This window comes from Myxine glutinosa, chromosome 8, assembly GCF_964187855.1.
Source record: "Myxine glutinosa chromosome 8, kmMyxGlut1.1, whole genome shotgun sequence".
Taxonomy (NCBI): Eukaryota; Metazoa; Chordata; class Myxini; order Myxiniformes; family Myxinidae; genus Myxine; species Myxine glutinosa.
Window position 1 is genome coordinate 58,756,512 of NC_136268.1, and position 144,179 is coordinate 58,900,690.

The window sequence follows — 144,179 nt, forward strand, 5'->3', positions numbered from 1 at the left end:
TTGCACTTGTATTAGTGTGGAAAAAACACTTTTCGCACTTGTGTTAGTGTTGAAAAACCACTTTTTGCACTTGTGTTAGTGTTGAAAAACCACTTTTCGCACTTGTGTTGGTGCAGGAAACCACTTTTGCACTTGTATTATTGTGGAAAAACCACTTTTCGCAGTTGTGTTAGTGTTGAAAAACCACTTTTCGCACTTGTGTTAGTGTTGAAAAACCACTTTTCGCACTTGTGTTAGTGTTGAAAAACCACTTTTCGCACTTGTGTTGGTGCAGTAAACCACTTTTGCACTTGTATTAGTGTGAAAAAAACACTTTTTGCACTTGTAATAGTGTTGAAAAACCACTTTTCGCACTTGTATTGGTGCAGGAAACCACTTTTGCACTTGTATTAGTGTGGAAAAACCACTTTTCGCACTTGTGTTAGTGTTGAAAAAACACTTTCCGCACTTGTGTTAGTGTTGAAAAACCACTTTTCGCACTTGTGTTAGTGTTGAAAAACCACTTTTCGCACTTGTGTTAGTGTTGAAAAACCACTTTTCGCACTTGTGTTGGTGCAGGAAACCACTTTTGCACTTGTATTAGTGTGGAAAAAAGACTTTTTGCACTTGTGTTAGTGTTGAAAAACCACTTTTCGCACTTGTGTTAGTGTTGAAAAACCACTTTTCACACTTGTGTTGGTGCAGGAAACCACTTTTGCACTTGTATTAGTGTGGAAAATCCACTTTTCGCACTTGTGTTAGTGTTGAAAAACCACTTTTCGCACTTGTGTTGGTGCAGGAAACCACTTTTGCACTTGTATTAGGGTGGAAAAAACACTTTTTGCACTTGTCATAGTGTTGAAAAACCACTTTTCGCACCTGTGTTGGTGCAGGAAACCACTTTTGCACTTGTATTAGTGTGGAAAAACCACTTTTCGCACTTGTGTTAGTGTTGAAAAAACACTTTTCGCACTTGTGTTAGTGTTGAAAAACCACTTTTCGCACTTGTGTTAGTGTTGAAAAACAACTTTTCGCACATGTGCTGGTGCAGGAAACCACTTTTGCACTTGTATTAGTGTGGAAAAAACCACTTTTCGCACTTGTGTTAGTGTTGAAAAACCACTTTTCGCACTTGTGTTAGTGTTGAAAAACCACTTTTCGCACTTGTGTTGGTGCAGGAAACCACTTTTGCACTTGTATTAGTGTGCAAAAACCACTTTTCGCACTTGTGTTGGTGTTGAAAAACCACTTTTCGCACTTGTGTTATTGTTGAAAAACCACTTTTCGCACTTGTGTTAGTGTTGAAAAACCACTTTTCGCACTTGTGTTGGTGCAGGAAACCACTTTTGCACTTGTATTAGTGTGGAAAAAACACTTTTTGCACTTGTAATAGTGTTGAAAAACCACTTTTCGCACTTGTGTTGGTGCAGGAAACCACTTTTGCACTTGTATTAGTGTGGAAAAACCACTTTTCGCACTTGTGTTAGTGTTGAAAAAACACTTTTCGCACTTATGTTAGTGTTGAAAAACCACTTTTCGCACTTGTGTTAGTGTTGAAAAACAACTTTTCGCACATGTGCTGGTGCAGGAAACCACTTTTGCACTTGTATTAGTGTGGAAAAAACACTTTTCGCACTTGTGTTAGTGTTGAAAAACCACTTTTCGCACTTGTGTTAGTGTTGAAAAACCACTTTTCGCACTTGTGTTGGTGCAGGAAACCACTTTTGCACTTGTATTAGTGTGCAAAAACCACTTTTCGCACTTGTGTTAGTGTTGAAAAACCACTTTTCGCACTTGTGTTAGTGTTGAAAAACCACTTTTCACACTTGTGTTAGTGTTGAAAAACCACTTTTCGCACTTGTGTTGGTGCAGGAAACCACTTTTGCACTTGTATTAGTGTGGAAAAAACACTTGTTGCATCTGTGTTAGTGTTGAAAAACCACTTTTCGCACTTGTGTTAGTGTTGAAAAACCACTTTTCGCACTTGTGTTGGTGCAGGAAACCACTTTTGCACTTGTATTAGTGTGGAAAAAACACTTTTCGCACTTGTGTTAGTGTTGAAAAACCACTTTTCGCACTTGTGTTAGTGTTGAAAAACCACTTTTCGCACTTGTGTTGGTGCAGGAAACCACTTTTGCACTTGTATTAGTGTGGAAAAACCACTTTTAGCACTTGTGTTAGTGTTGAAAAACCACTTTTCGCACTGTGTTAGTGTTGAAAAACCACTTTTCGCACTTGTATTAGTGTGGAAAAAACACCTTTTGCACTTGTATTAGTGAAGAAAAAACACTTTTTGCACTTGTGATAGTGTTGAAAAACCACTTTTCGCCCTTGTGTTGGTGCAGGAAACCACTTTTGCACTTGTATTAGTGTGGAAAAAACACTTTTTGCACTTGTGATAGTGTTGAAAAACCACTTTTCGCACTTGTGTTGGTGCAGGAAACCACTTTTGCACTTGTATTAGTGTGGAAAATCCACTTTTCGCACTTGTGTTAGTGTTGAAAAAACACTTTTCGCACTTGTGTTAGTGTTGAAAAACCACTTTTCGCACTTGTGTTAGTGTTGAAAAACAACTTTTCGCACATGTGCTAGTGCAGGAAACCACTTTTGCACTTGTATTAGTGTGGAAAAAACACTTTTCGCACTTGTGTTAGTGTTGAAAAACCACTTTTTGCACTTGTGTTAGTGTTGAAAAACCACTTTTCGCACTTGTGTTGGTGCAGGAAACCACTTTTGCACTTGTATTAGTGTGGAAAAACCACTTTTCGCACTTGTGTTAGTGTTGAAAAACCACTTTTCGCACTTGTGTTAGTGTTGAAAAACCACTTTTCGCACTTGTGTTAGTGTTGAAAAACCACTTTTCGCACTTGTGTTGGTGCAGGAAACCACTTTTGCACTTGTATTAGTGTGGAAAAAACACTTTTTGCACTTGTGTTAGTGTTGAAAAACCACTTTTCGCACTTGTGTTGGTGCAGGAAACCACTTTTGCACTTGTATTAGTGTGGAAAAAACACTTTTCGCACTTGTGTTAGTGTTGAAAAACCACTTTTCGCACTTGTGTTAGTGTTGAAAAACCACTTTTCGCACTTGTGTTGGTGCAGGAAACCACTTTTGCACTTGTATTAGTGTGGAAAAACCACTTTTAGCACTTGTGTTAGTGTTGGAAAACCACTTTTCGCACTGTGTTAGTGTTGAAAAACGACTTTTCGCACTTGTATTTGTGTGGAAAAAACACTTTTTGCACTTGTATTAGTGTAGAAAAAACACTTTTTGCACTTGTGATAGTGTTGAAAAACCACTTTTCGCACTTGTGTTGGTGCAGGAAACCACTTTTGCACTTGTATTAGTGTGGCAAAAACACTTTTTGCACTTGTGATAGTGTTGAAAAACCACTTTTCGCACTTGTGTTAGTGTTGAAAAACCACTTTTCGCACTTGTGTTGGTGCAGGAAACCACTTTTGCACTTGTATTAGTGTGGAAAAAACACTTTTTGCACTTGTAATAGTGTTGAAAAACCACTTTTCGCACTTGTGTTGGTGCAGGAAACCACTTTTGCACTTGTATTAGTGTGGAAAAACCACTTTTCGCACTTGTGTTAGTGTTGAAAAAACACTTTTCGCACTTGTGTTAGTGTTGAAAAACCACTTTTGCACTTGTATTAGTGTGGAAAAAACACTTTTTGCACTTGTGATAGTGTTGAAAAACCACTTTTCGCACTTGTGTTAGTGTTGAAAAACCACTTTTCGCACTTTTATTGGTGCAGGAAACCATTTTTGCACTTGTATTAGTGTGGAAAAACCACTTTTCACACTTGTGTTAGTGTTGAAAAACCACTTTTCGCACATGTGTTAGTGTTGAAAAACCACTTTTCGCACTTGTGTTAGTGTTGAAAAACCACTTTTCGCACTTGTGTTGGTGCAGGAAACCACTTTTGCACTTGTATTAGTGTGGAAAAACCACTTCTCGCACTTGTGTTAGTGTTGAAAAATCACTTTTCGCACTTGTGTTAGTGTTGAAAAACCACTTTTCGCACTTGTGTTAGTGTTGAAAAACCACTTTTCGCACTTGTGTTGGTGCAGGAAACCACTTTTGCACTTGTATTAGTGTGGAAAAAAGACTTTTTGCACTTGTGTTAGTGTTGAAAAACCACTTTTCGCACTTGTGTTAGTGTTGAAAAACCACTTTTCACACTTGTGTTGGTGCAGGAAACCACTTTTGCACTTGTATTAGTGTTGAAAAACCACTTTTCGCAGTTGTGTTGGTGCAGGAAACCACTTTTGCACTTGTATTATTGTGGAAAAACCACTTTTCGCAGTTGTGTTAGTGTTGAAAAACCACTTTTCGCACTTGTGTTAGTGTTGAAAAACCACTTTTCGCACTTGTGTTAGTGTTGAAAAACCACTTTTCGCACTTGTGTTGGTGCAGGAAACCACTTTTGCACTTGTATTAGTGTGGAAAAAACACTTTTCGCACTTGTGTTAGTGTTGAAAAACCACTTTTCGCACTTGTGTTGGTGCAGGAAACCACTTTTGCACTTGTATTAGTGTGGAAAAACCACTTTTCGCACTTGTGTTAGTGTTGAAAAAACACTTTTCGCACTTGTGTTAGTGTTGAAAAACCACTTTTCGCACTTGTGTTGGTGCAGGAAACCACTTTTGCACTTGTATTAGTGTGGAAAAAACACTTTTTGCACTTGTAATAGTGTTGAAAAACCACTTTTCGCACTTGTGTTGGTGCAGGAAACCACTTTTGCACTTGTATTAGTGTGGAAAAACCACTTTTCGCACTTGTGTTAGTGTTGAAAAAACACTTTTCGCACTTGTGTTAGTGTTGAAAAACCACTTTTCGCACTTGTGTTAGTGTTGAAAAACCACTTTTCGCACTTGTGTTAGTGTTGAAAAACCACTTTTCGCACTTGTGTTGGTGCAGGAAACCACTTTTGCACTTGTATTAGTGTGGAAAAAAGACTTTTTGCACTTGTGTTAGTGCTGAAAAACCACTTTTCGCACTGTGTTAGTGTTGAAAAACCACTTTTCACACTTGTGTTGGTGCAGGAAACCACTTTTGCACTTGTATTAGTGTGCAAAAACCACTTTTCGCACTTGTGTTAGTGTTGAAAAACCACTTTTCGCACTTGTGTTAGTGTTGAAAAACCACTTTTCACACTTGTGTTAGTGTTGAAAAACCACTTTTCGCACTTGTGTTGGTGCAGGAAACCACTTTTGCACTTGTATTAGTGTGGAAAAAACACTTGTTGCACCTGTGTTAGTGTTGAAAAACCACTTTTCGCACTTGTGTTAGTGTTGAAAAACCACTTTTCGCACTTGTGTTGGTGCAGGAAACCACTTTTGCACTTGTATTAGTGTGGAAAAAACACTTTTCGCAGTTGTGTTAGTGTTGAAAAACCACTTTTCGCACTTGTGTTAGTGTTGAAAAACCACTTTTCGCACTTGTGTTGGTGCAGGAAACCACTTTTGCACTTGTATTAGTGTGGAAAAACCACTTTTAGCACTTGTGTTAGTGTTGAAAAACCACTTTTCGCACTGTGTTAGTGTTGAAAAACCACTTTTCGCACTTGTATTAGTGTGGAAAAAACACCTTTTGCACTTGTATTAGTGAAGAAAAAACACTTTTTGCACTTGTGATAGTGTTGAAAAACCACTTTTCGCACTTGTGTTGGTGCAGGAAACCACTTTTGCACTTGTATTAGTGTGGAAAAAACACTTTTTGCACTTGTGATAGTGTTGAAAAACCACTTTTCGCACTTGTGTTGGTGCAGGAAACCACTTTTGCACTTGTATTAGTGTGGAAAATCCACTTTTCGCACTTGTGTTAGTGTTGAAAAAACACTTTTCGCACTTGTGTTAGTGTTGAAAAACCACTTTTCGCACTTGTGTTAGTGTTGAAAAACAACTTTTCGCACATGTGCTAGTGCAGGAAACCACTTTTGCACTTGTATTAGTGTGGAAAAAACACTTTTCGCACTTGTGTTAGTGTTGAAAAACCACTTTTTGCACTTGTGTTAGTGTTGAAAAACCACTTTTCGCACTTGTGTTGGTGCAGGAAACCACTTTTGCACTTGTATTAGTGTGGAAAAACCACTTTTCGCACTTGTGTTAGTGTTGAAAAACCACTTTTCGCACTTGTGTTAGTGTTGAAAAACCACTTTTCGCACTTGTGTTAGTGTTGAAAAACCACTTTTCGCACTTGTGTTGGTGCAGGAAACCACTTTTGCACTTGTATTAGTGTGGAAAAAACACTTTTTGCACTTGTGTTAGTGTTGAAAAACCACTTTTCGCACTTGTGTTGGTGCAGGAAACCACTTTTGCACTTGTATTAGTGTGGAAAAAACACTTTTCGCACTTGTGTTAGTGTTGAAAAACCACTTTTCGCACTTGTGTTAGTGTTGAAAAACCACTTTTCGCACTTGTGTTGGTGCAGGAAACCACTTTTGCACTTGTATTAGTGTGGAAAAACCACTTTTAGCACTTGTGTTAGTGTTGAAAAACCACTTTTCGCACTGTGTTAGTGTTGAAAAACGACTTTTCGCACTTGTATTTGTGTGGAAAAAACACTTTTTGCACTTGTATTAGTGTAGAAAAAACACTTTTTGCACTTGTGATAGTGTTGAAAAACCACTTTTCGCACTTGTGTTGGTGCAGGAAACCACTTTTGCACTTGTATTAGTGTGGCAAAAACACTTTTTGCACTTGTGATAGTGTTGAAAAACCACTTTTCGCACTTGTGTTAGTGTTGAAAAACCACTTTTCGCACTTGTGTTGGTGCAGGAAACCACTTTTGTACTTGTATTAGTGTGGAAAAAACACTTTTTGCACTTGTAATAGTGTTGAAAAACCACTTTTCGCACTTGTGTTGGTGCAGGAAACCACTTTTGCACTTGTATTAGTGTGGAAAAACCACTTTTCGCACTTGTGTTAGTGTTGAAAAAACACTTTTCGCACTTGTGTTAGTGTTGAAAAACCACTTTTGCACTTGTATTAGTGTGGAAAAAACACTTTTTGCACTTGTGATAGTGTTGAAAAACCACTTTTCGCACTTGTGTTAGTGTTGAAAAACCACTTTTCGCACTTTTATTGGTGCAGGAAACCATTTTTGCACTTGTATTAGTGTGGAAAAACCACTTTTCACACTTGTGTTAGTGTTGAAAAACCACTTTTCGCACATGTGTTAGTGTTGAAAAACCACTTTTCGCACTTGTGTTAGTGTTGAAAAACCACTTTTCACACTTGTGTTGGTGCAGGAAACCACTTTTGCACTTGTATTAGTGTGGAAAAACCACTTCTCGCACTTGTGTTAGTGTTGAAAAATCACTTTTCGCACTTGTGTTAGTGTTGAAAAACCACTTTTCGCACTTGTGTTAGTGTTGAAAAACCACTTTTCGCACTTGTGTTGGTGCAGGAAACCACTTTTGCACTTGTATTAGTGTGGAAAAAAGACTTTTTGCACTTGTGTTAGTGTTGAAAAACCACTTTTCGCACTTGTGTTAGTGTTGAAAAACCACTTTTCACACTTGTGTTGGTGCAGGAAACCACTTTTGCACTTGTATTAGTGTTGAAAAACCACTTTTCGCAGTTGTGTTGGTGCAGGAAACCACTTTTGCACTTGTATTATTGTGGAAAAACCACTTTTCGCAGTTGTGTTAGTGTTGAAAAACCACTTTTCGCACTTGTGTTAGTGTTGAAAAACCACTTTTCGCACTTGTGTTAGTGTTGAAAAACCACTTTTCGCACTTGTGTTGGTGCAGGAAACCACTTTTGCACTTGTATTAGTGTGGAAAAAACACTTTTCGCACTTGTGTTAGTGTTGAAAAACCACTTTTCGCACTTGTGTTGGTGCAGGAAACCACTTTTGCACTTGTATTAGTGTGGAAAAACCACTTTTCGCACTTGTGTTAGTGTTGAAAAACCACTTTTCGCACTTGTGTTAGTGTTGAAAAACCACTTTTCGCACTTGTGTTGGTGCAGGAAACCACTTTTGCACTTGTATTAGTGTGGAAAAAACACTTTTTGCACTTGTAATAGTGTTGAAAAACCACTTTTCGCACTTGTGTTGGTGCAGGAAACCACTTTTGCACTTGTATTAGTGTGGAAAAACCACTTTTCGCACTTGTGTTAGTGTTGAAAAAACACTTTTCGCACTTGTGTTAGTGTTGAAAAACCACTTTTCGCACTTGTGTTAGTGTTGAAAAACCACTTTTCGCACTTGTGTTAGTGTTGAAAAACCACTTTTCGCACTTGTGTTGGTGCAGGAAACCACTTTTGCACTTGTATTAGTGTGGAAAAAAGACTTTTTGCACTTGTGTTAGTGTTGAAAAACCACTTTTCGCACTGTGTTAGTGTTGAAAAACCACTTTTCACACTTGTGTTGGTGCAGGAAACCACTTTTGCACTTGTATTAGTGTGGAAATCCACTTTTCGCACTTGTGTTAGTGTTGAAAAACCACTTTTCGCACTTGTGTTAGTGTTGAAAAACCACTTTTCGCACTTGTGTTGGTGCAGGAAACCACTTTTGCACTTGTATTAGTGTGGAAAAAACACTTTTTGCACTTGTCATAGTGTTGAAAAACCACTTTTCGCACTTGTGTTGGTGCAGGAAACCACTTTTGCACTTGTATTAGTGTGGAAAAACCACTTTTCGCACTTGTGTTAGTGTTGAAAAAACACTTTTCGTACTTGTGTTAGTGTTGAAAAACAACTTTTCGCACATGTGCTGGTGCAGGAAACCACTTTTGCACTTGTATTAGTGTGGAAAAACCACTTTTCGCACTTGTGTTAGTGTTGAAAAACCACTTTTCGCACTTGTGTTAGTGTTGAAAAACCACTTTTCGCACTTGTGTTGGTGCAGGAAACCACTTTTGCACTTGTATTAGTGTGCAAAAACCACTTTTCGCACTTGTGTTGGTGTTGAAAAACCACTTTTCGCACTTGTGTTATTGTTGAAAAACCACTTTTCGCACTTGTGTTAGTGTTGAAAAACCACTTTTCGCACTTGTGTTGGTGCAGGAAACCACTTTTGCACTTGTATTAGTGTGGAAAAAACACTTTTTGCACTTGTAATAGTGTTGAAAAACCACTTTTCGCACTTGTGTTGGTGCAGGAAACCACTTTTGCACTTGTATTAGTGTGGAAAAACCACTTTTCGCACATGTGCTGGTGCAGGAAACCACTTTTGCACTTGTATTAGTGTGGAAAAAACACTTTTCGCACTTGTGTTAGTGTTGGAAAACCACTTTTCGCACTTGTGTTAGTGTTGAAAAACCAATTTTCGCACTTGTGTTGGTGCAGGAAACCACTTTTGCACTTGTATTAGTGTGCAAAAACCACTTTTCGCACTTGTGTTAGTGTTGAAAAACCACTTTTCGCACTTGTGTTAGTGTTGAAAAAACACTTTTCGCACTTATGTTAGTGTTGAAAAACCACTTTTCGCACTTGTGTTAGTGTTGAAAAACAACTTTTCGCACATGTGCTGGTGCAGGAAACCACTTTTGCACTTGTATTAGTGTGGAAAAAACACTTTTCGCACTTGTGTTAGTGTTGGAAAACCACTTTTCGCACTTGTGTTAGTGTTGAAAAACCAATTTTCGCACTTGTGTTGGTGCAGGAAACCACTTTTGCACTTGTATTAGTGTGCAAAAACCACTTTTCGCACTTGTGTTAGTGTTGAAAAACCACTTTTCGCACTTGTGTTAGTGTTGAAAAACCACTTTTCGCACTTGTGTTAGTGTTGAAAAACCACTTTTCGCACTTGTGTTGGTGCAGGAAACCACTTTTGCACTTGTATTAGTGTGGAAAAAACACTTTTCGCACTTGTGTTAGTGTTGAAAAACCACTTTTCGCACTTGTGTTAGTGTTGAAAAACCACTTTTCGCACTTGTGTTGGTGCAGGAAACCACTTTTGCACTTGTATTAGTGTGGAAAAAACACTTTTCGCACTTGTGTTAGTGTTGAAAAACCACTTTTCGCACTTGTGTTAGTGTTGAAAAACCACTTTTCGCACTTGTGTTGGTGCAGGAAACCACTTTTGCACTTGTATTAGTGTGCAAAAACCACTTTTAGCACTTGTGTTGGTGCAGGAAACCACTTTTGCACTTGTGTTAGTGTTGAAAAACCACTTTTCGCACTTGTATTAGTGTGGAAAAACCACTTTTCGCACTTGTGTTAGTGTTGAAAAACCACTTTTCGCACTTGTGTTAGTGTTGAAAAACCACTTTTCGCACTTGTGTTGGTGCAGGAAACCACTTTTGCACTTGTATTATTGTGGAAAAAAGACTTTTTGCACTTGTGTTAGTGTTGAAAAACCACTTTTCGCACTGTGTAAGTGTTGAAAAACCACTTTTCACACTTGTGTTGGTGCAGGAAACCACTTTTGCACTTGTATTAGTGTGGAAATCCACTTTTCGCACTTGTGTTAGTGTTGAAAACCACTTTTCGCACTTGTGTTAGTGTTGAAAAACCACTTTTCGCACATGTGTTGGTGCAGGAAACCACTTTTGCACTTGTATTAGTGTGGAAAAACCACTTTTCGCACTTGTGTTAGTGTTGAAAAAACACTTTTCGTACTTGTGTTAGTGTTGAAAAACAACTTTTCGCACATGTGCTGGTGCAGGAAACCACTTTTGCACTTGTATTAGTGTGCAAAAACCACTTTTCGCACTTGTGTTGGTGTTGAAAAACCACTTTTCGCACTTGTGTTATTGTTGAAAAACCACTTTTCGCACTTGTGTTAGTGTTGAAAAACCACTTTTCGCACTTGTGTTGGTGCAGGAAACCACTTTTGCACTTGTATTAGTGTGGAAAAAACACTTTTTGCACTTGTAATAGTGTTGAAAAACCACTTTTCGCACTTGTGTTGGTGCAGGAAACCACTTTTGCACTTGTATTAGTGTGGAAAAACCACTTTTCGCACTTGTGTTAGTGTTGAAAAAACACTTTTCGCACTTATGTTAGTGTTGAAAAACCACTTTTCGCACTTGTGTTAGTGTTGAAAAACAACTTTTCGCACATGTGCTGGTGCAGGAAACCACTTTTGCACTTGTATTAGTGTGGAAAAAACACTTTTCGCACTTGTGTTAGTGTTGAAAAACCACTTTTCGCACTTGTGTTAGTGTTGAAAAACCAATTTTCGCACTTGTGTTGGTGCAGGAAACCACTTTTGCACTTGTATTAGTGTGCAAAAACCACTTTTCGCACTTGTGTTAGTGTTGAAAAACCACTTTTCGCACTTGTGTTAGTGTTGAAAAACCACTTTTCGCACTTGTGTTAGTGTTGAAAAACCACTTTTCGCACTTGTGTTGGTGCAGGAAACCACTTTTGCACTTGTATTAGTGTGGAAAAAACACTTTTCGCACTTGTGTTAGTGTTGAAAAACCACTTTTCGCACTTGTGTTAGTGTTGAAAAACCACTTTTCGCACTTGTGTTGGTGCAGGAAACCACTTTTGCACTTGTATTAGTGTGGAAAAAACACTTTTCGCACTTGTGTTAGTGTTGAAAAACCACTTTTCGCACTTGTGTTAGTGTTGAAAAACCACTTTTCGCACTTGTGTTGGTGCAGGAAACCACTTTTGCACTTGTATTAGTGTGCAAAAACCACTTTTAGCACTTGTGTTAGTGTTGAAAAACCACTTTTCGCACTGTGTTAGTGTTGAAAAACCACTTTTCGCACTTGTATTAGTGTGGAAAAAACACCTTTTGCACTTGTATTAGTGTATAAAAAACACTTTTTGCACTTGTGATAGTGTTGAAAAACCACTTTTCGCACTTGTGTTGGTGCAGGAAACTACTTTTGCACTTGTATTAGTGTGGAAAAAACACTTTTTGCACTTGTGATAGTGTTGAAAAACCACTTTTCGCACTTGTGTTGGTGCAGGAAACCACTTTTGCACTTGTATTAGTGTGGAAAATCCACTTTTCGCACTTGTGTTAGTGTTGAAAAAACACTTTTCGCACTTGTGTTAGTGTTGAAAAACCACTTTTCGCACTTGTGTTAGTGTTGAAAAACAACTTTTCGCACATGTGCTAGTGCAGGAAACCACTTTTGCACTTGTATTAGTGTGGAAAAAACACTTTTCGCACTTGTGTTAGTGTTGAAAAACCACTTTTCGCACTTGTGTTAGTGTTGAAAAACCACTTTTCGCACTTGTGTTAGTGTTGAAAAACCACTTTTCGCACTTGTGTTGGTGCAGGAAACCACTTTTGCACTTGTATTAGTGTGGAAAAACCACTTTTCGCACTTGTGTTAGTGTTGAAAAACCACTTTTCGCACTTGTGTTAGTGTTGAAAAACCACTTTTCGCACTTGTGTTAGTGTTGAAAAACCACTTTTCGCACTTGTGTTGGTGCAGGAAACCACTTTTGCACTTGTATTAGTGTGGAAAAAACACTTTTTGCACTTGTGTTAGTGTTGAAAAACCACTTTTCGCACTTGTGTTGGTGCAGGAAACCACTTTTGCACTTGTATTAGTGTGGAAAAAACACTTTTCGCACTTGTGTTAGTGTTGAAAAACCACTTTTCGCACTTGTGTTAGTGTTGAAAAACCACTTTTCGCACTTGTGTTGGTGCAGGAAACCACTTTTGCACTTGTATTAGTGTGGAAAAACCACTTTTAGCACTTGTGTTAGTGTTGAAAAACCACTTTTCGCACTGTGTTAGTGTTGAAAAACGACTTTTCGCACTTGTATTTGTGTGGAAAAAACACTTTTTGCACTTGTATTAGTGTAGAAAAAACACTTTTTGCACTTGTGATAGTGTTGAAAAACCACTTTTCGCACTTGTGTTGGTGCAGGAAACCACTTTTGCACTTGTATTAGTGTGGCAAAAACACTTTTTGCACTTGTGATAGTGTTGAAAAACCACTTTTCGCACTTGTGTTAGTGTTGAAAAACCACTTTTCGCACTTGTGTTGGTGCAGGAAACCACTTTTGCACTTGTATTAGTGTGGAAAAAACACTTTTTGCACTTGTAATAGTGTTGAAAAACCACTTTTCGCACTTGTGTTGGTGCAGGAAACCACTTTTGCACTTGTATTAGTGTGGAAAAACCACTTTTCGCACTTGTGTTAGTGTTGAAAAAACACTTTTCGCACTTGTGTTAGTGTTGAAAAACCACTTTTCGCACTTGTGTTAGTGTTGAAAAACAACTTTTCGCACATGTGCTGGTGCAGGAAACCACTTTTGCACTTGTATTAGTGTGGAAAAAACACTTTTCGCACTTGTGTTAGTGTTGAAAAACCACTTTTCGCACTTGTGTTAGTGTTGAAAAACCACTTTTCGCACTTGTGTTGGTGCAGGAAACCACTTTTGCACTTGTATTAGTGTGGAAAAACCACTTTTCGCACTTGTGTTAGTGTTGAAAAAACACTTTTCGCACTTGTGTTAGTGTTGAAAAACCACTTTTCGCACTTGTGTTAGTGGTGAAAAACCACTTTTCGCACTTGTGTTGGTGCAGGAAACCACTTTTGCACTTGTTTTAGTGTGGAAAAACCACTTTTCGCACTTGTGTTGGTGCAGGAAACCACTTTTGCACTTGTATTAGTGTGGTGTTTATGGTGTTTTTCAGTAATATTGTGCCCAGAGAACAGCATCACAAAAGTAGGCCAAAATATGAGAACCGCAAAGGGTTTAAATATGACGTCAAACAAAATGGCCGCCATTTGAACAAAAATCCTAATATCTTCACATTTCTTTTGAAACGAGCAGTACTAGACCACTTTAAAAGTGAAAATTATTCATAAAGCTTATGACTGTAGAAGTCTTGCAGTCAACCGAAGTGTCTCTAAGTTATGTCATGACGTCACTGGGCACAATCACCATCAAACCTTTTGTCCGCCCCATCCTTCCCTTTCTCCGAGCTATTCTGAAATCTCTGACACACCTTCAACAGCTCTCCCTACCTCTTCCACCTCTTCCACATCTTACCCTACCCCTCCTCCCCCCTGTTCTGTATCTGATGCTCCCCCTTCCTCTTCATTAACGGTATGGACCTCAAACATCCGGGGCCTTCGTTCAAACTTAACTGATCTCTCCATACAGGTTGCTTCTGTCAAACCAGATGTGATCTGCTTAACAGAAACTTTCCTCCTTTATGATGTCTCTGATTCCATAGTATCTCTCCCGGGCTACTCCCTCCTCCGGTATGATAGACCTGAGCCTCGTCCTGGAGGCGGGGTTGCTATCTTTATCAAAAACTCTCTTCCTCACTCGCCCTGCACTGCACTCTCTCCACCTCACCCCCAGGAATACCTCTGGCTACAGCTTCCCCTTCGCTCCCACCTCTTGTTCATATGTGTGTTGTACCGTCCACCAAACAGTGATGACTCCATCTACATCTCGCTGTCTGATGATATGGACCAACTTCTATCTACTCATCCCAACTCTCTCTTCCTCATATGTGGTGATTTCAACTGTCATCATGCCAGTTGGCTGGGTGTGGGTACCTCTCTCACCAGCCATGGCTCCTCAGCAAAGGACTTCTGCGACTCACTGGGACTGACACAATCTGTCAATTTCCCGACCCAGATCTCAGTCAACGGAACATCTTCTCTTCTGGACTTGGTTATGACTAACTTCCCTGAAAATGTCTGCTGCTCTTCTTCTGCTCCGATCGGATCATCTGATCATGTCCTTGTTAAAGTGGACATCTCTCTGACCATCCTCAGGGAGCCTGCTCAGCGTCGACGAGTCTGGCATTTCACTCAGGCCAACTGGCACGGTCTTCAAGCAGCCATCAATCATCTGGACTGGTCTCCCATCTCTACCACCTCTGACATCAACTCATCCTGGGAATTCTTCCAAAGTAAATTGCTCTCTCTCATGCACAGATTTATCCCATCTCGTCTTCAGTTGTCATACCCTTCCTCCCGTCCATGGTACACGGAATCTTGTGGTGAGGCTGTTGCCCAGAAACAACTTGCCTTCGTCTCCTGGAAAGCAAATCCAACGGAAGGAAATCTCATTTCCTTTCACAAAGCCCGAAACAAGTGTGTGTCCACCCTCAGGAGAGCCAGGAAACAATATCTCTCCGTTCTCAAGACCGAACTCTCTTATCTGTCTCCCTCTTCCAAATCCTGGTGGCGTCTGGTCAAATCCGTTTCTGGTGTTTGTTCCCCCTCCATCCCCTCCCTTACCTCAAACGGCTACACAGCTGACTCCGCACGTGAAAAAGCTGAATGCCTCAACTCTGTGTTTGCCTCTAAATCTTGTGTCCCAAACCCATCCCTCTCTGTACCCACCATACCCAGTCGTACCCTGCTGCTCCTGGACTCCGTGTCCTTTGCTCCTGACAAGGTGGAAAAGTTTCTGTCAACCCTCGACTCTGATTCTGCAACTGGACCCGACGGCATCAGCCCACGGGTCCTAAAATCCTGCTCTGCTGCTCTATCTCACCCTCTCTCTGTTCTCTTCACCCTCTCTTTTGCTCAAGGTCAACTGCCATCTGCTTGGAAATCAGCCAACATCACCGCTTTGCACAAAAAAGGTGCAAAAACAGATCCGAGCAACTACAGACCAATCAGCCTTCTCCCAATTATCAGCAAAGTCATGGAATCCATCATTGCTTCGGATATGAAATCTTTCCTCTTCTCCAATGGCTTGATCTCTGATCATCAATTTGGTTTCAGACCAGGTCACTCTACTCTGGACATGCTGCTTCTGCTGTCTCAACAATGGATGGAGGTCCTCAATGCCAAACAGGAAATTAGAGCTGTCTCCCTCGACATATCACGTGCCTTCGACACGGTCTGGCACCCCGCTCTGCTCACCAAACTCTCCTCCTTTGGTATCCATGGAAATCTCCACGCATGGCTGGCGGACTTCCTCTCTAGTCGTCGTCAACGTGTGGCCCTGAATGGGTTTCTCTCATCTCCTCTTCCTGTTCAGGCTGGAGTTCCCCAAGGCAGTGTTCTGGGCCCCGTGCTTTTTCTGGTCTTCATCAATGATCTCTCTGACTCTCTCGAAAATCCTCTCTATCTCTTTGCTGATGACTCCACTCTCTGCCGCTCCATTCCTCTTCCCTCAGATCGGCAGTCTGCTGCCTCCTCACTCTCTGAAGACCTGGACAAAATCACAGACTGGTCAAACAAGTGGAACATGTCTTTCAATCCTGACAAATCTCACACTCTTACTATGTCTCTCCGAAAAGATCGACTGGACAACCCTCCCATCTACTTTCTCAAAAATCCTCTCCAAGAAGTTCTGTCGCTCAAGATTTTGGGTCTCACTATCTGCCATGATCTTTCTTGGGAAAACCACATTTCCAAGCTGGCCTCCAAAGCCAGTCGCCGACTGGGCATCCTCCGTCGTGCGAAGTCCTTCCTCGGCACACCTGAGCTCCTCACCACATACAAGGCTTTCATCCGCAGCTCAATGGAATACTGTTCTCCCCTATGGGCCGGTGCTCTTGCCTCACACCTAGCTCGGCTTCACGCTGTTGAAACCAAAGCTTTCAGAATTATTGGAATCTCCCGCGATGAAGCTATCTCTGAGGGCCTTTCACTCACTCACCGCAGGTAGGTAGGTGGTCTTTCTGTCTTCTACCGACTCCTCTCCGGCCTTGCACCCCCAGCTCTCTCTGTGCTCTGTCCCCCAAATATTCCTACAGGTCGCACAAGATCTGCCAGCAACCCTCTGATGGTTAAACTGCCGAAATCTCGGCTCTCTGCTCACCTTCACTCTTTCATTCCTCTTTTCTCCCGCCTCTGGAACAAACTCCCTCACTCCCTTCAATCCCACTCCTCCCTCCAGGTCTTTAAAACAGCTGTTCACCACCATCTCTTATCTTCCCCCATCCAAAACCTTGATCTTTTCTACCCCCGCTAATTCACCCCAGATCCACCTTGTTTGAAATTCCAACTTCTTTCCTGGAAGTCCTGGCAGTGTCCATATGTTTTATACCTCTCCCACCACCCCCTTCCCATGCCCCCCCCCCCCCAAAGCCCTCGCGCTCTCTCAGATCTCTCGATGTCTCCATGTCTCTCGGTCCCTGCTCTCAAATGTTGTGTTTGTGTCCTTCCCCCTCTCTCCCCATCTTGTCTACCGCTCCCGATGTTATATGTTTTATGTGTCGGTTTGTCTTTCTGTGTGATTAATGTTCGCTCTTTCACGAGCCTCGATCTTGTATACAAAAAAAAAAAAAAAAAAAAAAAAAAAAAATCACGTCATGACCTATTTTTTTAATCTGATGGTAAATTCCAATTTATGAAACTGAGATTCACATGAAATTAAATTGAACTACTTTTTGTCCTGTATATCTGTGTGAGATGGCATCATCAAGTCACCGATGATGCCAAAATGCCCAGAATTTGTTGCTTCGCCGGATGACATGGTATCCACGCATGCATTTCTGAAACACTTCTGGGTTTTCAATCTCCAACGACATCATCTTTTGGAGATACAGATAGGCAGACTTGAGGTAATTTGGGTGACCCGCGGCGGCAAACATAGGCAAACAATCTGAGACAGCATGGAGGTGCATTTGCCATGATGCCGTGTGATCAGCCTCAATAAGCCTGCAAATCCCAACATTCGCAGATAGTTCAACCACAGTTTGCTTGTTTTGGAATCGTCAGACAATTCAGCCTTTTTTGAGGTTACTGCACTATAGTCGGCAGGCCAAGACCCTTAAAGAAACTTTTGATGGCATTTTTTGTTAAAAGCTGACAACCGGGCTAGAAAGTATCAGTATGGTCCAGGCTTTCAGAAACACCCGGTTGCCAAAATGAGATTTGACCTTGAAGGTCAAATTTGGGGGGTCAAAGGTCAAAAGAGGTCAAATTTTCAAAAAATTTTATTTTGTCTTGTCCTTTCATACAACATCGAGTCTGGTATGAACCATTGAATATTTAATGAGTTATAAGGGGTTAAACTTCTGTAACAATAGCTAAATGTGAATAGATTCATGAATGTAAATGCTTTTTACTCTTTGAATACGCATAATATAATAAAATGCATTCAGTTTAAAGGTGAAATTTCAAAGTCGAAAGTCAAATTTTACTTTAAGAATCAATTGTTCCTGTTGGTAATATGTAAATGATGCATTAGGCAACTACATTTGAAGAAACAAGACATCATCTTCCATCGATTTGAGGTGTCGCCAAATCACTTCTCTTAAGTATCAGTTCCTGTCGTGTTCATGCATCCTTCAGCATCACAGCCACATGCAGGCATGCATGGTTGTCCAATCTTGTGGCAACGGCAAGCTTGTGTGCGACACTTGCTTTTACATCCACAAGTAACTAGTTCCAAACAGCTACTTGGAACAGATGGTGTCCTCATCCACACCACTTCTAATCGTCCGTCAGTTGCCTGCCAACCTCCAGTCTCCTCGGGGTCAGCAACAACTACGTCAGCCTTGTTTGCCTGCAGCCATACTTTTGCCTGGTAGTTCGCCCGCGACATATGCAATTCGAGAGCGTCACTAGTTGGTGGCAACATTTCAAGTGCCTTCTTCCCTTTCTGGAACATGTCATGCCTAGCTCTGTCGACCCCTGAACTAGAGTGTGGAGATTTGTAAAGCATACATACGAACTCCTCGACATCGCTTAATGGTCCATCTCTGCCAACGCCATGCAACAGTTCCGGGTGTTGCAAGTAGACATTCCAGCATGATTTTTTGCCATGACCAGCGAATGAAGACACAGTATCACAACCAGTTATGGCATGGAACCCAAGAACATTCTCCACAACCGCCGGAGCGAGGGCCTCGTTGATGGCGTGTACTGGGAAACACTCTTGCTCCTTGGACGTGCCACTCATCATCCACACATGGCAGATTTTGTCCCTGGTGAAGTGAAGGAGCAAGAGCAGGACATCTGTGTCACGGCACTTCACAATTATGTTTCCATAACCGGCATCAATGGCTTCAAGTGCATGGATGATGATCCTTGTGTCAGCTTCCTCGTGGTTTGCATTCAGAGTTGGGATGACTCCCCTTGTCGTTGAGAATCCGTTTGGAGTGCTGCCACCAACTACTACTTCGTTGACTGTGTCGGTGTGCGTTGCCAGTTTGCCACTGAGGAACAGTGCAAGGTCTTCTTTGTTTTCACCTAAGGCGATGAAGTTCTTCCATGTTTGTGGAAGTGGAAGATCATCCCGGTTGATCACCTTATGGATTGGTCTCGTTTGCCCAGCTCTTTTGCTTCGTGTAGTCGACTTGATCGATAGAAGTCTATACTGATCAAATACGATGTCGATCCTGGACACTGTGCCACAGAACTGCTTCAACACGGTCCTCTGGAAGGTTTTGGCATAGTCACCAAACGTCTTGCAATTCGGTGGTTTTCCTAGGGACTGTATCAATGCATGGCCATCAATTATGATACAGGTTTTTCCTGTGGTCTCCGGTGCCCCTTTGACTTTCTCTATCCCAAGACCAGTGGTTAGCAGGGGGAGCATTGCAGACTTTTGGGTACTTCTCATCTTTTTATCCGTATTAGCCAAACTAAGTGGTACAACGAACAGCTCATGCTTCAGTACATTGTGGATATCTACTTCTTGCCCAACTTGTGCCGCATTGAACAATCTCTGCATCAGTTGCCTGTCCGCTTTGATTGTCTTGGTGACCTTCTGCTTCCCATCCTGCACCGGTGTCTCGTAGAGGGTTGCGAACGTCTTCGATTTCTGGCGTTTCTGTCGATCGAAAAAAGGTACAGACTTCTCCACTAATCTCTCCTTCACATTCTTCAACACGAGATCTTTCCCCCTTTGGTCGGCAGTGAGGAGGTCTGCAGCTATCTCTTCGGTTGCAATGTCGTTGGTAGTCAGTGATTTCAGCTGTGTAATAGTGGGAGTTGCGTCGTCTTGATCGGATATTGTGAACGCCTTGAATCGTCGGAACTGAGCCTCAAGCTTGGACACCGCATCCAAATCCCGTGTCATTTTGGATGGAAGACCATCTTTACGAGTTGAGAAATCTTCGTCCGATTCGTCGTTGCGAAGACCGAATAGACGCATGGTGTCCTCTGATATCTGCGACCTTTCAGACCAAGTTGTGCAGAACCTGTCTCTTGCCGTGTCATTCCGTGTGATGCCAATTATACCATTTGAGAGCTTGCATACCTTGTTAATCCATTCAGTGGCTTGATCAACTGGAACTTGGTTACATCTGCCTGCGTGTCGTTTCACTACAAAATTCCCTGCCAGGAATTCTTCGTGGACTTCTGGTGCGGTCTGTGCGAGTCCTCTCATGTCAGTGAGGTAAACAGGACCCCACCGGGCATAGTTGACATGGTCATATATGGTCAGCCATGGTAGCATTTCGGCAAATTAATCAAGATGGAGCAACCAATCCCCATCTCGATTAGCGCGGACGAATGATAATAAAATTTCCACCATCTCAAGGTACTGCAACCAGAAGGCATTGTTGGGATTCTGCTTCAGCATGGCGTGGAATTCGTCAGCTTTCTCTACATATTCTGTACGGTCGAGGAGCTCGTTGCATTCAGTCACAGCATTCAACAGACATTCATCTCGGGTTCTCGTACCATATTTCTTGAACAATGCTGATACTGCTGATCGAAGCACAACCAGTTCCTGATGGAGTTCAGGATTTTGCCGCTGTAGCCAATCCAAGAAAGCTTCAAACTTGATCCGACTAAGGGCTTCATAGGCCCAGATATGTCCCTGAATAGCCCTGTAATAGTGTTTCCCATCCATCATTGACTTGGCAGCATTTGGTCCAAAGATTTCAGACTCCACCCACACATCATCTAGGCCTGCACTTTCCATTTGCTGACCAATGGCCCGAAGGAAGTTGAAGGAGATATGGAGACCACCAAGCAGGACAACTACTTCGCTGTACTCTTCAGAAGCCCACACAATCTCCTTTGCTTTGGCATAGAGAGGCTGATCGAAGAAAACGATGGTATGGCGCTGTCCAAGGTATCTGCTGAGCTGGACAAATCGGTTTATGATCGTGGTGATGGTCCCATATTCATCCGCAGTAGCATTGAGGATCGGTGCCATTCCCACCGTCGTCACTGGTGGATCTACGGTACTCACACACTCGTTGAATGCTGCCCATGGAGGAACAGCACAGCCATTACCTGTGTCCATCCTGGAGATTACCCAGACGTGAGTCATTCGTGTTGCTGCCTTCCTACATGGACTACTTTTGAACCAGTCATTCGGTTCAATGCTAGAAGCATTCGGAATCCTGGGTTCAACTCTTGTGCCAATAGGTAGTTTGGGGGGATCGACATCATGCAACTTATCGACAGTCTCCTTTCTCAGAGCCTTCTCTCGTCCGTGCACACGCTTAACAGGAGTTCTTGGAGGAGGTGGTCCGCGTTGCCAAGCATTCCACTGTGTGCAATGGTATGAACCTTGACCACTTATTGTCGACTCGTTGACATCTATGTTGTCAGCTGATCCTAAGATTAGCCTACCAGGTTCATAGGGTACCAAGCCATCCGGGATGTACGTGTTGTTATTTTCCTCAAATTTCCAAAGAATGTCACTCGTTTTTTGAAAATTTGACCTCTTTTGACCTTTGACCCCCCAAATTTGACCTTCAAGGTCAAATCTCATTTTGGCAACCGGGTGTTTCTGAAAGCCTGGACCATACTGATACTTTCTAGCCCGGTTGTCAGCTTTTAACAAAAAATGCCATCAAAAGTTTTTTTAATCGTATTCCCTGGGGTTGGCCTGCCGACTACTAGCAAACTTTTCCATACAATCGGATACAATCACTCTGTCAACATCTATTTCAGCTTTCTCTGCTTGACAGTATAATTCTTCAAGTTCTTGTATGATGCTCTCAAATCCTGGTTCACTTTCAATGATCTTGGAGATGATTTGGTTGGTGAGACACTGGTCAACTAGGAGATGCCCACGAAGTGCATGCTGCACAGCCTTTCCAGTCATCATGTGTATGACAGCATTTTCCCCATAGATTGCCTCCAGTATGTCTGAGTCCACTGCCCTCCATCAATGTCCCAATAGCACCCAACAGGTTCATTCGTGTATGGAAGCTCCCAAGTAACAAGACAACATCTTTTATTGGGCTATTGTCTTCAACCTCGCTCACTATTTCAGAAGCTTTCCAAAAGAGAGGCTGGTCGAAAGTGACTACAGGTGAAATGTTGTGCTTTGACGCGAGCTTGCATATGAACTCGAGAGTGGACAGGATGCACGTCATGTCTCCAGGATACATATCAATCATTGGCAGGAACAGCACAGATGATTGTCCTGGGTGGCCCCGCTCACTGGTCAGCATGTGCATCATTCCTTGCCAATTTGGGATTTGTACATGAAATCTGAAGGACATCTCCCAAAGCAAATCAATTTTATGGTCATCGTTATTCAGCAATGGTCGTGGTTGGAATTTGATGCTGTGGCGGGCGTGCTTTGAGAAGCGGTATTCGCCGATTGGAATTTTAGTTTCATTCATGACGTTTAGTTCACACAATTTTTGCCCAAGAATTGTGTAGCTCAATTTACTGCCCGGAGTTGCAGCGGCAATCGGTCCCATTCCATGGAACGTACCCTTCCCATCAAGAGTCACAATGTTGTGGTGCACATTATCTGCGGCAAATAACAGCATCGTGTCGCTTATGGCTGTTTGACCACCTAAAATATCTGGAGCAACTGAAGACGCAGCATTTTCTTCAAATCGCTGAACTTCGGCATATGATGCACAATAACCCATTGCAGAAAGACTGTCTATAAGAAATCTAGATCGAAAGTGGTGGTGCATTTGTGCTGCAAGTCCAAGCTGTAGTGGGGCTGTAACTGTCCTTGGACGAACTGCCTGAATGATTGAGTGGCCTATACTTGCTTCTTTCCTCCGAGTGTCCTTTCCGACAAGAAGATTCTGAAGCATGTAACGCAAGCTCCGGGGAACATACTCAAGAGTGGACTCCAGTTTCAGGTCTGTGGCTTTGGGATCAAGTGCACTCCTGATGGGCATTATAGCAGTCTTGATATCGCTTTTGATTAACTTCGTCGCAGTTTGTATTATTGCTCTCTTCTGGGCTTCCTCGTCATCCTTGTTTTGCATCTTAAAGTAGTCCCGCAGAATTGTACTTGTTTTTTCTCGAAAAGTCACAATATCATGTAGTCCCGCACCCTCAGCCTCAAATATCGAATCCCCGTAGTGTGTTAATAATTTAGACTTCAAATACTGATTGCCATATGCACTAAAATCACTATCATGCAAGTACTCTTTCATCTTATTGGAAAGGTCTGTAATAGTCAACTGTTCTTCATCATTGTCCTCAAAATAGGCAAGCACCTTCTGAAAAGCTTGGTCCTGGTCATCGTCGGTTGGCCGCCCAACTTTCCTTCTCTTATTGCTCCCTGGTCCTGACCTATGCTGTGTTGGAATATCACATAATGTGCGAAAATGTGAGTCATAAGAATGATGGTACATACATTCTGCTGCATGAAGGTCTCCACCAAAGTACTCGACACGTCCCCGGACTGTAAATGCCCAATCATCATTTCGTGATTTAGACATTAAAAGTATCTTGTCCGCAAAGTTGTCTGTTCTAACAAAGCTATAATCATTATAAATCGGGACTCCTCTTGCTCGTCACTACTTTATTCCCACAGAATAAGCAGTCTGTTTTGCTATCATAAGGGCCAGTAGAGACACGTGTACTTATTTTGGCAGCTTGAGCAGAATCTAGTTTACCTTTCTTATGGCTCTCTCAATGTTTTTGTTTGTTTGTGTAATTCAAGCGGCAGGTCTTGTGAACCTTCGTTGCAGCAGCTACGATGATGCTGTCACCTCTCTCGACACTTGCACTGTTGATGCCGTCAGCTCCTTTTTGAGTAATAACAATGCTGTCCTCACTTTCTGAAGCAATTTCCTTTTTGCACAAGACACAGGTTTCTTCACTTGCGTTCATTTGCATGGTCTGAAACACAGAATAAGCTTTGTTTTGACTAGAGTTCTCAATATATGTCGATTGTAGAGTACAATCAATCACCCATGAAAAAGTTAAACAGGTACCTGATCTGACACAGAACAACAAGTGCACATAGAAAGTCACTTACACTATTGTCTATTGACCTAAACAAGACCAATCCTGATATTAGTCATCCTTCACCTGGCAATGGCCTCTTAATACATACAGTAGTCTATACTCTATGTTATATACACATGTCTCAAGAAAAGCACACTTTGATTCGGGTCCAGGGGGGGAGGGTCCACCAGGGTAAACATGACAGAGTGCACAGCAAGTAACTTGAGAAGTTGCAAGTAACCTGTAGCACATACGGCTACAACATCCATGTAGCACACGATAATGTTTTATCAACAAGTTAACTTTTTATGTTATGCCAGTATAACCTGGAGGCTCCTTGAAGAGGAGGGTTGGTTCATACAGTCAAGTCAAGTCAAGTCAAGTCCATGGCCTTGGCATGCAATGTTCAAGTGTTTATCAAGTCAGAAAGTAAAAAACAATGGCTCTTGAAAAGTTGTTTTCTCTTACCTGTATGATCTTTATTGAGCTTAAATACATTGTGTCCTTTTCTATATCATAATGAAACACTTTGATTAGGTAAAATTTGGAGAAATGTGAATCTGATTGGAATCTTTTGTCTTATTCTGGAGAAGAAATGTTTATAGATGGCAGCACTACACTTATGGACTGCCTCACCAGGGCAAAATATGCTAATGCACTCATCTGCTTACTGTTTTTCTGGCATGACTGGAGTTTCCTGCACAAAATTTAATAGCTAAAATGTCAGTTTTTTTTTTTTTTTTTTGGTTTTTTTGGTATACAAGATCGAGGCTCGTGAAAGAGCTAACATTAATCACACAAAAAGACAAACCGACACACAAAACACAAAAAACAAAGGGAGCGGCAGACAAGATGGGGAGATAGGTGGAAAGACACAAACACAACATTTAAGAGCAGGGACATCGGGAGGACTTGGGGGGAGGTGGGAGAGGAATAAAAACATATGAACACTGCAAGGACTCTGGGGTGAATTACCGGGGGTAGAAAAGATCAAGGTTTTCGATGGGCGAAGATAAGAGATGGTGGTGAACAGCTGTTTTAAAGACCTGGAGGGAGGAGTGGGATTGAAGGGAGTGGGGGAGTTTGTTCCAGAGGCGGGAGAAAAGGGGAATGAAAGAGTGAAGGTGAGCAGAGAGCCTAGACTTTGGCAGTTTAACCATAAGAGGGTTGCAGGCAGATCTTGTGCGACCTGAAGGAATATTGGGGGGACAGAGCACAGAGAGAGCTGGGGGAGCAAGGCCGGAAAGGAGTCGGTAGAAGACAGAAAGACCACCAACCTGCCTGCGGTGAGTGAGTGAAAGGCCCTCGGAGTTGACTACATCGCAGGAGATTCCAATGATTCTGAAAGCTTTGGCCTCAACAGCGTGAAGCCGAGCAAGGTGTGAGGCAGGAGCACCAGCCCAGAGGGGGGAACAGTATTCCATTGAGCTGCGGATGAAAGCCTTGTATGTGGTGAGGAACTCAGGTGTGCCAAGGAAGGACTTCGCACGACGGAGGATGCCCAGTCGGCGACTGGCTTTGGAGGCCAGCTTGGAAATGTGGTTTTCCCAAGAAAGATCATGGCAGATAGTGAGACCCAAAAGCTTGAGCGACAGAACTTCTTGGAGAGGATTGTTGAGAAAGTAGATGGGAGGGTTGTCCAGTCGGTCCTTTCGGAGAGAGGATTAAGTGTGAGTAAGAGTAAGAGTGTGAGTGTGAGATTTGTCAGGATTGAAAGACATGTTCCACTTGTTTGACCAGTCTGTGATTTTGTCCAGGTCTGCAGAAAGTGAGGAGGCTGCAGACTGCCGATCTGAGGGATGAGGAATGGAGCGGCAGATAGTGGAGTCATCAGCAAAGAGATAGAGAGGATTTTCCAGAGAGTCGGAGAGATCATTGATGAAGACCAGAAATAGCACAGGGCCCAGAACACTACCTTGGGGAACTCCAGCCAGAACAGGAAGGGAAGATGAGAGAAATCCATTCAGGGCCACACGTTGCCTACGACCAGAGAGGAAATCCGCAAGCCATGAGTGGAGATTTCCCTGAATACCATAGGAGGTGAGTTTGGTGAGCAGAGCTGGGTGCCAGACAGTATCGAAGGCACGTGATATGTCAAGTGAGACAGCTCTGATTTCCTGTTTGGCATTGAGGACCTCCATCCATTGTTGAGACAGCAGAAGCAACATGTCCAGAGTAGAATGACCTGGTCTGAATCCAAATTGATGATCAGAGATCAAGCCATTGGAGAAGAGGTAGGATTTGATATCCGAAGCAATGATGGATTCCATGACTTTGCTGATAATTGGGAGCAGGCGGATTGGTCTGTAGTTGCAAGGATCTGTTTTTGCACATTTTTTTGTGTAAAGTGGTAATGTTTGCTGATTTCCAAGATGCTGGCAGATGACCTTGAGCAAAAAAGAGGGTGAAAAGAACAGAGAGAGGGTGAGATAGAGCGGCAGAGCAGGATTTTAGGACCCGAGGGCTGATGCCATCTGGTCCAGTTGCAGAATCAGAGTCGAGGTTTGATAAAAACTTCTCCACCTTGTCAGGAGAGAAGGACACAGAGTCCAGGAGCAGTTGGGTTCGACTGGGAAAGGTGGGAACAGAGAGAGATGGGTTTGGGACACAAGATTTTGAAGCAAACACAGAGTTGAGGCATTCGACTTTGTCACATGCGGTGTCAACTGTGTAGCCATTTGAGGTAAGGGAGGGGATGGAGGGGGAACAAACACCAGAAACGGATTTGACCAGACGCCACCAGGATTTGGAGGAAGGAGACAGGTTTGAGAGTTCAATCTTGAGTGTGGAGAGATAGTGCTTCCTGGCACTCCTGAGGGTGGAAACACACTTGTTTCGAGCTTGGTGGAAGGAACTGAGATTGCCTTCAGTTGGATTTGCCTTCCAAGACGCAAAGGCAAGTTGTTTCAGGCCAACTGCCTCACCACAAGATTCAGTGTACCATGGACGGGAGGAAGGGTAAGACAACTGAAGACGAGATGGGATAAATCTGTGCATGAGAGAGAGCAGTTTGCTTTGGAAGAATTCCCAGGAAGAATTGATGTCAGAGGCATTAGAGATGGGAGACCAGTCCAGTTGATTGATGGCTGCTTGCAGACCGTGCCAGTCGGCCTGAGTGAAATGCCAGACTCGTCGGCGCTGAGGAGGCTCTCTGAGAATGGCCAGTGAGATGTCCACTTTAACAAGCACATGATCAGAAGAACCGATTGGAGCAGAAGAAGAGCAGCATACATTTGCAGGGAAGTTAGTCATAACCAAGTCCAGAAGAGAAGATACTCCATTGACTGAGATCCGGGTCGGGAAATTGACAGATTGTGTCAGTCCCAATGAGTCGCAGAAGTCCATTGCTGAGGTGCCATGGCTGGTGAGAGATGAACCCACACCCAGCCAGCTGGCATGATGACAGTTGAAGTCGCCACATATGAGGAAGAGAGAGTTTGGATGAGTTGATAGAAGTTGGTCCATGTTGTCCGACAGAGAAATGTAAATGGAGTCATCACTGTTTGGAGGACGGTACAGAACACATATGAACAAAAGGTGGGAGCGGAGAGGAAGCCGTAGCCAGAGGTACTCCTGTGGGTGGGGTGGAGAGAGGGCAGTGCAGGGAGAGTGAGGAAGAGTTTTTGATAAAGATAGCCACCCGACCACCAGGACGAGGCTCAGGTCTATCGTACCGGAGGAGGGAGTAACCAGGAAGAGATATTAAGGAATCAGAGACATCTTGAAGGAGGAAAGTTTCTGTTAAGCAGATCAAGTCTGGATTTTCAGAAGCAACCTGAATGGAGAGATCAATCAGGTTTGAGCAAAGGCCCCGGATGTTTGAGGTCCATACCGTTAGTGAGGAGAGAGGGGGAGCATCGGGTGCAGGACAGGGGAGGGGAGGGGTAGGGTCAGATGAAGGGTGAGAGGGGGTTGTAGGAAGAGCAGTTGATAGTGTGTCAGAGATTACAGAAGAGTTACAAGAAAGGGAAGGATGAGGAGGACGAAAGGTTTGATGGTGATGGAATGAGGCACAGTGAGAGTTTGTTTGAGGGGGGGGCAGAGGAGAGTAGAAGGTTGGGGGAGGTGGAGGTATGACATAGAAAGGAGACGAAGTGTGGAGGAGGCAGCTTTGAGAAGGAGGTGGGAGGAGGGAGAATTTGGGAGGGATGGTTGGGGGAGAGATTTGAAGGGGAGGGGCAAGGGGGGAGTTTAGAAAGTGGTTGATTAATGAAAGATGAACATATATAACAAATTGGGTTTGTTGTGATTTTCAAGTTAGCGATTCGTTTAAGAACGATGGAGGAGGGATGGAATAAATGAGAATTTAGAGCATGGAGTGATTTGGAATCATAAGAGATTGAATATTTTTTTGAAATGGAATGAGTTGAAGAGGAAATTGAAAGACCATCTTCCATCTTTAATTGCACAGTACCATCTTCCATCTATAATTTGCCACAAAAACTTGAAATAATGAAAAGCTACATCATGACATCATTGATGACGTCATTACATCACTTGGGTACATTGGGCAATACTACATAATGATGAATTCACTGATATACTGGTTTGAAGAGTTTATTTTCACACGTAAATGGGTAAATACAGCTACATTTATAGGATATTGATAGGATATGAGCAGATATAAGGCACTTTTTAATAGAGGCGGTCATCTTTTTTTGACGTCACATTTAGACCCTTTGCGATAGTCCTATTTCAGCCTACTTTTGGTATGTTGTTCTCTGGACCAAACACTACAGGAAAACACCATAAAACGTTTTCTAGGAATTTGTTTGGGCTTTGCCCATTCATTTCGTATTTTCACCTAACTATACCTTCGAATGCTACTGAATCATGATCACAGCAAAGGTGCAACATCATATGACTATCTTAGGACTATTAATGGTCAGTGCCATGAAACTTTCCAAAGTGCATGTGTGAGACGCTTGGTCTCCTTCAAAATGATGGAGAATGGCATTTTGCATTGACAGATGCAGATTGCAGAAGCAACACAAATGTGCCCACAAATCAGGGAGCTCTTTGTGACCCTCATACTCTACTCTTTTGAAACCCTGCTGACCCAGTTATGGTCTTCGACCATCACCATATGCACTGGTGGGATGACTTTCTTCCTCGGGTTCCTCAATAAGCAAGCTGATCATCAACTCCTGCGTGCAATGGTATCGCTGGGCGTTGAGCGTCGCCTTCAACACCACGACAGACAACTTTCTGAGTTTCATCTGCCAAATGTCACAAATGATTTGCGTGCAACAGTGCAAGCAATCAATGGAAATATTGCACAAGCACAACTGCCAATGATTATTCAGGAGGAACTTGAACTTGCTTATGATTTTAAAACTTTGAGAAACATTGTAAACCAACGCTTGCATGGCCCAAATGCACTTCTACCCTCTCAACGTGAGGTATATGTATATGACACTGTTATAGTTGCTTTACAGAAAAAGGAACCATTGGCTATCTTCCTGGATGCAAGAGGTGGGACAGGTAAAACCTATACACTGAACACTCTGCTAGCTGCTGCACGCACCCTGCACAGTGACAAAATGAATGTTTCTCTAGCTGTTGCCTCAAGTGGTATTGCGGCTACACTTCTGCTGGGTGGACGTACATTTCATTCCAGGTTCAAAGCCCCCATCATGGTCACTGACTCAACAACATTATCAATATCGATATCTCACCAAAGTGTTCTTGCTGACCTAATTCGTAGAACAAACCTTATTGTATGGGACGAGGCTCCAATGAGTCACAGGCACCTACTTGAGGCACTTGACCACCGTACATTACGAGACATCACCAACCAAGACATACATTTTGGGGGAAAAGTAATAGTTCTCTGCTGGACACTTTAGACAGGTGCTTCCTGTTATTAAACATGGATCACGTGCCCAGATTGTCAATGCCTCTCTGAAATATTCTCTGTGTTGTGGCAACATTTCAAGATATTCCACCTTACCGAGAATATGCGTGTGCTTATGAATGGACATTGGACATTATAAAAAAATCGAGGGAGTTTGATCGTTGGCTACTACAACTTGGCAACGGACAGCTACCCTACAACAATGAGGCATGCATTGAAATACCAGAGGAAATGTGCATGCAAATTGACAGCACCTCACGTGAAACAATCAAGTAGATCCATGAATGAAGTCATTGACTGGGTCTTTCCTGACTTTCACCGACACCACACAGATCATATGTGGATGGCAGATCGTGCAATATTAGCACCAAATAACACATTGGTGGATACCATCAACGAGGTCATGTCAGATACATTTCCTGGAACACCAACACTTTGTCAAAGTGCAGACAAGACGGTAAATGATGATGATGACGATGCCACACGTTTGCCAACTGAATATCTCAATTCCCTTAACATTGCCGGAATGCCACCTCATCAACTCTCACTCAAGGATGGCATGCCTTTAATCTTGCTCCGCAACCTCAACGCGAAGCCAGGACTCTGCAATTAAATGGGACACGGTTAATCGTGAAAGAAGTTATCTGTGGCCGCCTCCTAAAGGCTATTATTGCTAATGGTGACAATGCAGGTCGCAGTGTGTTTATCCCTCGCATCACTCTTCAACCTACAGATGGGATTTTCCCATTCCATTGGCAACGACGTCAGTTCCCAGTGAGAATTGCCTTTGCCATGACCATAAACAAGAGTCAGGGGCAGAGTTTGTCTAGGGTGTGCTTGTGGCTAGAACAACCGGTCTTCACACATGGTCAACTGTATGTAGGATCATGACGCGTTGGCCACCCTGACAATATTCGTTTCGCTATCAAGCAGTTGCCTCACCTTCCAAGAACTGCGACATGTTGTTGTATTGTTTACAGTGAAGTGTTATCACCATCTTGAACTTAAATTGCTTATAAAGATGTAACATCACTGATATCTATCTATAATTCCAGTAATCTCTGTGTGTATGTGTGTGTGTATGTGTGTATGTGTGTATGCGACAACGATTTCTCGACAACTACCGGTCCGATATACTTGAAACTTGCCAGGTATATTGCTGGGGACCCGAGGATGTGCCTTTTCAAGGTTTGAAATTAATCGGACAAGTACTTACCGAGCTATGGCGATTTAGCCGTTCGCCGTTCGCTTTGGCGTTGCGAATGGACCAAACCATTGCATGTAAATAGAGGGGGGGGTTCTGTGGTCGTTGCGAATGGACCAAACCATTCATGTAAATAGAGGGGGGGGGGTTCTGTGGTCGTTACTGCCACGTGGTTTCAAAGTTTTTTTTTGTTGTTGTTGTTTGCACGCATGTTTTTTTGCACCCACGTACGGGCACGCCCTAGGATGTTTACACACACACACCCCTACACAAATTTTTTTTTTTTTTTTTTTTGGCAAGGAACGGGCACCCACGTACGGGCACGTCCTAGCTTATATATAGTACGGGCATGCCCTAGTTACAAATAAATTTGAGCAGAAGAAATGTTTGCATTATCATTGGCTTAAATCATGACGACACAACAACTCATATAGTCATTATCCTAAGTTCAAACAAACTTGTGCCCTCTGCAGCGATGTATAGTGAGGCAAGCACAGCATCCCGATCCACGCTAATCGATTTATGTCAACATATTTTATCTATCTTTTATATATATATATATATATATATACACACAGCATATCTATAAATATATCTGTGCAGTGTCTGTCTTGTCTTGTCACTGAATTACTACCTCAAACTTTTGTAAAATCGTACGAAACTTCTGGTATGAACCTATCTCTCCCGTGTGTGTCTTCAAGGGTCTTTGTTTTGAATTTTTTTTTAAAAACAACTTTTTTTGAAAAAAAAAATTGAAAAAGATGTATTTTTTCAACTTAAGTATTCAACTTCAATTGTTTATGAAATGTAATATCACGTATATGACAAAAACATTTATGCAAAATAATTGTTTGTTATGATTGGTGTCCACCATGACAAAACAGCAACTCAGGCACACTCGGTCATCGATTTATATATCTACATATCTGGGCAGTATCTGTGTTGTCACTGAACTACTCCCTGAAACTTTTATTTCCCTGGTTGTGAAGTGTTTTTAATAACGTGGTGGTGGTTTTGAATCACGTGGTGGTGAGGTGTTTTTAAATCACGTGGTGGTGAGGTGTTTTGAATTACGTGGTGGTGAGGTGTTTTGAATTATGTGGTGGTGAGGTATTTTGAATTACGTGGTGGTGAGGTGTTTTGAATTAAGTGGTGGTGAGGTATTTTGAATTAAGTGGTGGTGACTGGTGAGGTGTTTTTAATTACTTGGTGGTGAGGTGTGTTTAATTACGTGGTGGTGAGGTGTTTTGAATTAGTTGGTGGTGAGGTGTTTTAAATTAGGTGGTGGTGAGGTGTTTTGAATGACTTGGTATTGAGGTGTTTTTAATTATGTGGTGGTGAGGTCTTTTGAATTACGTGGTCGTGAGGGGTTTTGAATTACGTGGTGGTGAGGTGTTTTGAATTAGTTGGTGGTGAGGTGTTTTAAATTAGGTGGTGGTGAGGTGTTTTGAATGACTTGGTATTGAGGTGTTTTTAATTATGTGGTGGTGAGGTCTTTTGAATTACGTGGTCGTGAGGGGTTTTGAATTACGTGGTGGTGAGGTGTTTTGAATTAGGTGGGGGTGAGGTGTTTTGAATTACGTGGGGGTGAGGTGTTTTGAATTAGGTGGGGGTGAGATGTTTTAAATTTCGTGGGGGTGAGGTGTTTTGAATTACGTGGTGATGAGGTGTTTTGAATTACATGTGGATGGGGTGTTTTTAATGATGTGGTGGTGAGGTGTTTTGAATTACGTGGTCGTGAGGGGTTTTGAATTACGTGATGAGGTGTTTTGAATTACATGTGGATGAGGTGTTTTTAATTACGTGGTGATGAGGTGTTTTGAATTACATGTGGATGAGGTGTTTTTAATTATGTGGTGGTGAGGTGTTTTGAATTACGTGGTCGTGAGGGCTTTTGAATTACGTGGTGGTGAGGTGTTTTGAATTACATGGTGGTGAGGTGTTTTGAATTATGTGGTGGTGAGGTTTTTTGAATTACGTGGTGGTGACGTGTTTTAAATTACTTGGTGATGAGGTGTTTAAATTAGGTGGGAGTGAGGTGTTTCAAATTATGTGGTGGTGAGGTGTTTTAAATTATGTGGTGGTGAGGTGTTTTAAATGACGTGGTGGTGAGGTGTAATCGTCCCAAACTTCCAGTCTGCACCTACCCCTCCCCGATGTATGTGCTGATAGTGGGGCGGCTTAGCCCAAATATTCAAAAGAATTGTGCATTTTGTGAAACAAGCACCAAATTTGGCACAAATGTACATTAATATGTTGCGAACATTTTCAGATATTGGGCCACTTGAAATTCCGTAATTTTTTTTTTCAAATTTTTTCAAATTTCGTAATTTCAAATTTTTCGGGTGACACCGTCACAATTTCGGTCTTCGAGGCCGGCCGATAGGCAAAGTGTGACCGGAAGGGACGAGGTTCTCCTGACCACGTGGCCCTCGATCTGGGAAGCGAGAGGCGTTCCATTAGTGGACGCGCCCCTCACGCCCGACTTTTGGGCGGCCCCGGCAGGCCGTTTGTTTTGACGTTCCGTGACAGGCCCCGCACCCCCACCTCCGGGCCGACCGGAAGCTTGTGCTGAGTACATCATACCTGAACAACTCAGTGAGGCAGAACACAGCAGTGCACACCAGGGTGACCCCTTCAGTGCATAAACCAATTAACCTGTCTACTGCAGGGCATATAGAAATGAAGTTATTTTCTGCATATAATAATAATATAAGTTCAGTTCTATATAACAATTTCTGTTATCACCACTACCACTACAACTACCACTACTACAAGCTTTGTCTGGAATTTTGTGGACTAACAGACAAACAGACATACAGACAAGCTGGGATCAAAACATTACCTCCTTCCACCATTGAGTGTAGAGGTAAACATCATGGAAATTATATCATGCCCTAGATTTAATTCATGCTTACCCATGTATTTGCTTCACTGGTTCACAAGGTCTTTTGCATACATGTAATTCAGACTCTCGTCTTCATTGCTGACCACACAATGTTCCCAACATATTAATGTACATTTGTGCCAAATTTGGTGCTTGTATCACAAAATGCACAATTCTTTTGAATATTTGGGCTAAGCCGCCCCACTATATCGGCCGGCCTCGAAGACCGAAATTGTGACGGTGTCACCCGAAAAATTTGAAATTACGAAATTTGAAAAAATTTGAAAAAAAAAATTACGGAATTTCAAGTGGCCCAATATCTGAAAATGTTCGCAACATATTAATGTACATTTGTGCCAAATTTGGTGCTTGTATCACAAAATGCACAACAGGTTTGCTATGCTGCTACACTATGAGGGGTTCTTTCTTGAAAAAAAACATTCAACCGAAATTGCCTATAAAAATGTAATATCACAAACACAACAAATACATTTGTGCAAAATAATTGTTTGTATTATGATTGGTGTAAATCATGACAACACAGCAACTCAGGTGCAGTCATTATCCTCAGCTAAAATAAGAGCCTGTTCCTCAGTAACGACACTCGGCGAGCCGAACCAAGCTAGTATATATTGTTACAGACGCGGCTTTTAGATGTTATATTGACCGAGCGGTGGTGTATTTAACCGCGTCCGAACAGTTACTCCCCGATTAAAACCCGATTTCACCCGACGTTGACCAGATCGCCCCACGGATATTCAATCGGGAAATCTCTAAAGCGATCGCAAGAGAATGAAAAAGAAGAAGAAGAATACGGAGGAAGAACAGATTTATTATACACACACAAGCAAAGGATGGAAGAAACAGTGACACAGCGAATCCTTAACTTACACTATTCGTTTTTACTTAGCCCCAAGACAAACGAGCAGGACAGGACGTTCACACTTACTCAGGGGATAATGCAGGCAGGTAAGGACTAAGGCTTGAGATGGAGGCAAGGTCGGGAGGCCGCCGGTCGCAATTCCTCGCGGTTTTGGCGGGAAACCCTCCGTCCGTATCCACTGCGGGAGACGCCACGCGCTGGTTCGGCACACCTGCTCCTCTTCTTGGGGCGGGGCCGTCTCCCTCCTTTCAGCGCGTCTCTCCAAAGCTGGTCTCCTTGCCGAGTACCTCTCCTCTTTGGCTTGGAGCGTTTCGCATCTCACCGCCTCTCTTTGGTGCAGCCTCGTTGCTCCTCTCCAGCTCATCTCCAGTCATCTCGCAAAGCAGTCCCTTACAGTCGCTTTTATCACCTCGGCCGAAATCAAGCCGCCGGCTCCGGGGGCACGCCTACCGGGTCGATCACCGCGGTGTTGATTGGCTGTTAGGGCCGGTTCACTCCTTCCCTCTTCTGACGAGGTGGAGACACGCCTTTCTTCTCCAACCTTACCTCGTGGCCAATGGTGGTTGAAGAGAAAAACCGACCAAAATGCGGAAGGCAAATGGAAGGGAGGTTTTGGGGAAATTGGAAGGGCCTACGCTTATTTTGTTTGATACAATGCAAAGTCAATCTAGTGGGAAAACACATACTTAGCCTACATGGAATAAGGAAATACACTATTTAAAAGATATATCGTGACCTGCGTGTATATTCCATGCAATTAACTAGGACGCTGACTGCGACCATTATTTACATTAACAGGGTGGTACCGTACGTTTGTAACGTTCACATTGTAACGTTTTCACATTCGTTACACTTCTCAAAATCGTTACACTGCACCCCCCTTTCTTCAGGTCCGTCCTCGGACCTATTAAACTTTAACTTAGTGTGGCACGTAGGTGTAATTCCCTCTACAATTAACCTGACCCTCCCTGAGTGTGACAATTTTAAAACACAAATAAGTATGTCCCCCTATTGCATTGCATCCTGTCTAACAGACTCAAGCCCACAGCTAACCGAATTACGGGATTATTCTCAAACTATACATTTACGGTGGGGAGCATTATTTACAATGACGTGATTTCTTATTTACAACGCAACCCAGGACCTGTGTTTTTCTTTTTCTTTTTTTTTTTCTTTTTAGGGAACAAGAAAAAGAAATTCCTGTTGGGAGGGAGGAGACAGCACGCATTGCATCGATGCACCAGTACCAATACCACCAAAGCACCCAAAAGCACCCAAACACCACAAAGCACCCAAAAGCACCATCCGGTGCGGTCACCATGGTTCATAATAAACACAACAAAACAACTGGTGGTGGTCTTCTCTTTCTCTGCTGGGCCGATGTTCTTCCCGACGTCTTCAGGCTTCATGCGGCCTATTTGGACATAATAAAAAGCACAACTTGTGTCCATTTTTATTTAGGGCCTCAGGGGCCAACTAAGGGTGGTCCACCTCTTTGGCATAGGTGCCACCTTACCGAGGTCCGCAAGCAAGATTCCCTGGCCACTATGGCCGGTTTCCAACAGAGGTGCCCTGCCCCAGAACCTGGGGTCCATCAAGTGGTACTTGGCCGCAGAACAGCGGTCCATAAAGTGGTACATCAACGCAATGCATGCTGGTTCTGGGAATCTCGGGCGCACAATGGCCACCTCACGCACGCTCCCATCGGCACCCAATGGCGCACAGGTCATGTGGGAGACAAAAGAAAGACAATTGAGCGAGGGGTAAGGTCACAAGGGTACACGTCAATAAGGCAATGCAAGGTGAAATGCGTACGGAGGCCGAAGTGAGAAAGCTCGTCCCTACCGTACGTCACCCCCCTGTCACCTACCCTACCCTTGTTCTCACCCCATATGTACAAAAATCTACACATTTACAAATTCGTCACTACTGTCACGTCTTCCCCATATTTCCCCTATACCAAATTCGTCCCCACAATCCCTTTACTTCAAAATTTGCCATCCCCAAATTCATCATCAATCCTCATAAGGAGGCAGAGATGGAACATCAAAGCACAATGTCACACCCACGTCATGATGCGTCTCACAATCCAAACATTTGCATCATAAAAAATAATCAAAACATGGCATGGTGTGGAGTACCTGTCACCTCAGGTGAGTGGATGCAGATGGTGCGAGGAGATCCTTCATCCTAACTATCCTCTAAATGACTTTAACACACTTTACACTACCCGGGGTCTTTCCCTGCCAATCCATTGGCCACTTACACTATGGGTTCTAAAAACCAACTTCCCATTGACCAAACTGTGGTGCTTCTCAATTTGGGGTCTCACTCCCCCGATTCATCTCCCGGTGCCCTCGCACAATTTCTGGGCTGCGACGTGTAGCTCTCCCAACAGGTCTACCCACCTGCACACCTCCACCACTGTAGTTGCCACCCGAGCTTACCTAGCTCCTCACCCTAACCTATCTAACTGGGGGCAGCCCCTCTCCTGGCTCTGTCACCCCATGGTGCCCTCTGGCACTGGGCTACCCGGGTCCGTCCTCCGGATCCTCGGGCCCCATCCACAACAACTACTACCGGCTCCCAGAGCCCACCTGCGGCCTCGCCTGGCCGACATCCTTACAGTGGTGGAGTGCCCAAACCAACTACACACACTAACAGGCTACACGCCCAGCCATTTCCACAACACCAACGCACCCATCCACATACCATTCTGTCACCCGCACCACAGATGCCAATATCCAACCACAATTTACCTGTACCCTCTACCTAACACTTACACTACCCGCCCCGGGTATCCGTGATGGGGGTCCACTCTTCCCCCATTCACACCTTCGCACCATCCACTCCACTCCACAATTTCCACCATACCCACTCCACGACCATCCATTGGCCAATACTCCATACCATTTATTCCATACACCTGTCCTCCATTCACCTGTCGTTGCACACCTGTGCAATCTCACCTGGTGCCACCTGCACCCTCCTCCTCTTTCTGGACCAGTTGGTCAACGCAACACACATCACCATCACTCACTCATACACTGCTCCACACACCTGTTCAGTTGCACACCTGTGCAATCACACCTGTTCCATTCTCACCTGTTCAATCCTCACACACACGGCATCATCTCAGCTAACTTCTCCCCTCTGAAACTTGCGCTTCCCAGTCGTCCCTTTAAACTATTGCGCTCCCACGTCATTATAATCCACACTAATCTACCTGCGTCCCCACTACAGGTATCAGTCACTAACTAAACTTAACGTTACCTAATGTCAATCTCTTCTAGATCCCTATCATTATCCAAGCCCTCCCTGCCTCGGTTGTCATAGCCACCCCATAAACTATTGCGCATTTGCCCCCACTCTGTGAGGGATGGTGGATTTGCCATCCCACCACATCGGGGGTCTCTCACTATCAATTTTGTTCGTCCAGATTCCACAAGTCAAAAATTTTCTATTTACTGCCAATTCTATTCACTTTTCTAAATTTTGTATCAAATCACGACTATCACTATCACCATCACCCGTCTACTTATTAGGTCCTCTCGGTGCGCCAATTCACATCTACAGCCCGGCTTCGTACAGCCTAGCAATGAACGCGGGTTCTTTTGTGCCAGCGGCTGGATACGTCCCGCATTCGGGGCAGGGACGGAGGCTTACCAGGGCCGAGATCCCATGCACCACCTCGGCGTGGAGCCATCCAATGTCCCGATCTCGACCTGCCGGCACGTCTCAATAGAAAGTGGTCGCCATGACGACCCTTCCTATCGGGCTGCCCGCTCCGCCTAGTGGAGCCCGGACGCGGCCGCTCCACGCGAGGCCCAGCGTGGATCGCGCACGGCGGTCCTTTCGAACCCGCCGTGGCTCGGATCTCCGCTGGTTCTCGCGGCACGCGAAGCCCGGCACGCACCGAGGGCCCGATCCGGCTAAAAGTCGACCTAACCTTTAACCCGGTTACCGTCGACGCTTCACCTGCAGGCTTACATGCATACGCTACCTCTTTCTTGCTCATACATGCAGCCGTTCCCATTCTCCTCGTACCTTTTCTTTCACACCTCGGTACACTCACTCCGCTCACCGACTTGGTCACACACCTGACCACCGAACACTTTGGCACACATTCGTCGCTCGCACACCTCACTAACACACCTCTTCGTGCCCCCTCCTCGGTCACTTCCTCTGTGACAATCACAGGTGTGCTCTCATTCGCACACCCATCCACGTGCCTCACTACCAACTCAAATGTGCCTTCCCACACACGCCCTACCATCCCAGGTGTGCTTCCTTCCATTCCAGGTGTACATCCTCGCTCACCTGTCACAACCAACTCACGCTCCGTTTCACTCTCACTACTCTCACCTCCACTCTCGGTCGCGCACTCACCCTTACTCTCGACAGCACACTCTTTCCTCATGCACCCGTCCGTTACACACCTTTCTCGCACGTCCTCCCGCGCACACTTTTTCGTTACTTCCTCCGTAACACTCACCACACCGCGCTTCCCTGTGCTCCCTCGCACACGCGCTTCGACCAACTCACTCTTGACGGCACACTCACTCCTCGGCGTGCACTTTTTCCTCACACACCCCATGGTCGGACATTCTCGCACACCTCTTTTTTCGCACACCAGACCTGTCGCACACTTCACCAACGGCCTCTCACGAACACCCGGATCCAAACCAATCCCCAAGCCGACTGAAGCTTTCCTCACATCATATACATTGCCACTCACCTCCGTACTTCGTCTCACCTCCTCTGCCACCTGCAAACTTTTTATTTGGTTAGTGAGCATCACATCATGATTTGAACACAGACCTTGTACATATTCCATGACTTCCTCCTTTATCTCCCTCTTAGTTTCTGTCCGTCCCTTCTTAATTTCACTCACCTCTTCTCCCACTTCCTCTAATTTTTGTTTAACCTCTTTTATTTCTCGGTGCGTCTCCTCAAGTTCGTCCTCTAAGGCTACCGTGACCGTTTCTACGTGCGTCCTTACCTCCCGGTCCTTCGTCTCCATTGCTTCTGTCACCTCTTCCACCCTCATTGTCAGTTCCTCCCGTACCATCTGACATTGCCTCTGCGTCGCTATTAATTCGTTTTTAATTTCTTTTTGTGTCGCCTTTAACCCTCCTAGTACCGCAGTGTTCTTTTGAACCTGCTCCACTAACTTAGTTTGTCCCTCTGTCAGCTGTTCTACTCCTTTCGTCAGATCTTCTATTCCCCCCTGTAACTTTGCCGTATTATTTCTCACCTCTTTCTCTATACGCTTTTCGCCTCGCTTTACCTCCTCGCGCAGCCCCGAAACCTCCTCACTTACCCCTCGTCGTATTTCCTCCATCTCTTTTGTAGATGCCACCCTCATCTGTCCCAATTCATCCCTCTGAGCATCCAGTTTGGTTTCTACCCCGATTTTCACCTCCTCTATCTGCTCTCCCATTTGTTTGATTTCCCTGGCCGATTGTTCCCCTATTTCCCGCAATTTGTCTTCCATCCTATTTTCTAACCCCATTAACCCATTTTTCACTCCCTCTATCTGATTCTCCTGGGCAGCCATTCTATTTTCTACCCCCTCTAACCCCTTTTGCATCCCTTCCATTTGATTCTCTTGAGCGGCCATTCTGTTTTCTACCCCCGTTAACCCATTCTTTACCTCTTTTATCCCGTTGTCTAACCCCTCAAAATTATTGTCTAACTTCCCAAATTTCTTGTCTAACTCCTCAAAATTGTCTAACTTCCCAAATTTCTTGTCTAATCCCTCACCGGTACCCCTTGCTTCGTCCCTCATTACCCCCATTTGCCCCATAATTCTGCTTTCCATTTTTTCACTATCAGCCCTCCTTTGCTCACTCTGCAGGTTGAGGGACGCCTGCATTTGTACTATACTGTCGTTTTTTTTCTGCATTTCCACCATGAATTGGGCCATGAAGGCTTGCATTTGGGCCGCGCTCATTGGTTCCGCGACCGTGGCCCCCTCAACCACGTGCGCGAGGGCGCCATTCTGTGCGTCTGAAACCTCCGCAACCACATTGCTATTTTTCTCCTCCTCCCTATCCTCCATATACATTTCCCCGAGGTCCTGGGTCGATTCCACCCTGTCTATTTCTCCCACCGACATCCGATCGCCTTGATTGTCCATGGCGCGATCTCAAAATTCGGGTTTTGCTTTATAAAACAAAATAAATTTCGGCAGCTCGTAATTTTGACCAAAAATTTTTTTCTAGATGTTTTAAAAATTTGGTTCGGGACCCGAATTCCACTCCCAGACACCAATTGTTACAGACGCGGCTTTTAGATGTTATATTGACCGAGCGGTGGTGTATTTAACCGCGTCCGAACAGTTACTCCCCGATTAAAACCCGATTTCACCCGACGTTGACCAGATCGCCCCACGGATATTCAATCGGGAAATCCCTAAAGCGATCGCAAGAGAATGAAAAAGAAGAAGAAGAATACGGAGGAAGAACAGATTTATTATACACACACAAGCAAAGGATGGAAGAAACAGTGACACAGCGAATCCTTAACTTACACTATTCGTTTTTACTTAGCCCCAAGACAAACGAGCAGGACAGGACGTTCACACTTACTCAGGGGATAATGCAGGCAGGTAAGGACTAAGGCTTGAGATGGAGGCAAGGTCGGGAGGCCGCCGGTCGCAATTCCTCGCGGTTTTGGCGGGAAACCCTCCGTCCGTATCCACTGCGGGAGACGCCACGCGCTGGTTCGGCACACCTGCTCCTCTTCTTGGGGCGGGGCCGTCTCCCTCCTTTCAGCGCGTCTCTCCAAAGCTGGTCTCCTTGCCGAGTACCTCTCCTCTTTGGCTTGGAGCGTTTCGCATCTCACCGCCTCTCTTTGGTGCAGCCTCGTTGCTCCTCTCCAGCTCATCTCCAGTCATCTCGCAAAGCAGTCCCTTACAGTCGCTTTTATCACCTCGGCCGAAATCAAGCCGCCGGCTCCGGGGGCACGCCTACCGGGTCGATCACCGCGGTGTTGATTGGCTGTTAGGGCCGGTTCACTCCTTCCCTCTTCTGACGAGGTGGAGACACGCCTTTCTTCTCCAACCTTACCTCGTGGCCAATGGTGGTTGAAGAGAAAAACCGACCAAAATGCGGAAGGCAAATGGAAGGGAGGTTTTGGGGAAATTGGAAGGGCCTACGCTTCTTTTGTTTGATACAATGCAAAGTCAATCTAGTGGGAAAACACATACTTAGCCTACATGGAATAAGGAAATACACTATTTAAAAGATATATCGTGACCTGCGTGTATATTCCATGCAATTAACTAGGACGCTGACTGCGACCATTATTTACATTAACAGGGTGGTACCGTACGTTTGTAACGTTCACATTGTAACGTTTTCACATTCGTTACACTTCTCAAAATCGTTACACTGCACCCCCCTTTCTTCAGGTCCGTCCTCGGACCTATTAAACTTTAACTTAGTGTGGCACGTAGGTGTAATTCCCTCTACAATTAACCTGACCCTCCCTGAGTGTGACAATTTTAAAACACAAATAAGTATGTCCCCCTATTGCATTGCATCCTGTCTAACAGACTCAAGCCCACAGCTAACCGAATTACGGGATTATTCTCAAACTATACATTTACGGTGGGGAGCATTATTTACAATGACGTGATTTCTTATTTACAACGCAACCCAGGACCTGTGTTTTTCTTTTTCTTTTTTTTTTTCTTTTTAGGGAACAAGAAAAAGAAATTCCTGTTGGGAGGGAGGAGACAGCACGCATTGCATCGATGCACCAGTACCAATACCACCAAAGCACCCAAAAGCACCCAAACACCACAAAGCACCCAAAAGCACCATCCGGTGCGGTCACCATGGTTCATAATAAACACAACAAAACAACTGGTGGTGGTCTTCTCTTTCTCTGCTGGGCCGATGTTCTTCCCGACGTCTTCAGGCTTCATGCGGCCTATTTGGACATAATAAAAAGCACAACTTGTGTCCATTTTTATTTAGGGCCTCAGGGGCCAACTAAGGGTGGTCCACCTCTTTGGCATAGGTGCCACCTTACCGAGGTCCGCAAGCAAGATTCCCTGGCCACTATGGCCGGTTTCCAACAGAGGTGCCCTGCCCCAGAACCTGGGGTCCATCAAGTGGTACTTGGCCGCAGAACAGCGGTCCATAAAGTGGTACATCAACGCAATGCATGCTGGTTCTGGGAATCTCGGGCGCACAATGGCCACCTCACGCACGCTCCCATCGGCACCCAATGGCGCACAGGTCATGTGGGAGACAAAAGAAAGACAATTGAGCGAGGGGTAAGGTCACAAGGGTACACGTCAATAAGGCAATGCAAGGTGAAATGCGTACGGAGGCCGAAGTGAGAAAGCTCGTCCCTACCGTACGTCACCCCCCTGTCACCTACCCTACCCTTGTTCTCACCCCATATGTACAAAAATCTACACATTTACAAATTCGTCACTACTGTCACGTCTTCCCCATATTTCCCCTATACCAAATTCGTCCCCACAATCCCTTTACTTCAAAATTTGCCATCCCCAAATTCATCATCAATCCTCATAAGGAGGCAGAGATGGAACATCAAAGCACAATGTCACACCCACGTCATGATGCGTCTCACAATCCAAACATTTGCATCATAAAAAATAATCAAAACATGGCATGGTGTGGAGTACCTGTCACCTCAGGTGAGTGGATGCAGATGGTGCGAGGAGATCCTTCATCCTAACTATCCTCTAAATGACTTTAACACACTTTACACTACCCGGGGTCTTTCCCTGCCAATCCATTGGCCACTTACACTATGGGTTCTAAAAACCAACTTCCCATTGACCAAACTGTGGTGCTTCTCAATTTGGGGTCTCACTCCCCCGATTCATCTCCCGGTGCCCTCGCACAATTTCTGGGCTGCGACGTGTAGCTCTCCCAACAGGTCTACCCACCTGCACACCTCCACCACTGTAGTTGCCACCCGAGCTTACCTAGCTCCTCACCCTAACCTATCTAACTGGGGGCAGCCCCTCTCCTGGCTCTGTCACCCCATGGTGCCCTCTGGCACTGGGCTACCCGGGTCCGTCCTCCGGATCCTCGGGCCCCATCCACAACAACTACTACCGGCTCCCAGAGCCCACCTGCGGCCTCGCCTGGCCGACATCCTTACAGTGGTGGAGTGCCCAAACCAACTACACACACTAACAGGCTACACGCCCAGCCATTTCCACAACACCAACGCACCCATCCACATACCATTCTGTCACCCGCACCACAGATGCCAATATCCAACCACAATTTACCTGTACCCTCTACCTAACACTTACACTACCCGCCCCGGGTATCCGTGATGGGGGTCCACTCTTCCCCCATTCACACCTTCGCACCATCCACTCCACTCCACAATTTCCACCATACCCACTCCACGACCATCCATTGGCCAATACTCCATACCATTTATTCCATACACCTGTCCTCCATTCACCTGTCGTTGCACACCTGTGCAATCTCACCTGGTGCCACCTGCACCCTCCTCCTCTTTCTGGACCAGTTGGTCAACGCAACACACATCACCATCACTCACTCATACACTGCTCCACACACCTGTTCAGTTGCACACCTGTGCAATCACACCTGTTCCATTCTCACCTGTTCAATCCTCACACACACGGCATCATCTCAGCTAACTTCTCCCCTCTGAAACTTGCGCTTCCCAGTCGTCCCTTTAAACTATTGCGCTCCCACGTCATTATAATCCACACTAATCTACCTGCGTCCCCACTACAGGTATCAGTCACTAACTAAACTTAACGTTACCTAATGTCAATCTCTTCTAGATCCCTATCATTATCCAAGCCCTCCCTGCCTCGGTTGTCATAGCCACCCCATAAACTATTGCGCATTTGCCCCCACTCTGTGAGGGATGGTGGATTTGCCATCCCACCACATCGGGGGTCTCTCACTATCAATTTTGTTCGTCCAGATTCCACAAGTCAAAAATTTTCTATTTACTGCCAATTCTATTCACTTTTCTAAATTTTGTATCAAATCACGACTATCACTATCACCATCACCCGTCTACTTATTAGGTCCTCTCGGTGCGCCAATTCACATCTACAGCCCGGCTTCGTACAGCCTAGCAATGAACGCGGGTTCTTTTGTGCCAGCGGCTGGATACGTCCCGCATTCGGGGCAGGGACGGAGGCTTACCCGGGCCGAGATCCCATGCACCACCTCGGCGTGGAGCCATCCAATGTCCCGATCTCGACCTGCCGGCACGTCTCAATAGAAAGTGGTCGCCATGACGACCCTTCCTATCGGGCTGCCCGCTCCGCCTAGTGGAGCCCGGACGCGGCCGCTCCACGCGAGGCCCAGCGTGGATCGCGCACGGCGGTCCTTTCGAACCCGCCGTGGCTCGGATCTCCGCTGGTTCTCGCGGCACGCGAAGCCCGGCACGCACCGAGGGCCCGATCCGGCTAAAAGTCGACCTAACCTTTAACCCGGTTACCGTCGACGCTTCACCTGCAGGCTTACATGCATACGCTACCTCTTTCTTGCTCATACATGCAGCCGTTCCCATTCTCCTCGTACCTTTTCTTTCACACCTCGGTACACTCACTCCGCTCACCGACTTGGTCACACACCTGACCACCGAACACTTTGGCACACATTCGTCGCTCGCACACCTCACTAACACACCTCTTCGTGCCCCCTCCTCGGTCACTTCCTCTGTGACAATCACAGGTGTGCTCTCATTCGCACACCCATCCACGTGCCTCACTACCAACTCAAATGTGCCTTCCCACACACGCCCTACCATCCCAGGTGTGCTTCCTTCCATTCCAGGTGTACATCCTCGCTCACCTGTCACAACCAACTCACGCTCCGTTTCACTCTCACTACTCTCACCTCCACTCTCGGTCGCGCACTCACCCTTACTCTCGACAGCACACTCTTTCCTCATGCACCCGTCCGTTACACACCTTTCTCGCGCGTCCTCCCGCGCACACTTTTTCGTTACTTCCTCCGTAACACTCACCACACCGCGCTTCCCTGTGCTCCCTCGCACACGCGCTTCGACCAACTCACTCTTGACGGCACACTCACTCCTCGGCGTGCACTTTTTCCTCACACACCCCATGGTCGGACATTCTCGCACACCTCTTTTTTCGCACACCAGACCTGTCGCACACTTCACCAACGGCCTCTCACGAACACCCGGATCCAAACCAATCCCCAAGCCGACTGAAGCTTTCCTCACATCATATACATTGCCACTCACCTCCGTACTTCGTCTCACCTCCTCTGCCACCTGCAAACTTTTTATTTGGTTAGTGAGCATCACATCATGATTTGAACACAGACCTTGTACATATTCCATGACTTCCTCCTTTATCTCCCTCTTAGTTTCTGTCCGTCCCTTCTTAATTTCACTCACCTCTTCTCCCACTTCCTCTAATTTTTGTTTAACCTCTTTTATTTCTCGGTGCGTCTCCTCAAGTTCGTCCTCTAAGGCTACCGTGACCGTTTCTACGTGCGTCCTTACCTCCCGGTCCTTCGTCTCCATTGCTTCTGTCACCTCTTCCACCCTCATTGTCAGTTCCTCCCGTACCATCTGACATTGCCTCTGCGTCGCTATTAATTCGTTTTTAATTTCTTTTTGTGTCGCCTTTAACCCTCCTAGTACCGCAGTGTTCTTTTGAACCTGCTCCACTAACTTAGTTTGTCCCTCTGTCAGCTGTTCTACTCCTTTCGTCAGATCTTCTATTCCCCCCTGTAACTTTGCCGTATTATTTCTCACCTCTTTCTCTATACGCTTTTCGCCTCGCTTTACCTCCTCGCGCAGCCCCGAAACCTCCTCACTTACCCCTCGTCGTATTTCCTCCATCTCTTTTGTAGATGCCACCCTCATCTGTCCCAATTCATCCCTCTGAGCATCCAGTTTGGTTTCTACCCCGATTTTCACCTCCTCTATCTGCTCTCCCATTTGTTTGATTTCCCTGGCCGATTGTTCCCCTATTTCCCGCAATTTGTCTTCCATCCTATTTTCTAACCCCATTAACCCATTTTTCACTCCCTCTATCTGATTCTCCTGGGCAGCCATTCTATTTTCTACCCCCTCTAACCCCTTTTGCATCCCTTCCATTTGATTCTCTTGAGCGGCCATTCTGTTTTCTACCCCCGTTAACCCATTCTTTACCTCTTTTATCCCGTTGTCTAACCCCTCAAAATTATTGTCTAACTTCCCAAATTTCTTGTCTAACTCCTCAAAATTGTCTAACTTCCCAAATTTCTTGTCTAATCCCTCACCGGTACCCCTTGCTTCGTCCCTCATTACCCCCATTTGCCCCATAATTCTGCTTTCCATTTTTTCACTATCAGCCCTCCTTTGCTCACTCTGCAGGTTGAGGGACGCCTGCATTTGTACTATACTGTCGTTTTTTTTCTGCATTTCCACCATGAATTGGGCCATGAAGGCTTGCATTTGGGCCGCGCTCATTGGTTCCGCGACCGTGGCCCCCTCAACCACGTGCGCGAGGGCGCCATTCTGTGCGTCTGAAACCTCCGCAACCACATTGCTATTTTTCTCCTCCTCCCTATCCTCCATATACATTTCCCCGAGGTCCTGGGTCGATTCCACCCTGTCTATTTCTCCCACCGACATCCGATCGCCTTGATTGTCCATGGCGCGATCTCAAAATTCGGGTTTTGCTTTATAAAACAAAATAAATTTCGGCAGCTCGTAATTTTGACCAAAAATTTTTTTCTAGATGTTTTAAAAATTTGGTTCGGGACCCGAATTCCACTCCCAGACACCAATTGTTACAGACGCGGCTTTTAGATGTTATATTGACCGAGCGGTGGTGTATTTAACCGCGTCCGAACAGTTACTCCCCGATTAAAACCCGATTTCACCCGACGTTGACCAGATCGCCCCACGGATATTCAATCGGGAAATCCCTAAAGCGATCGCAAGAGAATGAAAAAGAAGAAGAAGAATACGGAGGAAGAACAGATTTATTATACACACACAAGCAAAGGATGGAAGAAACAGTGACACAGCGAATCCTTAACTTACACTATTCGTTTTTACTTAGCCCCAAGACAAACGAGCAGGACAGGACGTTCACACTTACTCAGGGGATAATGCAGGCAGGTAAGGACTAAGGCTTGAGATGGAGGCAAGGTCGGGAGGCCGCCGGTCGCAATTCCTCGCGGTTTTGGCGGGAAACCCTCCGTCCGTATCCACTGCGGGAGACGCCACGCGCTGGTTCGGCACACCTGCTCCTCTTCTTGGGGCGGGGCCGTCTCCCTCCTTTCAGCGCGTCTCTCCAAAGCTGGTCTCCTTGCCGAGTACCTCTCCTCTTTGGCTTGGAGCGTTTCGCATCTCACCGCCTCTCTTTGGTGCAGCCTCGTGCCCTCGTTGCTCCTCTCCAGCTCATCTCCAGTCATCTCGCAAAGCAGTCCCTTACAGTCGCTTTTATCACCTCGGCCGAAATCAAGCCGCCGGCTCCGGGGGCACGCCTACCGGGTCGATCACCGCGGTGTTGATTGGCTGTTAGGGCCGGTTCACTCCTTCCCTCTTCTGACGAGGTGGAGACACGCCTTTCTTCTCCAACCTTACCTCGTGGCCAATGGTGGTTGAAGAGAAAAACCGACCAAAATGCGGAAGGCAAATGGAAGGGAGGTTTTGGGGAAATTGGAAGGGCCTACGCTTATTTTGTTTGATACAATGCAAAGTCAATCTAGTGGGAAAACACATACTTAGCCTACATGGAATAAGGAAATACACTATTTAAAAGATATATCGTGACCTGCGTGTATATTCCATGCAATTAACTAGGACGCTGACTGCGACCATTATTTACATTAACAGGGTGGTACCGTACGTTTGTAACGTTCACATTGTAACGTTTTCACATTCGTTACACTTCTCAAATTCGTTACACACTTCTCAAAATCGTTACAATATATATATATGTATATATATATATATATATATATATGTACCAGCGTGACTCGGCACGCCCCGCGCGCCTCACCGCACGTCGTATCAGAGGGGTCGGCATCTTTGACCATTTCGGGGTGCTTTGGGCCTTCGGGGTCTTTTGGGTTTTTGGGGTATTGGTGGTGTGAAGCGTCTTGGCGGAATTAACGGGTCGGCAAACGTCTGAGGGGTCTCGGCAGTCTTAACGCAATTAAGAGGGTTAATTTAGAGTGTGGTCATTTTATTTGAAGAAGAAGACGTTTTGTTTTTTTTGTTTGTTTGTTGTTGTTTTTTTGTATACAGAATCGAGGCTCGTGAAAGAGCTAACATTTATCAAACAAAGTATATAAAAAGGGGACCGGTAGACAAGATGGGGAGAGAAGGGGAGGAAGCACACAAACACAACATTTGAGAGCAGGGACATCGGGAGATGTGTGGGAGGGAGAGGGCTTGGGGGCAGGCAGGATCGCTATAAAATGCAAGGACACCAAGGACTTCCAGGAAAGAAGTTGGTATTTCCAAAAAGTGGATTTGGGGTGAAATTACCGGGGGTAGAAAAAGATCAAGGTTTTGGATTGCGGAAGATAAGAGATGGTGGTGAACAGCTGTTTTAAAGACCTGGAGGGAGGAGTGCGGTTGAAGAGAGTGCGGGACTTTGTTCCAGAGGCGGGAGAAAAGAAGAACGAAGGAGTGAAGGTGAGCGGAGAGTCTTGATTTTGCCAGTTTAACCATAAGAGGGTTGCAGGCAGATCTTGTGCGACCTGTAGGAATATTTGGGGGACAGAGCACAGACAGGGCTGGGGGGGCTAGGCCGGAGACGAGTCGGTAGAAGACGGATTTGTTTCAGATTTCACCGTTTCAGATTTTCCAAGATGGCGGCCAAAATTCAAAATGTCGCCAGCAAAACTGAAATATCATATATCTCTGGCTGTAGAAGTCACAGATAGACAAATGAGGTATCAAATCAGGGGTTTTTGAGGTCAGTGAAACGGATTCAGGGAAAGGTACATTTCATATGTCACTTATTTTCAAGATGGCGTCCAAAATCCAACATGGCCGCCAAAAAAAATTAAAATAATGATATGATATTCGTTCAAATGTGGCATCAGACCAGTATTTTTGCTGTGACTGACCTTATGATCTGGTAGAACATTTACACCGGCAAAGAGATGTACAAGGGAGATTAGCCTTGCTACATTTGCACACTGTACAATCTCTTTTGCAGCCGCATTTGATAAATTCTCTGCAAGCACGAGAAGCTTGGGGAATTGTTGTCCAGACAGGTTCCCAAGATTCGGCGACTTTTTTCCAAGCATATCCAGCTGGACTTGGAAGTTTTCTTCTTGTGCTGGTAACCATGCTGGTAACCCAGATGCCAGCCTGGTACACTGCCCTCTTTGTGTGCTGCAGGAGTGCATTCTGAGTAGGTGGAATTTTGGCTCCAGCTTGACTCTTCTGGGAGAAGAGCTCCATACGTGCACTGTTTACATTGGGCAAATTGCTTGGTTTGTCATACACTATGATAACTAGTCGCTCGATCTTCTTAAATGTTTCAGATTCCAAATCAACATGCTCAAATGGATGTGTGGCCAGGTGTACGAAAACATTTGTGATTGCATCATATACATGCCATGCTTGCCAGAATGATTTCTTTCCCTTCCCTCGAAATGCTGACGTGGTATCACATCCTGAGAAGGCGTGGAACATGGGAAGGGACCTTGATTTAGGTTCACCGAGGCGTGCACAGATGGCATTGATACTGTAATGTGTGTACTTCTTTCCCACACCGTAGGCTACCCATAGGTCTACATCTGAGTTAATATGTGAAAGATCATGAAACATGCCAGTAAGAACAACAACAACAACAACAATGTCTGTGTCCACGGTGCGCACTTGGACAATTTCTGAACCATTCTCCAATGCATGCTTCACGTGAACCACGATCCTCGTGTCGCCTGCCTCCTCCTGATTGCACATGGACATTTCGATCTCAGTTCCAATGCATATAATAGAACATTCTCTCCAGCTGTGATGTATACCGAACTGCCTGCGGGACAGTTGAACTCTGCCACCTTTGAGGAAAGAAATTCAAACGGTTCTTTCTTGTTGATAGGATCACGGAGAAAGTAATTCCAGTTTGTTGGCAGCTTGGTGTCACCAGATACCATTCTGCGCGTTCCTTTCCCTCGTTTTTCCCTGGTTGACTCCTTCAAACTGTTTCGGTATGTACGAGTATGTATCCCACACAAGGTCCAGTCGTTTGGTGGTCTTTAGCTGTCGTTCCAGGTAGGGAATGAACACATTGTCTGCATATTCGTGGAATATTCTGACATGTGTTACAGGCAAGCAGTGCACAATCACAGCACCGTCCAGGACTTTGCAGTCAAATGATGCAGGTGGCTCTGTCTGGTTCGGCTCCTCGATACATTAATAATAACTAGGGCGTGCCCGTACTATATATATATCTAAAATTATATCCCCCCCCTCTATTTACATGAAATGGTTTGGTCCATTCGCAAAGCCAAAGCGAACGGCTTGCGAGTACGGTGACAATCCCCCCCCTCTATTTACAAGAAATGGTTTGGTCCAAAGCGAACGGCTTGCGAGTACGGTGACAATCCCCCCCCTCTATTTACATGAAATGGTTTGGTCCAAAGCGAACGGCTTGCGGAGTTTGGTAAAGAAATCGCCATAGCGTGCACAAACGCGCAGGAAAGCGAAAGAATCGCAAATTAGTTTTAATTAGTTTTAAAACATAGTTTAACGCCAACATAGCGGCAACATAGTTTGCCAACGTGAAATAAATGAATACGCTCTCAAATGTGCCGTCCGAGGCAGAGTCTGTTCGCCACGTTCGGCACACGTGATAACTCGCTGCTCTCTGATTGGTTGAATCGTTTTTTGGACATAGCTCGGTAACTACTTGTCCGATTAATATGAAACCTTGAAAAGGCACATCCTCGGGTCCCCAGCAATATACCTGGCAAGTTTCAAGTATATCGGACCCGTGGTTGTCGAGAAACAGCGGTCACAGACACACAGACATACAGACATACAGAGATTACTGGAATTATAGATAGATAATAATAATAATAATGCATTTATTTTATACTAGGGCATGCCCGTACTATATATATATATCTAAAATTATATCCCCCCCCCCCCCCCCCCCCTCTATTTACATGAAATGGTTTGGTCCAAAGCGAACGGCTTGCGAGTACGGTGACAATCCCCCCCCCCCCCCCCTCTATTTACATGAAATGGTTTGGTCCAAAGCGAACGGCTTGCGAGTACGGTGACAATCCCCCCCCCCCCCCCCCTCTATTTACATGAAATGGTTTGGTCCAAAGCGAACGGCTTGCGGAGTTTGGTAAAGAAATCGCCATAGCGTGCACAAACGCGCAGGAAAGCGAAAGAATCGCAAATTAGTTTTAATTAGTTTTAAAACATAGTTTAACGCCAACATAGTTTGCCAACGTGAAATAAATGAATACGCTCTCAAAAGTGCCGTCCGAGGCAGAGTCTGTTCGGCACGTTCGGCACACGTGATAGCTCGCTGCTCTCTAATTGGTTGAATCGTTTTTTGGACATAGCTCGGTAACTACTTGTCCGATTAATATGAAACCTTGAAAAGGCACATCCTCGGGTCCCCAGCAATATACCTGGCAAGTTTCAAGTATATCGGACCCGTGGTTGTCGAGAAACAGCGGTCACAGACAAACACACAGACATACACACACACACACACACACACACACAGAGATTACTGGAATTATAGATAGATAGCGCTTTTCAGGAAGCCCAAAGACGCTTTGACAGAGTGCAAAACATAATGCATAGCAAAACATAGAAACAATTGCAAAACAGAAGAATCAATAGGGAAATATTCAAAGCACAAAGGAGGGAGAAGGAGAGGAGATAGTCAGGGGTTAGATGCTGTGGGTTAAATGTTGAATGCAGTGTTGAACAGGTGGGTCTTGAGTGATGTTTTCAATGTGGTGAGTGAGGAGGAGTCTCTGATGGTGTGAGGTAGTGAGTTCCAGAGGGTGGGAGCAGCGATGGAGAAGGCCCTGTCCCCCCAGGATCTAAATTTGGTCCGGATGGGGGGGGGGGTCAGGAGGTTGCTACCAGCAGAGCGGAGGTTGCGGGTGGGAGTGTGTCTGGAGAGGTGGTCAGCCAGGTAGGATGGGGCCAGGTTATGGAGGGCTTTGTAGGTCAAGAGGAGGATTTTGTACTGGATTCTCTGGGAGATGGGGAGCCAGTGAAGCTTGTAAAGGACGGGGGTGATGTGGTCACGGGTCCGGGAATGGGTGAGTAGACGGGCAGCGGAGTTCTGAATGTATTGGAGTTTATTGGTGATTGTTGAGGGTGAACCATGAAGGAGGCTATTGCAGTAGTCCAGATGGGAAATGATGAAGGCGTGGATGAGGGTTTCTGCAGCCACGGAGGAGAGGGATGGACGGAGACGGGCGATGTTTTTCAGGTGAAAGAAGGCTGTCTTTGTGATCTGTTTAGTGTATTTGTCGAAGGAGAGGGTTTGGTCAAAGATGATGCCAAGATTCCGGATGTGAGGGGAGGTGGTTACTGGGATACCGTCGATGTTGAGGGCAAAGTTATGGGTGGATTTTATGAGCGTTTTTGGGCCAATGATGATTATTTCAGATTTTTCACAGTTAAGTTTGAGGAAGTTGATTTGAAGCCAGGATTTTATTTCAGTGATGCTGTTTGTCAGGATAGAGTGGGTGGCGGTGGAGATGGAAAGCTGGATGTCATCGGCGAAGCAGTGGAATTGGAGACCATGACGGCGGATTAAGTGACCGAGGGGGGACAGGTAAAGGATGAAGAGGAGGGGGCCAAGAACTGAACCTTGGGGGGGACACCTTGGGGGAGGGGAGCAGTGGGGGATTTGCAGTTATTGATGGAGATGAACTGGCGTCTGTCAGAGAGCTATGATTTAATCCAAGAGAGGGCAGTGCCGGTAATGTTAAATGTGGTTTCAAGTCGGGTGAGGAGGACGGTGTGATCGATGGTGTCAAAGGCGGCGCTGAGGTCGAGGAGGATGAGAATGTTGAGGTTGCCAGCGTCAGAGGAGAGGAGAAGGTCGCTGGTGATTTTGAGGAGAGCAGTTTCAGTACTGTGGTTGGAGCGGAATCCGGATTGGAATGTTTCATACAGGTTATTGGCAGAGAGGTGATGTTTGAGTTGAGTGGCTACAGCGCGTTCCAAAACTTTTGACAGAAAGGGTAGGTTGGAGATGGGTCTGAAGTTATTTAGGGTGTCAGGGTTTAGTCCAGGTTTTTTCAGAATGGGGGTAACAGCAGCAATTTTGAGGGACGGTGGGATGATGCCTGTAGACAGGGAGGAGTTTATTGTTGCAATGATAAGTGGAGAGAGAGACCAGGAAGGGAGGCCTTGACAAAGCTGGAGGGGATGGGGGGTCAAGAGTGCAGGTGGCAGTTTTCATTCCTATGAGTTCAGAGAGGTCAGTAGGGGAGACTGGGGAGAATTGAGACAGGGGATGGCAGGATAAGGGGGAGCAGGTGGTTTGAGGGGGAGCGGGTGCGGCGGTGGTCAAGCTGTTGTAGATGTTTTCAATTTTGCGTTGGAAGAATGAAAGGAAGGAGATGCAGTTGTCTACTGTGAATGACTGGGTGGTGGTGTTCAGGGGGCTGAGGAGTTTGTTTATTGTAGAGAAGAGTGCTTTTGGGTTTCCGGAGCCAGAGTGGATAATTTGAGAGTAGTAGGCGGAGCGGGCGCGGGAGAGGGCATCTTTATAGTGTTGTAGGTGGTCCTTGTAGGCCTGGGAGTGAACGAACTGTGAGACCTGTTTTATTGCGGAGTCTTTCAAGTTGGCGAGCACGAGTTTTCATCAGGTGGAGTTCAGAGGTAAACCAGGGAGCAGAATGGGTGAAAGAAACTGTTTTGGTTTTTATAGGCGCAAGTTGGTCAAGGCAGGAGGAGAGAGTGTGGTTGTAGTAGTCGGTGAGGTCAGAAGGGGTGTGGAGGTCAACGAAGGCAGAAGTGGACATTTTTTCAGAGAGGGTGGATGAGAATGAGGTAGGTGAACGAGCGTTTAGCTTACGGAAGTTGATAGTGCGATAATGCCTTGGTGCTGGGGTGTTGATGGTCAGAGTGATGGCTAGGTGGTCAGAGAGAGTGAGGTCGGAGCCAGAGAGATGGTGCAAGATTAGTCAGGTAGAGCAGACAAGGTCCAAAATGTGACCACGGTTATGGGTAGGAAAGTTGACATGTTGAGTGAGGTTAAAGCAGGTGAGCAAATCAGTGAAGTCGGTGGTTATCGTGGAGTCGGTGGAGTCCATGTGGATATTGAAATCACCAAGGCGGAGGATTGAGGGGGAGAGGGAACATAGCTGGGTCAGAAAGTAGGAGAAGTCAGACAGGAATGATGGGTGTGGTTTGGGAGGGCGGTAGACAACAGCCTTGACTGACTGTGTGTGACCAGAGAGTTTAAAAGCCAGGTGTTCAAATGATGGAGCAGATGCGATGGAGATGAGGCTGGTCCTGATGTCTTGTCGGTGAATATTGCATTGCAACATTGTTGCATTGTTGCATTGCATTGCAACAATTGAGATTTTCTACCTTGGGGATGGGGTTCGGCTTGCCAAAGTCAGACAGGGAAGGAGGATATGACTGAACCTCATGTGCGAAGAAGTCATTGATATCACCATCCCTATTTTGCAAGGAGATGTATAACTGTCCGAAGAGTGCCATATTGTTCTCGAGCACTTTTACTTTCTTGCCGTCCTTGGATTTAGCTTTGACTTTTGTCGACAATAAGGGTAGCGAATTCTTTGACATCGGATTGTGTATGGAGCGAGTGCGATCCACAAGGACTGTCGTCACATAGTCCTGATACTTTTTCGTACCAATGTCTTCCAGTGTATGGATTGTATTCACTGCGGTCTCACTCGTGCAGTTACGACTGTCAAGAGTTACTAACTCGGGAAAATCATCCAGGAAAGGATTGCCCATCTTTTGTATGACTTTAGATAGGCTATCAACCTGTTGCTGGAACGCTTTCTGTGCGGCGAGACCCTGTTCATGGTGCTCGAAATTCGTAGGGTTTTCCGGGTCATCATCAAGAATATACTCGTTCTCGAACTGCTTCATGAGTCTGGCGAGTTGTGGTCCAGAGGTCATCCAACGTTTGAAGGCGACTGGATTTTCAGTTAGTCCTACAGTCCTACTGCACCACCGGAACCCTTGACCAACTTTGTTTTCCTGCTCGTGCGCTTGATCAACGGGTATAGCAGAATATCTGTGGGTTGACTTCGAGATTACCCAGTGATGGCGAGTCTCAAATTCATCACCGATTGGTTTCGGCAGAGATTTCATGTCTCTGATATGGACGGACAGCCACCTAGCATAGTTCACATGATCTAATGCGAAAAACAAAGGTACGAGCTCCTCCAGAACGCTAATGTACAGTGTGAAGTTCCTCTCCCGGTGGGCTCTTACAAATACGAGAATGAGGATCTCATGTTGCGTAATCAAATCCCAGAACTTGAACGTGGGACAGTTTTTACACATTCTCTCATGCCAGTTATTAAAACTGTCGTTATCATTCGCACCGCTGGGATCCTGGTCGAATGCCTCGACGATAAGCTTCTTAAGGGTCAAAAGTGTAACTTGGTGAGTGTGTCTAGTTCTGGTCAGGTGAGCTGTTTTCAGGAATGAATCGGCAATTCCAGATGAGGCTACCTCAGCTTCAGTAAGGGCTGCTGTCCACCCGGAGCCCTGTAACAAATCTCCAACAGTGTTCCATAAAGCCATCTCGATGTGCAATCCTCCCATCATAACCACATGCACTTTCTCTCCATACGTATCTGGCCATTTCCATTGTACGTACTTGGCGAGCGTAAACAACGGCTGATCAAATGTTGTGACTGGGATTTGTCCTGGGTTAAGGTACTCTGTTGCTTGCCTTTGGACATCCATGCCATGTTTGATCATTGCAGGTGTGGCTGACTTTTCATAAAACAGAGGAAGTAGTGCACATACAGGTGACAGCTCTACTGTCACCTCTTGCTTAGAGGCATGATAGGCAGACCGTGTAAGCGAATTATCCTTGCTCAGTTCCGTATCATTGACAAGTTGAAGACCATGTTCTATCCAGCCATATTCGTCACGTCTTGCATCTGGTAAAACAGATTTGATGGGTTGAACATTATTCTGTGGAACAGCAACATCGGTGGTCTTCAGCGAAACAGCAGGAACAGAGGCATAACTGTCTGGAAGCGAATGAGTCTGTGACCCAGATGGTGGTATAGCAACAGGCTGTCTTACATGTTGTCTTACAGGCTGTCTTACATACGATTATTACATGTTGTATTTAAGATGTTATTACCTGAGACATGTGCAGGTCTACAAGAGCTTTGTGTTGCTCTTGTTGTTGTTGGAGGTTGATTCTTGAAAGGTGCATCCATTGGTCAGACATCTGCAGGACTGCAGCCACATCTGTCACCTGGATCCATCCACCACTTAACACAAGATGAAATGATATGGCTGCCATCTTGGTTTTCCTTTGGGCCGAACACATTAGGCCTGTAGGCCTCTGCTGATTATACACTGTCTGGCTTTGGTGCATCAAATTTCCATTGGCTTTGTTTGGGTCGAGTGTTTAATTATTAGTAAAATTTAATTAAGCCTGTAAGTGCCTCCCAAAAAAAATAGCGTTACGTAATTTTTGAACAGCGCTACATGCACGTTAACCCTTAATGCCGCTTCTATTCAGAGTGGGTGCACTAATTGCCTGAAACCAGACCCAGCTCTCTGTCAGACTCGTAATTCGTATTGAACCAAACTCGTAATTCGTATATTGGAGAGGGGGAAAACACACAACTGCGGGGTGGAGAGACAAAATAGAGGAAGATTTTGAAGATAAGGGATGTGAGGAAAAATTTGGATTACGGGAGGACACAGGGGGTGGCCAAGATGGACATCGTAGCAAACTCTCAGGAAGGAAAACAGGAAAGTTGGAAAGCGTTGAAGCTCGGTGAGAGTTAATGGTGGTAAAAAAGATCATGCTTTGGATGGGGGATAATTGAAGATGGTGGTGATCAGGTGCCGATCTTGAAATCCTGGAGGGAAGAATGTGACTTCAGAGAATGTAGAGGTTGATTCAACAGGTGCAAAAGAGCTTCGGTTGTGCCATCACTTACAAACTGATTCAGCCAGTTATTGGACGACTAGTCAGATCTGTTTGATATCCCAATGGCTGTTAAGGCTAAGAAGGAAAGCAAAGTGGCAAACGAGGGAGCAGCCATGGCTAAACAGCCGCCAAGGAAGCAGACTACTCGGACCATCTGCTGTTAACAACAACACCACTCTTACAACACCTCCGGTTGCCGCAAATGTTGTGTTTGAATGCGCCAGACCAGCATCTCATGTTGTGCATCTTTGATTATTCTTCCGGTAAAATAATTTGGAATTGGGACGGTGACTCTGCTCTGATCCATCTACCTCATCACCCTGCACCATCACACTGGAATACTGTTAAAGTGCAACATTTTGGTGAGCCAGGCAGGAGGAGTTTTTCATCAAGCACAAGAACCTGAACCAACTCCTCTAGTGAATCGAACCTTTCAAAAAATGTCTGCAGAGCAAAAGCTGTTTTCCAAGACGAATCTCGAACAGCTGCAGGAGAGTGCCAGCACAGTGTTAAATGAGTTAGAGCGGGACCAGCTTATTGAGGCCTGTAGTTATTTGAAATGTTTTTCAGGGGAAGATGAGACTTGGAGACAAAAGAACAGGCGCACTTTGATCAGAGCAGCAGAACGTGAGTTAGACATTGTTGAAAAACAACAGGAATGGGTTGAGGCACAACAGCTTGTGCAGGACTTCCTGGACTTCGTAGAGACACACGGAGAAACACACATGGAACCTGGAGACAGTGTCAGCACGCCATCAGCTTGAGCTCCTGAAAGCACAATGTTACGGGTTGCAGAAGTCACAAAAATAATCCAGAGAGGCATTGAAGGAAGGTCTTAGAGCCCTCAGCCTAAAACTGGAAGGACGGGGCAGTTACCCAACAGAAGTCCTCACACCGACACAAGGTAAACTCCCAGAAGTGACAATTCGACGAGAATTCAAAATCCAGGGACAAATTGGGGAAGGGGGTCAAAAGGATAGGCTGTCTTACACAAACCTCATGCACCAGATTGAGGCAGGCCTCTGCAAGAGAAATGTGGAATCAGAGATTGTTGATGCAGTCATAAAAGCAGTAAGCCTAGGACTGAGTTTGCGAAATATGTTGGAGATCAAGAATGGCTTGACACTAGGGAAACTGAAGATCATTCTGAAGGGGTACTTCAAAGAGGAAAGCACAACTGATCTTTATCAGCAGATGGTGAACATATCACAGGGGCCCAGAGAGTCTGCACATAATTTATTGTTTCGGGCCATTGAGCTCAAGGAGAAGTTGTTGCTGGCATCGAAAGAGAACGAAGTTGAAGAACAGTTTAAGCCTGAATTGATTCAAAAGAAATTTCTCAAAAGAAATTTCTCAGATCCCTAATCACAGGGATACCGAACGACAATTTGAAATTCTAGATAAAGCCAAACCTAGACGACCTGAAGTCGACAGATGAACTACTAATTGAAAAGATGGGCGAAGCAGCTAGCTGGGAACAGGAGAGACAGTAGAAACTGATAAATCACACCAACCTCAAAGCAGTAAAGCTGATGGAAATCCAGACTGAGGTGGATGACAAGACAGATTAAGGCATCCATGGTGCAAAGACTATCCACAAATCTGAGAAGAGTGAAACAGAATTCGGACCAGAAAAAATGCAGGCAATCTTACAGGACTTTAAAGTGGAAATGAAGGAGATCAGGGAGATGCTGATAGCCTCAATGGAAATGAACAGCCAGCCGGGAAGACGATGGCCTTCTGAGCGAGGGTGCTAAGTCTGTCGGGAAGCAGGAAGGGGAGAGATCTGACAACTGTCTCAGGTGTGGTCAAGGCGGTCATCTGTCCCTGGGGTGTTGGGCTCCCCGCCAGATCCCGGGAAACGGGCAGGGGCCACTGTAAAGGGGTGAACAGTGACCTTAGAGGCAAGGCCCCCACCACAGAAGAAGAGTGAAAAGCTTTATAGTACAAGGGGAGAAGTCAATGGTGGCCAAAGAGACAGAGTGAGACAACCTGTGCCGATAAATCAGACAGGACTGGATGCATCATTTGACAAAACAGCCCGGCTGAAAGATGCAGGAGAACGAGGACCTGCAGGTCTCAACGCCAAGCAAAATCCCAAGTTAGTGAGCCTCATCGGGAGGAGATGCCTTGTTCGCTGCACTCTTGACAATGTGAGCACAACAGCTCTTTGGGACACAGGCACCCAAGCCGGCTTGTTGAATGAAGACTGGAGGAGAACATTCCTGTCACAGATACCGGTGAGACCAGTGGAGGAACTGTTAAGACCTGGCACTGATGTGGGTGTTGCTGCTAATAGGTCAGAGATCCCCTTTCTGGGGTGGGTTGAAGTGGACTTCCAGCTCCACAACACAGGAAGTCAAAAAAAAAGAAGCTGCGGATCCCAATGCTGGTGTCAAGTGATCCAAATGTAGCACAATAACCCATAATTGGATACAATGTGATTGAAGAACTGCTCATTGAATCAGATGGGGGCACCACCAAGGCGGATAGCAGTAGAAACAGTGAGACACGCCTTCTCCTTGGATGCCAGAACAGCAGAAGCGTTCATCCAGCTCATACAGGTGAGGCCCTCCGAGGGCGATGGGTGGCAAGTGCGGACAGGTCGATTACTGATCAGCATCCCACCAGGTCAGATGTTCACCATCCAATGTGTTGCACATTCTGGGAAGCTGGAAGAAAAACGAACAATGCTATTTGCCCCAGCTGAGGGGCTGCAAGAGATGGAAAGGGATAGAAGTTGGAGAAGTACTGGTGACGGTTCACCCAGGCAACAGTCCAAAGACAGCCATCCCTGTTGTGAACACTACAAAACACAACATCACAGTGGTCAAATGCTCCATGTTAGGACACCTGCAACCAGTGAAAACCGTTAAAGTGAAAATGACTGCAAGAGATTGAATTTTTTTTTGAAATGGAATGAATTGATGAGTAAATCGAAAAAAAAGCCTTTTAAGCAGGAAGAAAAACAGCGTGTTGTAATAAACCATTGAATAAAATACTGCAGGGGAAAGTTTAAACATATTTAAACAAAACCGTGAAAAACAATCTGGGAAAAGTCCCTGAAGTAAGGGCGTGGATCAGAGAAAGGAGAAAGGGTTAAATGAGATGAAGGAAACGAGAATTGGAAGGGCGAGTTTCGGCTGGAGATGGAAGGAGGAGGTGGGAGAAAAGGAGATAAAGGGGGTGGGGTGGGACAGCAAGTAAACGTGCCCGCGAGGATAGAAGGGAAAAAAAATTTTGGTATTTAAAACGTTAGACAAGGGTAGATGTTCGGGGAAGTTAAGGGGAGAAGAGAAAATCTAAGAAATAAGCAATACAGCGAAGGAAAGAACTTAAATTCACAAAACCCCGATGGGGGGAGGGAAGCCTAGAGAGACCAGGCCGCACACGCGGTGCGAACAGTAAACGATTAATTATACACAAGTTTGCACGAATTGCAAACAAACACCAACTAGAAACACACAGTAACACATGCCCAATAAAATAACAAGTGGAAATTTGATGAAGACACAAATGGAAAATACTTTTCTGCCATACAGAGGTCGAAGTCGCTTCCTTGCTCGAGGGACCGGAAACAGAAGTCAAATGGACTCGTTTCTGTCGGAGTGAGAGTTCTTGATCCAAAAGCAATGACCCACAGTTTCCCCTCCTGACGTTGGTACAACACTGCTCCCAAGCCCTCCTGTGATGCATCACAGTGCAGCACAAATGACTGATCCAACCAAGGGTAACCTAAGACAGGTGGACTGGTGAGGTGGCTGATTTATCTGTTCCATTGCCTGTTGATGCTCTTCACTCCAGACAATAGGACATTTACTGGGCAACTGGCCTGTTTTTCTGGCGTCTTTATATTCCTCCCCCCCCCCCCCCCCCCCGCCCCCCTTCCTTTCTGTCTTTGACTGTAACTTTAGGTCAGGGGCTGCCAGTGCATCATACAATGGCTTTGCGATGCGTGAAAAGTTCTGTATGTAAGACCTGTCGTAGGAGAGGAAACCCAGGTCCTTCCTCAGCTCCCCAACCGTGGCTGGCTTTCGGTTTTTCAATGACTGAACTGGTGCAGTTTCTGCCGGGTCCATGGTATAGCCCTCCTCTGACACCATCTCCTCTGACACCACATATCTTGAATCCATGGAATTTGATGGTGATCTGGAATGGACTTACAATTTAGTTCCCTATAATCACAGCAGAGACGCAGGGTCCTATCCTTCTTACGTACACAAACAATGGGCAAGGAGTAGTGAAACCTTGATGGTTTTATCCACCCGCAATTCAACATATCCTGCAGGTACTCTGTCACCTCCTTGTGAAGTGGTTTTGGGACTGGGAGGTACGTCCGCTGGACTGGTATTGCATCTTTAAGGGTGATGTGCATTTTCAGTGATGGAAGATGATGAAATGAGAGAGAGGAAGACAAATGATGAATTGTGAAAGATGATGGGAATAGAGCCTGTGATTGATGCTGTGAAGAGGAACAGGTTGAGATGGTTTGGTCATGTGTTGAGGAAGGATGAAAGTGACTGGTTGAGAAGAGTGATGGAAATGAATGTAGAAGGAAGTAGAAGACGGGGAAGACCGAGAAAGACTTGGCTAAAGATGGTGGAAGAAGAAATGCGGGCAAGGGGGTTAACAAGGAGAGATGCAGAAAATAGGGCAAAATGGAGAAGATTGTCATGGGGACCGCAAGGCTAACCCCCGCTCTAGCAGGGAAAATGGCCGTTTAAAATGCATGTTGTTGTGTTTGTTGAATGAAACCAACATCTTCCTTATTTCTGGAAAAAGCACAGCACTCCTCTCGCAGCATCTTCTTCACCGTCACCTCTTGCTCGGTGGTTCGACCATCAAGGCTGACTGGTAGTGTAAAATTTATGAAGCAAGTAATTTCTATGAGCTACAACCTGCTCGCCTCGTGTGCAAGTTTTTTGTGATTTCCATGCAGATGTTGAGATTTCCTTCAGTAGGCGAATTATCTCCGACACTCTGACCAAATTTGTTTGCTCGAGAAAAGTAAATTCTTAGTAGAGGCAATGGTAGACCACGTATTGTCATGGCAAAATCATTTTTATGATTGAGGGTAATATGATTACAAATAGGGTGGTTTTTTTTGGAAATAATGTAATGTTAGGTCGAGTATGTCTTGAACTGAAGTTCCATAAGCAAATTGAAGCAACAGATATTGTTTTCTTGGTAAATAATTAAATAATACAACTGGTTCCATGATGTCTGACTCGGCTGCCTGAAATAATTAGCATTCACTGAATTTCTTTACAAATCCCATTGTGTTTGGTAAAACTAGTGAATAATCGACTCAGTACGAGGTCGAACCTAACATTGTTTTGATAAGTAAATGTAAAATACATGGTAATTATTTTGCAGAGTTGGACAAAGAGTTCCCTGATACAATAGAAGTGGATGAGTTACTCTGCGCTGGCCGATGGGGGATGGCCCAGTGCACTTTTATCTACTTCCACTTACAAGTTAATCTAATAGATAGTTTTATGGAATTGTCAACATTCTCAGTAAATCTTTCAAAAGAACGATAATAATTAAACACTGAATCAAATAAAACTTATAGCTTATTAGTGTTTGATAAAAGTTAGTCTAAAGTGTAAAATCCTATAAACTTATTCCAAATCCACATACATGCAGTCTGGTAGGCTAGCTATCTCTGGCTCTCTGATCCAATATCTTCTCAGTAAAAAAATCTTTTGTAAGGGTATATACAGTATATAGGTTTATACCTCTTATATATGATTTTGACTTATGAGGGAAAAGTTGAGTTTGCAGGTTGACAAAGGATGTGGTTGTCATAGCTACTGAGTGACCTATTGATTAAATAAGGACTTTCTTATTGCATGCCTGTTTTGAAGTTTTAACATGACTTATTAAAACTCATGTTACTAGTGTGTTAATTTGCAAATATGGTATGATAATCCTTGCATCAACTGGCAGAATACTCAGGTCCTGTGAAAACAATAATGTTAAAATGAGTTTTGCGGTTGACAAAGATGAATTTGATATGCTTGTTTCTTTATAAGATAATATTTAAAAGTTTGAATTAGTAAATATTGTTGCGGATCTCCTCGTCGGCCTTCTCCCCTTTACCAAGGGGGGATTAGTCCCCTTGTCTTTGACTAGCCGACGGGTTCCGGGGCTATGACGTTCCTTCCGGACGGCGTTAAATAGGGTTGTAGGCCGAATTCCTATTACCTAAGTACCAGCGCCGCCGAGGAAGCAAGGAAATAAGCCCTGCCCGAATCACGGTTATAGGTGGAAACGCCGAGCAGAGCGAACCGTGACCTGAGCCGTTATCAAGGACCAGATCCTGATCCGAGCGGTTCCTATCGTGCCACGCTTACCCAATGGAGGAAATCACTGATTCGATCGAATCAGGAAAGACAGAAAGAACAGATGGTTTATTACACTATGTGCAGTACCAAGAAGAAGAACACACTGTGCAGCCTTATACAGTCTTATACTTATCCCAGGACAACGGGCCCATTTCACACTCAGACACACTTACACGGGGTTGTAGACGAACAGGGCGATAGTCCAGGCAGTTCGCTCCGGTCCCCGACTCGTGGCAGTCAGGGCGGCAGAAGCTCCCCGCGGGTCGTTGGCGCAGATCGGACAATTACGGGTCGAACGGTAAGCTGGGCTTGGCGGTTACGCTGGCGTGGCTGCGTACATAACAGATGAACAGGCACTACATGCGCTCCCAATACAAGTTCATAGGCACTCCCAATACAAGTTCACTAACAAGGTGCAATTCCTTTCAGCCCTGGACAGTCCTCCCGAGTCCTCTGCACAAAGCCAGCCTTCCCCAGCGAGTCCTTTTACAAAGCACCTCTCCCGCAGAAGTCTTGATAAGGGCAGTCCTTCGCTTCAGTCCTCTGACAGTCCTGTTCAAGGGCTTTGTGCATGGGCTTTTATAGGCACGCCCTTACCACGCCCTGTCACGCCATGTCACCCGAGGCCTAATTGGCTGGTGGCCCTTACCGCTGCTGTCTCCGCCGCTTCACCCCAACCCCGCGCTCCTCCCTCTCTCAGGCCTACCTCATGTCATTTGACTAGGGAGCATCGTAATGTGAGATGCAATACCCAAAATGGGGCGCGGGATGGATTCTGCCCAACGAGGTAGATTTGGAGGGTGGAGGCAAAATGAAAGGGGGCCTATCTTATTTCTTTTACACACCGCAGATGTTACTAGGGAAATGGCCTTATCCTCACACATACTATGACATAACTAATGTTCTAAGGGGCCTACGTGTTGCTTGTGGACTAACTATGGGGGCAAACCTTTAACCTTTAATGATGTTATATGTACACTCTCAAAACCACAACACTGCACCCCTCCTTCACCAGGCTCGTCCCCGAGCCGAACCCACCCAAGTGAGTACGACCGGTTTTGATGCAAGGGTCAGGACTACTTTTTAACTTAGTGTGACACTTAGGTGTAGTTTTCCTCTACATTTAACCTAACGCCCTGTGTGTGACAGTTTTACAACACTAGATATGTCCCACCTACTGCGTTGTGTACTAACTAACAGACTCACACCCACGGCTAACCAAATTACGGAAAGAATTCGCAAATGTTACATATTTATGTGAATGTATGTGAATTACTATTCAGGTCTTTGCTTATCAATGTGTAGTCGATTAAAGGTTGTTGTGATTAAAGGGTCAGGAGCCCTTCTGAGAAAAAGGAGACCAGAAATGGAAGAAGAAAAGAGGAGGTCCTGGAGAAGCGACGATTCTTCTTCTTCCTCGCCGAGCTCGGACGCGAGCGGTATCGATTGAGCAACGTAACAGAATCGGCGTTTAAAAGCCCGTCTGGCGAGAGGAGTTACCGGGACGTGTAACTACCCTTTGACACGTCAAGTCGCCGTGAGTTCATGCACGGAACCAAGCAGCTGGCACAGTTCGCCTCACCGTCTACAAGGCCGCGTACGGGTCGCACCTTGGGCCGCGCGCGCTGGGCAAGCCGCGTGTTGCTTTGCCTGCTTTGCTGTACCCGCTTTGCTTGGCCAGGAGGTGCACGCTGCAGCCGTTGTTCCCGGTACGGGACGTGCCCGGTGAAAGCACGTCAGGAAGGGTCCGTTCAACCGCCCACGTGCGGAGATCGAACTACCGGAGTACGGAGACATTGAGAGAGACATTGACCATGGAGGGAGTCGGGAGTGGGGCTCACGTGAGGAATGTATAAGATGGCCATCTTAGAGTTATTATAGATGAGTTTACATCTTTGTACTATTGATTGCTGATTGTGGATGGTTGTTGATTGCTCGGGGAATATATCATTGATTATTCCGGATCCTTGGTGTGGGGTTTCTTATTGGTTGGAATTCAGATTTATGCATTACGAAAGAGCATAAATAATAGATCTTTCTGGCGGAGTTCCTCTCACGGTCCGGGGGTCACCGAGACCAGGTAGTCACCGGGAGGACCACGTAACACAAACTAAACATAAAGCCGGTGTGGAGCATGTTATTTACAAGACTAATCTAATTATTTACAATTCTACAACCCAGGACCTGTTCTTTTGTGGGAAAGAAGAGAAATTTGGAGAGGAGAAACAACAATACAGAATGCACTGCACCAATACACCATCAGTTCAAATGCACAAAAATGCACAGTTCAAAAATGCACCATAATCATGACACTATAAATGCACAATCATCATAAATGCACATTCCACAATAATCAATGATGTCTTGTGCTTCTGGGCCGCTGGACTGCTGCATCTTCCTGCTTCGTCTTCGGTGTGCCATCATAAAAACTTAAAGTCTTCTTTCCTGACACACCAAAGGAATAAATAAAAAGGCACAAACCTTGTCCGTTTTCATTTCGGCCAGCAGGGCCAACTTAGGTGGTCCAACTGACTGCATGGCATCGAGGCCACTTGAAAACAGTGGTCCGCAGGGCACAAGGTAACGTTTGCAGCGATTGTCTGCCCCAGCAAAGGTGCTAGGCCACAGAAGGTGTGGTCCATAGGTGTACTGGTGCAGGAAACAGGTAGCAGAGTGCAGCGCAAAAGTGCAGCCGCACAGCTCAGGGTTCCTGCACACTCCCCTCAACAAAAATATGGGTCCATGGGTGGGGAGGAAAGACAAAGCAGAGAGTTTAGCGGGGGCAAGGGCGCACAGGTACACACAATGCAAGGCAATGCAACATGAGGAGCACGGGACAGCGAGCGGAGAAAGCTCGTCCCTAACCGTACGTAACCCCCCCATGTCAGCCTACACTACCCTTGCCCTTCCCTGTTTTTACACTTTACAAATTCCGTCTCTACGTCTGTCTCCCATATCTCCCTCTAAACCAAATTCGTCATCCAATCCCTCCCAAGAAGGAAGAGATGGAATATCACAATGTCACACTTACGTCGAGATGCGTCTCTACCTTCCAAACGGCTCACAAAATCTGGTGTGGAGTCCTGTCACCTTGGTGAGTGGATGCGGATGGTGTGAAGAGATTTCATCCTAAGTATACTCTAATTGACATTAACTCACCTACACTACCCAGGGTCATGCCCTGCCAATTGGCATCTTTAAACTATGTGGTTCTAAAAACCAATTCCCATTGACCCACCCTGTGGTGCTCTTCTAATTTAGGTCTCGCTCCCCATTTTTTCAATACTGTGCCTTCACACAATTTCGGGGCTGGGTCGTGTGGCTCCACAAGCAGGTCTACCTACCTGCGCACCTCCGCCACTGAAGTCGCCACCCGAGCTTACCATGCTCCTTACAACTACCCTAAATCGGGGAAGGCCCCTCCTGGCTCTCTCACCCCTCTGATGCCGGGTCCTCTCCTAGGATCCTCGGGCCCCACTAACACTACTCTGAACTCTAACTGACTCCCAGAGCCTACCTGCGGCCTCACCTGGCCGACAAACTACCAGTGGTGGAGTGCCCGAATGACTATACTCACCAATTAAGCCCACACGCCCAGCCATTTCCACAGACTCACGCACCCATCAAAGCACTTCATTGCTACTACCTGCACCACAGGTGTCAATATCCAAACAATTTACCTAAACCCTCTACCTAAACCCTCTACCTAACTTTAAACTACCCTCCCCGGGTATTCGTGAAGGGGTCCATCTCCCCCCATCCACTCCGTCGCACCATGCACTCCACACCTCTCATTCCACACCACTCACTCCACACCACCAGTATCTTCTCCATTTATCCACTTGCACCCCATGCAAGTCATTCACTCAACACCATTCCACATGTCCTCAATACACCATTCATACATCACCTCGGGTCATCTCCGACCAATGCCTCATTTGCGCAAGTTCATCCACAACCAATTTCATTCAATTCCTCATTTGCTCACGTTCACCACAAAGATTCTCATTCTCAAGCTCATACACACAGCATCATCTAACTAACTACTTCCCTCTAATACTCGTGCTTCCACGTCTTCCCTTACACTAAGCACTCCCTCGTCATTACCATCCTTCTAATCTGACTACGTCCCCTCTACCGGTACAAAAGTCACTACTTAAATCTTGTCCCTATTGTCATCTCTAAATCCCTAACAATATCCTAGCCCACCCTCGGCTAGTTTTCACTGCCATCCCCATAAATCTAAAGCTCATGTGCCCCACAAAATTTGAATGGTAAAGCTACCATTCGCCAACACTATGGCCATTTGTCCACTATACTTGAGCCTCGTCGGGTGGGAATACATTTTCACAGCTCGGCTTCGAAAAGCCGAGCTATGCATGCAGGTGGTTGGTCTACTGTTGGTTGGGTCCGTCCGGCATTTTCGATTCTGGGGAGGAGACATACTTGGGCCGAGGTTCCAGACACCATCTCGGCACGGAGCCTTTCAGTCTCCGGCATGATGGCCCAGCCTCCCCCGGTCGGAGCACTGCGCCCGCCAGGGGGCGAAGGTCCGACCTCGCCTTCCTCCCCTTGAAACGTGCCGTTTGCCTTTCCCGTCAAAGCGCGGCACCGACCATACAGGGCGGGGCCCAGCACGAATCGTGCATGGCGCTCCTTGCGAGACTGCCGCGGCAACGATCCCCGCTGGTCCCCGCAGCACACAAAGCACACCCCACCCCGAGAGCTCGCGTCGGTTATACGTCGGCCTAAACGCTAACCCCCCGGTCCGGGTCGATGCTTGAGCCGCATTCTCATCACACGCGACCCTTCCCATACTCATTCCACACCAAGGCGCTCCAGTGCCTCCCATACATCCCATACATTTTGTTACCGCACTCGCTCGTGCATACTCTTCAGGCGCACTCACGCCATTCGCACACTCCATTAACACACATCCTCGAGCACACCCTGGCGCATTCATACCACTCGTGCACTCCGTTACACACTTCCTTCGCACACCCTCGTGTACTCTCTCCCGTTACGTACTCCGTAACAACCACGTGTGTGCACTCTTTTGCTGCACACCCATTCAGCGTACACTTACCCACGGTGTGCAATTTCTTGTTGCACACCCAATCACATGCTCCGGTGTGCACTCCCACAGACTCTCTTTGGCCATCGCACACTCTGTGTCACACTCCGTTCCACACTCCGTTTCACACTCTTCCCACATACACTCCGTTTCACCCTCGGTTTCACACTCGCGCTTCGGTGCCATTCGCACACGCGCGCCATTCACTCTCGTACACCTCCCCACGGACCTTCTACGAGCGCCCGGGTGACTTCACGATCCCAAGCGCACAAAAAATCTTTTCGCGCCAAACACTTTTGCGCCATACCTTTTCGCGCCATACACAACCCTACTCACCTTTGGGCTTCTCCTCTCCAACCGCACCTGCAAACTTTCATTGGGGTTAGGCAGCACAACATCACAATGCGAATACGGACTTTGAGTACATTCCATTTCTTCCCTCGATTTAATCTCTGATTCTGCCGTCTATTCGTCCCCAATTTCAATTATAATTTCTTTTTCTTTATTAAGCTCGACGACCGCTGGCGCACATAAAAGATAACTTTCCAATTCGGCGGCCGTCGGCTTTTCCACACCCCGAGTCGTGATTTCTACCCCAGTCATTTTAACTGCACCCTGCTCTAGCTCGCTCTTCCCGCGTTTCTCAAATCGCGTTACCTCGTCGCGTACCAATGCGACTTCCCCGCTCAAACCGCGCCTTATGCCCTCTCCCATTTCTTTTATTTCTTTCTTTGATGCCACTCTCATTTTTTCCCATTCGTTCTTTTGGGTGTCAATTTTCCTCTCCAACCCCTTCTTCACCTCCTCCAATTCCCGGGTGGATTTGTCCCCTAATTCTTTTAATTGGCCACCCATTTTTCTTTCCAACCCCGTTAACCCGTCTTTCATTTCTTTCATTTCCCGGGTGAATTTGTCCCCCTGGGCACCCATCTTTTCGGTCAACTCGCTCCTGCTACCCCTTACCTCATCCCTTATTTCTTTCATTTGATTAGCCATTTGCCCACTCATCGCATCCATTTTATGGTCCGATTTTACCATATAGGCCCATATTTGTGCCAGAAATAGGTCCCAGTCCATTGGCATCGCGGGCTCGGCTACCGCGGCCATAGGCGAGGCGCCGCCATCTTCTTCCCCTGCTACCTCTACTGCTTCCTCCTCTATTTCTCCCAATTCTTCCCGGGGGTCCTGGGTCATCGATTCTAATTCCTAATCTTCTACCCCCACCGACATCCGACCGTCTTGGTTATCCATGGCACGATTTTAATTTGGATTGTAATGATTAAATTTCGGCCGCTCGTAATTTTGAGTGCGTTAGGCGCACTTCGGGTCAAATCCCACTCCTGACACCAATTGTTGCAGATCTCCTCATTGGCCTTCTCCCCTCTACCAAGGGGGGATTAGTCCCCTTGTCTTTGACTAGCCGACGGGATCCGGGGCTATGACGTTCCTTCCAGACGGCGATAAATAGGGTTGTTAGCCGAATTCCTATTACCTAAGTACCAACGCCGCCTAGGAAGCAAGGAAATAAGCCCCGCCCGAATCACGGTTATAGGTGGAAATGCCGAGCGGTAGCGAACCGTGACCCGAGCCGTTATCAATGGCTAAACCCGATCTGAGCGGTTCCTAATCGTGCCACGCTTACCCAATGGAGGAAATCATTGATACGGTTGAATCAGGAAGAAACAAGGAATAACAGTTAGTTTATTACACGATGTACAATGAGAAGAAGAAGAACACACAGTGCAGCCTTATACAGTCTTATACTTATCCCAGGACAACGGGCCCGTTTCACACTCAGACACACTCACACGGGGTTGTCGACAAATGGGGCGATGGTCCAGGGATGGCGTCCAGGCAGTTCGCTCCGGTCCCCGACTGCACCGCGAAGAAGATGGTCAGGGCGGCAGAAGCTCCCCGCGGGTCGTTGGTGCAGATCGGACAATTACGGGGCAAACGGTAAGCTGGGCTTGGCGGTTACGCTGGCGTGGCTGCGTACGTAATAGATGAACAGGCGCTATATGCGCTCCCAATACAAGTTCATAGGCGCTCCCAATACAAGTTCACGAGCAAGGTGCAATTCCTTTCAGCCCTGGACAGTCCTCACGAGTCCTCTGCACAAAGCCAGCCTTCCCCAGCGAGTCCTTTTACAAAGCGCCTCTCCCGCAGAAGTCCTGATAAGGGCAGTCCTTCGCTTCAGTCCTCTGACAGTCCTGTTCAAGGGCTTTGTGCGTGGGATTTTATAGGCACGCCCTTACCACGCCCTGTCATGCCATGTCACCTGAGCCCTGATTGGCTGGTGGCCCTTACCGCTGCTGTCTCCGCTGCCTAATGTGAGGTGCAATAGCCAAAATGGGGCGCGGGATGGATTCTGCCCAACGAGGTAGATTTGGAGGGTGGAGGCAAAATGAAAGGGGGCCTAACTTATTTCTTTTACATAACGCAGATGTTACTAGGGAAATGGCCTTATCCTCACACATACTATGACATAACTAATGTTCTAAGGGGCATACGTGTTGCTTGTGGACGAACTATGGGGGCAAACCTTTAACCTTTAATGATGTTATATGTACACTCTCAAAACCGCAACAATATATATAAAGTTTTTTAAACTTTCTTTACATGTGATTTAGAGAACCTTGGCGCCGAAGAGTCTCGAAGAACATATCTTCCTCATTAAGAAGATTTTAATATGCATTCCTCAAACAGCGGGATATCCCTCTGCTCAATATTTCACTTGACCAATCACCTTGTATCCCCCGATCCTTGCTCTCTCCCACCCACACTTTGCCTAACCAATCCTACTGCTCTCCTCCCCTCTCTTCGCTCCTCCCCCTCCACTTGCTCCTCCCATGCTCAACTTGTATAAAGATCAGGGCTGTAGTCCAAATATTTAGGATTATCACTGGGTTTGTAAATGTTGGTTTGCTGTACTTAGGATTTTCACTAGGTTTGTAATGTTGTAAATGTTGTACTTAGGATGTTTCACTTGGCTGGTCGATTCTGTATGTTTACACTGTATGTTGACTGTATACTGTGCATGCCACTGTATTCTTATGATGTTTCCTTTGATGTACATCTCTACTGTACCAGGATTTTCACTTGGGACTTTCTGTGAATCTTGAAATGTGCTTTTGTGAATTGTAGTATGCTCTTCTTGGTTGATAAAGGTTATTGTTTTCTTGCTGTGTATTTCCTTGTAGACAGAAAGTGTTGTCCTCCTCGGGAATTAAAATTTGTGATTCTTCTTCTGGCAAAAGTTATGGACATTGAATTTCTTGATTCATCTATTACATACGACTGTCTAAAAAATATCCCTATCAATCCCATGCCACTTCTCCACTGAACTGTTGGCCATTTTGTGCATTGGGTAGCACACCGGACATGTCCTCACCATTTATATGAGGTGTCATGGTTGGTGTCGGCGAGCTTGCCGTCATTTCGAATGGCCTCACAGCTGCTGGGTAGCTGGTTGCAGGCCCCTCCCCTCTAAATCTCCACACTCGCCCCTCCCCTTCAAAACTCCCTCCTCCCACCTCCCCTTCAGAAATACACCCCACCCTACCCTTCAAATCTCCCCTCCCCCCTTCTATTTTTCTCCAATTCTCCCCCCCCCCTCCTCAAAGCTGCCGCCTCCCCACTTCCTCTCCCTTCCAACTCTCACCTCCATCTCCTCCAACCTTCTTCCTCACTCTGCCCCCCCCCCCGCCCCCATCAAACAACACCTCATTGTACCAATCACCATCAAACCTTTCGTCCTCCTCATCCTTCCCTTTCTCCTAGCTATTCTGAAATATCTGACACTATCAACAGCTCTCCCTACTCCCCCTCTCCCCCCTCATCTTACCCTACCCCTCCCCTCCCCTGTCCTGTACCTGATGCTCCCCCTCCCTCTTTCTTAACGGTATGGACCTCAAACATCCGGGGCCTTCGCTCAAACCTGATTGATTTCTCCATACAGGTTGCTTCTGACAAACCAGACGTAATCTGCTTAACAGAAACTTTCCTCCTTCAAGATGTCTCTGATTCCTTAATATCTCTTCCTGGTTACTCCCTCCTCCGGTATGATAGACCTGAGCCTCGTCCTGGTGGTGGGGTTGCTATCTTTATCAAAAACTCTCTTCCTCACTCTCCTTGCACTGCCCTCTCTCCACCCCACCCCCAGGAGTACATCTGGCTATGGCTTCCTGTCCACTCCCACCTTTCATTCATATGTGTTCTGGACCGTCCTCCAAACAGTGATGACTCCATTTACACCTCCCTGTCAGACAACATGGACCAACTTCTATCCACACATCCCAACTCTCTCTTCCTCATATGTGGTGACTTCAACTGTCATCATGCCAGCTGGCTGGGTGTGGGTTCCTCTCACAATAGCCATGGCACCTCAGCAAAGGACTTCTGCGACTCACTGGGACTGACACAATATGTAAATTTCCCGACCTGGATCTCAATCAATGGAGTGCCTTCTGTTCTATACTTGGTTATGACTAACTTCCCTGCAAATGTCTGCTGCTCTTCTTCTGCTCCAATTGGTTCTTCTGATCATTTCCTTGTTAAAGTGGACATCTCTCTGGCCATTCTCAGAGAGCCTTCTCAGTGCCGACGAGTCTGGCATTTCACTCAGGTTGACTGGCACAGTCTTCAAGCAGCCATCAATCATCTGGACTGGTCTCCCATCTCGACTGCCTCTGGCATCAACTCTTCCTGGGAATTCTTCCAAAGTAAACTGCTCTCTCTCTCTCATGCACAGATTTATCCCTTCTCGTCTTCAGTTGTCGTACTCTTCCTCCAGTCTATGGTACACTGAAGCTTGTGGTGAGGCAGCTGCCATGAAGCAACTTGCCTTCACCTCATGGAAGGCTAATCCAACTGAAGGTAATCTCAGTTCCTTTCACAAAGCTCAGAACAAGTGTGTGTCTACCCTCAGGAGAGCCAGGAAACAATATCTCTCTGCTCTCAAAACCGAACTCTCAAACCTGTCTCCCTCCCCTAAATCCTGGTGGCATCTGGTCAAATCTGTTTCTGGTGTTTGTTTCCCTTACCTCAAATGGCTATACAGCTGACTCCGCAGGTGAAAAAGCTGAATGCCTCAACTCTGTGTTTGCCTCAAAATCTTGTGTTCCAAACCCGTCTCTCTCTGTATTCACCGTACCCAGTCGTACCCAGTTGCTCCTGGACTCTGTGTCCTTCTCTCCTGACAAGGTGGAGAAGTTTCTGTCAATCCTCGACTCTGATTCTGCAACTGGACCAGATGGCATTAGCCCATGGGTCCTAAAATCCTGCTCTGCCGCTCTATCTCACCCTCTCTCTGTTCTCTACACCCTCTCTTTTGCTCAAGGTCCTCTGCCATCTGATTGGAAATCAGCCAACATTACCGCTTCACACAAAAAATGTGCAAAAACAGATCCTTGCAACTACAGACCAATCAGCCTGCTCCCAATAATCAGCAAGGTCATGGAATCAATCATTGCTTCTGACATCAAATCCTTCCTCTTCTCCAATGGCTTGATCTCTGATCATCAATTTGGATTCAGACCAGGTCATTCTACTCTGGACATGCTACTTCTGCTGTCTCCACAATGGACGGAGGTCCTTAATGCCAAACAGGAAATCAGAGCTGTCTTCCTTGACATATCACGTGCCTTCAATACGGTCTGGCACCCCGCTCTGCTCACCAAACTCCCCTCTTATGGTATCCATGGAAATCTCCATGCATGGTTTGCGGACTTCCTCTCTGGTCGAAATAAACGTGTGGCCCTGAATGGTTTTCTCTCATCTCCCCCTTCCTGTTCAGGCTGTAGTTCCCCAAGGCAGTGTTCTGGGACCTGTGCTTTTTCTGGTCTTCATTAATGATCTCTCCGACTCTCTGGAAAATCCTCTCTATCTCTTTGCTGATGACTCCACTCTCTGCCGCTCCATACCCCATCCCTCAGATCGGAAGTCTGCAGCTGCCTCACTCTCTGCAGACCTGGACAAATTCACAGACTGGTCAAACAAGTTGAACATGTCTTTAAATCCTGACAAATCTCACACCATGTCTCTCCGAAAAGACCGACTGGGCAACCCTCCAATCTACTTTCTCAACAATCCTCTTCAAGAAGTTCTGTCACTCAAGCTTTTGAGTCTCACTATCTGCCATGATCTTTCCTGGGAGAACCCAATTTCCACGCTGGCCTCCAAAGCCAGTCGCCGACTGGGCATCCTCCGCTGTGCGAAGTCCTTCCTTGGCACACCTGAGCTCCTCACCACATACAAGGCTTTCATCCGCAGCTCAATGGAATACTGTTCTCCCCTCTGGGCTGGTGCTCCTGTCTCACACAGAGCTCGGCTTCACGCTGTTGAAACCAAAGCTTTCAGAATCATTGGAATCTCTCGTGATGAAGCTAACTCCGATGGCCTTTCACTCACTCACCGCAGGCAGGTTGGTGGTTTTTCTGTCTTATACCGACTCCACTCCGGCCTTGTTCCCCCAACTCTCTCTGTGCCCTGTCCCCCAAATATTCCTGTTGGTCGCACAAGATCTGCTAGCAAACCTCTTATGGTTAAACTGTCAAAATCAAGACTCTCAATTCACCTTCACGCTTTCAGTCCTCTTTTCTCCCGCCTCTGGAACAAACTCCCTCACCTCTTCAATCCCACTCCTCCCTCCAGGTCTTCAAAACAGCTGTCCACCACAATCTCTTATCTTCCCCCATCAAAAACCTTGATCTTTTCTACTCTGGTTAATTCACCCCAGATCCACTTCTTTGAAATACCGACTTCTTTCCTGAAAGACATAGCAGTACCCATGTTTTTTTTTTCTTACCTCTCCCCCCCCCCCCCCAACGCCCCCCCATTTCCCATGCCTCCTACCCCCAAGCCCTCTCCCTCCCACAGATCTCACGATGTCCCTGCTCTCCATCTTGTTCTCCCGCTCCCTTTATCATGTTATGTTTTATGTGTCAGTTTGTCTGTTTGTGATCAATGTTAGCTGTCACATGAGCCTCGATCTTGTATACAAAAAAAAAAAAAGGAAGTACAACCTGCATTCAGGGAAGTTGGAGTTCCTGGCATTAAAATGGGAGATATGTGAGCGCTTCAGGGACTACTTATACCATGCGCCCTCCTTCACTGTCTACACAGACAACAACCCACACATATGTACTCACAACAGCAAAGCTTAATGCCACTGGACAGAGATGGGTTACTGAATTGGCGAACTTCAACTTTGATGTCAAGTACAGGCCAGGGCGAACGAACGCAGATGCGGATGGACTGTCTCGCATGCCTCTTGATTTCTGCAAGTTCATGGTAGGGTGTACAGAAGGAATGAGTCCAGAGGTGGCTGAACCTGTCATTCAAGGGGTGTCCACCACACAGAGGGACCTCATGCCACATCTAAGTCCATTGGCCATCAATGCAATGGCCACAGGGATTCAAATTAACCAGCCTCCTACTTCATTACATCCCATTCCACTGAGTCACCTCCATTCAGCTCAGAGAGAGGATCTTGTCATTGGCCCGGTGCTGAAGCTGACAGACCAGGGTGAGCACCCAAGCAATGCAACAGTGGAAAAGGAAAGCCCTGAGGCGAAGGCCTTGCTGAGGGAGTGGTCAAAGCTGCAGGTAAATAGCAAAGGTTTCCTGTATCGCAAGACTGCAACAAGGACCCAACTCGTGTTGCCCCGCTGCTACCATCCACTTGTATACAAGGAACTGCACAAAGATATGGGACACCTGGGCTCGGAAAGAACGTTAGAACTCATCAGGGACCGATTTTACTGGCCAAGGATGCAGCGGGATGGGGAGAGATTTGTAACACAGGGATGCGAAAACCAAGCCGGGTCACACTAGCACCCATGCTGAATATAAAGACCACATATCCCTTTGAATTACTGTCCATCGACTTCCTGCACCTTGAAACGTGTAAAGGAGGGTATGAGTACATTCTCGTGGTGATGGACCATTTCACACGATTTGCACAGGCGTATGCAACAACCAACAAGTCAGCAAGGACAGTTGCAGATAAGATATTCAGTGACTTTGTGCTGAAGTTTGGTTTTCCCACATGAATCCATCACGATATGGGACGAGAATTTGAAAATCAACTGATGGCCTAGTTGAAGCAACAAAGTGGGAGTAAAGGCTCCCACACCACACCATACCACCCTCAAGGAAAAGGACAGGTAGAGACGTTTAACAGGACATTGCTGGCAATGCTGAGGACTCTGACTGAAGAACAAAAACAAAATTGGAAGAGCTCATTAGCAAGTGTGGTGCATGCCACAAAAATGCACCCGCAATGAAACAACAGGGTGCTCGGCGTTCTTCCTGCTCTACGGGAGGTCTTCTAGACTTCTGATAGATCTACTATTTGGACTTGACATTGAAAGGAAAGAGGGCTCTTATGCTGACGATGTTGAGAAGTGGAGGAACAGAATGAGAGATGCATATGAAATCGCGAGCAAAACCGCATCCAAGCCGGCCACTCGGGGAAAACTGTCACATGACAAAAGAGTCTACAGTGTTGAGCTGCAAACAGGTGGTCGTGTTTTGGTGAGGAATGTTGGTTAGAGGGGAGGCCCTGGGAAGATCCGATCCTACTGGGAGGACCAGGTTTATGTTATCGTCGGAAGAAAGACTCCAGATAGCCCAGTGTAGGAGGTGAGACCTGAAAATGGGAGAGGCAGAGCTAGGACCCTCCACTGCAATCTCCTGTTGCCATATGACTCCCTCCCTGTGGCAGAACCTCAGCAGAGACTGCACAGAGAGGGAACAGCACAGAGTGAGCAAGGACTGAGGAGAAGACGGACACACCGCCAAGGTTCCATTGAGGAATGGGTTGAGCCAGTTGGTGAGTGAGAAGACGAAATATTTGAGGACCAAGCCCAATGGGGGCACAGTGGAGGGACTGGATATCTCGGATCTCAACCCTGACGCCATAGCATTTCAACCACAGAGGATGGTACAACGACAACCAAATCCATCTCCATCTCCCGTAGTCATGCAGAAATAACTACAGGAAGACTGTGGCCTCAGTGAAGAGGCAGAGGGGCACACTTGTGAAGGACCACAGGAGCCCCTGGAATCGGAGGAAGAAGTAGTACAAGAAGACACCCCCAATGGCAACTATTCCCAACCAAAGAGATGGATTAAACCTCCACAAACATTGACCTATGAGTCACTGGGAAAACCATTTTTGGTAAGAAGGACAGTAAGCACCCAGGAATCCATTGTCAGGGAATAAATATTCTTATTGACAATATTGCTAGAATATATCTCAATGTGATCTTGTGTAAAGTGGAATATGTTTTACTTTACAAATGAGCCAAGAGCATAGGACTAGAGCAATATAATTAAAGACAGAATGTGTCTGGAGTAAAAATGCTCTGTGGTGCAGTTTGGATAAAACTGTGAATCCTCTTGAACTATTTAGTTTTGGTTAAAGAGCTAACAGGTGGTCCAGAGAGAAGTTAATTTTAAAAGACAGAATGTGTACCGCTCTTGGACTGCCATCTGTGTCTATCAATATTTAGCCTGTGTTCCATAGATGGAACACAGGCTGCAAATTCTCCCTCAGCAGGTCAGAGCATTTGACCTCTTGAACAGAAATAAGGTAGTGCTCTCAGTCTCCCAACATAGAAAGCTGGCCAAAAGAGCCAAATAAGGTTTTTGGATAAGGGAACCAGAGACGCTTGCAGGCTCTCATGTCCCAAGGGGAATTAACCTTTGGGGTGACCCTGCATGCTCCGCAACATCAAAGGAGTTCGGGGCTTTAAAACCAAGAGAGAACTGGGAGAGTGACAGAGAAGCAGTGGACTGGGAGAGTGACTGAAGAGGAGTGAACAACTGAAGACCAGTTGACCTGATCAACCAACTGGAGACTGGTCAACAACTGAACGAGGTTCAACAAAGACCTACAGAAGGAGCTACAGCCACGACCGGCAGAACAACGTCATTAATATCTAATTAGTACATTTAGTAGAATACAGCAAAACTCTCAAAAGTGAATAAAACATTGATTTTGCTAAAACGAGTTTCTTGAAGTTTTAATAGTGAATACAGTAGAAATTATTCCTCTACAGAATTGGTGGTCCGTAAGGGAGTCAACTCCACAGAACAAGGTAAGCTTTTGTTTGTTATCTGTGTAGTCTGATGTTAATCTGCGATAATTGTCCAGTGTTTGAGTTTTGTGTATTTTTGTTGAGATATGGAGGCATACCTCCTCGAGGGAGGACCGCTTGGTCCCCTCGGGGTCTAAAAGGTGTGAAAAGATTTCAGAAGTCATGACGATTCAAAAAAAATTTTCAAAAAATTGTTGTTTTTTTTTGTTTTTTTTTCTTTCTCTAATTTGAAATTTTTTTCGGTACATTCTACGAGTGCAAAGAGCCACTAACGAACCCCGGGGCATTAGCGAAAAGGGTGCTGCATTCGTCCAGTCATGAAAATAAACTGAAAATGGATTTTGTGTATTTCGTATGCTTTTGTATATTTCTGCTAATTTTCATGTGATTTAATGGTCTGCGTCAAATATCTGCCCGTTCCTTTTGTATGATGATTCAAATATTGTTGGGTTCCTATGGTTGAGACTTCTATAGTATTTCTGTAGGTATTCCTGTGGTGAGCCTCTTTTTTGATGTGGTCACGAGGGACGAGTAAATATGCTGTCGCAGGAGCAGAACAGCGATTTTTTTTTTTAAACGATTATCTGAGGATTTTTCAATAACTAGCGATTTTTGTACAAAAAGTGAATTTTATACAGTGTACAGTGCTAAGGGAAAATCGGCTGGATTCGATTTTCAAACATGAATTCCCATTGTGGTACACAAGTGGGTTTAGCACTTTCATAAAAGTTAATCCGCGCGCCAGGCAAATCTGTCTGCACGAGTCGACAGACGGTCTAAAAATAGGCATTTTTCTTTTGCACTTCCAGCCGTGGACGTTGGAATGCGTGCAGGCAGGTCCCCATGACAACCGCTTGTTGTTGTGTCCTGGTCCCTTGTCCACTTATTACATATGGGATCAGAAACGATTTTTTCTTTTAAATGTAACCTCTTTCAACTTCTCCTGCCCCACACTCCCCCCAACCTTCCCCTGCCCTTTCCCCCTCCCCCCTTCCATTTCCTGTCCCCCTCCATCCTAACTCCTCACCCTTACCCCATCCAACCATTATCCAACCCCCTCCCTGCCCCCCCATTTTTTTCTTCCCTTCTGCAGCCCCCCCCCCCTTTCTTTTTCTCTCCAAACTTACCTTTTACCTGTATATTTGCATCCTGATTAGGGAATTTTTGGGATTTTTGGGATTTTTTGGGGGATCTTGGATCACAGCTAAAAATCATTCAATCAAGATACAAATTAATGTTAGACAATCCCATGCCACTCGGATACAGAATCTCTAAAAATTAGAATCCTGGGATGTACATTTGAAATTTCATATTTTCACTTGTCTTTTTCAAAAAATATATATATATATATATTTCAGTAAAAAAATTTTGGTAGAGATCTTATGTGAAGGAATACTTGCTTGGTAGATAACAGGTACTGCTATTTAGGCCAAACACATTTGGGAGACAATTGGAATTACATATGTAAGTTACAGATGAGTATTGGGGAGGTCATAAAGGAATTTATTGAAATAAGATACTATGCCATGTGGCAAGGCAATTAACTGGACCCAAACACAAAATTGTACCTGTTTGATGAAACAAAACTTAGATCTGTATATATATGGGTGAATTTACAGGTACATGGATTTGGTGACCCTTTCAAGTGGTGAAGTAACATCACGTCCTCTCCCTCCCCCCCCCCCCCCCCCCCTTCCATTTCCTGTCCCCTCCACCCCAATCCTAACCCTAACCCCATCCTGCCATCATCCTCCCCACCAAGTCATGTTATATTACAACTTGTATGAGGCATGTATAGGAGTGTGTTGTTGTATAGGATCGTTGATTGTATGGGATTGGATGGGATTGCTGATCCCATATGGATCCCATATTGATTTAGCATATCACCTCATTATGTGGTCTTGCTGTGTTTTTTGTGTGTGTGGGTATGTGTTTTTTGCACCCCTTTCCCCCCCCCCTCCCCTTACACCATGGCCCCATACTGCTAAAATAATTTGTGAAATAGTACGACACAGTTCGAATGGTTAAATAATACACAGATGAGTGTATGGCTTGCACAGAAGTTCGAGAGGGAGACAGTATTTACCATATAATCTCTCACAGCCTTGTAAGGGACTCATAAGTGCAGCCAATAATACACAGTTATCTTTAGAATAATACAATGAGTGTCGTATTTCGCATAGTATTAATACCCCGAAGGGAGCCCCGCCCCACCCCCCCCCCCCCAGCCTCCTCCCTCCCTTGGCATCCTGCCACTTCTCCTACTCCCTTCCCCACCCTTTTTCCTCCCCTCTTTCCTCCTCTTTTTACTCCTCTTTTATCTCACTTTTACCTGTTTCCCTTTTCATAGTTCTCATTGTTTTCTCTCATTGTTGATGAGATTCATCATTGTCATCATGATTGTCATATTGTTGATTATTATTGATGTTCATTCTCAAATTTTGTTAATGATAAACTGTTTCATTGCTGATTATACCACGTGGATGTAATGATACAGTAAATGTTTGTCTTCTGCAATGGATGATTATGGTATGACTCTGATTATGGTAACAATTTACAATTTTTTTACAATTACAATTTACAATTGCCAATTTACAATTATGGTAAATTTACAATTTACATTTACAATTTATAATTACAATGATTTACAATGAAAATGGTTTTACAATCATGAAAATTGCTATGATTGTCAGGCATGTCATCATTGGGTTTTGATGTAAATCGATTTCATGGACTTTAAGGATAGCTTTATAGCCCTGCAGGATTAATGATGTATTACAAGTTACAAAGTTTGTTGGAGTGTTTAAATTTCAGTGGGATTGGATTGCATTGGTCAATATTATGGATTAATTGCCATTCATTGGTACGGCATTTCAGGACTCTTACAACATTTTAATTGTCAAGAACTTTGAGTGTCATTCAAAGTGAGACATGTTGTTTTTTGTGCTCTTAAGCATGCTCTTAAGAACACAAGAAATTGTAACCTTATGATGTTCTGATGGGGAATGATTTGATGAAGTGCACCATCAATTCATTTTTCCCATGTAAGACAGTAATGTATTTGAATTTGTGATATAATGACCAGACAAGATTGAGAAAACAAAATATGTCAGATATGATCCAGAGGCAGAACGGTGATTTGTCAACTGACGGCAGATATGGGTCAAACGGTGACGACCGATGATCATATGTCCCCGTCAGTGGACGGAACTGTTATATTATAGGCAACATTGGAAAGAGGCTTAGGTATAGAGTACTGTTGATCCCATATCATAGTTCAGTATCAGACATTGGTTTCAATTCAGTATCAGACTGATAAATGAATTTTGATATTATCATTTATGATATGTTATTATATATTATTATTAGGATTTTATTGATGAATATTGATAAATTGATTGAAATTACATAATTGAATTAATTCTGATTCTGATTGATTGATTGATTGATCTGATTGATTGATTGATCTGATTTAATCTGATCTGATTTAATTTAAATTTAATTTAATCAAGTCAATTGATGGATGAATACAAACTGCGGTCTCAAGAAAGAAGCTTTGAGATATTTGTGAAACATCAATGTGGACACAACCTTGGAAATTAAGCAAGGTGGTGAGTCTAGTAGTTATTTGTTATATTATATGTGGTTATTTTGTTTGATCCCCCCTCAACAGGACTTACTGATCCACACTCATCTGCAACACCGATCAGTGAGATTGGGGTGTGGAAAAGCCACAGGACAGGGAGACTCTCTGGAAATCACCTGAAGTCATCGATTGAAAAGGTGGAGAGATACTTCGATCCGGTGGAGATCCTGGGAGACCACAGAGTGGAGCTTATAGGGATAAGCTAGAAAACAATGTATTCAACGCTACTCTGAATAAGGTGGAACAAACTTCAGAGATTTTTGCAGTACACACAGTTGATAGTGGGTATAGGTGTAGTCCGTTGTGTAGTCCTAGTAGTTATTTGGTACATTGAGTGAGTATAGAGTGTTACTCACACACAGAAAAGATGGGAAGTGGACTCTGCAAGGATAAACAAAGTCAATTAGACTTGAGTCAAAGAGGTACTTGTATCAACTCCATGTATCAGAAATATGGTGCAGAATCACTTACAGATGTGGAATCCTGGCATGAATGGACTAAAGGACGAAAAAGGGAATTCCCACGGGATGGTACTTTTGACAGGAACATATTGGAAACACTCGGTGAAGAATTGAAAGCCAGGAGGAGACAGAAGTTCAAAGTAGACTGGCTGGCCTTCCATTATTGGGATGTTGAATCCAGAAAAAGGGCACAGCAAGGACGTATATTGGACCTAGAACTTAAAATAAAAACGATGCAGGATACATTGGAGGAGATAAATGCACAACTGCCCTCCAAAATAGGCATAAAAGTGACAGTTGTCCCATCTGATTCCCATTTGTCTCTCCAAAAAGGACGGCACAGAGAATTTTTTCGTGTTTCAGGAGAGAACCAGAGATTGCGGTGGCAACTCAGGGATCTGGAGATGCAGCCCAGCGATACAAGTGAACAGGTGGACAGACCAGCCAATGACAGAAATCGATGTTTTAATTGTGGAAATATTGGACACTGGAAACGACGTTGTCCATATTCAAATAGGAAGACTAGTTCATAGGACGAACCAAGATCAAGGGTACCAGTGCTTACCGGTACCTCAGATAACGATTAGGCCTTCATTGCTGCAGATCCCAAATGACGACAGGCCTCAACAGATTAAATCATCAGACCAACATGAATAATTGTTCATGCTTCTTGTCTCCAAAAAAAATTTCGGAGCAAGAATGCATTTTACTTTTGCTTATTAGCGAATTAATAATTAATTGATTAAATGCCAAAATTGGATTTTTTTTGGAACATGAATTAAAAGATCCAGAATTAGAGTTCATTCTGGAAGCCTCATATTTGCCAATTATAAATGTGGTTTTAGGGAGTATTTTGGGAAAAAATTTTTTTTACAACAAAACAATTACCAAAGTGTGGAACATTGCTTTGCAAAATTTTTTGGAAACCAAGTGACAAGCGTCACTTGATCATCAGGTGGGCATTTTGGACTTTTTTTGCATGCTGATAGGTCAGTGGTCGACTGACATGTAAATAGATGTATTGTCAAATTTGGATTAATTATTGTGGGACCAAAAAGGGTAATTTCAATGTGACATTATAGGGGTTTTCTAAAAATAAACTTTTTGTCTATTTGTGTATTAGCGTTTCTAACATTAAAGGATAAATTTTACGAAATTGAAATGAAATTGACACCCATCTTGATCTGTTAATGATGGTTCCAATGCAAACAAATATACATAATGCTTGGGTTTGTGTATGTTTTGTGTATCAATGTTTGTGTTTTGTGTGTCAATCTTACAAGAATATCCAGAGAATTCGTACAATAAAATAGGAATATAATTTGATTATGTACATTATCTCTTTTGTCAAGGGAGATGGAATATACAGATTTGATGTGCTAGGTTATGAGCAGCCATTAATTAATAGTAAAATTGTGAGTAATTTTGGGATTCCATTTTTGATAGAATTTATATGAGAATAACAGCTATTTATGGATAGGAGCTTCATAAAAAAAAAAATGAGTACAAAATTAGCCAAATTTGGAAGAGGTCTTACACTGACTTTCCAGAGTATTCTGCTCATGGATTTTTACATATATAAACTTGACCTTTATCAGCATATAAATTGTGCTGTATGTATGGATGTGTCTTAGGCATAGATGATATGGGCAGATAGTAAAGACAATTTTGTTGAATTGAACTATTGTAAGTTTTAAAACGGAATGCACTGTGAATCTTAAAACCGAGGGGCAGACGTGAACGCGCTGTTATGTTTTTTTACACTCAGAACACGATGTTACGTGTACCTGCAACATATTTTGTTAATCTGCCACACCTATATTGGCATACTGGTGTCAGTAGTATTCACTAAGTTGCATAGAAATGGAGGAGCAACTTTTCAGGGAGCATACAACCACTTATTTGGATATTTTCTACAAAAGTAGGGGTTTCAATAAGTGGTAGCTGTACACATGGGATTTATCAAATTAAGTTATGCAGTTTAAACAAAGTTACAGGTAAACAGAAGGGAAATGGATAGTAAATAAATTCTTCAATGCTGGGTAAATTTAATGAGATATTACAAAGACTTATAAGAGCTACTGTTCTTCCTTAAAGCAGTGGGAAAAGAGAGAATTAGATCCAACATAATGAATCTATAAATGAATGTGATAGGGATAATATCCTCAATTTGTGTTACTTATTTGATTGTGGGTAAAGGAATTATTTTATCGTAATGGATTGTTAACAGCAGCCTGCAATGTCCTGAGAGTGTGCATCCATGTAATTAGAAATCCCAGATTTGTTTTTACAAACAACATTTTGGTAGAGGTCTTATGTGGACGAGCACTTACTTGGTAGAAAAAAGGTACTGCATGTTGGCAGCCACTTTTGCGGCCATTTAGGCCAAATAAATTGAGAGGAAATTGTAGTTCAATAAGTAATTTACACATGGCTATTTGTAAAAGGGAAGTTGTTGCGATGGGAAACATTTCTGAAAGTTTATTAAAATGTTATAATATGACATGTGTCAAGGCAAACTATTGGATGGGAAAATTAGATCTGGTTATAGAATGAATTTGCTGACCCTTTGAAGTTAATTCTTTGAATTGATTGTTTTACTAGTATTTTGAGTTCAACTTGGAAATAGTTTGGTAGAGCTTTGTTAACACCTTTGGTTGTGGTATTTTGGAACAATTCACAGACCATAGGGAGTTGATAAGAATGGAAACAAATATGGACCCCGGGAGATAGGGGCATCAGGATAAGGCAAATCATCAGATTTATGTTACATATTAAGGGATTTTTCTTTAGTCACATTTTAAGAAGTTTGTTAGTTGGTATATAATGTTGTATGGTACTGGACATATAATTATGTTATAGGTATGAACATATACAAGGAGTAGCAGCTGAGATACTCCAATATTTGTTGTGGTTATATTGGCAATAGTTTTAGTAGTGGCTTGCTTGAAAACCTTAGTGACGGTGGGTTTGAATAAGATAACAAACAACACTATGATAGTGCAAGCAGTCACAAAAGAGGAAATAAACAAAGCAACAAATGAGGAAATGAATGTGGAACCACAAGAGGAAGACTTCTATGGCGACATGAATACTGAGATTCAACGATTGAATCAAGTAATGTTGCAAATGAATACAGTAGAGTTAAAATAAGGGCATAACAAAATGTTGTGAACTATGCCCGTTTTACAAGATCGATGAACTCATATCACCACAAGTTACACTGTTAAAGAAAAACAAAAAGTGGGGAGGACTATGCTAATAATACATTATGCATAGTTTGCTTGTTTGCAAGATTTGTTGGGAATTAGATATTCCTGTTTGTGATTTCAATCATATATACTCATTATTAATGCATTTATTTTCTTTGAAGTTGTGTTACAATACCTGCATGAGTTTAATTTTTGAATTATATGAACCTGAAAGCAATTGTGGATGCTATTCTTAGTTTAGTAGTGAAAAACACATATCTGATTTGAATATTGTTCGTGTGAAGTTGTTATAAAATATAGTGATTTCATGTTACAATGTACCCCATCTGATTCAATCTGTGTGGAGAGCAGATATAAATGTGGCTAAGTAAAGGAAAGACAAGACCACATCCCAAATGGAGTGATAACGACATCTGGGAAGAAGTTTGAGAAAGGACAATTTGTGAAAAATGAAGTTAATCCTGGCATACACCCTCTTTCTCAAAGAATGATGAAGAAATACTCCTTTGTATGATGGATGTTTACCTTCACGAAGGGAAAATTATGTGACCATTTGTCTGGGTCACACTGCAACATATGGAAAAGGGCGATCACTTACTTTTGTTCGAATACCTCGAACATTCATCACATCAGCAATTGCAGGACGATGACATTTTACCTGCAACATCTACGGGATACGGTGACGTGTGTCATTACTTCACCAACTTCCGGGGAGCCAGCATGGAGCTGCAAGCGAACGGCTGTGCCTTTTCCTTCACAACAGCTGTGCATGATTCTGCTGTGTGCTCCTGGTATGGACCATGGACAACTGAGTACCATGGTCCCAACATCATCATTGCGGATGCATCCGGCATCCCTGCTCCACATCTTGTTGACAAATCAACATCACATCAACACTTGCTCCATGCTCACGATGTGTGAGGAGGCAAGTCGACTACAACTGGATGGAGGCCTTGTTCAAATCTACTATGGCTCACAGCAAGAGTGGCAAGGATGCTGCATGGAGAGCAGGGTCAGTCTATGACTCTGCCCAGCTATCACAACAGCAGAAAATCCTACGCAAATAGTGTAGGTGTTATGAAGACATCTGGGGAAAAAAATGTTTCATGCTGGAATTTCAAACACAAGTGATCCGCCCCTTTTTTTCAAACAAAGAAAGTCAATATTTCATTAAAGGCAAACATTTTGCCAAATGTTGCAGATGCTTTATTATTTTAATGATGAACTGAAATTATTGCGTTTTGGTGAAGGTGAAATGTTTTGTGATCTTTATGCAAATGAGTTGAATTGAATTATCAACATAGAAAGAGTCAATGAACAAGGAAATGTATTGTGATCAAAATTCTTCCAGAATGACGGTGTATGCCTTAGGAAATTGAATTACCAGATTAGTGCTTTGAATATTTAATGTGGTAATGTTTAGATTAATGGTTAATATAAACATAAAAGAGAAGAACCGGGGACTGTCAGGGAATAAATATTCTTATTGACGATATTGCTAGAATATATCTCAATGTGATCTTGTGTAAAGTGGAATATGTTTTACTTTACAAATGAGCCAAGAGCATAGGACTAGAGCAATATAATTAAAGACAGAATGTGTCTGGAGTAAAAATGCTCTGTGGTGCAGTTTGGATAAAACTGTGAATCCTCTTGAACTATTTAGCTTTGGTTAAAGAGCTAACAGGTGGTCCAGAGAGAAGTTAATTTTAAAAGACAGAATGTGTACCGCTCTTGGACTGCCATCTGTGTCTATCAATATGTAGCCTGTGTTCCATAGATGGAACACAGGCTGAAAATTCTCCCTCAGCAGGTCAGAGCATTTGACCTCTTGAACAGAAATAAGGTAGTGCTCTCAGTCTTCCAACATAGAAAGCTGGCCAAAAGAGCCAAATAAGGTTTTTGGATAAGGGAACCAGAGACGCTTGCAGGCTCTCATGTCCCAAGGGGAATTAACCTTTGGGGTGACCCTGCATGCTCCGCAACATCAAAGGAGTTCGGGGCTTTAAAACCAAGAGAAAACTGGGAGAGTGACAGAGAAGCAGTGGACTGGGAGAGTGACTGAAGAGGAGTGAACAACTGAAGACCAGTTGACCTGATCAACCAACTGGAGACTGGTCAACAACTGAACGAGGTTCAACAAAGACCTACAGAAGGAGCTACAGCCACGACCGGCAGAACAACGTCATTAATATCTAATTAGTACATTTAGTAGAATACAGCAAAACTCTCAAAAGTGAATAAAACATTGATTTTGCTAAAACGAGTTTCTTGAAGTTTTAATAGTGAAAAAAATTGAAGTTTTAATAGTGAATACAGTAGAAATTATTCCTCTACACCATGATTCAGCTGGTTGATGGAGACATCTTTAAATGCCCCCCAACAGAGACTCTTGCATACTGCATTAGCAGAGATTGCTCCATCGGAGCAGGAATGCTTTCACTCTTTGAAGAGAAGTGCTCTGGTATACAAGAGCTGTTCAGTCACAAAAGGAAGACCGGAGATTATGTGGTGCTCAAAAAGGGAACAAGATTTGTGTACTACCTCATCACAAATGAGAGTGCTGACCAGAGATCAATGGGCACCAGCTTGAAGGAAAGCTTGGAGGCAATGAGAAACCACTGCATTGCTCATGGAATAACCAAGGTCTCCATGCCAAAGAATGGTCTCCATGCCTTCCATCTCTTACAGTTCCTTTTTCATACATTCCCTGAACTCCCCTGCACTCCACCCCCCCCCCCCCCCCCTCCAATGTGCTCAAACGTATCTTTGACTCGAAGGTCACAAGAAACTCATTTTGCAATAAATGTACGTTTCCCATTAATCGTGCACTTTCGAAAATCCAATCTCACCCCTCCCCTCCAAATCTTCCCCATCACCCATCCTTTTGAAATCTCTGCCCTTGCCCCTCCCCTCCAAATCTTCCCCATCACCTATCCCTTTCAAATCTCACCCCGTGCCCCTCCCCTCCAAATCTTCCCCATCACCCATCCTTTTCAAATCTCCACCCTTGCCCCTCCCCTCCAAATCTTCCCCATCACCCATCCCTTTCAAATCTTCCCCCTTACCCTTCCCTCCTAGACTCCCCCCGCACCCCTCCCCTCCTAAATTCCCCCTTCACCCCTCCCCTCCAAATCTCCCCCATCTCCCATCCCTTTCAAATCCCTCCCCTTGCCACTTCCTTCCTAAACTCCCCCCTAACACATCCCCTCATAAACTCCCCCCTCGCCCCTCCCCTTCAAATCTCCCCACCCTCATTTTTTCTCCATTTCCCCCCTCTCACCCCTCCTCCTCAAAGCGTCCTCCCCGCTTCTTGCCCCTTCCAACTCTCACCTCCATCTCCCCCAACCTTCTTCCTCGCTCTGCCCCCCCCCCCCCTCCCTCAAATAACACCTCACTTTGCCTCACCCAATCACCATCAAACCTTTTGTCTGCCCCATCCTTCCCTTTCTCATTGCTATTCTGAAATCTCTGACACACTTCAACAGCTCTCCCCACCAACAGCTCTCCCTTTTTGTCCCCCGTCGCACAGCGGAGCGAAAGAGGGACAATGGTCTTCTGCCTCCGTCCATGTGTGCGTGCGTCCGTGCATGCGTCCATGCGTGCATAAGCGAATGACCGAATTCTAATTTGGTGTGTGGGTGCAACCCACGTCAAAATCCAAGATAGCCACCGCCATGTATGTCTGACGCCATGTATGTCTGAACCTTGTGAGCGGAATATCTTGGAAAAATAAGCGAAGTACCAACTTCTAATCTGGTATGTGGGTGTATCTAGGTATAAGGAAGAACACCTTTGAAAATTGGGTCGCCACGTCAAAACCTAAGATGGCCACCACCATATATATGTCTGAACATTGTGAGCGAAATATCTTGAAAAATAAACGAACTACTAACTTCTAATCTGGTGTGTGGGTGTATCTACGCATAAGGAAGAACGATATTGAAAATTGGGTCGCCACGTCAAAATCCATGATGGCCATCGCCATGTATGTCTGAACCTTGTGAGCAGAATATCTTGAAAAACAAGCGTTATGCCTAGGTCCCCCGTTGTTGAAGTTATGTGAGTTGACAAAGTGGAAGACGCAAGGCAGCCATCTTGGATTTTGACGTGGCGACCCAATTTTCAATAGCGTTCTCCCTTATGTGTAGATACACCCACACACCAGATTAGAAGTTAGTACTTCGCTTATTTTTCAAGATATTCTGCTCACAAGGTTCAGACATACATGGCGGTGGCCATCTTGGATTTTGACGTGGGTTGCACCCACACACCAAATTAGAATTCGGTCCTTCGCTTGCGCATGCACACATGGATGCACGCACGTTCGCACGCACGCACGGATGCATGCACGTTCGCACGCACGCCCGCACGCACGGACGCACGCACGGACGGACGGAGGGGAAAACCATAGTCCCCCTTTCGCTCCGCGGTGCGACGGGGGACAATAAGCGAAGTACCAACTTCTAATCTGGTGTGTGGGTGTATTTAGGCATAAGGAATAAGGCTATTGAAAATTGGTTCGCCACGTCAAAATCCAAGATGGCCGCCGCCATGTATGTCTGAACCTCGTGAGCGGAATATCTTGAAAAATAAGCGAAGTACCAACTTCTAATCTGCTGTGTGGGTGTATCCAGGCATAAGGAAGAAGGCTTTTGAAAATTGGGTCGCCACGTCAAAATCCAAGATGGCCGCCACCATATATATGTCTGAACCTTGTGAGCGAAATATCTTGAAAAATAAACGAACTACTAACTTCTAATCTGGTGTGTGGGTGTATCTACGCATAGGGGAGAACGCTATTGAAAATTGGGTCGCCACGTCAAAATCCAAGATGGCCGCCTTCAATCTTACACTTTGTCAACTCACATCACTTCAACGACGGGGGACCTAGGCGTAACGCTTGTTAATACAAGATTGAGGCTCGTGAAAGAGCTAACATTAATCACACAAAAAGTCAAACCGACACAAAACACAGGGAGCGGTAGACAAGTTGGGGAGAGAGGGGGGAAGGACACAAACACAACACCCGAGAGCAGGGACATCGAGAGAACCACGGGAGGGAGAGGGCTTGGGGGGAGGTGGGAGAGGTATAAAACATATGGACACTGTGTTACGTGATCCTCCCCGACCCCTGGTCACGGTGTACCTCCGAGCCCCGAGAGGAGCCACGGCACAATAATGTGTTACACCGTGTCAAACATCACTAGTGAAACCACACCAATGGTTATCAACAAACAAATATTGTATTAAAAATCACATCAGACTAACGATACAACAATAAAAGCAATCAACAATACAATCAACACATCTTATGATGGTACCATCAGCTAGGGTAAGATAACTCACTGTGCTCCAAGTGAGTGAAAAAGAACACTCCCCAATGTCTCTATAGCTCAAAGGTGATCCCCTCCAGCGAGCGTCAGAGCGATATCGAATCGAAACCCGAATCCCGTTCAGATGACGGGCTGAGTCACACCGCCAAAACAGCACAAAAGGCGTAGGCGGCCGAAGAGGTGCAAAAAGTCACGTGGTCCAAAACCGCGTAAGGCAAACTCACGGAGGAATGGGAAATCCAAAGGCGCCCTCCAGGTATGAACGTTCACGGTTCAGTCGGCGAACCGCAAATTAATCTTCAAACTCCGCGTTGCACACACACACATCCCAGATAGACGTCGGAATGGTGAAAAAGGCTGATGGGAAGCAAAGACCTTTTGCGATGAGCAAAGCGTGAGTGTCAAAATGGCCGATGGCTCGTATTTGAGTCGCAACGACCCGGCGATGATTCTTCAGAATCCCAACGCCAAACCTGACCATGCAGGTTTATCAATCCCAGCGATAACACCTATCGCAGGAATTCCTTTCACGGAAACTCCAAGTTCACTCGCGACTTTCGTTCGACAACGCTCGCTCCGGAGCTTGAAGCGACCAGCTTCTTGTCCGACTTTTTGCCCTGCCTTCTTTTCTCTCTCCTCTTCTTCTTCGTCTTCCGGTTCCCGATCCGGTTTCCTGTTTCACTTAACATTAACCTTTTTACCTTTTGACAATAATAATGGCTATTTCACTCAAACAATCATAATAATAATATATAGAACCAGAAATGTTTCAGGTGGATGAAAACCACAACACAGGAAGTGACGAATCCGTAACAACTGCAAGAACTTCCAGGAAAGAAGTCGGAATTTCAAAAACGTGGATCTGGGGTGAATTAGCGGGGGCAGAAAAGATCAAGGTTTTGGATGGCGGAAGATAAGAGATGGTGGTGAACAGCTGTTTTAAAGACCTGGAGGGACGAGTGGGATTGAAGGGAGTGGGGGAGTTTCTTCCAGAGGCAGGAGAAAAGGGGAATGAAAGAGTGAAGGTGAGCAGAGAACCTAGATTTTGGCAGTTTAACCAGAAGAGGGTTGCTGGCAGATCTTGTGTGACCTATAGGAATATTTGGGGGACAGAGCACAGACAGGGCTGGGGGAGCAAGGTGGAGAGGAGTCGGCAGAAGACAGAAATACAACAAACCTGCTGCGGTGAGTGAGTGAAAGGCCCTCGGACTTAGCTTCATCGCAGGAGATTCCAATGATTCTGAAAGCTTTGGTTTCAACAGCGTGAAGCCGAGCTAGGTGCGAGGCAGGAGCACCGGCCCAGATGGGGGAACAGTATTCCATTGAGCTGCGGATGAAAGCCTTGTATTTGGTGAGGAGCTCAGGTGTGCCAAGGAAGGAATTCGGACGACGGAGGATGCCCAGTCGGCGACTGGCAGAAGAAGAATGCAGAAGGCAACCTGAATAATAACAAAAAGTGGAGATGCAACCGCTGACCCCCAGGTGTTAACAACACCGTCGTTCTTACAGCACCTCGGGTTGCCGCGAACGGTGTATCGGAAGGCAACAAGCCTGCATCTCCTGTTTTATATCTGCGATTATTATACAATTCAGAATAACGATGAGATTAATATTGACTCGGGCCGGAACGGTGTGGTGAAGCCACAGGTAGTCGTGAAGCATACGTTGTTATCTGAATAAGTGAGGAGCAAAGAACTAAAAGAAAAGATACTTGTATATACAAGTGAATGGAGAGGACGTCGTGGTGAAGTGAAGGGAGAGGACGTCGTGGTGAGGTGAAGGGAGAGGACGTCGTGGTGAGGTGAAGGGAGAGGACGTCGTGGTGAGGTGAAGGGAGAGGACGTCGTGGTGAGGTGAAGGGAGAGGACGTCGTGGTGAGGTGAAGGGAGAGGACGTCGTGGTGAGGTGAAGGGAGAGGACGTCGTGGTGAGGTGAAGGGAGAGGACGTCGTGGTGAGGTGAAGGGAGAGGACGTCGTGGTGAGGTGAAGGGAGAGGACGTCGTGGTGAAGTGAGGGGAGAGGACGTCGTGGTGAAGGTGAAGTGAGGGGAGAGGGCGTCGTGGTGAAGGGAGAGGACGTCGTGGTGAGGTGAAGGGAGAGGACGTCGTGGTGAGTTGAAGGGAGAGGACGTCATGGTGAAGTGAGGGGAGAGGACGTCATGGTGAGGTGAAGGGAGATGACGTCGTGGTGAGGTGAAGGGAGAGGACGTCGTGGTGAAGTGAAGGGAGAGGCCGTCGTGGTGAGGTGAAGGGAGAGGACGTCGTGGTGAGGTGAAGGGAGAGGACGTCGTGGTGAGGTGAAGGGAGAGGACGTCGTGGTGAGGTGAAGGGAAAGGACGTCGTGGTGAGGTGAAGGGAGAGGACGTCGTGGTGAGGTGAAGGGAGAGGACGTCGTGGTGAGGTGAAGGGAGATGACGTCGTGGTGAAGTGAGGGGAGAGGACGTCGTGGTAAAGTGAAGGGAGATGACGTCGTGGTGAGGTGAAGGGAGAGGACTCGTGGTGAAGTGAAGGGAGAGGCCGTCGTGGTGAGGTGAAGGGAGAGGACGTCGTGGTGAGGTGAAGGGAGAGGACGTCGTGGTGAGGTGAAGGGAGAGGACGTCGTGGTGAGGTGAAGGGAGAGGACGTCGTGGTGAGGTGAAGGGAGAGGACGTCGTGGTGAAGTGAAGGGAGAGGACGTCGTGGTGAAGTGAAGGGAGAGGACGTCGTGGTGAAGTGAAGGGAGAGGACGTCGTGGTGAAGTGAAGGGAGAGGCCGTCGTGGTGAGGTGAAGGGAGAGGACGTCGTGGTGAGGTGAAGGGAGAGGACGTCGTGGTTCTCTGGCTTGCCGCTGAAGCATGGTGAGGCCTAGCGGCACGTGGAACCAAGTGGACTGCGGCCTTCTCCCCGCACGGGAACGGGGGGCCTGGGCGATTGCGGACGACGCACCGAACGATCAGAGCTAAGTGCATGATAAAACACACAACGTTTATTTTTCATATATCCTCCCCATCTGTATGTGTGTGTGTCTGTGGTAGGAGCGCTCCAGTTAGAGGGATTAGACCGGCGCGTTTTGTTTTGTATTGTCGGCATCCGTGGTAATAAACCTGTTTATTTTTGTACATAATTCCGTTTTCGTTGAGTTCGTTGGGCTCGCAAAAATGCGTCACCAAATATATCAGCTCTATCAAAGCAAGCTTACGGCACTGAATGCAACACGGACACCAGGTTTTGTTCAAAATGCTTTGGGTGCTGGTTTTTCTTGGGAAGCTTGTGTCATCTGAAAGAGCAGAAATAAGTCGCCATTTTGTGTCCCTCGCCCCGTCTGTGCATGTGACTTGACGCCTCAGTTTTCATCGGATTATTTTACTTTATTGTATTTAGTTATTATTGATTTCATTCTCCGTTTATTAGTTCGGGATTAAACCCGTTTGGTTTTATTCAAAGCTTTATCCCGGTGTGTACCCTGGTTAGAATAGGTACACCGTATCCCTGCGTTTCGTAAGAGGCGACTAAGAGGGTTGGCGTCAGGAAGGGCATCCGGCCATAAAAACATTGCCTCAAAAATAGAACCATGACAATTACAACTACATATGGGCAGGGTACAGCCCGAAGTGCAGATCGGTTTATGAGGTTTGGGACATGGAAGGTAGGGACAATGACAGGGAGATCAGGAGAAGTGGTGGAAGTATTGATCAGAAGAAGAGTGGACATATGTTGTGTGCAAGAGACGAGATGGAAGGGAAGTGCTGTGAGAATGGTGAAGGGTAGGCAGGGACAGAAATACAAGTTTGTGTGGCAAGGGTGCCCGGAGGGCGTGAATGGTGTTGGTGTCCTGTTTTCTGAGGAGTTTGTAGACAGTGTGGTGAGTGTGACTAGAGTGAGTGATAGGTTGATGATGGTGAAAATGATGATTGGAAAGCTCTTGTTGAACGTCATCTCGGGATATGCTCCGCAGGTTGGTCGGAGCGATGAAGAGAAGGACAAGTTCTGGTGTGCGATAGAGAAGCTGATGGAAAACGTGAAAGATGAGGAAGTTGTTGTGGTAGCAGGATACCTAAATGGACATGGGGGAAGGAGTATGGACGGTTTTGAGGGAGTTCATGGGGGTTACGGATATGGTGTGAGAAAGGGAGAAGGTGAAAGGATTTTGGAGTTTGCTGATGGAGCTGATTTGTTGATTTGTAATACTCAGTTCCAGAAAGGGGATAATAAGCTTGTTACATACACGTCAGGTGGGTCGACGACAACTGTTAACTACCTCATGGTGCGTAGGCGAGATAGGGGGCACCTCCGGGACACAAATGTGATACCGGGGGAGGAGGCTGTTTCACAGCACCACTTGGTTGTCTGCGACAAAAGGGTGAAAGGTGCGAGGAGACCTCGGCGGGTGAAGTACCAACCGAGAATGAAGGTGTGGAGGTTTAAAGAGGTGACAGTAAGGGAGGCATTAAAAGAGAGGCTGAGTAGGGTAGAGGATGATGTGGTTGAGCTTGAACGTGGTTGGATGTCAATGAAAGATAGTCTGTTGGGAGCCGTTGGTGAGGTATGTGGATGGACAAAAGGACCACCGAGGCACTCGGAAACATGGTGGTCGGATGATGAAGTTGGAAAGAGGATTGACGAGAAGAAGAAGAAGTTCAAGGAGTGGCAGAAGGTGAAGGGTACGGGAGCAGAAAAAGCAGAGCATGAAAGTTATAAGGCAGCCAAGAAGGCTGCAAAGAAAGAGGTAGCAAAGGCGCAGGAGGCATGTAGGAAAATGTTCGGAGAACGCTTGGATTCGGAAGAGGGTCAGAGAGCGGTATTCAGGATTGCAAAGCAGATAGCGAAAGAGAGGTGTGATGTGATGTGGTGAGTTGCTTGAAGGATGAAGTGGGACAAATCGTTGTGGACCCAGATGGAATTAAAGGAGGATGGAAAAGATATATGGAAATGCTGTTGAATACAGAGAATGAATGGGATGGCAACATAGAGAATAACCCAGTTTTAGGACCGGCAGAGAAGATAACTGAGAAGGAAGTTGAGGAAGCGATAAAAGCAATGCAGAGTAGAAAAGCGGGAGGGCCGACGGGAGTTGTGGGAGATATGTTGAAGGCAGCAGAAAATTGGGGTGTGAAGAGAATGACAGAGATCTGTAATCTGGTGGTGAAAGAAGGCCGCATTCCAGTGGATTGGGAACTGAGTACCCTCGTCCCTCTATACAAGGGGAAAGGTGACCCTCTGGAGTGTGGCTCGTACTGAGCGATAAAGTTATTGGAGCATGGAATGAAGGTATTGGAAAGGGTGTTGGAGAGAAGGATAAGGAAGAAGGTGAAGATCGACGAAATGCAGTTTGGATTTATGCCAGGAAGAGGAACGACGGACGCACTCTTTATTGTGAGGCAGTTGCAGGAGAAGTACAAGGAGAAGAGGAAGAAGTTATTTCTTGGGTTTGTTGATCTGGAGAAAGCATTCGATAGGGTTCCACGCGAAGTATTGACATGGGCATTGAGGAAGTTAGAAGTGGAGGAATGGTTGATCAGAGTAGTGATGGCAATGTACAAAAGAGCGCGCACAGCTGTAAGGACGAAGGACGGGAACAGTGGTGAGTTTGAGGTGAAGGTGGGAGTACATCAGGGGTCGGTACTAAGTCCACTACTATTTGTAGCTGTGATGGAGGTGCTGGCTCAGAACATAAAGGATGGTTTACCGTGGGAGTTTTTGTATGCAGATGATCTGGTGTTGATTGCGGAAAGTATGGATGGACTGAAGGAAAAGATGAACAAGTGGAAGGAATGTATGGAGACAAAAGGTCTGAAGGTGAATATCGGAAAGACGAAAGTGATGGCAAGTGGTAAAGCATGTGGTGAGGTGGAAAGAACTGGGAAATGGCCCTGTGCTGTGTGCAGGAAGGGTGTCGGAGTGAACTCAATTCAATGTACAATGTGCGCTGAGTGCGTTCATCAAAAATGTAGTGGTCTGAGAGGGTCATTAACCAGTGTGGCAGCTACATTCAAATGTAAGGTGTGCACAGAGGGAGCTGCAGATGGAGGAAATGTTGAGTTGGATCTTGGAGACGGCGTGAAGCTGGAAGGTGTGAAAACATTTTGCTACCTCGGAGACATGCTGAATGGAGAAGGTGGATCAGACACGGCAACGGTTGCTCGAGTGAGATGTGCATGGAAGAAGTTTCGGGAACTGAGTGGCGTGCTGATGAGGGGAGTGTCGTTGAAGCTGAAGGGAAAGGTGTATGCTGCATGTGTGAGAAGTGTTATGATTTATGGGAGCGAGACATAGGTCATGAATGTAGAGCAGCAACGAAGGCTGGAAAGGGTGGAAATGCGAATGGTTCGGTGGATGTGTGGAGTATCGTTGAGAGAGAGGAAGACAAATGATGAATTGCGAAAGATGATGGGAATAGAGCCTGTGATTGATGCTGTGAAGAGGAACAGGTTGAGATGGTTTGGTCATGTGTTGAGGAAGGATGAAAGTGACTGGTTGAGAAGAGTGATGGAAATGAATGTAGAAGGAAGTAGAGGACGGGGAAGGACTTGGCTAAAGATGGTGGAAGAAGAAATGCGGGCAAGGGGGTTAACAAGGAGAGATGCAGAAAATAGGGCAAAATGGAGAAGATTGTCATGGGGACCGCAAGGCTAACCCCCGCTCCAGCAGGGAAAATGGCCTTAAAATGCATGTTGTTGTTGTTGTTGTTGTTGTTGTTGTTGTGATGAGATTAATATTAAAGCTCAGAAACCAGTCTGAATAATAATAATAAGTGGAGATGCAGCCTCGGACCATTTGCTGTTAACAACAACACCGCTCTTACAGCACCTCCGGTTGCCGCAAATGTTGTGTTTGAATGCGCCAGACCAGAATCTCATGTTGTGCATCTTTGATTATTATTCCAGTAAAATAATTTGGAATTGGGATGGTGACTTTGCTCTGATCCATCTACCTCATCACCCTGCACCATCACACTGGAATACTGTTGTTGTGCAACAATACCTAAAACACCAGCGTTTCATCCGGTGCTGCTAATTCATGAAAATTAATTAAATGATAAATCAGAAATTAAATAATTGATTGATTCATCAATAAATAAGAAACTGAAGGAGCTGTGCTCCTACGCGAGTCGAAAGGATTGACGCGACAAAAGACGGGAATTCGTCCGAGCTTCTTTATTGAGCAAAACAAAACTCGGGTCCTGTGAAAAGCCCGTTTATCAGGCAGCAATATATATATGCAATCAAACACGTCATGCCGGAGCGTTTGCCCGGGAAGGGCAAGACTGGGCGTGCCCGGGAAAGGCGAAACCGGGCGTGCCCGGGCGGCCTGGGCGAGCCCGGGAAAGGCGAGTCAGGGCATGCCCGGGAAAGGCGAGACTGGGCATCCGCGGGCGGCCTGGGCGAGCCCGGGAAAGGCGAGTCTGGGCATGTCCGGGAAAGGCGAGTCTGGACGTGCCCGGGCGGCCTGGGCGAGCTCGGGAAAGGCGAGTCCGGGCATGCCCGGGAAAGGTGAGTCTGGGCATGTCCGGGCGGCCTGGGCAAGCCCGGTACAGTGATCGCTCCCTGGTTGCGTCTTCGGCAGGTTTAAGGCAATTGTGTATGCTCAGCGGCAACCGCTACAAAACATCCTTTTTAGCCAAATCACTTGGTCACTGTCACGTCTAAATATCAGCTTCCTCGCTCAAAATGTGCCTGAGATATTGCCCAGATGAGAATGAATGAATGATCGTTTTAGGGCCATTTTCCCCCGCTAAACCGGGGGTTAGCCTTGCGGGCCCCATGATAATCATGGTTCCCTGTTTGAGGCAATGTTTTTATGGCCGGATGCCATTCCTGATGCCAACCCTTTGTCACCTCTTATGATGCGCAGGGATACAGTGTACCTATTCTAAATCGGGGTACACACAGGGATCATTTATCCCAACAAGCTGGTACTCAATTTGCTGACCTTGGAAGGATGACAGGCTGAGTCATCCCCCCCCCCCCCCCCCCTTGGTGTTCATTCAGCAATCAACCAGGATTCAAACTCCGGATCCTAAAATCCCAAGCCGGCACCCTAACCGCTATGGAAGTGTAACTCATTGGTTGGGACTAGTAACGAAGCAGATAGACGATTTCGTAAATGAATGTCAGGAATTTGCACGAACGTAGTAATCTCTTGTTCACCTGGTCACAGCCCTGGGCTAGAGCACCCTCCTATTGTGAGACAAATGGAACTCCCAGCAAGAGGGGAGCGAGTTGGTGCCAGTAAGGCGAGCGGGATGACTGAGCAACATTTCTGCGGAGAAGGGATTAAGATTTAGCGCACGGAGGATTAACACGAGTGTGCCCATATAAACGAGAGCAAACTTTGAGTCAGGAGCACTTGTCACCAGAACCTCTGCCCAACGGAACGAACGAGTACGGAACGAGAAACAGCAAAGAGAGAGGATCGGCCAGGGAAGAAGAAGAACCAACGACTTGAATTAGCTATAATAGTCTTTATTGAATTGAAACAAGTGACTTAGTAATTATAATAAATCCTTACTTTGTAAAAACGGTCTCAGTCATTGGCATCTTTTAGATTGTCCATTATTCCCGGACAACTTGGTGGCCCGTACGGGGATCAAGTGGAACATCGCCAAGGTAAGCATGGCTTCTTGTGGATTGTCCATTATGATATACGAACCTGTGTATAGTTATTTTGTATGTACATGGAGAAAGTGGTGTTTGGGCTTCTCTACGCACCATTGGTGCACGGAAGCCCTGATAAGGAAAATGTAGATGAGACCCCTTTTGCTCAGGTGCTGTGCAGCGCTGCACAAAAGATCCATATGAGTGGGGCCTGGGTGCTGTGTAATTAATTAATTAGTACACAAAGAACCAATTACTCGGGTGCTGAATAAACACAAAAGATCCATTGGAGCGGGACTCCCAGTGCTGTGATTTATTCAAAGAACCAAATTTTGTAATAATTAAGATATTATTTTTGTCGACATTATAAATACTTTAATATGTAACGATCTTAACGATCGTCCGAGATAACGTCCTACAAAATGTCTGCTCGTTCTTTTTCCTTTGAGTCGTAAAATCCTGTTGAATTCTCATTAAAATGCGGAATTAATTACGCTGTCGGATGATGGAGATCCTTGATGCGAATCAGGAAAAGTGAATGAGCGGACAAAGTCACGGATGGAACATCGACAAACGGTTTTAGCTATTATTCGTGTTTTTTTTTGCTCCAACGTTTTGGGAACATTCAAATGTTGGGTTTTGCTGATGTTTCCACAACGTTGTTTCAACGTTTTTCACATTACTTTCCTGCAACATTGAAATAATGTTGTTGTAAAACGTTTCCACAACGTCGCTACAACGTTTCACTTTCGTTGTTGCAACGTTTTGCTCCAACGTTTTGGGAACACTCAAATGTTAAGTGAATCGGATGAGAATTCACGAGTTATTTAATTATTAGCGATTAATAAAGTACTTATTTAATTAATTACATTTCTTTCTCTTCTGACCATTACTTGCAGATTGGTTATGCTATGAGCCAATTGATTAAGAAAGGAAAAAACGTTCTGTGGCGGCCATGTTGGATTTCTTGAAAACCTTTAAAATGCATCCCTGCGTTCATTTTTCGATCGATTGAGGTGAAATTTTGAACAATAGGATCAGGGAGGGAAGAAATGGGAAATTTGAGGTATTAAAGTTACGGAACTCAAAATATCTAGGTTTGGATGTGCAGTCATTAATATTAGGTTTGTTTTGACGATAATCCTAATATTTGATAAATATTACGATTTGTCAAAGAAAATGGAAGTTATGTCTTTGGAAAATTTTCAAAATTTGTAAGGGACCTTGCATGAGTCCAACAAAACAATTTTTCAGTTTAATGGTAGTTGGATTTTGTATAAAAAAATATATACAGACATATATTAAGGGTAAATTGACAATTTTCTGATTGGATTAAGATATGAACATATATATGGTTCAATGTAACCACAGAAATAAAATAATATACAGAGTTGGGACATTTTGTAAACTTTTTGAATAATGAGAAAAGCCATAAAATTCATTTTATTAGGATTTGTCAAAGGAAATGGAAGTTATATCTTGGGAAAAATTTGTTCAATTTGTGTTCAAATGATCAATGTTTATCACAAGTTATGATAAATTAATGGAATTAATGCTCCAAATTAATGAAATGAAATGGAAATCTTGAACCAGATGGAAAACTGGCCTCACTGAAGGAAGAGTGGAATTATGTGATATTTATATTATTTTTAATGAATGGTGTTGATGTTTTATAAGGTGGATGAAAAGGGAAGGAAACGGTGCCCTGGGGGCATGCACCTGCTATATATACATGCACCTGTTCCATAGCTACTATCTGTACTGTTACAGATGAGAAGTACAATGATATTGTAATCATTGCTGAAATGTCACAAATTAATTTTTTCAGATTGTAGATTATTTGAGGTGAAATGGGATTAATGTGTATGTTAGGAACATTTTGAAAAGAAATATGGATATATGGCATTACTAAAAAAAGAAACCAAGCAATTGAGAGTTCTTGGGTTAATGGGATATAAATAAATGCATCTACAAGTTGATGGTTTAATGACATTATAGGGTTCCAATGCAGAATGATTGCACGAACTTGAGAAAGAACTTTCAAGCCCTATGGGATAAATTGTGTATTACAAACAATGGAGTTTCAAAATTTAGTATGCTGGAAGGAATTTTACAGTCCCATTTCAGGACCCAATGAACTGTTTAATATCTGCCATCAATTTTGGCTGTCTCACGAATGAAGGATGAGTTGCCTTTAGTGGTTGCAAAGAGAATTTGTGGAGACCAGGCAAAATTGGGAATATATGTCAGATATGACCCTAGTACAGAACAGTGATTCATCAATTGACATGAGCTATGGATCTGAGGTGACGACCGATGATCTTCAATCTCAGTCAATGGATGGATCTATCCTGACATCATTGGGGAAAGGGCGTGTGCAGGGAGTCACCTAGAGTGATTAATTTGATTTGAAAAAAAAAATTGATAGATTAATTGAATAAATTGATTGATTGATTGATGAGGATGCGGTCTCAAGAAAGAAGCTTTGATATCTTTGTGAGATATTATCAATGTGAAGACAACCTTGGAAAATTGAGCAACATGGTGAGTCTATATATAGATATATATATGTGCGGTTACCATTGTGTGATTTTCCCTTCGACAGAGCGAGATACCTGTGGATTCACCCATTTCATACTGACCCGTTTGGCTCATCTACTGATCTGTGAGATTGGGTTGTGCAAAAGCCACAGGTGAGAGAGATTCTCTGGAGGTCACCGTTTGAACAGGTGGAGAGATCCTTCCTGGAGGTACGAGTGAAGCTTTAGACTTAGAGGAACCTGGAACAAGCTACAACACATCCAACTCCACTTTGATAAAAGGTGGAACAGACCCCAGTAGATTTATTTATAGTATATATAGTACAGGTGTGTGCAGGTGTATTCCAAAGCGCAGATCCTAGTAATCTACCTGGTACATTGAGGGAATACTGAGTGTTATTCACATGCAGGCAGAATGGGAAATGGAGCCTGCAAGAATACACAAGGACAACCAGAGATTCCACAAAAAGGTACTTGTACATATCATATGTACGACCGTTATGGTGCCGAAGCTATAAGGCAGGTCGAGAATTGGTATTTGTGGACAAAGGGACATGCTGAGGAGTTTCCAAGAGATGGTACATTTGAGCGAAGTCGATTGGAAAGATTGGGACAAAGATTGAAAGCCAGGAAGAGACAGAATCTAACGGTAGACTGGCTTGCATTCCATCTTTGGGATGGTGAATCCAGACAACGGGAACAGCAAGAACGGATAACGGATCTAGAACTTAAAATAAAAAGGATACAGGATACAGTGGAGGAGACAAATGCACAACTGCCCTCGAAATTAGGAATAAAAGTGACAGTTGTCCCATCTGATTTCCATTTGTCTCCCCAAAAAGGACGGTACAGAGAATTTTTTCGTGTTCCAGGAGATAACGAGAGATTGCAGTGGCAACTCAGGGAGGTAGAGATGCAGCCCAGCAATACAAGTGCACAGGTGCACAGACCAGGCAACGACAGAAACCGGTGTTTCGAGTGTGGAAAGATGGGACATTGGAGAAGAAGATGTCCGTATGTCAACAGGAAGACAAGTTCATGGGGCAAACCAAGATCAAGGGTACCAGTGCTTACCGGTACCTCAGACAATGATTAGGCCTTCATTGCTGCAAATCCCAAATGATGATTGGCCTCAACAGATTCGATTACTGGACAAACATGAATAACTGTCGATGATTCTTGTGTCTGAAAAGTTTTCGGAGCAAGAATGATTCATTTTTTATTTTTGCTTGTTAACAAATTAATAAATTAATTGATCAAATGCCAAAATTGGATCTTCTATTTTGGGCACAGCAATTTTAAATTTACAAAGTTTGGAACAATTGCGTTGCAAATTTTTTTGAAACCAAGTGACAAGAGGCACATGATGATCAGGTGGGAATTTCGGACTATTGTTCCGCATGATTGATAGGTCAGTGGTCGACTGACATGCAAATGGGTGTGTAGTCAAATTTGGACAAATTATTGTGGGAACTGAAAGGGTAATTTCAATGTGACATCATAGGGGTTTTCTAAGAATAAACTTTTTGGTCCATTTGTGTATTAGCATTTATAAAATTGAAGGACAAATTTTATGAAATTGAAATAAAAAACTGACACCCATCCTGATCTGTAAATAATGGTTCCAACGCAAACAAATATGCATAATGCATGCGTGTGTGTGTGTTTTGTGTATCAATGTTTGTGTTTGTTGTTGTTGTTTTGTGTATCAATCTTACAAGATTGTTGACACCGACAGTGTGCCTTGTCTGAAAATAGATAGTTCCATGTGGATGGGATCGCATATCGAGAGAATTCGTAAAATAAAATAAAAATAGAAATATAATTTGATTATGAAAATTATCACTTTTGTCAAGGGAGATGGAGAATAAAGATTTGATTTGCTGAGTTATGAGCAGCCATTCATTGATAGTAAAATTGGGAGTAATCTTGGGATTCCATTTTGATAGAATTTATATGAGAATCAAAGCTATTTATGGATATGAGCTTCATAAAAATGTGGGAGTACAAAATTAGCCAAATTTGGGAGAGATCTTACACTGACTTCCCAGAGTACTCTGCTCATGGATTTTATATATATATATAAACTTGAATTTGATCAGAATATAAATTGTGCTGTATGTATGGATGTGTATTAGGCATAGATGATATGGGAAAATAGTAAAGAAAATTTTGCTGGTTTGAACTATTGTGAGTTTTGAGTTCTGGAGTTCAAACAAAGTCACTGGTTAACAGATGAGAATGGATAGTAAATAAATTCTTCGATGCTGGGTAAATTAAGTACGATATTACTAAGACTTATGAGAGCTATTGTTCTTCCTTACAGCAGTGGAAATTATTGAAAAATTAGATCCAACATAATGAATCTATAAATGAATGTGATAGGGATAATATCCTCAATTTGTACTAATTATTTGATTGTGGGTAAAGGAATTAATTTATCATAGTGGATTGTTAACAGCAGCCTGAAAATGTCCTGAGAGTGCATCCATGTAATCAGAAATCCCAGATTTGTTTTTACAAACAACATTTTGGTAGAGGTCTTGTGTGGACGAGCACTTGCTTGGTAGATAAAAAACGGTACTGCATGCTGGCAGCCACTTTTGCGGCCATTTAGACCGAACAAATTGGGAGAAACTGTAATTGAATATGTAATTTACAGATGAGTATTTGGGAAGAAAAAGGGAATTTATTGAGATGAGAGACATTTTTCGAAGTTTTATTAAAGTGCTATAATATGACACACGGCAAGGCAAACTATTGGATGGGAAAATTAGATCTGGTTATAGAAAAAAAAATTTATTGACCCCTTGAAGTTAACTCTTCGAATCATTGTTACACTGGCATTTTGAGTTCACATTGGAAATAGTTTGGTAGAACTTTGGTTAAAACCTTTGGTTGCGGTATTTTGGAACGAACTGATAAACCATAGGAGATTGATAAGAATAGAAACAAAAAATGGACCCAAAGTAGAAAGTTGGAGTCATGCCTCATGCAAGCGAGCACATGGGGCAAGGGAGGACGGTCCCACAGAAAATGAGGCTGCACCTAGCAGCCCAGCAGAACATTCAGTGGCAGATAAATGATAGTCGTGATTTACAGTCATTTGAATTACATTTTAACACCCCTTGCATTGACAAACATTACATTTTCAACATGTGATATTCCTACTTGGGATAGTGACATTTATTTGCCTACATGACATACTGTGTCATGTTTTTACAAACGTGCTTTTACAAAGGTGAGGCGTGCTTTGGTGGTCACGTGACCGACAGGTGCAAAGGATTATAACCGCACGCGCGGCACGCTTTGGTGGTCACGTGACCGGCCACCCCGGCGCCGTGGTTTGCCCGCTGGTTACGTCACCGGCTGGAGCAAGGAGATTCTGTTGCTGGTCTCGCTTGGGGGACCCATGGGTCGCTACACACGCCCCCCCAGAATGGACTTGATCCAGGAAGGTCAACCTGAGGGGGGTCCGGATGACCCGACCGAAACGACCCCTGGCCAGTCGCGGGGGGGGGGGGGGGGGAAGGTTCGGTGTGGTGGCGGGTGGTCGGACGGGGGGTGCAGTGGACGGGGGGCGGCCGCGCCATGGTGGGAGAGCCAGTCGTGGCGGCTGGCCGACGTCCATGTGGGCCGGCTTGAGGCGGTCCAGCGAAATCCGGTCCGCCCGGCCACCGATGTTGACGATGAAGGACTTGTTGTCCCGTTGTAGGACCCGGAAGGTCCGGATTTCCGGAGCGGCCCCCGGTGCGCATCGTGGCGCACGAAGACGTACTCCGCCGTGCGGAGTGCTGGGGGGACGTAGGATTGGGGGTCGCCATGGCGGGACGTGGGCACCGGAGCGAAACGCCGGGCGGCCTCCTGGAAGTCCGTGCGCTGGCGCGCGGCGGACCAGGGGCTGGTGGCGTCGGGAATGAACTCGCCCGGTACGCGGAGGGCCTGGCCGTACACCAGCTCGGCGGTGGACGCCTGGAGGTCCTCTTTGGGAGCCGTGCGGAGGCCCAAATGGACCCACGGGAGCCGGTCGGCCCAGCCGTCGTCCTGGAGGCCGGCCATGAGTGCGGCCTTCATGGAGCGGTGGAACCGCTCGCACAACCCGTTCGCCTGAGGGTGGTAGGCCGTGGTGCGGTGCAGGGTAACGCCCAACGTGCGGGCGACCGCGCCCCATAGTTCGGACGTGAACTGTGGGCCGCGGTCCGACGAGATGTCCGCTGGTGCGCCGAAACGCGCGACCCAGGTGGCGATGAACGCCTGGGCCACGTTGGTGGTGGTGGTGGAGGTGAGGGGCACGGCCTCCGGCCACCTGGTGGTCCTGTCCACCATGGTAAGCAGGTGGGTGAACCCCTGCGATGGGGGAAGGGAACCCACCAGGTCCACGTGGACGTGGTCGAACCGTCGCTCGGGCACGATGAAGGGAGCCAGCGGAGCCTGGGTATGACGGTGGACCTTGGCCCGCTGGCAGGGTGTGCAGGCGTTGGCCCAGTCGCGGACGTCCCACCGCAGCCCATGCCAGACGAAACGCGCCGCCACCAGCCTCTGGGACGCCTTCCGGCCCGGGTGAGAGAGGCCGTGGAGCGAAGCAAAAATGTGCCGCCGCCAGGTGACCGGCACAACGGGGCGAGGTCGGCCTTGGGAGATGTCGCACAGCAGGACCGTGTCCGGGAAAGGGACGTCAGCCAAGCGGAGGCCCGTGTCCGCCACCCGGAGCGCCTGCACCGTGCCGTCGGTGGCCTGGTCTGTTGCCATTAGGGCGAAATCGACGCCGAGGTGGACGGCGTTGGCGCCAGCTCGAGAAAGGCAGTCAGCCACGGCGTTGTCCTTCCCGGCGACGTGCCGGATGTCCGTGGTGTACTCCGACACGGCGGAGAGGTGGCGCTGCTAGCGGGCCGACCACGGCTCCGTGACCTTGGCCATGGCGAAAACCAATGGCTTGTGGTCGACAAAAGCCATGAACGGGCGGCCCTCCAGGAGGTGGCGAAAATGGCGGACGGCCAGGTACAGCCCGAGGAGCTCGCGGTCAAAGGTGCTGTACTTCAACTCGTTGGGCAGGAGTTGCCGGCTGAAGAACGCGAGCGGCTGCCAGGCCCCGTTTACCCATTGTTCATGGACCGCGCCCACGGCGTAGTCGGAGGCGTCCGTGGTGAGGGCGATGGGAGCCTGGGGTACCGGGTGGGCCAGCAGCGTGGCGTTGGTGAGGGCCCGTTTTGCGCCGGTAAAAGCAGAGTCCATGTCCGTGGACCAGACAACGTCGCGTTTCGCCGGCTGGCCGCGGAGGGCGGCGTACAAGGGCCGCATGAGTTGCGCAGCTCGGGGCACGAAGCGGTGATAGAAGTTCACCATCCCGAGGAACTCCTGCAGCGCCTTGACGGAGCGGGGGCGCGGGAAAGCGGCGATGGCCTCGACTTTGGCCGGTAGCGGCACGGCGCCGGTCCGGGTGATGCGGTGGCCCAAAAAGTCGATCGTCGCCGCACCAAAGTGACATTTGGCCGGGTTGACGATCAATCCGTGCTCACTGAGGCGGCCGAACAGCGTCCGGAGGTGGAGGAGGTGCTCGGCTCTGGACGTGCTGGCGACGAGGATGTCGTCCAGGTAGGTGTAGAGGAACGGCAAGTCGCGCAGCACGCCGTCCATCAGGCGCTGGAACGCCTGTGCCGCGTTTTTGAGGCTGAAGGGCATCCGGAGGAATTCAAAGAGGCCGAAAGGTGTAATAACGGCCGTCTTCGGGATGTCGGCCGGGCGGACGGGCACCTGGTGGTACCCCCGAATCAGGTCCACTTTTGAAAAAATGGTCCGCCCCGCCAACCGGGCGGAAAAATCCTGGTTGTGCGGGACGGGGTACCTGTCAGGGGTAGTGGCGTCGTTAAGGCGGCGGTAGTCGCCGCATGGCCGCCATCCGCCCCCCGGCTTTGGGACGATGTGCAGCGGCGAGGCCCAGGCGCTGTCGGAGCGCAGCACGATGCCGAGGTGCTCCAGCGCGGCGAACTCGGCCTTGGCGATGGCGAGTTTGGCGGGATCGAGAGGGCGAGCCCGGGCATACACCGGCGGGCCCGTAGTGGGGATGTGATGCTCGATGCCGTGACGCACCGCGATGGCCGAAAACGTCGGTCACGTGAGGGCCGGGAACTCCGCGAGGAGACGTGCGAAGTCGTCTGCCAATGGGAGGACGCAGGAAAACTCGTTGGGCGCGGAACGGCTCAAAGCGCATACCAGGGAGCTGAAAGTTTCGGCGTTGACGAGACGCCGGCGTTTCACGTCGACCAGCAGCCCGTGGGCGCACAGAAAATCGGCCCTGAGCAAAGCCATGGGGACGTCCGCCGTCACGAACTCCCAGTTAAAGAGCTGGCTGCCGAAGCGGAGGGCGACGGTGCGTGGGCCGAAGGTGCGGATGGCGGAGCCATTGGTCGCGATTAAGGAGGGGCCGCAAACGGTGGCCCACCTGTCCTCCGCCGAAGCGGGAATGATGCTCAGCTGGGCGCCGGTGTCACAGAGGAAGCGCCGCCTCGACGCTTGGTCCGCGATGAATAGCAGGTTTCCGGAACGGCCGGCGTTCATTGCTGGTAGGGAACGCCAGCCCGCCCGTTTCCCGACTTGCCGAAATGTGCACAGGGGTCGACATGATCGGGCCTGCCGCCCGAACCTGGCGTGGAAATAACACCAGGCCGGGTCCGGCGGGGGCTCCGGTTGACGCGTCGGGACCGGGCGATGCGGCGTCGCCGCTGCCAGTCGCGCCGGCCCGGCGGCCTCCGGGAAGGAAACTGCGTCGCGGGCGCCGGGCGGGTGGGCGGGAGGGCTCCCGGCCGCCACCCCGACGAGCTGGCTCGACGCTCCGGCGAGCTGGCTTGCCGAATCGATCTTGTCAGCCTCCTTGGCGAGGTCGCGGGGGTTCACGATGGTCGTGCCTGCCAGGGTGACCCGTACCTGGGCCGGGAGCTGGCGAAGAAAAAGCTCCTGAAACAGGAAATCCGAGGGGTGCTCGCCGAGCAACGCGAGCATGTAGTCCATGCGTTCGGACGGGCGCGTATCACCGAGCTCAGGAAGGTCGAGCAGGCGTCGTGCGCGCTCAGCCGGGGAGAGGGCGAAAGCGCCCAGAAGAAGTGCCTTGATGGCGTCGTACTTGCCGTCAGCGGGCGGGTGCTGGAGGAAGCTCAGGCAGTGGGCGGCGGTCGCGGAGCCAAGCGCGGCGACCATGTAATGGTATCGCGTGGCGTCCTCCGTTATGCTACGCAGGGCGAACTGGGAGTCCGCCTGCGCGAACCAGACGGCGGCATGTGCTTCCCAGAAGGTGGGCAATTTGAGGGACACTGCGGTGTCCATCGCGTGTCGTAAATTCGGGGTCACCAGTGAAGAGCAGGGCTCTTGCTTGAGATGGACGAAGTGACGGGCAAGACACAAACTCGTCCGAGAAGATGTTTATTGTAAAAACCAACTCGGGAACTCTGAAAAGCCCGTTTATCGGGCTGCATATATATCACAACCAGAAAGCACAACCGAAACCGAAAGCCATGCCTCTCAGGCGAGGCGAGCTTTGGTGGTCACGTGACCGACAGGTGCAAAGGATTATAACCGCACGCGCGGCACTCTTTGGTGGTCACGTGACCGGCCACCCCGGCGCCATGGTTTGCCCGCCGGTTACGTCACCGGCTGGAGCAAGGAGATTCTGTTGCTGGTCTCGCTTGGGGGACCCATGGGTCGCTACAGGTGCATCAAATTTCCATTGGCTTTGTTTAGGTCGAGTGTTTAATTATTAGTAAAATTTAATCAAGCCCGTAAGTGCCTCCCAAAAAAATAGCGTAACGTAATTTTTGAACAGCGCTATATGCACGTTAACCCTTAATGCCGCTTCTATTCACAGTGGCTGCACTAATTGCCTGAAACCAGACCCAGCTCTCTGTCAGACTCGTAATTTGTATTGAACCAAACTGTGAAGACCCTCGGAGATTAATTGTGTACCTTCACCAGCAAGGAGGAATGAGTTGAGTGGACCGAGGAGGTGAATATATATATACACCTGTCGCAGAATATATAGTCTCGCAGGTTGTGGCCACAGTACGGTCATTCTTGTTTTACTAAAGAGTCGAGGCTAGTGGAGGAGATAGAACAGCAGAAGGAGAGGGGGAACACACAACAGCGGGTTCGAGAGACAAAATAGAGAAAGATTTTGAAGATAAGGGATGTGAAGAAAAATTAGGATTATGGGAGGACACAGGGGGTGGCCAAGATGGACATCGAAGCAAACTCTCAGGAAGGAAAACAGGAAAGTTGGAAAGCGTTGTAGCTCGGTGAGAGTTAATGGTGGTAGAAAAGATCATGCTTTGGATGGGTGATTATTGAAGATGGTGGTGATCAGGTGTCGATCTTGAAATCCTGGAGGGAAGAATGTGGCTTCAGAGAATGTGGAGGTTGATTCAACAGGTGGGAGAAAAGAGGAAGGAAATTTGTGGAGGTGAGCAAGCAGTGATCCTAGATTTAGGTAGTTTCATCAGAAGGGGATTGTTTGCAGACCTTGTGCACCCTGCAGAAACCTGGAGGAGGGGGGAGGGGGCACAAAGCATGGAAAGAACAGAGGGTGAAAGACCAGAAAGGAGATGGTAGAAGACAGAGAAACCACCAACCTGTCTGCTGTAAGTGATAGGCCATAGACTCAGCTTCATCGTGGGAGGTTCCATTGATCTTGAAGGCCTTCGTTTGTATGATGTCAAGCTGAGCAAGGTGTGAAGCAGGGACGCCAGCCCAGAGGAGAGAGCAGTATTCCATCAAGCTGTGGATGGAGGCTTTGCATGTGGATAATAGTTCAGGTGTGCCAATGAAGGACTTTGTACAACAGCGGATGCCCATTCAGCAACTGGCCTTGGAGGCCAACTTAATAATGTGGTTTTCGCAAGTATGATCATGACTGATAGTGGGACCCAGGAATTTGAATGACTGACTTCTTCAAGAAAATTGTTGAGAAAGTAGATGGCGGTGGGGGCTTTCCAGACGGCCCTTTCGGAGAGAGTGTGACATTTCTTCGGATTGAAAGACATATTCCATGCCATGGACAAAGGAGCAGGAGAAATTATTAAAGATTGTGGCTGATGGTCGTGGCTCCAAAAAAGCACTGCGTATTGGCTGATTTGACCTCAGTCTGCTTCAGTCATTGCTCGTGAGCATTCAGGTTAAGGATAGCATGTCATAAATAGACTCCCAGATAGAAGATTGGATCTTGTAATGATGGTCACCATCTTGCAATGCATCTTCAAAATGAAGCGTTAGCCAAACGTGCTGCATTGGAGCGCATTCCAGTGCTTTCGTGAGGCATTATGCCGAGAAACATGCAAAAGAGCTTCGGTTGTGCCATCACTTACAAACTGATACAGCCAGTTATTGGACAACTAGTCAGATCTGTTTGATATCCCAATGGTTGTTAAGGCTAAGAAGGAAAGCAAAGTGGCAAACGAGGGACCAGCCATGGCTAAACAGCCATCAAGGAAGCAGACTACAAAGGACAGGAAAGCACCTCTGCCAAGTCCCGTCACAGAACTGGAGCCACCGAGTCAGCCTGTGCCAGCCGGGCACAGGAAGGAAGGTCAATGGCACATTCCCCGGCAGTATAACTAGCAGATATCTGGCATTACTGCAAGGCATCCCATTTGGGCCTGACAGTAAGTGCAGCCTCTCCAGAGGTCACCTAGACCGGTGGTCTGATGCTTATCCAGACCAGAATGTAGAGCGGCCTGAATGGAGAGGTATTGGGCTCATCCCTGAATGACGAACCTTTGAGCGTCTTATGAGCTGGCTAATGTGGTGAGCACCTGCTGCCAACTCCACCATTCCTAAAACCTCAGACCTGGGGGGAACGGTCGCAGTGCGTGGCATCCACATCACGTCCCCTGCACATCTCACATCCCCCAGTCCACTCAACTGCAGCCCCCAGTGCACAACTACACTTGACCATGCCCATAGTCTTGTCGCCAGCCATGCTCCACCAGGAGACTCATCCAGAAGACATGGTCCACACACCTCGGACACCCACAGCACCACGTTGACCCCCAGACTACCCAACTACATCCCCACAATCCCGCGTCCCAATGTTGGCGCCGTCACCCCTGTAGCTAGTTGAAGGCTGTGTCCTGCTAATCTATCAATTTTATCCCTGCCTCCAACACTTTGGTCTAACACACCTGTATCAATAATGGTGCCACTGTGCAGGGTCCGCCATGGCCTCACACAAAATTCACCCTTAAATTAACATCTAAGTGGATGTCTCTCTGAAAAGACTGACTGGACAACCCTCCCATCCACTTTCTGAATAATCCTCTCCAAGAAGTTCTGTCACTCAAGCTTTTGGGACTCACTATCTGCCATGATCTTTCCTGGGAAAACCACATTTCAAATCTGGCCTCCAAAGCCAGTCGCCGACTGGGCATCCTCTGTCGTGCGAAGTCCTTCCTTGGCACACTGAGCTCCTCACCACATACAAGGCTTTCATCCGCAGCTCAATGGAATACTGCTCTCCCCTCTGGGCTGGTGCTCCTGCCTCACACCTAGCCCGTCTTCACGCTGTTGAAACCAAAGCGTTCAGAATCATTGGAATCTCCCGCGATGAAGCTAACTCCAACGGCCTCTCACTCACTCACCGCAGGCAGGTTGGTGGTCTTTCTGTCTTCTACCGACTCCTCTCTGGCCTTGCCCCCCCCCCCCCCCAGCTCTCTCTGGGCTCTGTCCCGCAAATATTCCTACAGGTCGCACAAGATCTGCCTGCAACCCTCTTATGGTTAAACTGACAAAATCAAGACTCTCTGCTCACCTTCACTCCTTCATTCCTCTTTTCTCCCGCCTCTGGAACAAACTCCCTCACTCTCTTCAATCCCACTCCACCTTCCAGGTCTTTAAAACAGCTGTTCACCACCATCTCTTATCTTCCCCCATCCAAAACCTTGATCTTTTCTACCCCCGCTAATTTCACCCCAATTCCACTTTTTTGAAATACCAACTTCTGTCCTGGAAGTCCTTGGTGTCCCTGTGTTTTATACTTCTCCCCCCCCCCCCTTTCCCACGCCTCCTCCCCCCAAGCCCCAAGCCCTCTCCCTCCCACACATCTCCCTGCTCTCAAATGTTGTGTTTGTGTGCTTCCCCTTCTCTCCCCATCTTGTCTTCCGCTCCCTCTTTTTATATATTTTGTTTGTCTGGTTGATTTGTTTGTGAAGTAAATGTTAGCTCTTTCACGAGCCTCGATTCAGTATACAAAAAAAAAAAAAAAAAAGCCTCAGATTACCCATCTCAAATAGTTTTTTTTTACATTTCACTAATTTTACCAAAGAAGGGTGCTTCTCCGTACACCTGCCAGCCGAGCATGTCCTATTTGCTCGGCTCGTTACAAATTCCCATTCATCAAACCCATGGCTCTCTTCCAAAGCCGAGAGTCCACAAAGCACAACAGAGCATCTGTGGAAGATCCTTCTCACACCATCACGTTCCACAAATGCTCCAATGGTTGTCCGGTGGGCTATATCCATTCCTGTCCATGCGGTTCGACCCACGTCCATACACCAGCACAGCATGGCAGGTCATCACATGCTGGCTGTCCCAGAGTCTCAGAGAGAGGCTGCCAGGCCGCATGCCTGGGTGGTCACCACATCAAGCCCGAGTTGGCCACCCGTGGTGCCGCCACCAAAGCGCGGCCCACAACACCTCCCCCTAGTGGTCCTCATAACACACAATACCAGGTACCTGTGAGAAACCACCTCGGACACCCGGAGGTCTTAAACCCCCACCAGGGTCTGGTGACCCTGCCGGTCCGAGACACATGCTGGGGCGGCACCCTGATGGACAAGGGACGCCACACTCCACCAGACCCCCCGTGGGGCCCAAGTCGCACCATGACACCCATGGTCAGACTCCACGTCCTAATCCTGCCAGCCCAACTCCCCAGTTGGCTGGCATAACCCAATTTTCAAAGGGGCAAATTTTCCCCGAGGCCAACCCCAATGACCTCTCTTGGTCCAGATTCTGAAGCCCGGGGACCAATTCCCTAAAAGGCTGCGCCAAATCAATCTCCCATTTAAATAGAATTTTAAATTTCCTTTTCAAAATTTTGGCCTTGCGTGTCCAACCGCAGCTGCAGGTAACAATCCCTCCCTCGGGTTGTTCTGCCCCTCCATGCAGCTGTTCCAAATTCCCTCCGGGGACCAGATTTTCCAAGGCTCTATCCCCCGACTCTTCCATATCCGAATCCAGCTCGGAGCCAAAACACCCCCCCCCCCCCCCCAACTGGGTATTCATTTTCGGAGCCTCTTGTACCCAATTGTGGTTTGTGGTGAGGGTCCCGTCGGTCTCTTTAATCCCATCAACGGACCGACTCACCTCAACCTCCAGACCCTGTTGGACCTGAACAACCTCCTCCTCCATGGTACTGTCACAGGTGTCCAGCCGTTGTGTCACATCATTCTCATTATTATTACCAACCAATGGTGGCCCCCACAGGCCTTTATCAATAAATACCCGGTCCGGTCCTGTAACACAGGCCTCCAATATTTCTACCCACTGTTGCTCTACACCACCGCCCTGGTGCTGCACAAATTCAAATCCTGCCCCCTGCTGGTGCATTGCGGCAATCACACCAGCCCGATAACCTTCCAGGTCTTCCTCAGCCAAACATTCCCCATTTAAATTCCCCCCCCCCCCGCCCCCCATTTACCTTCGTACACTCCCATTTACCTCCAAACATTCCCAATTTACTTCCCGTTTTGAATCAAATTCTGCCACCCATGGCTTCTCCTGTGCCCCAAGTGTATCATTCTTTTGTTCTTCCTTTAATTCACTCGTCCAAACATCAATTTTGTCAGTTTGAGCATTAATTGTGTTCTCCAATCACTCTTCCAATTCCCCTCATTCCGTCACTCATTCCCTTCATATCTCCCGTTAATTTGTCTCTCATTCCCTTCATAAAATTTACTATGGCCTGGAAAGCGCTCGGGTCCGTTCCCATTGTACCCGACTCCCTCATAATACTAATACTAATTACTAATACTCGGGACGAGCTAATACTCGGGATGGGGGAGGTTTCACTCCTAACCTCTAAACCCTCTATCTCCGGCTCACGTCCATAGTCTTCAGCATCCCCAACCCGCACGGCCATCTCACTCGCTTCGTCATCTGCGGTGAGAAAGTTGTTCCCCAAGCGTATTTTTACCTCAGGAAAAAAAAAATCAATTTAAATTTTCCGAAATAACGCCATGTTGTGTTTCGTACACCAATTTACTAAAGAATTTGGACACCTCTGTACTATGAAAATTTTAAAATCCGAATGCTGGGCGCAATTTGCACCCAGTGGGTGTCAATCTCGTTACCCCCCGAACACAAAATGACCGCTGAGTCCAATTCCTACACTCCTGACACCAAATGTCACGTTCATGGCGATTAAAATCTTTCCAAGGAACGGATAGCCAAACAAGCTGTTACTCCGAAGCGTTCAGTTCAAATGTATGGCGGAGTTAATACTCGTGGGGTGGGTGGGGTGAGGAGGAGGAAAAGGAGGATGCTGAAGAGCACTTACCTGCACGGATCCCACTGGCAGTCTCCAAACCTGAGGAAAATAACTCGAACCAAGGCAAGATTAAAATGTACAAAAATGCCGGCTTTATTAAACGGATGCCGGTAATATAAAATAAAATGCGCGATAATAAATAATGTTCCAAAATAGGACGTCCCCACAGACAGACACAAACAAATACGAAGGATAAAATAAAGGCAATCAAAAATAATAGACGTGTGATTGGCACTTATCTGCGAGCGGCCTGAACCTCGTCAGGAATCATCCGCCCTTGGCGGGAAACGCATGCCGGTTGGCGCGAACTCGTGCGTGGGAATTAGGCCTCGCGGAGCCCTCGTTCACCTTACTGTGCAGTCCTCTCAAGTCCCGCTGTCTCCTTGGTTCGCTCGGCACGGCCCTCAGCTGCACGAAGCTGGGCTACTCGCACAGAGTCCATGAGCTGCGACCGCCTCGCCACACGATCAGCGCCAAACCCATGTCCTTTGTTAATAGCACTATCGAATGTTTTTGTGCTCGTGAAGAAAACCAACCCAAGAATAAAGCAAATAACTCAACAAGCAACCACTCACGATGCATCCATAGCGAAAAGGGCCACAAGAAGAACAATCACGAGAAGATCAAATTGTCCGCCGCTTCAATGGTGCCAAATTCAGAGCCAGAGAGTCCAGAGAAGAGTAATAAGTGACCTTTCACTATCAAAAACCAGGACGAGAAGGCACAAGGGAGGAAATGTCGGTCAGAGTGTTCTTTTAACGTCCAGGCTCTGACGTCATCTGTCTTGCTTTTTGAATCAGCAAGTTACTTCTTACTCGTCCTTGTGTCATCATCGCTCATCCTTGTGTCAAAACCATGACAAATCACGACTCCTCGGGGCGTGGCCTCAGCCTGCCCGTTCTATGTGTGCCTCCCAAGTCGGGGTTGTCAGCGGTAGGGCTCAATGTCCTGGATTCCGGTAGGTTTTATTATTAATTCGTGCCATTAAATGGGTGATTCTAACTCGTGTCTAACGCGGTGGCCATAAGGGACATAGGGATAAATCACAGAGGGAACAACATAAAAGGAATTAATTAACCCTTATTCCCTAAGCTAGTTAACATTCCCCACTCCTCGTAATGGGGACGAAGATACACCCTAATCCGAACACACCGTCTACCAGATCCCTACTTATTACATGATGGTTCTTCTTCACGACAATCGGAGCATGCTAATTTATGCAAATCTACCTGAACTAAAGTAATCACTGCCTACCCCACACAAACGTAACAATATTATTACTACAAAAACAATACGACTGAAATGATACCACTGTATTAAGAAACCTGTTTTTAATTTGTCCGAAGCGGACGGTGAGTCATAACGCCTAAGGCCTATGCGTACCATATTGCTGGAAGAGCCGTAACACCGATGCTTTCGAAATGTGATGGTCATTTTAACAATCGGTTTGTTTGTGTTTCACACTGAATTAAATCGTAAAGGTAGAGCATGGCGATTGTGGTGTATGACAGGTTCGACAATATGTTCGGCATGAACGGCATATGAATCAAAGTGGCAGTGGGTGGAGAGTCAGCCGCAGCACCGCCGTAATGACATCAGACGTAATCACATCACCCTGTCATGTGACCAGATTCTCAGCTCTGCTTGGTATACGTCTGAGGGGACATACATACATACATACAGATGGACAAACACTGTTCTAGATGGCTCTGCCAGATGGGCTACGCTGTAAAAATGCAGACACGTACGTACGCACCCAAATGCTTAACCCTGCTTTTCGCTTCACGAGCTCAGGGTAATAAAAGTCTGTTTGTGTGTATGGGTACATGTACATCATTGGCAGATGTGGCGAAGCTGCAAACGCTAACTTGCAATGCTGGTTATCCCCTCACAGACGACAGCGCCATGATGTGTTAATGTGGTTCCTGCTGTTGGTAAGTGAAGTAGGCATGCATCATCGCTATTGTGCATGTGCGGCCTGGTGGTTCCGGTGTCTTGTTCATCTTGGTGTGCTGTTGCCTTATCATCCGAATAAAGTGTGATGATTAAAAGCTGGTGTTTTAACATTCGCTCCGAAGGAAGGAGAGGCGTTTACCCTTGCTGGCGCAGGATCTCCCAGGAATCCTTTTTTGTTCTTGCTCCATTGATTAGCATCACAGCTATGCTAAGGGAGTTTGTTCCAGAGGCGGGAGAAAAGAGGAATGAAAGAGTGAAGGTGAGCAGAGAGTCTTGATTTTGGCAGTTTAACCATCAGAGGGTTGCTGGCAGATCTTGTGCGACCTGTAGGAATATTTGGGGGACAGAGCTGGGGGAGCTGGGTCGGAGCGGAGTCGGTGGAAGACAGAAAGACCACCAACCTGCCTGCGGTGAGAGAGAGAAAGGCCCTCAGAATCAGCTTCATCGTGGGACATTCCAATGATTCTGAAAGCTTTGGTTTCAACAGCGTGAAGCCGAGCTAGGTGTGAGTCAGGAGCACCGGCCCAGAGGGGGGAAGCTATTTTGTTACGAGCACAAAAAAACACGGACTCATCTGTTTGAGGTCTCAGCACGCAGTATTTATTTCCGTTTCCTCTCCGTAGGGGGCGTGGTCATGAACACAAAGTACAGTGCATCACATATTCTCATTTTGCAAGTTAAAGTAAACCAACTTTTACAACAATAATACACGTGGTTTAATTTGTTCTTTGTTCCGAGTGATCAATTTAATAACACAAAAACTTAACAACCCAAACTAACTTAATCAGGGTCCTGCAATACAACTCCATTTCCCCAAACATCAGTTCAACCCAAGTATTGTTCAAGTTTGCCATTTAAGCTCATAATACATGTGTTCATGAAATGTCACATGTCAATTTTACGAGTCGGCACAACGAGTCTGCCACTTGTCGTAGTAATGGGCTGTCGTGTTGGGATAGTGTCATCGCGAGTTGTGTTTGAATGGTGAGATTGCTCGGCCATTTTGTGTGTCACATCGTCATTTTGAGGACAGGGTGTTTGTGCTTTTGGGTAGGGGTCAGATTGGGAACAGTGAGTCTGTGCTTTCAGGTAGGGGACAGATTGGGAACAGTGAGTCTGTGCTTTCAGGAAGGGGTCAGATTGGGAACAGCGAGTCTGTGCTTTCAGGAAGGGGTCAGATTGGGAACAGTGAGTCTGTGCTTTCAGGTCAGGGTCAGATTGGGAACAGCGAGTCTGTGCTTTCAGGTAGAGGTCAGATTGGGAACAGCGAGTCTGTGCTTTCAGGTAGGGGTCAGATTGGGAACAGTGAGTCTGTGCTTTCAGGTAGGGGTCAGATTGGGAACAGCGAGTCTGTGCTTTCAGATAGGGGTCAGATTCGGAACAGTGAGTCTGTGCTTTCAGATAGGGGTCAGATTCGGAACAGTGAGTCTGTGCTTTCAGGTAGAGGTCAGATTGGGAACAGTGAGTCTGTGTTTTGGGGTGGGGGTCAGATTGGGAACAGTGAGTCTGTGCTTTCGGTAGGGGTCAGATTGGGAACAGCGAGTCTGTGCTTTCAGATAGGGGTCAGATTCGGAACAGCGAGTCTGTGCTTTCAGATAGGGGTCAGATTCGGAACAGTGAGTCTGTGCTTTCAGGTAGAGGTCAGATTGGGAACAGTCAGTCTGTGCTTTCAGGTAGAGGTCAGATTGGGAACAGTGAGTCTGTGCTTTCAGGTAGAGGTCAGATTGGGAACAGTGAGTCTGTGCTTTCAGGTAGAGGTCAGATTGGGAACAGTGAGTCTGTGTTTTTGGGGTTGGGGTCAGATTGGGAACAGTGAGGCTGTGTTTTTGGGTGGGGGTCAGATTGGGAACATTGAGTCTGTGTATTTGGGGTGGGGTCAGATTGGGAACAGTGAGTCTGTGTTTTGGGATGGGGGTCAGATTGGGAACAGTGAGTCTGTGTTTTGGGGTGGGGTTAGATTTATTGCAATATTCCTTTATTGTCGAGACAGAAATGTTTGTGTGCTGTATTGATATTTTATATAAAAACACAACCAATGCAAGCATCACATTAGTTTCCATGTGTACGTAGATGTTGAGGGTGCAGCAGCAAATACTGTCCCAGGAACAAGGAGTAGAGGAAAAGCACCAAAAAGAGGATGATGATCAATTGATCATGGAGTATTTTTTTTTTTGTTAACTTCAAAGCACTATTGATGATCTCTTAATAACTTTTGGGCAGTACTGGTTTAGAAAGACTGGCGGTGAGCATCCTCCTCTTCTTTTTGACCCTATTTGGCAATGGTGAAGAATCACTTTTTAAAATTCTACTATCTGGATCCAGATCTGGTTTTTCACCAAAATCTAATCAATTCCTCCATGTCATACACCCAACCTCGCCACCAAATATCCTGTGAATCCGTCCACAACTTTTTGAGATATCTTGTTCACAAACAAACAAGAAAGACGTCATGCAGAGCATGATACTTGCAAAATCCCCTCCCCCTCCCTAAAAGAAAAAGTTGCCATGGATACATCAAATTGTCCATTTCATTAAGATTAAAATTAACGATCTTAATCAAAGCTCGGGTCAATTGGATTAAAATTGATGATTTTAGAAGTTTGACCTTGAGTTGACCTTTGACCATTTGACCTCAAAAATAGTTGGTTTCCCAATTCAGTGAGGTACTATGTAATTGCTGTTTAATTTTCAAGCCAATCGGATGAAAATTGTTAATTTGGGGAGTTTGACCTTGAGTTGACCTTTGACTGACCTCAAAGAAAGTTAGTTTTCCAATTTAGTGACTCAATATGCAAATGCTGTTCAATTTTCAAGTCAACCGGATGAAAAATGAAACTTTCAGAAATTTGACCTGAAGATGACCTCAAAATCAATAGGCCTCTTCCATATGACCAACTCTCTCATTTGGTGAAGTTTCGTGAAGATCGGTTTAAAATTGTGACCTGTAAGCGACTGACATACAGACAGACAGACAGACAGAATAACGCACAAGACCAACCAATATACTTGAAAAATCTTGATTGATTTTCGCAAGTAACAAACAGGTGAAAATATAACCTTAATCTACCTTTGGTGGCAGAGATATAAATAATAATAACGTTTTTAGTTATAATGTGAAATCTTACGTGTAGTTTATCCACATCTTAACAAACACCATGAAACCGTTTTATTATCCTTATGATGTTCAAGATTTCCAATGAATAGAGCCTCAATAGAGCAGAGCAGAATAGAGCAGTTTAAAGCCTCAATAGTGTGGCTTTAAATCCCATGGAACTTCCATGGTACTGTACTTTAAATTGGCAATCTTTCAATTGGAATTCCTCTTACTAAGACACTGATGGTGAGGGCATTCGCTTTGTGTGGCCTCATGAGCCTGCAATTTACGTAAAAGAATGGTTTGTGATTTGAAAAGGCCGAACAACATGTCCTGTTCTCCACAATGTTTGAGAGACTGTTTCTCCTTCATTACACGTACAAATACTCAAGCAGAGCATCACAAACCGGGATTCCTCCCTTCTGCCCCTTTTGGGGGATAAGATCAACGACTGCTGTTTATTCTTCCATTTCCTGGGCTGGCTCGTCCACTCAAGAAAATTATCCTGGCGTATCGCACACACTTTGTGAAGGACAGACAAAACATACTATCATCTCCAAATTCAAATTAATTCCTTTCCAGGAGGCATTCCCATCTTTCCTTAAGTCCTCTAAAGGAATTTTCAACAATTACTTTAGTGTGACTTACTTTCAAATTGTAAAGACACTGGCATTTGCCACGCGTTGCCGAGCTGGTCAAAAGGCTTCAACAGTCATTGGATAGCCACTGTCAAATTAGTTAATAGGCAATGTCTCACCAAGTAATATGCTTGATTGTTTTTGCCAAAAAAAAATGTCCTTTTAAAAATCGAGCAAATAGCACAGAGTGATTCAGCACATGCGTATCGTGCGCACTTCTGGAAAAGTGAGGACACACATCCTAAGACAGGCCCTCACCTTTGCAGGAGAGCTTGTAATTGCCCGAATGGCACCTTTCCTATTGAATTCTATCATAATGGTTTCCATGGGGAGAAATGATTGCAATGTGTGATCCATCAATGGCGGACGCACACTGTGCCATTTCCTGACACTTCAGAACGCTGGAGATATTTCGGAAAACTATTTTGAGCTAGCAGTGGGGATGTGTAAAGGAATCAGGATTGTTACTATTTCTGTGCAAGCATTTACCAACGTCTTCCAGCCAATATCGAACAAATGTGCCACACTCACGTAATCTGGATTTGTGTCAAATTTACACTGTGCCACTGTGATGTTCTTCCATACGGGTGTGCAGGAGTGGAAGCAGGTGTCTCCATTGCAATGCCAGTGTGAGCTTCTGGCAGATATAATAAAAGGTTTCCCTTTATACATCCTAATAATTTTTACCTACCATATACATCAGTGAAATTGCAGCAACTCTTTCCCAGCAGTTTTCGGCAATCTTGTAATTTTTCGACACGAAATATATTCTTGGTTGTAACATAACACTCATTGCCTGGGAGAAGACTAATGAATCGATGGTAGTTGTATGTTTAATAGCTGCATATCCCAATCGGTGTGCTCGGCCATCATCGTTCACAGGTCACGAAAAAGGCGACCCTAACTCCATCCCAACCGCATTCCCTCTTTGGGGATATATTTATAAGTTTGCTTGCTCCCACATTCCACACATCATGGCGTAAAATGTTAGCAATTCTCTGTTGATATTGTGGACTGTACCCTCAAATTTTTTTATTTTTTTTAAGAAGCCATTTTCTCCTCTCCCTTGCTCGAGTCTTTCTTGAAGGCCATTTTAAAGTTGCCAGTAATAATAATAAAAAATACCCCCAGTCAGCCCATACATGGAGAATGGAGGTATGAGAGCTAAAGGAGGGTAGGCCTTGGGAGGAGTGGGGAAGACACCTCGGGAGCTCTCGGGTTCGACCACACGTGAGAGTTCTACCAGCCTGGACACACGAGGCGACGCCATTTTCCGAGTCGGGAAATGGGGTGGCCGGCGCTCGTTAACTGCCATGAGCATCGGCCGTTCGGGCAGTTTGTTATTCATTTCGGACACCGACTCCGGACGTCATTTCCTCTGCGACACAGGTGCCCAAGTGAGCATTCTGCCTGCGTCGGCATTGGACCGGGAGGCTGGGAGTCACAGCCCCGCCCTGGAAGCTGCCAACGGCAGTGCTATTCAGACTTTTGGCAAACGGACCATGGCACTGTGCTTGGGCGGGCAGCGGTTTACATGGGATTTTGTCACGGCGAGGGTGTCCACCCCCTTGCTGGGCACTGATTTCCTCTGTTTGATTTCCTCTGTGATTTCCTCTGTGTGATTTCCTCTGCACCAACGGCCTATTGGTGGATGTTAAAAATCGGCGGCTCCTTAATGCGGAGACATTCAGTTCTCTTCCATGCTCGCTGAGCGGGTCCGCTTCGACGAGGCTTGCGTGCACGCTCTCGACCTCCTATGAGTTCGCCCGCTTCCTCACTGAGTTCCCGGCCCTTACACGGCCCACCTTTTCAGCCGTTGCCGTCAAGCATGGGGTGGAGCATCACATTCCGACCACTGGCCCGCCTGTCTATGCCTGGGCTCGACGCCTCGACCCGGTGAAACTCAATATCGCAAAGGCGGAGTTCGACATGTTGGAGCGTCTTGGCATCGTGCGATGGTCCGACAGCCTGTGGGCCTCGTCTCTCCACATTGCGCCGAAGCCGGGTGGCGGTTGGCGCCCGTCCGGGGATTATCGCCGCCTTAACGATGCCACTACCCTCGACCGCGACCCAATCCCGCACATCCAGGATTTTTCTGCCCGCTTGGCCGGTAAAGTTTTTTTTTCTAAGGTGGACCTCGTTCGTGGTTACCACCAGCTCCCCGTCCGGCCGCAGGACGTTCTTAAGACCACGGTGATTACACCGTTCGGGCTTTTCAAATTCCTCCGTATGCCTTTTGGGCTCAAGAACGCGGCCCAGGCTTTCCAGCGCCTGATGGACAGCATGTTGTGGGATTTGCCTTTTCTGTTCGTCTACCTGGACGATATCCTCATCGCCAGCACTTCCAGGATGGAGCACATGCTTAACCGCCGAGCGCTCTTTGAACGCCTCAGTCAGCACGGCCTGATCATTAACCCGGACAAGTGCTTGTTCGGGGTGGCTTCAATTTACTATCTCAGCCACTGTATCTCGACGCAGGGGGCCGTCCCACTGCCGTCTAAAGTGGAGGCTGTGAAAGGTTTTCCACGCCCCTCACCATCAAGGCCCTGCAGGAGTTTTTGGGCATGGTGACCTTTTACCATTGTTTCGTGCCCGGGCGGCCTAGCTGATGTGGCCCCTTTATGAGGCCCTCAAGGGCAAGCCGACCAAACACGCCATTGACTGGACCGAGGAGATGGCCAAGGCTTTCACGGATGCTAAACTGGCCCTCGCCAGCGCAACCATGCTGGCACATCCGTCGCACTATGCACCAATTGCTCTCACCATGGACGCTTCGGACTATGCGGTTGGCCCCGTGCACGAGCAGTGGGTCAACGGGGCATGGCAGCCGCTTGCCTTTTCTAGCCGGCAGCTCCGCCCTAATGAACAAAAGTACACTGCCTTCGATCGTGAGCTCCTGGGCCTCTACCTAGCTGTCCGACAATTCCGTTACCTGTTGGAAGCCCGCCCGTTCACGGCGTTTGTGGACCACAAGCCCCTGCTTTTTGCCATGGCCAAGGTCTCGGAGCCGTGGTCCACCCGTCAACAACGCCAGCTCTCCTTCATTTCCGAGTTCACGACGGACATCCAACATGTTGCTGGGGAGGATAATACTGTCGCCGATTGTCTCTCCTTTTCCATAGTTGGCGCGGTTCACCTTGGCATCGACTACGCCCGCATGGTGGCCGATCAGATCACCGACCCGGAGGTCCAGTCCTGCAGGGCGGAGGTCACGGGGCTTCGAATGTCTGACCTCGAATGGTGCCGTTCAAGGACACGGGCACCACGCTACTGTGCGACATTTCCTTGGGTCAGCCTCGCCCCGTCGTACCCACCAGCTGGAGACAGCTGGTGTTCGATGCCGTCCACGGTCTTTCTCACCCGGGCAGGAAGGCGTCACAAAAGTTGGTGGCAGCGAAGTTCGTTTGGCACGGGCTCAGGAAGGATGTGCGCGACTGGGCCAACACCTGCGTCGAGTGTCAATGCTCGAAGGTGCAACGCCCCAAGCGACGGTTTGACCAGGTTAACGTGGCCCTGGTGCCTTACGACGGGCCTTTCCGCATTCTGGAGACCGGGGACAAGTTATTCGTGGTCGACATCGGCGGCAAACCGGACCACCTTTTGGTGGACCGCCTCAAGCCTGCTCACTTGGACCTAGACCAGCCCCCTCGGTTGGCTCAACCCCCGAAAACGGACATTGCCCATGCGAGTGAATTCTGAGGGGGCGCATGTGGGGGTTACCCCATTGGGACATAATCCACAGGCACGGGACCAGTGGGGCTATTGATTGTATGGGCGTGGCGTGCGCTCGGTTGTTGGAGCCACGCCCCCTTAAGAGTGAGTTGCGTTATAAAAGATGCGTGAGTTCCGGTATGTGTTGGTTCTGTTGGAATAAAGGAGCTTTGATCAAGCTACAAAGCATCTCGCCGTCTTGTTATCCGCATCTCCTACAATATAATATAACAAATATAATGAAACATTTACATTTTGTAGTCCATTATATCATTTAAATAAACATAAATGCAAATTTCGCATGTGGAAAAAAGTAAGTACACCCTTGGCTCTAATAGGTGGTATTGCCCCCTTTGGCAGACACAACCTCAAGTAGGCGTTTCTTATAACTGTCTACCAGTCTCTGACATCGACTGGGAGAAATTTTGGCCCACTCCTCCATGCAGAATTCTTTCAGCTGTGCGATGTTTGAGGGGTTTCTTGCATGCACAGCTTGTTTCAAATCCCCCCACAACATCTAGATGGGATTTAGATCCAGGCTTTGACGTGGCCATTCCAGAACCCTCCATTTCTTTCTTTTCAGCCATTCCTTGGTGGATTTACTGGTATGTTTCAGGCCATTGTCATGTTGCAAGGTCCACCTTTGGTTGAGCTTCAACTTTCCGACAGATGGCCTCACATTATCCACAAGCACCCTCTGGTACAGTGAAGAATTCATAGTGGATTATATGATGGTGAGCTGCCCAGGCCCTGATGCAGCAAAGCTGCCCCAAACCATAATATTTCCACCACCATGCTTTACAGATGATATCAGGTTCTTGTGGTCAAATGCTGTCTTTGGTTTTCACCAAACATGTCCTCTGGTACTGTGGCCAAATAGCTCTACCTTTGACTCATCTGTCCAGAGCACATTGTTCCAGAAGTGCTGGTCTTCGCCTGGGTGTTCATTGGTAAACTTTAGTCTTGCCCTGATGTTCTTTCTGGACAGCAATGGTTTCCTCCTGGCACACCTCCCATGTAGATCAAATTTGTGCAGCCTCTTTCTAATGGTAGACTCGTGCACTTTGACATCAACAGTGGCAAGAGCTACCTGTAGGTCCTATGATGACATTCTGGGGTTCTTCGAGACTTCTTTCAGCATCTTGCGGTCTGCTCTCGGGATGAACTTGCTGGGGCGGCCTGGCCTGAACAAGTTGGCAGTTGTTTGCAATCTTCTCCACTTGCTGATGATCTTCTGGACAGTCGAATGATTGATTTCAAATTGTTTGGAGATCTCTTTAAATCCCTTCCCAGAATCGTAGGCATCTATAACCTTCTTTCTGAAGGCCTCAGAGAGCTCTTTTGATCTAGGCATGGTGACGCCGCACACTTCAACTACAAAGAGCAAACCAAACTAAATGTCTGAGGTTTAAATAAGACAGATTCCTCCAAGATCCTCTCTAACAATGTTCCAATCATTTGCACCTGAGCTGGTGCACCTGATTCTAATTTTAGGTATTTGAAGTAGTGATAAATGTAGGGGTGTACTTACTTTTTCTACATGCGAAATTTGCATTTATGTTTATTTAAATTATACAATGGACTACAAAATGTAAATGTTTCATGATATTTGTTATATTATATCACCTTTATCTATCAATATTGTTGAAATGAAGATCAAATAGCTGTATGTTGAAATATGTTGAAAAAGTCAAAACTTTACATGGGGTGTACTTACTTTTTCACTTGACTGTATGTCTTACACCCCTGAGAGTGTTAAACCACCATTTAGTTTTCTCCATTTTTTTCTGCCAATGTCAGAGGATTTTCTGAATGAAAATTTGCATCAATAATGTAAATAAAAAGTATACGGGGTGGACAATTTTTGGCCTTGACCTAATTTTAAGGTCATGGCCCAATTATAGACTTTTAAACATTTTTCACCATAACTCGACTAGAATTTGTCCAATCAGAACGAAATTGCCCTCCTTAGCCCAGAGCAAGTCGCATTTAAACTTAATTTACATAATACCCATGTGGGGTAAAAGTCAAGGTAAAACGGCGGTCTGAAAAAAACATGTTTCTTGTCATCTCTTTTCTTAAAAGTATACATAGCCCACATTGTTTCCCTCGCCAGAGGAGAGGGTATTGCATTTGATTCGGTTACTTGCCGGAATCTGTTGGTTAGTTAGTTTGTCTGTCTGTCTGTTTGTGCGCAGTACTACCTCTACATCGTTGCACATAGCATCACCATACTTTACACACACATTTGCTTTGCTCTGGAATAGACTGTGCCCAATTTTTAACTCTCTAGGCCCAAGGGCACGCTCAAGGTCACCCAAAACGATGGTCACCCAATAATTTGCGCCTCCCAATTGAAGCCCCGCCCTTAGGGCGGGTACCGTTTCTCGTAATATATAATGGCAAAACAACAATTTTTACCGCTTTGCTTTGAAGAATGGGCATGAAGGGGGAGGAGCGTGTTAATATGTCTGGTTGAAGGCTTTGGGTGGTGAGAGGGCTTGAAGCCAGATTTTAATCTTACAGCCGCCATGTTGGTGCTCGCCGTCACTGCGATGCAAAGCGAAAGACGCCTCAGAGCTGTCATATTCACAATCGCTATGTCATATGTACTCCCGATACATGTTTCCTTCATTGTAAAAACTACCACGTCAACAGTTAAAAGGATTTTGAGCCGATAGGTGTTACGGCCTTGGCAAGATCGATGGAGACAGCGATCTGTTAGCTTATACACCACCCAAATAGCTATGTGGAATTCTCTCGTGTAGAGATGAAACCCACATCGTTTGAACTTTGGCAGAGGTCATTATTTACTTTTAATGATCCAAAATGGCCGATAAAAAAGTAAATTTCGGCAAATCCTCGGTCTCTGACCAATTTTTCATTTGTTTTTCTGTCTGTCTGTTTGTTTGTCTGTCCCCACATAATAAATATGATTTTCTCTGCAACCGTTGGTCCAATTGACAGTACATTTTCACCATAGGTGCAATTCCACCTGTATAATTTTTTAATGATAATTATGACCTCATAGTTTACGTGGTACGGGTGCCATCTTGGAAAAACCGAAAAAATTTGCACCTCAAAATCTCTGAAAGCGCTGCATAGAAAAAATTGAAACATGGCTCATTGTAAAATAACTCTCCAATGGGGAATAAAATATGTTAATGATGATGTCATAGGTGCCTCCATTATGACATCATAATTCGAAAAGTACAAAACGTCATCCGATCAAGATGAAATTTATTGGGCATCATCTAGGGATAAATTGGTGGAGCAAAAAAAATAATGATGACGTCATCGGCCACGTGGTTCGGCCGCCATATTTGTTTTTAACACAAAAGCCTTAAAAACCACTGTAAAGACATCCTGGCAAGGGTCTGCAATCTCTGATTGCTCTTTCTTGTTTCACTTGCATTCACAACCTTCTACTTCCTTACCCCTCCTTATTTCTCATTTGCTTCCCATTTCGGGATTGGCATACATCCGTCGATGTGTCCTGGAGTGAGTCAAGGGCCAAACACCCAGCTCTACTTCTATCTTCTTCTCTTCCTATCCACGTTTCCTCGGTATTATTCTGCTGGCATCATGTCCTGCGTGTAGCTAATTAAGGTAAGATTGTCGAAGGGGAATAAGTGCTAAGGGTTAGAATCAGTTCGTCTGGGCCTTTTCTTGATTCATTTGCTGTGCCTGTATACATGTGCCTGTCATAGTTATCATTCTGCTTGTAAAATAAGTGTTTGCTTTATTTGGTAAATGGTTTTACATCCTGCCCATTTCCCTCATTCTCTCTATTGGCTCAATTTAGTGTGTAAAATTAGATAGCCCAGAAGTTCTGTCCTACCGATTGACTCTGTAAATTAGCCAGTGCGTACTTAACAGTTCCACTCAGCCATACGACGGTTCCACTAGGCCATACATAATAAGTAGGTGAGTGCACACTGAGGGCATGTGCCCCAATTGGCATCGCCAACTTACGAGAAAGGTAACGCATTTCTAAAAGAGTGAGGACCCTGCTAGGTTTGGCGGTATCAATCGGCGTCTGTAGTTTCTTGCCAACCTGACAGGCCATCGCCCCATCTTCCCACTAGGGCTTCAAAAGGGCTGTTCGTCACCACCATAGCTCAACTACAATCCATAATCAATATATTTTCTACATTCAGTAACCTCCAAATGCCCATCTATTGCTTTTCAGACTACTGTGCCCCACCTCCCTCCCTCACCCTCTTATTCGTTTTTGTTTCATTTCTGTTTCATCCCTAGTTTTTTTTTCCTTCCTCTTATTGTTGTCTTTGAGATTATATCCAGCTTGTTCCCCCCCTGTGTACTCCTTTCCCCTCTGTTCAATCTCACTCTTTCCCATGCCCATTCTTACAACAAGGATCCCTCTATTGTGTCCCTCTGCCACGCTTTTGATTTGTTTACCCCCTTCCCACAACGTTTGTTTTTGTTTTGTTATGCTCTGGTCCATTCTGCGCTGTTCCATTTTTTAAAATGAAATTTCGCCCACCACAAGGTGTGGCTTAGCCTGGTGTTGGTGTTGGCTTAGCGGTTAGGGTGCCGGCTTGGGATACTAGGATCCTGGGTTCGAATCCCGGTCGATCGCTGAATTAACGCGAGGGGGATTGACTCAGCCTGTCATCCTTCCGAGGTCGGCAAATTGAGTACCAGCTTGCTGGGATGAATGATCACGGTGTGTACCCCGATTTAGACCCGGTGCACAGTATCCCTGCGCATCGTAAGAGCGTGACCAAGGGTTGGCGTCAGGAAGGGCATCCGGCCATAAAAAAAACATTGCCTCAAACAGGGAACCATGATTGTCATGGGGCCCGCAAGGCTAACCCCCGCTCTAGCAGGGAAAATGGCCTTAAAACGATCATTCATTCATTCATTCACAAGGGAAATGGCCACTCTAGGTGGGGCTTCACAAAGGTAAGGATAGAAAGTGTCCATGAGCCTCAGAATCTTGGATCTTCCATGAGCCTCGATTTTGTATTAAAAAAACCAAAAAAAAAACCACCGTTTAGAGGCCATTTTTCCCCACAAAGCGGGGGTTGGCCTTTTCGGGGACCGTGGTAGTTGTTGTTTTTTGGTCCCCTTTTTGAAGCAATGTTTTACGGCCGGATGCCCTTCCTGACGCCAACCCTTTTTGCCGCCTTCAACGACAAACAGGGAATTACCAGTGAACTGGTACTCAATTAGCCGACCTCGGAAGGATGAGCCAGGCTGAGTTCAACCCCCCTGGCATTAATTCGGCGATCTGACCGAGATTCGAACCCAGGATTCATAGGATCCTAAGCCGGCACCCTAGCCGCTAGCCCAACACCAGAGCCTCGATTTTGTATACAAAGAAAAAAATTGTTCAATCGACTGTATTGATGCAATCATGATCACACAAAGGTGTCACAATGTTCAGTGTTCATAAGTGTTGTTTTGTGTTCAGCAATGAAGTTAATTCCTCAAATTCTCCACCATCTGTCACATCCTGCTTACATCCACTGAATTGAACTATATTATCATCTTGAACCACTCACTATATTAAATAATGCAATTATCTGTATGTGTGTAAAGTGTATGTGTGTGTATGTCTGAAAATCATAGAAAAAAATCATGGCTGCACCAATCTCCACTAGATTTTGCATACTTATTCGTAGTACCCAAGGTCATGTAATGGGCACAACTCCCTCCTCCTACCCCTGCGATGGGGGGAGGGAGGGGGAGGAACAGAAGGGAGATGACATGATTTTCGCCCATACACGTGCCACAGTGCAAGTGGTTTACTGACCCCTGCTGCAAACAGGAGTGATTATTAGCCACGCACAAGCTATATTTGCCCCATCTCCTCCACTATCCCCCCTCACTACCGCAGGTATTTCTAGTTTTAATAAAATATCCACATTTGTGTGTTAACCTTATTTTACCTCTGGATTTCTAAAATAAAATTAGCTCTAAGCCTTTATCCAAATCTGGTTATCTACATGAATGATGTTTTTATAACTATATTCTTTGCTTTACAACAGTATGTTGTCCTTCACATTGTTGGTAAACAGACACCTAATATTTAAAATAATAGAATGTAATAACTTATTCATGGTGTAAGATAACATTGCTTATGATAAAAATAATAAGATACCATTATTGAAATATAAACTAGATGGTTTACACAGACGCACCAACACTGCTCCTCCGAATTCCAATTTTAATTTCTCTGCAACAGAGTAGACCCGATGTCAAAAAGTTATGATACAAAAGATTCTGTACAATACGAACATGATCATCTTGAACCAGACACACAATGAGACAATTTTTCTCACAAAATCAAAAGCAATTATTCAGTAGTGATTCACACCTTCAGGTGTTCTACTCCAACAATAAAAACATACACAGGTGTGAACCCAAGGTGTCATTCAGATGATATTCAACATTTCCTCTGTTTTTTTTTATTCCAATGTTTAAACCAAAAAAAAATTAATTTTATGTGCATGCGCATCAATGCTGATCACTGGATGAGGATGATTTTTTTGTCGTTCTTTTTATTCTTGCATTTGACAAAATTCAGCTCACAGATCTAGATCTAAGTTGGACAGACAAGTCACAGCACTCACTATCTGTTGTTAGATGGATTGCCTTAAATATTTCGTCAAACTTCCATAGGTGACATTCATTCACAATGTGATGGATAGTCCGATCTGGGTGACCACAGTCATGTTCTGGGCTGTCTTTGAAATTCCATTTGTGGAGAGGGTGTTTCCTTCCATTTGGCCTGGATCCTGGCGAGCACAGACCGCTGTTTCTGGGGGAGGTCGAAACCTGGAAGCGCTTCTGTCGGATCACTCACCGGGTATTTGTTAGCAATGTTATTGTCTGTCCAGAGATGAGGATCACCATCAGGAAAGTAGACTCAATAACTCTTCTTGTAATACACCCTAAGGCAAATCCGTAACAATATATATGGAATGGCCTTTACATTTTTAAACAATAACACAATTGAACAATCCAGTTTCAACAAATATCTCTCCATAATGTAGAGGTGAAGATTCTTTTTTTTGCAGTAGTAACTAATTGGCTAACAAGTTTTCTCCCGGCTAATTTCTCAGACTTAGAATGATATGGCAATAAGTTTATTTTTATTTTTTATGAATGACCAACAGTTCCACATCTATACACAAGGCTGAAAGTTTCTGAAATATTTGGCTATCATATGGAACATCTTTCAGAAGGCAAGAAAGAATTAGCAGAATTGATCAGGGTCTGGTTTTATCTCATTAATGCATATGCTCATCCCACCTGAGCTGTCAGAGACGTCAATTTATTTGAAGTTTGTGGTGTTGTATTGAGCCTCTTGAGGCAGTAATATGATAAATCTGAAGTTGAGAATGTCTAAATGGACTACATGTTAGCAAAGACTGGTAAAAGCCTTTTCAATTGACGGTACAATTTCTCCAGTATAATTTGTTCCCAAAGAATGAGAAGAGTAACAATAAGAAAGCAGCTCAGTATCTTCCACTGAATGTTTTTTTTTCATGCATCATTTTAATCCGGATGGAAAAGCAGAAAATATATACTCCAAAATGGAGAGGAACAAACTATGTAAAAGACTGATTGTTGCTGCATGATCAAAGTTTATTGCTAAGAAAAGCAGTTGGTGGGTGCGACAGAAAATGAAACTTCCAGAATAGGTATTTTATTCTTCTGGTTGAAAGAAAATTGCAACAGTAAAGGAGAGGTCTTTAAAGCTGACAGAAATTGTATAGCAAGGAAAGTCTCTCAGACAAAGTAAAGACATCTAGGGAAAATAATTCCATCAGACATAGCAAAGACATCCAGGGAAAATAAGTCGGTCAGATAGAGCAAAGACATCCAGGGAAAAGAAGTCCGTCAGACATAACAAAGACATCTTGGGAAAATAAGTCTGTCAGACATAGCAAAGACATCTAGGGAAAAGAAGTCTTTCAGACATAGCAAAGCCATCTTGGGAAAAGAAGTCTTTCAGACATAGCAAAGCCATCTAGGGAAAAGAAGTCCATCAGACATAGCAAAGACATCTTGGAAAAAGAAGTCTTTCAGACATAGCAAAGCCATCTAGGGAAAATAAGTCCGTCAGACATAGCAAAGACATCTTGGGAAAAGAAGTCTTTCAGACATAGCAAATCCATCTTGGGAAAAGAAGTCTTTCAGACATAGCAAAGCCATCTTGGGAAAAGAAGTCTTTCAGACATAGCAAAGCCATCTTGGGAAAAGAAGTCCGTCAGACATAGCAAAGCCATCTTGGGAAAAGAAGTCCGTCAGACATAGCAAAGCCATCTTGGGAAAAGAAGTCCGTCAGACATAGCAAAGCCATCTTCGGAAAAGAAGTCCGTCAGACATAGCAAAGAGATCGAGGTAAAATAAGTCCGTCAGACATAGCAAAGCCATCTTGGGAAAAGAAGTCCGTCAGACATAGCAAAGCCATCTTGGGAAAAGAAGTCCGTCAGACATAGCAAAGCCATCTTGGGAAAAGAAGTCCGTCAGACATAGCAAAGCCATCTTGGGAAAAGAAGTCCGTCAGACATAGCAAAGCCATCTTTGGAAAAGAAGTCTTTCAGACATAGCAAAGAGATTGAGGTAAAATAAGTCCGTCAGACATAGCAAAGAGATCGAGGTAAAATAAGTCCGTCAGACATAGCAAAGACATTTGAGGAAGAAAAGTCTCTTTGCCAGACGTAGTATTGGAATTGGTTTTGAGGAAGTTATCTTGGGTAGATTCATCATTCGGTACAATTAAGACTGCACAGGCGATTTCTGTGCCGAGTCCAACTTTGCTGTTTTTACAGCATGAGTCAACCTGTGTGGGTGGAAACCGAAGGAAAGCTACAATTTAATTTCATAATGTATCTAGATGGTATTCATAGAATACTTTCCCCGTGCAGTCTTGAGAAGGACTTGGTGCGAGCCAACTCTTCTGTTTTTTTTAAAATTTATCTTTGGGCAGTAGGCTTTGCTTAATTCACTGTGTAAGTTATGAGGGGGCGGCCATCATCCAAGTAATACACAGTATATGTAATGGTCATGTAATATGTGGTAAAGTTTCAATTACCTCTGTTGAACAGTTTTCTATGTACACTCTTAATAAAATGCAGACACTTACATATGTGACCGATTGTTTAACCCCCTTTTTCGGTTTGTGCGCCCCTGGGTAAAATCACGCAGAGCAACACTTGGCAAAACAGAACAAAGTAGAACAGCACTCGTTAGAGCACATACCTCAGTCCGGCTGAACAGTTCATGTTTTGTATCCCACTGATAGGCCGGATATGGATCCGGATCTGAACCAAAATCGAATCGGCTTGTTCTTGTCACCTAACTAACTCAAATCCACCTTGTTTTGTCACGACTCGTCTTTTTTGAGATATAATTATTTATATATATATTTTGGCCCTAATCTCTCAATTTTTTTAATGAGGCCTATGTTGATCTTTTGACCTCAAAAATTAGTTGGTGGTGGAATTCTGTTACATGATATGCAAATCCTCTTCAAATTTAAGTCAATCGGATGAAAATGTACAATTTTAGAAATATGGCCTATGTTGACCTTTTGGTCTATGTTGACCTCAAAACTAGTTGGTAGTTGACTTGAGTGACTGGATATGCAAATCCTCTTCAAATATCAAGTCAATCGGATGAAAATTGACAATTTTGGAAATTCGGCCTATGTTGACCTCAGAAATAATTGGTGGTTGAATTAAGTGAGCTGACATGAAAATCCTGTTCAAGTTTCAAGTCAGTCGGATGAAAATTGACAATTTTAGAAACTTTGGCCTATGTTGAGCTCAAAATTAGTTGGTAGTTGAATTCATTGCCCAATTTTGCAAATCACCTTCAAATTTCAAGTTAATCAGATAAAAATTGAGCATTTTAGAAATTTGGCCTATGTTGACCTTTTGGCCAATGTTGATGTCTCAAAAATAATTGGCTTTCGATGTACACTCATTATACACTAGATCAAATGGTCATGTATCATGTGGGAAAGTTTCAATGTCCTCCATTGAACGGTTTTCGATGCACGCTCTTAACAAAATGCAGACACGTACGTACATACGTACGTACGCGACCGATTGCTTAACCCCGCCTTCGCTTCACAGGCGCGCGCAGCGTAAAAAGGGGAACCTAAGCTTCTACGGTGTGTAGGTGCTGTAGCATTAGCAAAAGTGTGCTATTGTATGTACTGGGTTTATGAGGTCCTTCAGAATAATGTCCTATGTACAACAGCAGAACAGGACATGTTGCTCACATTCTATAAAGATTTGTTTGATGAAACAGTGAGAAAAACCTGGGTAAGGTATCTTTATAGCAGTAAATAAACAGACCTAGGGCCTGGAAAGTGGAAGGTGAAAACTGATTTAGAATCCAGGACGTTTTGTTTTTTCTTTTTCCACCACATATAGTTACAACCAAACTGTGCCCTGGTGTGTTGATAACATAAAACTCCGAAATAAAGATCATTATGATTGAGTCGACTGTCCCTTCGGAAGAAGAGATATTGATGTGGCCCATGAGAGAAAGCTATTGGATTATGAGGCCCTGTCTGCAGAATGTGAGCAGCAGGTGTGGTGTGTAAAGTTTTATGCAGTGGAAGTTGGATGAAGAGGTTTAATTAGATTGCTGTGGGATGATGACCTTTCTCGTCGAGGTAAAAAGGTTGATGAAAAACTGACAGAAACATCAGCATCAACTTGAGATATGGGCAAAGAGGAAGGAGTTTGGTTAATTGGAACACGATGTCTGTAAGTCCAAACTTTTTGTGTTACTAGTTATTTGTTTTGTATAAATTTTAACCATCAGAAGGGGTGGGAATGAGTAAGGGAATTTAGCAAAAAAGCATTGAGGACATGTGTGCTTTGGTTGGGACATGGGCTCAAGCAAATTTTGATTTGGATACAGTTGACAGGAGGAGAATGGGGCAAACCAAAATTGAGGTGGAAGAAGGTGGTGAAGAGGGACATGAAGAGGTGGGGTTGCATTTTTGAGAATGCTGAGGCTAGAAAGTTCTGGAAAGGGAAAACTCATGTGGCTGAACCAACAGGAATGTGGGATTAATTGAGGCCATACAATTAGTAATAGCAGTTTTAATAATAATTTTTGTTTGTATTCACATCAATAATAATATGGTTGGTTATTATTGATATCCTGCTTGCGAAGCGGAAAAACTGGTTTTTTGAGGTTTTAATACAAGGCCGAAGGCCGCACACCTCACCATGGGCCTTTTGCGAACGCCCAGGTCTATCCCGACCCCCAAGCTCGTCGAGCCTCCCCTCGCACCAAACACATTTCCGCCATCATCGCCACTCACCTCAAGGGCTTCTCCTCCCACGCTTCTCCTCCAGCACCTGCAAACTTTTTATTTGGTCAGCAAGCACGTCATCACGATGCGAACACAGATCTTGCACATACAAGCTCCTAATGGAGCTGCTATACACACACACACACACACACACACACACACACACACACACACACACACACACACACACACACACACACACCTTCGGGGAAGTGCCGTCACTTCCCGGGATACTCTAGGTACCAGCGACTTGATAACAATGGCGCCGCTTTTCCTTCCTCACTCAGCGAGACATTTCCCCAGGAAGAATTTCCTCCTCCCCATGGACGCCAACATGTTAAATAAGGTGGTGTAATAGACGCTGCATCAATGGCGGTAAACTTCAGAAAAGAAATGTTTTCTACAACTTTTAAAATCTCTATTTTATTTCAACTGACTTATATAACTGAACATGGAAGAACACAAATCGCCTTTTTGGCATTTTCAAAAGTCTTTCGTTTAGTAGTACTTTGACTAAATTTTACGGCATTTTACATCATCTCGACCAATCAAATTTGCTGCTCGCAGACCTGCCCATCTCCTTGTTTCTGAAGACTGCGTGGGGTAATGTGTTCTATGAACTCGCTAGTTAATGTAGTTTTAATTATCACAGCTTTAGTATCATTAATTTGCAGTTTGACTTAATTTAATGCATTTCCATTTTACTTTCATAATTATATTATAATATCTGCTGAGCCCAACCTTAGTTTAGAATGAACATTGTTCACCTTAATGTTTGATTCCCTTGATGTGAACTTGTTCATTCTTGCCCTGTTAATTTCAGACATACTTGATGTTTATCAGTTAATGTCTGTTAGTCAACAGCATCCCAGCATCACATGTGTCCATCCTTGATTCTGTGGCATCTGTAGCTCTCAACATTGGCGTCTCCCAGATGAGGCCAAAGTACAAGGCTTGTTGTACTCACACCACAGACCGTTCTGGCTCACGTATTTTTTCCACCTAACTTTTTGTCTAGCTCCCTCCAAACTTCAATATCAGACATGAGATCAGGGCCGTCTCTCTCGGCATATCTCAAGCTTTTGGTACAGTCTGGCATCCTGCCTTGCTCTCCAAACTGTCTGCTTATGAATCCAAGGCCAGGTCCACATATGGCCAGCTTACTGACTTCCTCGACTCTCGTGGCCAATGTGTGGCTCTCAATGGAATCCTTTCATCTCCTCTCCCTGTCAAGGCTGGAGTGCCCCAAGGCAGTGTTTTGGGCCCAGTCCTATTCCTATTCTAAATCAACTGTCTCTCTCGTTCTCTATAAAATCCTCTTTGTCTATTTGCTAATGACGCTACCATCTGCTGTGATATCCCTCATCATTCAGATAGGTAGGCAGCAGCCTCCTCATTTTCTTGCGACAAGAATAATATAATAATAATAATAAGCAGACAATGGAATCACAAGCTGATTAATTTCGAATTTGTCTTTCACACACTCATTCTGTCTATCTGAAATGACCATCAATTTAGCAAACCCTTCCATCAACTTTCTTAATCATCTTGAACAAGTTCAGCCATTCAAACTCCTGGGTCTTACTATCAGCTATGATATTTCTTGAGCAAGCCACATTTCAAAGTTGGTCTCCCAAAGCCAGTCGCCAACTGGGCATCCTCCACTTGTGATAAGTCCTTCCTTGGCACACCTGAACTCTTATCCATCTACAAGGCCTTCATCCACAGCTTCATGGAGTACTGCTCTCCCCTCTGTGCTGGCTCTCCTGCCTCTCACAGCTTCCTCAGCTTGATGCCATGGAAACCAAGACCTTCAAGATCATTGGGATCTCCTGAGTCTATGGGCCTATCACGTTCACATCATAGACAGGTCTGGAGTCTTTTTGTCTTCTCCTGTCTCCTTTCTGGTCTTGCACCCTCTCCATGCTCTGCTGTTTCGTCCCTCTCCTCTCTTTCCTCTTTTCTTGTTAATTATTTGCTGTTTCAACTTAAAGGTGCTAAGTACACAATCTCTGAGCTAACATAGTAGCCAAAGACATTAGTATATGGCAATAGACAAATCAACACAGTATGTGGGATGTCACTCTGTGATCCTATGCCTCACAAGTTGTGAACTCAGATGGAAATGCCAAGAAAAGGCAAATCAATTTTTCACAACAGGTTCTTTGTAGCCAGAGAGCAAGAAATAAAAGTTCACTTTTTCTTTGGCACCATCACTTTGTCACTGACAATGACATCACAAACTTGTTCCACAGCCAGAGCCACAAACTCTTCTGATTGCACATCAGCCAAGTGCTGTTCTGCAAGGGTTCACCATGGGAAAGAAATGGAAGGATGAGAGCTTGTTATTTCAACCAAGCTGGAATCCTATGGGATTCAATACATAAGGAGTTTCACTGTATAACATGCCAGCACTTTGTATAGTTTTTGACGTGCTCAAGCAGGTTAGTATAGGAATGGACGGCACCAAAGGTGCGAATCCCTAGGCACTTGGACAAGTGGAGCTTAAATTGCAGGAGGTCACAGCATACGTCATGGACCTCAGCCAACCCAAAGCAAACGTTGTGTATGGAGAAACATCTGCACATTTCCCTCCGTCATGATAAAGATGATAAAGAAAACTAGAAGGCATGTGAAAATGCAAATCGTCTTCTTCTTCTTCTGTATGCCTAAAGTAACGAAAACAGTTTTGAAATATACAAAATGAAAATTTATGATTTTATGCAGCCTTGACCTTTGAGCTCGAGATCTAAAAAAAAAAAATCAGCTTCTTGCATTTCATTGGTGAACCAATTCTGTGATTCAATATGCAAATTCTTAAAATTTCAGGTCAATCGGGTGAAAATTGGTGATTTTACACAACCACAACCTTTGACCATTTGATCTAAAAAAAAACAACAATCAGCTTGTTGCTTTTGATTGATGAACCAACTCAGTGACACAATATGCAAATTCTTAAAATTTCAGGTCAATCGGGTGAAAATTGGTGATTTTACACAACCACAACCTTTGACCATTTGATCTAAAAAAAAAACAACAATCAGCTTGTTGCTTTTGATTGATGAACCAACTCAGTGACACAATATGCAAATTCTTAAAATTTCAGGTCATTCGGATGAAAATTGACGATTTTATGTGATTTTGACCTTTTGACAAAATTATTAATTTGCTTTCTCCATATTCTAATAATCACGCTTTGTTCAAAATTTGATGATAACATTGAAATCGTAAATTTAAATTTCACGTCAATTGGATGGAAATTGATTTAATGTGACACTGACCTTTGACCTTTTGACAAAATTATTAATTTGCTTTCTCTATATTCTAATAATAAAGCTTTGTTGAAAATTTGATGATAAAATTTAAATGATTAAATTTCAGGTCAATTGGATGGAAATTGATTTCATGTGACACTGACCTTTGACCTTTTGACAAAATTATTAATTTGCCTTCTCTGTATTATCATAATAAAGCTTTGGTGAAAAGTTGATGACAAAACTCAAATGGAAAAAAAAAAAGTCACGGCCTGGACAGACACAGACACAGATACAGACACAGATACAGACACACGCAGAAGTGATTACAAAACCCCGTCTTCCTGCTGTGCAGGGGATGGGCTTATTAATTGATTTATTACAATTTATTTGAAACATCTGGATAGATGGGGGTGACCTTTTGGTTCCACACAATGACCCATTTGAGTTGGCTTGACCTGGCAGGATGGCCTTGAGGTTTGCACAATTGCCTCTAAACCGTCTAGCCTGGAGTTGATACTCGGCCCAGTTATGAACTGTCAGCTATAAACTGATGTGTACAAACATGACCTGTAAACATGTAAAAACATGACCTGTAACCTATAAAAACATTACGTGTAAACATGTAAAAACATGACCTGTAAACATGTAAAAACATGACCTGTAAACATGTAAAAACATGACCTGTAAACTTGTAAAAACATGACCTGTAAACATGTAAAAACATGATCTGTAAACTTTTTAAAATATGACCTGTAAACATGTAAAAACATGACCTGTAAAAACATTACTTCTAACCTATAAAAACATTACCTGCAAACATGTAAAAATATGATCTGTAAACATGTCAAAATATGATCTGTAAACATGTAAAAACATGACCTGTAAAAACATTACCTGTAACCTATAAAAACGTTACCTGTAAACATGTAAAAATATGATCTGTAAACATGTAAAAATATGATCTGTAAACATGTAAAAACATGACATGTAAACATGTAAAAACGACCTGTAAACATGTAAAAATATGATCTGTAAACATGTAAAAACATTATCTGTAAACATGTAAAAACATGACCTGTAAAAATGTAAAAACATTACCTGTAAACATGTAAAAACATGACCTGTAAACATGTAAAAACATGACCTGTAAACATGTAAAAACATTACCTGTAAACTTTTTAAAACATGACCTGTAAACATGTAAAAACATGACCTGTAAAGTTTTAAAAACATGACCTGTAAACATGTAAAAACATGACCTGTAAACTTTAAAAAACATGACCTGTAAACATGTAAAAACTTGACCTGTAAAAACATTACCTGTAACCTATAAAAACATTACCTGTAAACATGTAAAAATATGACCTGTAAACATGTAAAAACATTACCTGTAAACATGTAAAAATATGATCTGTAAACATTAACAACATGACCAGTAAACATGTAAAAACATGACCTGTAACCTTTTTAAAACATGACCTGTAAACATGTAAAAACATGACCTGTAAACTTTAAAAAACATGACCTGTAAACATGTAAAAACATGACCTGTAAAAACATTACCCGTAACCTATAAAAACATTACCTGTAAACATGTAAAAATATGATCTGTAAACATGGAAAAACATGACCTGTAACCTATAAAAACATTACGTGTAAACATGTAAAAACATGACCTGTAAACATGTAAAAACATGACCTGTAAACATGTAAAAACATGACCTGTAAACTTGTAAAAACATGACCTGTAAACATGTAAAAACATGATCTGTAAACTTTTTAAAATATGACCTGTAAACATGTAAAAACATGACCTGTAAAAACATTACTTCTAACCTATAAAAACATTACCTGCAAACATGTAAAAATATGATCTGTAAACATGTCAAAATATGATCTGTAAACATGTAAAAACATGACCTGTAAAAACATTACCTGTAACCTATAAAAACGTTACCTGTAAACATGTAAAAATATGATCTGTAAACATGTAAAAATATGATCTGTAAACATGTAAAAACATTATCTGTAAACATGTAAAAACATGACCTGTAAAAATGTAAAAACATGACCTGTAAAGTTTTAAAAACATGACCTGTAAACATGTAAAAACATGACCTGTAAACTTTTAAAAACATGACCTGTAAACATGTAAAAACATGACCTGTAAAAACATTACCTGTAACCTATAAAAACATTACCTGTAAACATGTAAAAATATGATCTGTAAACATGTAAAAACATGACCTGTAAACCTGTAAAAACATGACCTGTAAACATGTAAAAACATGACCTGTAAACATGTAAAAACATGACCTGTAAACATGTAAAAACATGACCTGTAAACTTGTAAAAACATGACCTGTAAACATGTAAAAATATGATCTGTAAACTTTTTAAAATATGACCTGTAAACATGTAAAAACATGACCTGTAAAAACATTACTTCTAACCTATAAAAACATTACCTGCAAACATGTAAAAATATGATCTGTAAACATGTCAAAATATGATCTGTAAACATGTAAAAACATGACCTGTAAAAACATTACCTGTAACCTATAAAAACGTTACCTGTAAACATGTAAAAATATGATCTGTAAACATGTAAAAATATGATCTGTAAACATGTAAAAACATGACATGTAAACATGTAAAAACGACCTGTAAACATGTAAAAATATGATCTGTAAACATGTAAAAACATTATCTGTAAACATGTAAAAACATGACCTGTAAAAATGTAAAAACATTACCTGTAAACATGTAAAAACATGACCTGTAAACATGTAAAAACATTACCTGTAAACATGTAAAAACATTACCTGTAAACTTTTAAAAACATGACCTGTAAAGTTTTTAAAACATGACCTGTAAACATGTAAAAACATGACCTGTAAACTTTAAAAAACATGACCTGTAAACATGTAAAAACATGACCTGTAAAAACATTACCTGTAACCTATAAAAACATTACCTGTAAACATGTAAAAATATGATCTGTAAACATGTAAAAACATGACCTGTAAACCTGTAAAAACATGACCTGTAAACATGTAAAAACATTACCTGTAAACATGTAAAAATATGATCTGTAAAAATTAAAAACATGACCAGTAAACATGTAAAAACATGGCCTGTAACCTTTTAAAAACATGACCTGTAAACATGTAAAAACATGACCTGTAAACTTTTAAAAACATGACCTGTAAACATGTAAAAACATGACCTATAAAAACATTACCCGTAACCTATAAAAACATTACCTGTAAACATGTAAAAATATGATCTGTAAACATGGAAAAATATGATCTGTAAACATGTAAAAACATGACCTGTAAAAACATTACCTGTAACCTATGAAAACATTACCTGTAAACATGTAAAAATATGATCTGTAAACATGTAAAAATATGATCTGTAAACATGTAAAAATATGATCTGTAAACGT